This window comes from Mesocricetus auratus, unplaced genomic scaffold (genome assembly GCF_017639785.1).
Source record: "Mesocricetus auratus isolate SY011 unplaced genomic scaffold, BCM_Maur_2.0 Super-Scaffold_6730, whole genome shotgun sequence".
Taxonomy (NCBI): domain Eukaryota; kingdom Metazoa; phylum Chordata; class Mammalia; order Rodentia; family Cricetidae; genus Mesocricetus; species Mesocricetus auratus.
In genome coordinates this window covers 41,748,605-41,892,783 of record NW_024429184.1, presented here as the reverse complement: position 1 = coordinate 41,892,783, position 144,179 = coordinate 41,748,605, and the positions used below count along the sequence as shown (strand labels likewise).

The following is a 144,179-nucleotide window of genomic DNA, read 5'->3' as shown; positions in this document are numbered from 1 at the left end:
GAAACCATCCTAAGTGAGGTGACTGAGACCCAGAAAGAAAAACATGGTATGTACTCACTCATAAGTTGATATTAGATGTAGAGCAAAGGATAACCAGCCTATAATTCACAACCCCAGAGAAGCTAGGTAGCAAGGAGAACCCTAAGAGAGACTCACATCAATACCTAGAGACACGGAAAGGGACAAGATCTCTTGAGCAATTTGGGAGCGTGGGGGGGGTAGGAGGAAGGGAGGGGACAAAGAACATGAGAGATCAGGAAGATCGAGTCGAGGGAAGAATAAAGAGAACAAGAAAAGAGATACCTTAATAGAGGGAGCCATTGTAGGTTTAAAGAGAAATCTGGCACTAGGGAAATATCCATGGATACACAAGGATAACCCCAGCTAAGAATCTAAGCAATATAGAGAGGCTACCTTAAATGTCCTTTCCCGATAATGGAGTTGACTACCTTATATGCCATCCCCAAGCCTTCATCTAGTAGTTGATGGAAGCAGAAGTAGGCACCAACAGCTAAGCACTGAGCTGAACTCCTGGAATCCAGTTGCAAAGAGGGAGGAGTGATGAGCAAAGGAGTCAAGACCATACTGGAGAAACCCACAGAAACAGTGGACCTGAACAAGGGGGACCTCATGGACCTCAGACTGATAACTGGAAAACCAGCATAGGACAGACCCAGACTCCCTGATCATGGGTGTCAGTTAGGGAGGCCTGGGTAATCTACACACAGCTTTTGTATGCTGACTCTGAGGAAACACTTACCAGAATTTCACCTCAGTGATGCTGGTCTCTTCTCAATCACATTCTTCAGCCCCAGCTGACCAGCATGTATTGTCCTAGCAAAGCAAAGGTTTCGCTTTAGTAGCTCTTGTTTCTTGTTAACCACAGTAGATTCTTCAACCCCAGCTGACCAGATAGCACAGATTTTTTACTCAATGGCTCTGTAGAGAATCTATGCCTCATTCTTCATAAGTCAGGTTAACATCATCTATACTGCTCTCAGCATTCGTATCCCCTATGTTCCTTCAAAACAGTCCACTGAGTTCTCAACACTCAATGGCTTTCCTAGGCCAAACTTTCAAAGTTCTTTCACAATCCCTCCAATAACAATATGGTTAGGTCTGTCACATCAATACCCCACTATCTTGGTACCAATTCCTGTCTTAGGTAGGGTTACTATTGCTATGATAAAACTTGCTAAAAAGTGCATTCCTTTGCTGGCATTAGAGCCTACCCCTTCAGGGTTTCAGAATATACCGAAGACCAACAGAGACATTCAGCCTTATGGATTTTTATACTTTCCAGTCACAGCTCATGGGCGAGGTTACTACCAGAGACAAACTATATTAGTGCCTATGGTCCATGTGGCCCTGGAGGCCATGTTAATATCTTCTGCTGAGGGCTATGATGGTGTTCATGATCCATGCTGCAGCAGAGGGCTTTTTGATGTCTATGGTCTGTACTGCCACAGAAAACCATGCTGAGGTCCTGTGGCCCATGCTGAGGCTAGAGGCCATGTGGATATCTGAAGTCTGTTCTATGGCCAAACACCATGATCTGTGCTCATACTCACTGTAAAGGACAAGGAAGCTACTTCTGCAGTAGTATTAATGACTGTAGACTCACAGTTGAGAAAGAGGGGCGTGGAAGGCTTCTATGACAACCCCTTCCTCCACCTCCACTAAAGTAACAGCCTAGACAGAAAGTCATCGAAGAGAACTCTTAAAATTTTTTTATAAGAATGCAGAAGGGTAGCTCTCCAGAATTGAAGGATTCTGGAGGGGGTGCAGGTGGGGAAGGACTCAGTTTTCTTCAAGGGGCTGGCCACTGGGAATTTGACCATGAGCATATGGGCAACACAAGTTGGCAAGTTGGACATGCTTCTTCTTCTTCTTCTTCTTCTTCTTCTTCTTCTTCTTCTTCTTCTTCTTCTTCTTCTTCTTCTTCTTCTTCTTCTTCTTCTTCTTCTGGAGTGGGCTCAGAAAAGTGGGGCACACTTGGAAAGATTAAAAAGTGAGTGTGATAGGCTGTATGATGTGAAATTCCCAAATAATCAATAAAAATATTTTGTAAGGTAAAAAAGCAGTCTGAGCAAGCAAATAAGCAGCAGCCCTCCATGGTCTCTGCATCAGCTCCTACCTCCGGGATCCTGCCTGCTTGAGTTTCTGCCCTGACTTCCTTTGATGATGAACAGTGATGTGGACGTGAGAGCCATAAAACCCTTTTCTCCCCAACTTGCTTTTGGTCATTGTGTTTCATCATAGCAATATTTACCCTAACTAGGACAGTTACCACACTCTAGTTCTCAGCCTGAGTCACTTTCCACCTCTTTGCTCTAGTCTAGTTTCTTAAATCATTCACACATTTCTGGATCTTCTTGTTGCTTAAGTTGTATTCATTACACATTTCCCTCAGCCATCTGTGGGCAGTAGCACTGGGTGTAAACTCCCCCAGGCTGAGTATCAAATCAGAGCAGAGCGACAGAGGAACATTTACTAAGGTAATGGTTCTCGATCTTCCTAATGCTGTAATACAGTTCCTCGTGTCATGGTGACCCCTAACCATAAAATTTTTTCATGGCTATTTCATAACTGTAATTTTGCTACTATTCTGAATTGTAGTGTAAATAACTGTGTTTTCTGGTGGTTTTAGGCAACCACAATGAAAGGGTCATTTGACTACCAAGAGGGTCTCTACCCACTGGTTGAGAACTACTGATCTATGGAGTCACCGAGGAATTTGAGTGGGTGTGGATACATTGATTAAAAGTGGCCACAGAAACTTCAATGAAGGGAGAATAACATGAAGGAGGAAAACCGTGGTTGCCATAAAATCTAGGAAAAAATGCCGTGATGCATGAATTTGACAGTGTTTCTCCATTTGGGGCCAAGGTTAAAGAAATCTAGTTCAGGGCATCATTCCCAAGGTCATTCACTATCCTTCTATGGAACCTGGATGGAAATGCCTCTTGGAGCTTTCACTGATCAACAGCTGGCAACTATCCCATGAACACTTCTCTTGTTCAGGTGTTCTGTATGGCAGACATGAACATTTTAATTTCTGAGAACAGCTACCCCTTCTTGTAATTACTGAGTTGGCATTCTGGTTTATGTATGTTTCCTGTCCAGACCATTACTGATGCAAGATCAAGTTTAGTGTTTGTCAAGCTGATGAACAGACTGTGAAGATGGGTCAAGGGCAATGGACCAGCCTTCAAGGTTTGGATATCCTCCAAGCTGGTGCCCAAGCAGCATCACTGAATGACGCAGAAGGCTTTTATAAACATTCATTCCTGGCCCCCACTCCAGCCCTTCCTGAGTCAGAGTGAGGTGAAGTCAGGAGAAGGGACAGGGGATCTGTGATTTTCACAAAGTCCTTTGATGGTTCTTAGGCAGCAGATTTGGGAAATGCTGTCCAAGATCGTTTTATCATTCATCTTTCTTTAACCAGAGTGTGCACTTTTAAAATTCTCTGCTCCAAAATAATGACTCAGGTTGCAGGAGTCTTAATTGAGTTTAATGCAATCCCCAGTACTATAGACTTAATCATCCCATGGGTAATTGCATTTTGAAATAAGAGCATGTTGGTCAGATAAATCCCTTCAGCATTAGGGCTTTCTCATCTTTTGGAGCAAGGAAGGTCAGTCTTGGACACAGTGCCCTTGAGGTCAGTCTCTTGTCCTGCACTCCCTTCCACATCCAGTCTTTCTCCCTCTCCACCCTTGTTACAGAGCACATGTTTGCACGGTGTGACAGAAGCTGGCACCACCTTCCTCTGTGCATAATTTCAACTGGCTGGAAGATCCCTGAAGTTTTCATTCAGGACCCACCCTTCCCGCAGGAGCATCTACTTCCTTCTACGTTTTTGATAGAAGGGTGGGCATCTCTAGTGTCAGGGACTTGGGATGCTGGGATTCAGGGTCCTTGTTCCTTTGATGAGGGGGAAACCTGACAGCTTACCTTCCATTTACTATTATTCAACTGAGAAATCAATAGGAATTAGCAAAGGATGGAGGGCTTGAGTAAACTGAAAAATGACTCTCATGCAGGAATCTGGGTGAATGTTCTTACAGCAACAGCTGTTTTGGAGAACATGTTTCTCCAAACTCATCTTGTTCCTATAATTTTCAAATAGGTAGGCTTTTATTATATATTAGAACAAGCCAAGTAGGAAAGCTAAAAGAGAAGCATTGGTTATTGACTAAGCCTATGGCATGGAGCCCTCACCTTACCTGTGCCAAGGCTAGAGAGTATCATTGCCATCAGCACATAGGATGAGGGGATGGCAACAACCCATGTCTGCAAAGAGCCTGATTCCATTCATCTAATTCTTATTTTACTCAACAAATATTTGTCAACAGTCTAACTCATACAAGGCATCTTTGCAGACTGTGATGGCAGGGTTTTGCATGAGGTAGGGCCATTTGAAGGTGGCCTATTCAGTGTCCATCGAGATAAAATCTGGGGATACTGCTGAGAGCCACACAGACTCGATTGCCAAGTCAGAATTCCCTGCATCATCAAGAACCTACTGATGTACTTATATGCCTTAAGACAGAGTAAATACTGACAAGCTGTGGAATTCACATGCAGTGGATGTCAGAAGTATTCCTCACAGAAAGCCTTGTATAGTCCATGAAAACAGCAAAGTGAATTGCATAACTTCTCACCTGCCAGGGATTTGGGGATAAGCATTTACATTCATAAGTAACCACCTTTAATGATGTTGGGCAAAGGATTTCTTTAATATTTTCTTCTGAACTGACAGCTTTTAAAGTGAATCCAATGTCATCCTATAAGTGTATTTCTACTTTACAAAAGTATTTTCTTTCAGGGGAAAAAAAGAATAGCTAAGTCAGACTACTGAACAGAATATATTGGAATTAAGAGGAATTAAAGTGATTTTTCTCCTTTCTTCTTAACTCTAAAACTGTCTTTAAAATACATAATGATTTATTAATCTGGCATGATATCAGACATATTACAAACACATCCACTTATAAATTGCCTCTGGCTTCTAAGTCTCAGTAGTATAACCAGGAGTAAGTTGTCCATGCTGCAGTAATTAGCTTCCCTACCGATGCCTGTGTAAGCAACCCTATTTAAGCTCAGTGAATATACAGGGAATGAAAGCAGGATAGCAACCGGTCTGGAAGGTCAGAAGTGAGGGGCTCAGAGAGGGCCATGGGGGTGGATACAATCACAGTACAGTATATACATGTATGAAACGGTGAGAATTAACTAATTAAAATATAAGATTATGTCAGTACAGATGCTGGCTGTGAATCTACTCATCTAGCAAGAAATAAGATGGAAACTCTATGCAACTTTCTCAATACCCTTTCTTAAAATTTTCTTAATATTTTAATTTTTATTTGTGTATATGGGTGTCTTGCCTGCATGTTTGTAAATGTAGGGAATGAGTAACCTGGTGCCTGAGGAGACCAGAAGAGGGCACTGGATCTCCTTGAACTAGAGTTACAGACAGTTGTGAGCCATCATGTGGGTGCTAGGAACCTGACTGGGGTCCTCTGGAGGAGCAGCCAGTGCTTTTAACTGCCCAGTCACATCTCTACTACTACCTCAGCACCTTATCTAAAGTTTTATTCCTCCATAAGTCCTCAAGTTTAGCAACTGCTTGTGGTGATATATTGCTTAGGATTTAATAAAGCTTACTTGGAGATCAGAATACAAAGCCAGCCACAGCCAGAGAAGTTGGGTAGTGGTGGCACACACCTCTAATCCCAGGACTCAGGAGTCAGAGGCAGATGGATCTCTGTGAGTTCAAGGCCACCCAGGGCTACATGAGAGAAAATGAATCTAAAAGAGTGACAGAGTTCATGCCTTTAATTCCAGCACTAGAGAGGTATATAAGGAAGAAGCAAAGGGTCTCATGTGGCAATCAAAGACAGGAAGAGATTTAATTTCTAGACACAGGGAAGACAAGATTTCCATTCCAGCCTGGGTAGAGGTAAGAGCTACTGGCTGGCTGTTTCGCTTATCTTATCTCCAACTTGAACCCCGATATCTGTCTCTGGGTTTTTATTACTCGTGCTACAACTACTCCCCTAAAAGAGAGTTACAGATGTTTGTACAGGAATTTGGGGGCTTTAGTGTCACTATCTGGCCCTTTAACCCACTAGGATTGGCAGTTACAGAAAGTTCAGAATATTGTAAGTTAAAAACTTTGGTAAGGCCGGGCGTTGGTGGCGCACGCCTTTAATCCCAGCACTCGGGAGGCAGAGGCAGGCGGATCTCTGTGAGTTCGAGGCCAGCCTGGTCTACAAAGTGAGTTCCAGGACAGCCTCCCAAGCCACAGAGAAACCCTGTCTCGAAAAACCAAAAAAAAAAAAAAACTTTGGTAAAACCTTTCTGTTCAGCTTCCCAAATGAAACAGAGGGATACAAAAATAATTTTTGTCTTGGTTGTGACATCCCTTACCAACAAGGCAAATGTATGATTGCCCTACCCTTGAACAAAACAAGAGCCCCAGCTGAAATACGAACACCTACAAGTGTTTATGACAATTTCCCAGCGAGTTCAATTAACTGTGCAAAATGGGCTGCCTGTTCTAATTCAACTGCTTTGATGTTTTCATCTTCCAAAGTTACTCTTTTAAAGGTCCAGACTGGTATTTAAATTATATTTCAGTGTTGATATGCAAGTCAGTTCATAAGCTCAGAGCAAAGCATCAGCCTGCTAAAAATCTGCACATCTGAGATGGGAATATAATTCAGCGAGAGGGACCACAATTGCTAGAACTGGTCTAGCATATACAAGGACCTGGGTTTGGTCCCCAACAGCAAAACATTTTTTTTGGTAAATTAAGCTTTAAAAAAGAATATTCAGTCTTTAGCTGAATTATTTATGTGAGTGAAGGTTACAGTATTTGTAACTTCAAATCCCTTGATACTTTTAGGCCATTCTCTGATTTTCAACTCTTGTCTTTAAATTCTCCCATTTGATTTCTTCATATAGTTTGCAGTGACTGACTATGACCACTGTCTTAATTAGGGATTCTGCTGTCATGAAGAGACACCATGACCATGACAACCGTTATAAAGGAAAACATTTCATTGGAGTAGTCTTAAAGTTCAGAGGTTCAATGCATTGTTATCATGGCGGGAAGCGTGGTGGCACACAGGGAGAGACGGTGCTGGAGAGGTGGCTGAGAGTTTTGCATCTGGATCCACAATCAGAGGGAAGTAATAGTGACACACTGGTCAGGCTTGAGCTTCGGAGACCTCAAAGCCCACCCCCTAGTGACACACCTCCACACCTGCTTCAACAAGGCCACGCCTCCTAACAGTGCCACTTCCTATGAGGCTATAGGGGCCATTTTTATTCAAACCACCACAACCTCACTCTAAGAAAAGTGTCGAGGAAACTTGTGTTTCTCTCTACAGGGTTGTTTGACATTTCCACCTACTCAAGACCCAGTTCAACAGTCCTCTTCTAATTTTTATTTGCTTTATCACTTAGGGTTCTGTAACTGCAAATATTGCACGAATATTTAACTTTTAACACACACAAATCTGAATTGTCAGTGTTTCCTAGATGATCTCTTCAAAACTACAGATAAATAGCAAGCTCAACCCACCTTCCTTGGGGCTGTCTGTTGTCACTCTTGAGCTATAGGTACGTCGTGCCAACCCTTCTGCAGACACCTCCCTATGGGGACCACTCAGCTCTACAAATGGGGCAGGTATGCGTGCTTCACCCATCTCTCAGGCATCATCAGTACTTGAGAAGCATTGTTGACTCCATGCCATTACAAGCCTAACTTAAGGGTTTGCTGACATATCTGAACCCTTGATTAGGTGTGACTCGATGCAGTTTAATGACTACACGTGACATGTACTGTGACTGGAATATCAAATCCAGACATATCCCACTTGGATTTATGAGGAACATTTTGGAACTGACTGGAATAACATGGCATGCTATTTGAACTCAGATTGTATCATAGTCTTTAGCCCTAGATTGCCTCTGTCCTTACTGATCTGGTTGATGCGCGACACACTGAAGATGAATAACTTTCCATTCGAATATGCTTACATATTTAGTAGAGCATTTTTGTTGTTTTTTCTCACTGTGGTGTTTCTAAATTTAAGTACCAAACCATATTAAATTGCTTGTCATTTTCCAAATTCTTAATTCCTCTCCTCAGTGGAATTCCCCTGTTTGGAACCTCACAATAACCTCTCAGTCTAACAAAGTGCTATCCATCCTTCAAGACCCAGTTCAAAAGCAGCCATGCCTGTGATACTCGCCTGGGCTTCCTTACTAACTCATATTCTCTCTATGATCCCACAGTACCTCCTGTATGACCACAACTACCACAGTTGCTTACACATAGACCTATTACTCCCAATAAGTACAAGCATTCTTGAAAGAAGGGGTCATATTTATCACTTCTCTATTTCCTGTTAAGTGTAGTACTTGGCCCAGAGCAGACATCTGAGTAATGATGAAGGAGTGAATGAATGGAGGTTGAAGACTCCTCATGACATCTGCTGTGTTTCTCTGTCTCATTGCATACATCCTTTTATGCCATTCAACTGGGTGTAATGCTAGGAACTAGGGATGGGTCTCTTCTACCAGATAAATGTGAAGGACTTTTGCACAATGCCTATGAATGCCATCTTCCGAATTACCATTTAAACCCCAGACCGACAGCGGGGAGGCTAACATGGGACTGATCTGGACCCCCCCAAATGTGAGTGTCAGTGAGAAGGCCTGGGCAACCCATGGGGCCCTGAGCAGTGGATCAGCGTCTATCCCTGGAATACAAACAGTCATCGTGTACCCATAGCACAAAGAGGGATGCTCTCTCAGCCTGGACTCTTAGGGGAGTGCCTGGACCCTACCCGGAGTGAAATGATGGACTCTAGATATCCCTTATGTGGAAGGATTTGGCAATAGGGTGGGAGGCTGGGGGAAGGGGAGTGCGGGAGGAGGGGAGGGAGAGGGAACTGGGATTGACATGTAAAACAAGCTATTTAAAATTAAAATAAAAAATGATTTAAAAAATGGGGCTAGACAAAGCTTTCAAGAATTTGTCAATTCAGATGAACTTCCCAATGTGGCTGCTTAATGGTCTGAGGCTCAGCCATGACATACCCCTTCTGAGTTCTGAGTTACATACATTACTCCTGTAAGCGCTGAACCCTAGCAGCAATTCCTGTTGTAAATACTCTGTCACCTTGAGGATGTTTCATGACAACTCACTGCACATGGCCACAAGGCTTTGCCAGACACAGACTGAAGTGTGGCATCCGGAGACTTGACATGTGCAGGCAGCCTCTCAGAAACAGGTAGCACAATGGATGAGAAAGGCCTGATATGGGCTGGAAACAGGTAGCACAATGGATGAGAAAGGCCTGATATGGGCTGGAAACAGGTAGCACAATGGATGAGAAAGGCCTGATATGGGCTGGAAACAGGTAGCACAATGGATGAGAAAGGCCTGATATGGGCTGGAAACAGGTAGCACAATGGATGAGAAAGGCCTGATATGGGCTGGAAACAGGTAGCACAATGGATGAGAAAGGCCTGATATGGGCTGGAAACAGGTAGCACAATGGATGAGAAAGGCCTGATATGGGCTGGTAACCATAGATTCAGCAACATGGTTCTAGCTGGGCCCTGGCACACTGGGATTTGTGACCTTGCATTACCTTAAATGGTCCTGCTAATCTAAAGGTCTATGTCACATCAAAGAAAAACACATTTGGGAACTATCATCGTCCTAGTAGGCACTTTTGCACTGCTGTGACAAATGCCTGACAGGACAACTAATGGAGGAAGAAAGGCTGGTTTTGCCCTCTGGTTTCAGAGGATGCAGTCTCTGGCTGTGTGGCCCCAGGCTCTGGAGCAGACCATCACCACAGTGGGGCACTTCAGTGGAGGATAAGGCTATCCCCATTATAGCGAACAGGAAGCAGGACGGGGAACGCCAGGGCTCACTGATTTTTTTCCTTTTGCCCATCATTGGGACCTCCAGCCCACTTGGTGACACCCACATTCGGTGTGTCCCTACTCAATTCATTAAGTTCTCCAGAAACCCCCTCAGAGACCTCCAGGAGTGTGTGTCACTCTCCTAAGTGATTCTACACCATTCAAGATGCCAGTGAAGACTAGCTTCCACAGTAGCCATAAACAAAAAAGCTGAAACATAAAACTTCTGGGCACCCTACCACTAGAAAGCACTTGCTACTACATTTTAAGCACAGATTACTTAGACAATGACAAAGGAAATAAAAGTCTCCACATAAAAGAATGAAAAGAAGATAGGATTTGTCAAATTTAATCATTTGTATTTAACAAAAGACATGATTAAGGAAACAAAAAGGCAAACTACACCTGAATGAAACCTTCACAAGTGGATAATATAAGTAGCCCCCACAACTGGATACTAAAACTACAAATAACCAATGGGAAAAAGAATCAATTTCATGAAAGAAAGAATATACATAAAAAACACAATATGCACCTGAGAGATGTCTGACTCCGCTGAATGATGGAAGTCTCGATGCAACACTGCTTTCTACCTTCAAGAATAGCTGGAATTAATAACCAAATCATATTATAGTTTAACAACTATGTACAGCAACTGGACAAATATTTTGGAAAATTTTCTGTCAATTTCTTTTTAAAGTTGAGCATTTCCTATGGCATAGAAATTCTACATCAAGGCACTTATCAAAAATAAAATGTACTAAGTCTACAAAACTATGTTTTTATAACAACTTTACTTACTATACCTCAAAACTATTAGCAACTCCTAAGATATGCATCAGCTAAGTTATGCTCAACAGACTATGTCCACCCATAGGAAGTGTAAAGCAAATTCAACAATGACAACATGACTGAGTCTCAAAAACATATTGGTTTTTTTAAGGTTTTATTTTTTAAGTGTGTGCACGCACATATGTGTGAAAGCCACTGATGCCAGAAGAGGGTGTCAGCAGTTACAGGTAGTTTGAGTCACCTAACACAGGTACTGGGATCCAAACTCCAGTCCTTTGCAAGAGCAGCAAAGATGGCTCTTATCCACTGAGCCATCTCTCCAGCCCCACCAACAACATGTTGAACAAATAATTCAGTCACAGAAGAACACATACACTACAACACTGAAGAAAGTATGAAACTTCTCCTAGAGATCCTGGAGGGCTGTGACCTATGGAGTGGGACAAGAATGAGGGACCTTTCTGGGGCAATGGAAAAGTTTGAATCTTGATCCTGTTGGTTGGTTCTTTTTAAAACTGAATTGTGTTTATTGTCATCATCATCTTCATCATCATCATCATGCACTGTGATGTATGTGTGTGCATGCATGTCACAGTATTCATGTGGAGGTCAACTCTATGGAGCTGGCTCTCTCCTACCTTCGTGTGTGTTCTAGGGATTGAATTCAGGTTGTCAGGCATGCACAGCAAGCACTTACCCGTTGAGCCCTCTCATTGGCCCAGAACTGTATTCTTGAGGTATATTTATTTTGTATGTATATCAATGCACTCATCTGTACCTCTTTGTGTGGGAGCCAGAGATCAGTACCAGATATCTTCCTCAATTTCTCTCTACCTTATTATTGTCTTTTAAAGACAAGGTCTCTCTCTTTGCACCAGGGCTTTCCAGTTCCTGTAGGACGGTTGGCCATTGAGCCCTGCGGTTTGTCTGTTTACCTCTGTCTGGAAGTACTGGCACCACAGACATGCGCTGCTGCACCTGGCATCTCATGGAGGCGATGTTCATGCAGCAGACACTCTGCATAGGAAGCCATCTCCCCAGATGACTAAAATCTACTTTATAAAAGTTATCAAAGGGAAGAAAAAGAAGCACTGTGTTTTGTTCAGGCCACACAAATGAGATAATATGCTTGATTCTTAGTACATTTTTAAAACAACTCTAAATTTAACTGTGCTTGGTTACATGATAAAGCGGGGACCCTGGGATCCATGGAAAGCAAAGAATTGGGAAGGGTCCTGCTGGAGCGGAGACAAGAACGTGTTGTTCTCTTCATTCTGTGGGAGGGAGGCCATGCAGAGACCCTTACATTGATTTGTCAGGGCAGAACTAGGAACAGCAGGTGAAATGGCAAAGAGAAAGGACTTTCTGGACTCTGAAGGTGAAGCTTTGGAGTAAGGCCGAGTCTAGACCATCCATCAGGAGGCCACAGACAGAGTAGGGCACGTATGCTCTAAGGATGGAGGGGCCCTTCCTGGAAGGGGAGAAGACCTGAGAAATTGCAGGAAGTCAATTTGACAAAAATTGGCATGTGAGACAGGATGTGTTAACGATGGGTTTCACATTTTGCCTAGTGTGTGTCAAATAGCCATATGAATCATGATAAGGTGTTTCAAATCTACACCTTTAAATTTGATTGCGTCTGACTAAGCAATTGAAGTGACTTAAAGAAAATGTGACTGAATCATAGATGCAGGGACAGGAAATCAAATCACCCACTATCCGAGCTTTCAAGGTAACTGAGTGAGCTGTCACCCTCCAGCCCACCATTTCCTGTCCTTAACTGCTGTCTCATGTTTTTCTTTATTTATATTTCATACTGTCTGTCTCTCCCCTCTGGGGTCTGAGCTTCTAGAAAGCAAAGATTGAGGTCTTTTCACTGCTCTGTGACCTGGCTCTTAGGACACTGCCGGGCATGAGCAGGTACTCAGTAAACAATTGAGGATTAAGCGGAGTTTGTGGCCATAGTTGCCATAGTTTCCTGGCAACAGGCATGAGGAGGGGCTACAGAAGCTAATCCTTGGGCAAATGAATGGATGCTGTGGTTTCCCCAACTCCAGACAGGCCCTGCACCCACAGGAAACACGAATAGATCTTTTGGGAGGAGAAGTAGGGCAAGGCTTGGGGGAGATGAAGAAAAGGTGCTAACCAGGAAGTTTCCTCCTTCCTCTCAGGGTCTGCATTTCATTCTTTGGTAGTTTTCCGTTCCCTTGGGTTGAGGAAAAAGTCACCTATTGTAGAATTAGCTTATTTTAAGTATACAACTTCTTTGTTTAAGCATGTTTTTGAGGTTCATCTGTGCTGTATCCAAATGTTCCCCTTTTAAGGCCAAATAATATCCAATTGATGTAAACCATCAGTGGGCAGATGCTCGCTCTTTCCCACCTTGACACTATTGTGATGTATACTCAGCTGTGGGTGACGTGACCGGGTCCTCGTTCAATTCTGTTGGCTGTATACCTGAAGCAGAATCATTTTTTTCCGTGTGTGTTTCTTTCACTGATGTTTCTGCTTGAGCTTCAGGGACTCTGTCTATTGGCTCACAGAGAAAACCAGTGACACCCCCTCTTTGATTTTTGTTGTTTTGTTTTGTTTGTTTTGACACAGGGTTTCTCTGTGTAACAGTCTTGGCTGTCCTGGAAATCACTCTGTAGACCAGGCTGGCCTCGAACTCACAGAGATCCGCCTGCCTCTGCCTTCCGAATGCTGGGATTAAAGGCGTGTGCCACCAACGCCCAGGCCAATGATGCCTTTTAAACTGCATACACAAAAAACTTCAAGGTCACTACCTACTACATACCACCCCACATTACCAAAGCTGAAGAAGTGGACTTCTGCAGGAGGGATCAGACACTGAGCAGGGCTCTCCCCTTCTCCCCCTGCTGCACAGAAGGCCATCAATTCCAGCCTCAGATGGACTGGGCTCTGGTGAATACCAAGAGGATGCATCCATGACCACAAATACAGCCAGCCGCTGCACCTGCCACATCTTCAGATTCAACAAACAGCAACTGAAGCTATTCTGAGGCATGCATTGCCTCTGTATTAAACACACAGGTCTTTTTCTTGTTGTTACTCCCTAAGCAGTTATGCACTGTTTTTATTAGCTACAATAGGCTATCAAGATGGGGATTTAATACCTCTTGGAGGATATGTACCGTTTATGTGCTAATTCTAGTGCATTTTGCATGAAGGACTTGAGTATTTAGGGACTGAGGGCTTTCCTGGGCATCCTGGAGTCAATTTCCTATGGGTTTCAAGGGACAACTAAACATAGATGTCTGTACCTCAGTGGAACTATTTGAAAGTACATTCAGTATCTTCATGCTCTTGTTTTTAGTTCTCTTTGGAGAAGTCTTTCAGCCATGTGCTTTGTTTGTTTGTATTAGTTACCATGTGAGCTTTATCTACAAAAATTAAATAAGAAAAAAAAATAACTCAGCAATAAGCTAGCTCAGCTTGGTTCTGCCAGTTAAAAAGTACCAACAATGTAGCTGGAGTAGAAGACATTCTGTTTTCTACTGTGGGACTGCCCTGAAGACTGGATTTGGAAACATGTCACTGTGGCAGTTTTAGGATATTAAGTCACTGCTGGCTTTGATTAGCTCTCATTCTAAGAAATGCATGCCATCAAAAAAGTACTCCAAAGTTCTCTCTAGCACTCCTCAGGAAAGGGAAAGTTACTGACCCAAGTAACACACACAGACACACACACGCACACAGACACATACACATATATACACACATAGACACAGACACACATACAGGTACACACATATACATACTGACACATACACATATATACACATAGAGGCACACATACACAGATACACATGCACACATATATACACACACATACACATGCGCACTGACACACACACAGACATGCACACACACATATATACACAGACACACACACATATATACACATATACACATGCATGGAGACACATTCATACACACACACATGCACACACATATGTATATATATACACACATACACATGCACACACACACACACACACACACAAACACAATGCATTAAATATATCCATGAGCACTCAGTCTCTTCTCTGCCTTGACCTTTAACTCAGCTCCTGAGAGTCAGCGCTGGGCTGGTGCCATGTGCAGGTGCCTCTGCAGGGCAAGCCAGGGCTCTCACTTGTCCTGCTTCATGTCCCAGCTGCTGTGAACACTCAGAGCCCACCCCAGCCATTCAGACTCAGATTTTCCACTGTGGGGGAGGTCACCGATAGTGGGGCAATGGGAATGAGCTGCAAAGGCTGGGAAATGTAAACATCTGTCCACAAATCCTGGTGGCAACTTTGAACTGTTCTTAATTCTTTGCTTCCAGAATCTCCATCATCAGGAACAACTCTTTGGGAGCCAGCTTGGAGCCTTGAATTTTAGTCCCCCTCTCCATCAGTCTGTCGGCATGTTTTAACTGGCGATGGCTTGTGTAAGAAAACTGAATCTAAACTGTGAGTCTCATGCCTATCTTAGCAATATGCACAGGAGGAAGCACTACAAGGAGGTACATAGAATTTTACTATCTTTACCCCCAAATTGCAAACTTCCTTGGAAAACACAAAGGTTTAAACTCTGGTTCCAAGAAAGCTTATTTTTTCCTCTCCTCCCCCGTACTTCCCTCCTCATCCCTTCTTTTCTTTTCAATCTGTGTGAAGGAACAAAACAAGAATGTTTCTTGAATACCGCCGTTAGCCCAGCATCATGCGGTGTAACCACCTCTGAAAACCTTAGGACACGGTTATAAGCCCCGTTTCACAGATGGAAAAGTTGAAAGCTAGGAGGAAATCGACTTGGAGGTGAATAATTTATCAAAGAACACTAAAAAAGGGTCCTTCTCCTCTCCCTCCTGTGATAGATTTTGAGAGTCTTAGTTTCTTCTCTTGGATCTGGGTCCATCTGCTAATGTCCCTTAAAAAGAGGCGACAAAATAACCATCCACATCTGTGGGGCATTTCATTGGAAATGAAACTCAGTTTCTCTTTTCTAACAAATGATAAGAAAGCAGAGGACCGTGCATCTTAGTGACTGGTGATCTCTACAGTAGAGTATCCCATGCTATTCCAACTTCTACCCGCTTACCCTTGAGGTCTATCCTAACTTCCTTACCCTTTATTCCTAGCCAAAGAAAGGAACAAACTTACTGTCATCTACTCTTTGTAAGAGTTTCTTCACCTAGATCAATTGATTTTCCATTTGAGACTTAATTGATTCAGCTATGCCACGGACTTTGCAGTCTGGGTCCTAGAGGGAAAACATCCCAGAATAATGTAAGAGGTTCAATTTCTAATCCCTAATCCTGCACTGACACTTTGGTGAGTATGTTTGATTTTGGGCAAATTATTTGATCTTTCTGTGATTTAGACAAAGAGAATTGGGCCAATTCCATTTTATTGTTAAGATCAAGTTTAAAATCTCACTCTGTATATAAATATGAGAATTATTTCTCCATAACTAGTAATTTTGTTATTTAAAACCACTTTGCAGTTATCTTAGTTAAGCCTTTGCAAAGGGATAATGTGTAGCATTCTGCTTGAAATTGAGGGAGTAAAACACATAAACTCTGGCCTTTGGTGTTGGCCTTGACTCGGCTGTCGTTCTGGCTTAACCATCTAAGCCTAAATTCTGCTGAAGAACTCAGTGGACCCAAGGGATTGCTAGGGGCAAGAGAGGTCACAGCCCACCTTCCTTGCTGTGTGGGACACACTTGCTGTTTTTTAACCCAAGTGTCTCTGTTATTTGTCTTCTGACACTTTTAATGTCTGAAAAGTTTCAAAAATATCTCCAGCGGTGCTCAGCAATGCAACTTCTACTTCACATGTCTACAAGAACTCAGTGCCTTCTCTCTGACTCTTGGTGGTAAGACAGTTACAGCATTTGTGTACTTTCCATGTTGAAATTGGAAGTGACTGTGTATTTCCCCTGTGACCAAGGGGCTTTCCCTTTAACTCCAACTTCACATTTTAGAAGCCTGGTGACTCCCGTCTTCATGGTTATTGAGGGAGCTGTAAGAGCTTGACCAAAGGCCTTCAAGACTCAGCAAAGCATTGGATCCAAGCAGGGTTGTGGTTAGAGAAACAAGTTTGCTCTTCAGAATCCACCTCACCCAAAGAGGATTCAGCTGGTGGTAGGACCATTTCAAACCCATCCACAAGGGACATATCGGCATTCTCATGTGTCCTGGAAACCCTGGGCTCTGGCCAGCCCAGGAGGACCTGTGAAGCAGAGTACATGGGTGGGAACTCCCAGGTCATTGTCATCTCCAAGATCTTCCTCTTAGCCCCACAACTCAAGAGCACAGGAAAAATCCACCAGCTCTTAACTTGCCTCCTGTAAAGTAAATATTCCCCAAGAGCCTTCCTCTCCTGCAGGGCCTGAGCTCCCTCATTCACAGTTGCCAAGATTTCCCCAGGAACAACCAGTTCTTGCCTCCCAAGGGTGAGTGCTCACAGCCTCAGGAGCCCCAGAGAAAACATGGGGGTAGGGTTCTAGGAGACTAGAGGAGCCAGTTAGAGGCTGTGGTCTCCCTGCTACTTTTCAGGAGGCTACAGGGGAGGCAGAGCCAGTGCTGGTGACAAGGTAAGAGGGACCCCAACTCAGCCTGCAGAGGAAGGCAGCGTGACTTTCCAGCATCTCCAGAGCCCCTTCTGTAGGAGTGACTTTCCAGCAGCCTGTTCTAGGGAACTTGCTTTCCCTGGACCATCATGCTTCCCTGGAGAACAGTATGTCAGGGTTGCTGCTCACCTTTGCCAGCGGTGGTGATGATATGCTGCTTGCAGACCATAGCATGAACCGAGTCACCACCACCACCATGATCATCATCATCATCATCATCATCATCATCATCATCATATCAGCATCATATCAACATCCCCCTTTGTAGCCAGCGATACAGAGGCTCACTCAGGCAAGTTAGGTCTCGGGTGAGTGATGGAGGCAGCAGAAGAGTCCAACTGGTCCACGCAGGCTTGTGCCCTTTCCTAGGCAGCACCTGCCTCTGGCTGGACATTCTCTGCATTGCGTGTTGCATTTGGTTGTTATAGAGAATTCTAGGTGCCGAGAATCAGAAGGAAAATGAATTAAAACACATGAGAAAGCTAGGCTGGAGCATTACAGAGTGCTGTGAATGGAAAACGAGAATGTGAGGATGACGGCTGAACAGGGAGGAGGCTAGGCAGGGGTATAGGTGACACTAGATAACTCTAGAGGGAGCCGTCACCTTCAGGACAATCTCTGTGTGCCCACAGCACTGTCAGGTAGGTGCCTGGGGCATGCGAACCCAGCCTGTTCCAACACACTCTTGTACTGCCTCCTCTGTGTCCACAGTGAGCTTTTCTGGCTTTGGGATCTTCCCTGTTCACTAGGGAGGACATGTCTGCTAGAATTCCCAAGATAGGTTTTTCCTCTACAGTCTGACTCCAGAAACTGAGAATAAGTGCAGAGAACACGGTTGGGAGTCAGGCAGGCATCCTTCCCCCCAGTGTTGAAAGATCTAGCAGAATTATATCATCATAGGCCTGTTTCTGTACCACTTTAACGGGCATAATCACACCTCTTAGTAGGACAGTGTGAGCCCTAATGTTCAGATGAAAGGGAGTGTGTGGAACAGACGGTCCCCTGCTTACCATTCAGCCTAGTGGTCCCCAGCTTCTTGATGGTGCAGAAGCATATCCATGCTACTGCTTTCCTTCTACCCTCAGCCCGGTGTGCAGTGGATTTCATGAGACATTAATAAACACAAGACAGGCTCGGTGTTGGACGGCTTTCGCCTAGCTCTAGGCTAGTGTAAGCATTTGAGGACATGTAAGGTAGGCAAAGCTGAGCTAAGATATTCAGTGGGTTAAGAGTAGTAAATATATTTCTGGATTTCAAGGAATTTCACACCAATAGACCCATCACAAGTCCAGGAGCGCCTCTAACACGTCTGGTACCGTGCCAAACACAGTAACCCAGAGCACATTGTAGCTTTCACTGGTGACAGTGGATGAGAAGAGAAGAAGCCACCAGGATGCAGACAGGAGAAATCCAGGAGGGACTGAAGAGCTCCTTCTGGGACAGATGGGCAAGTTTCCCACTGAGAAGGGCAGGTGAGATGCTGGGAGGCTGATGAGCCGGAGTGCACGCCTTCCCGGCCTCACTCCACAAATCTCACTCGCCCCCACATCTGGCCGTGCATCCTGTGGTTGCTGGGAAGACACCACCAGTGTGCAAGGTTAAAAGCTGTGTGGGTATTGTTCCCATCTGCTCCTCAGTATTGTTTCTACTCTATAGAAAGAATCAAAATAGAACTTTCAAGTTCCTGTTCGGGGTTCCCACATTGGCACCCATGCCGAGTATGTTCTGCTGGAATCACAGCTCCCTGGGACGGTCTCCCATCCAGCTTTGGAGCAGTATGCTGTTTGTTCTTTCCCATCAAAAGCACATGCTTTACCTCTGACCTTTTGGTCAGCAAACCAGAGCAAAGGTAACATGGGGTGGCAGAGGAAAAGGAGGCTCATTAGGGAGCTAGGTTTGACCTAGGTCTTAGCTGATCAGAAATCGCACACCCTCCACCCACATGTCCTCTGCATTCCTTGCTGGTTGTGACCTTTCCTGGGCTGGGGAATTGCTGACCACACAGCTTTCTGGGACTAGATGAATTCTGTTTACCTCTGTGTCTTATTTTCCAGGCAGACGTGCAGATATCTGAAAATTCCCAACTTGGCTTGTATTTTTCTAGTTGCTGGCAACTCAACCTTGTACTCTCAGGCCCTAGGACAGGGAGCTTCAAAAGCCACTGGCAGGCAGCAAAGGTGTCTGATGGTGGCCAAAGCATCCGAAGCCCCCTGCTTCTCCATCCACACCGGCAGGATGGAGAAAGTGCTGGGAATAGCAGAAAGCTAGCTGGCCCCTTCGTGTCATTCCCTGAGTCTGAACTCAGACGAGAGACCTGAATTCAGCCCTTCTGCCCTCCATATTTTTTGTTTTCTTTTGTCTCAGTTTTTTTTCACAATGGCTGTATTAAGGATGTTGCTTACGGTGAATTTCAGAGTTTAAATTTGAGAGCCTGCGCTGAGAATTATCAAGAAGTGATAAGACGGTAACATGGCACAGCTGATTAAACTCAGCAAGAGGTGTGTATTCCACGAGGGTCTGGTATAAGTCACTGTGAGTCACGGACACGGGACCTCACAGGCTCCCCCACTCTTGGTCATGTTACCCGATGACAAATTCAGCTCCCTGTCAGGCCAGATCAGGAAGCAAGGGCACAGTGCAGGCAATTTAAAGTGACAAATAACTTTAGAATGCATGGTCTGTCAGACACTGAGAGATATTTTACCCCCAGAGGGCATGAGAGCAGGCATGAGAGTTCCTAAGTTGGGCCTACCTGTCCAATCTTAAAAATAATTTCCGATGAACCTTCAGTGCAATTCAGGTGACCACACGGGGGAACGGATCGAAGGCCATGTCAGGTGACTAAGGAAGACTGGCTGAGTATGACAATACCTCTGCCCAAAATCCTCAAAGGAATTGCAACCAAGTATCTCAGTGATCAAGGGAGATGTCCTTTAACTGGCCTGCCATCTGCCCCCCACCTTTCCTGAGGACCCAGGCACACAAGCCATTGCATGCTGTCCTTGTTTCATCGTGTTTATCACATGGTGGTACAGGATGGGCAATGGGCACAAGCCAAGCAGGGTCGTCTCAGGCAATCTCCTCGGTAGTGTTTGTCGGTCAAGCCTGCCTAAGCAGAGAGTACCAGTCACACCCATCAGGGGCTGGATGCTCTAGTGTGGGATTCCAGAAGAGCATCAACTCCAGCAAGGGCTCCAAGGTCAGACTGAGTTTAGTACAAACAAGAAACAGAAAGAGGGTTAGCATAACCACAGCTGAAGAGATGAAAGGCTAAATCAGGATAAGATCCTGCCAGGGTAAGGAGTGTGGGGACAGAGTGGGGCCCGGGCAAAGTGGGGGTAACGGGAGCAGTAGTCCAGGAACAAGTAGGAGGGGCTTAGATAAAGGTAGTAGGGGTGTGGGTGAGTTTGGGTTAGATGGTGGAGGCGGGGATACAAAAGAAAGAACCTCTGGGGGAAATGTTGGGGAGCAGGGTTTGGGGAGCAAGAAGTAGAGAGCCTTGTATTGGCCATAGGAAGGATGGGGTGACCATTGGACAGTGATGTCCAACAGGAATCCCATGCTATTTCTAACTGTGGAGGCTTAATACCTCGAGGCCAGTAACGGCTGGAGGTGGGATTCGACTCAGAGTTGGAACGCTTAGCCAGACACTCACTTTGGCTCTTGCTCCATTCTCCACTCCCACAACTGCCTTCAGGAAAGATTAGCCGTATAGGGACTTTGCTAGAGGAAGAAAGAAAACAAGCTAAAGGCCATTTTTCTTCTAAATGGTAGTTGCCAGGCTGTCTGGAGGCTGAGCCATTCCCATCCCTCCTCAGAGGTGATGTCATCCGAGCTAGTACAGGTATAGACTGCAAAACCGTTTTCTTCAGTCTTCCCGTTAGCTGCTCAAATTCAGCCCATTTGTCATGTCCTTATCTTAAATAAACTGCCCTGGAATCTTAAAAGAGCAGAGCTACATTCCAGAGGCTCACATTCTGCCTGTGGGATGTAGACTTCCCAGGCCAAGGCCTTGAAACAGCCAGGCAGGGCCCATAACTGAAACTGGAGTGTTCTCTGTGAATATATAGTTTTGAAATCATAGCATTAAATCTCCCAAGCAGCCCACTCCCATCTAAGTCATCTCAAAGAAAGACAGCCTATTAGAGAGGTGCCCAGTGGTCACAAAGTAAGCCAGGGATCCAAACGTGGTTCTAAAAAGAGTTGTAGCTCCTTTCTTTCTCGGGAAAATGTTTCACAGCAATTGTGCAGGTTATTCTCGGTAACTGAGTCTGGGGTGTCTCCTGTATAATATGGGTGGAAAAGACGATGCTCTAAGCCATGATCCACATGAAACACCAGCTAATGTGCACATGAGGAGCCTGTGCCACCCCCTCCCCCAAGTCAAGGAAAGCCTTGGGAAGTTTTACAAGTTACTGTGCAAAACTCATAGCTCTTCTCCTTGGATGGAAATGAAGAGCCATTTGCAGAGAGTGCAGCGTCCTATGAAGCTGGAAGCCTCAAGTCATCAGAGAACATAATGGTGGGACTCAGCACATGGATGGTAACACACATGGCCAGGTTCAGAGGGAAGAGGACAGAAGCAGCCTCTTCTGATGGGGAGTCCTTGTGTGTTTCCAGAAGAAAACGGTCACTGGTGCCCTCCTTAGGCTGCTCCCCATCCTCCTTCCAAACTTCCCTTTGTTTTTTTTTAAATTATTATAAGTTTTATTTAACTTTTTATACATGTTATACCTGGCCCCTCAATCCCCCAAGCCCCTCACTCCATCCCCCCTTTGCTCCCCAGGGTGAGGCCTTCCATGGGGGATCTTCAAAGTTCATCATATCATCCCGGGCAGGGTAAAGGCCCTCCCCCATGTGTCTAGGCTGAGAGAATATCCCTCCATGTGGAATGGGCTCCCAAAATCCATTTGAATGCCAGGGATAAATACCGATCTACTGTCCGAGGTCCCATAGATTGTTGAGGCCTCCTATCTGACACTCAGGTTGGGGGGGAGGGGTTCTGGATCAGTCCCACGCTGGCCTCTCAGGCATCAGTCTGGGGTCCATGCATTTCCCCTTGTTTAGGTCAGCTGCCTCTGTGGGTTTCACTAATCGGGTCTTGATTCCTTTGCTTGTCACTCCTCTTTGCAACTGGATTCCTGGAGTTCAGTTCAGTGTTTACCTGTGGGTGCTTGCCTCTGCTTCCGTCAGCCACTGGATGAGGGTTCTAGGATAGCATATAAAGTAGTCATCAATCTCATTATCAGGGAAGGGCATTTAAGGTAGCCTTGATGCCAGTTGATGTCATTCTTGTAGATCTCTTAAATATCTCACTAGTGCCAGATCTCTCCTCAAACCTAGAATGGTTCCTTCTATTATGGCATCTCTCATCCTGCTCTCCTCTATTCTTACCCTGACTCAACCTTCCTGCTCCCCCATGTCCCCCTCTCCCCTCCTCTTCTCCCCCCTCTCTTTCTCCAATCTCCTTCTCCCCCTCCCCTCCCCCATGCTCCCAGTCCCCTTAGGAGATCTCTTCCCATTCCCCTTCTCCGGGGTACCATGCATATCTCAAACTTCCCTTTGTAATGGGAGACCCAGCTGCAAGGGTGGGATCGGGTTCTCCTGAGTAGGCTCAGGGCTCTCCAAACCCCTACCTGAAAGTTCAGAGAGCCAATACAATTTGGAACAAGTTACTAAAATGAGAGGGCAAAAAATGCCCCTCCCTGTTTTCAGAGGTGCAGTGGAGTGAGCTACAAGACCCAGAGCAACACTAACTGAGGGTAGAGTAGTGCTCCTCTGGAGAGAGAGTGACCTGGAGGCACACTGTGAGGGCCATGTGCTGATATCTTTCTTGCACAAATAAAGCCTGTCTGGGTGTCAGAGAATGCAGCTTGCCACTAGCTAACCATAGAGGTATGAAGGTCTGTACATACAGGTAGGAAGTGATGTAGCCGGGCAAAAACAGGATATAAGCAAGGACAAACAGGAAATCACTATCTTCTATTATCTAGACCAACTAAGAACTCCCATTACAGAGCCATCTTTTTGCTAGAGGAAGGAGTTGGGAAAACCTCTGACAGAGCACGAGAGAATACTTGAGATAGAGAAAGGGCCAAGCTCTGTCGTGTGCTGTGGTCCTGGAGGAAGCCAGTAAACATGACTGGCTGTCCGGGAAAGGCACACACTGTTTGCATTGCCTTTGGGGAGGTCTCCATGGCTGTGCCCTCAGTACTAGATTGGAACCTAAACCCTTGGTATTCAGCTGAAGCAACAAGGAAGATGGTGGACCCCAGCCATAAAGGAGGGGCTGTGTGCCTTTGGACTGCAGTTGGGGGAACCCTGGTTGAACCTTAAGTGGAAGACCCTTGAACTTCTTTAGGGTGATCAGTGGCTCCCTGGGATACTTAGAGGCATCATCATTGAGTAAGACAGCAGTGAGGCACTCTGACAGTACGTAAGCTGAAGGCACGTCTCGGCTGTGCCACTTAGGACTTGGTGGCCTTGGACAGGGGGCTTCTGTGGGTTCCTTTCCTCATTAGTAAGAGAAGAAGACCAGAAAGCATGCTCAGTGAATAAGAGGCTCCTGTGCAAGCCTCGGGGACGACCTGGCTCAGTGGATAGAGGTTCCTATGCAAGTCTGATGACCTGAATTGGATCTCTGAACCCTGGTGAAGGTAGAATGAGAACTGACTTCACAAAGTTCTTATCTGATCTCTACACATGCTAAGGCCCTGAGACCTTAGCACGACTGACACCATGATGGAAGTACCATGCATGCCTTGGAATCGAGGACACTAGGCAAGACTGCCTGCCAAAACAAGAACAAAGACCCAATCCATAAAGTTCTCTAGATTAACTAGCCTTGCCTTGTGGATTCTGTAGTTCCACTTTGGGCTAATTGTTCTTGTTAACTGAGGTATATCAACTCAGGATGTGAGCTTACCCCTAGAAAGGCTTGGGACTGCACTTGGGTACCAGACACCCAATGCAGTCACCAGCCAGTTAATAATGACTTTCTCTTGGTTTTCTCTAGTGGATGCTTCACAATGCTGAAACATGGACATGCCCCCATCATATACACAATAATAATAAATGAAATCAAGTTTTTAAAAGAGATCTAGGTCATAAAGTTGGTGAAAACTGGGTTCATACAATACCTTTCTAAGAGTGCCTGGTAGGAGTAAGCAATCTTCTTGTCTCTGTTTCCTGGATACCTACTAGAGTTTCATCCATGGGTAAAGATGGGTAGCCCATCAGACAGCTACCTGGTTTCACTAAAGTTCTTGTCTCCCACTAAGTCTTCTCTTGGTTTCTTACAGAACCCTAGTAGTCATCAGAGCTCCACAAAATACAACTTAAAACACTACTAAATGCTCTCCTCCAAGATTTAGGGACCCATGTGATCAAGAACTCCTCCATTAAATGGTTTAGTCTAAACTCCCCCACTTTTAAAGGGAAAGTATTTCCTCTGGGTTCTGATTTTAAAAAGGTACAACAGCAACCAGACCTAATTTCCCTCTCCAAGTCCCTTCCTGTGGCCTATGGCAACCAGGCCCCAGGGATGCTCCGGTTGTCCTGGACACCCAGGAAGGATCTCCAAGTCTTCTTCCTAGTTCTATTTCTTCTCATGTTCTAGGTCCTGGTCCTGCTTTCCCAGGACTTACTCACACTAAGAAAGGTCTCAGTGAACTAGTATTACAACCAACTGGCTTCCTCGTGTCTTGCATATCGTACTCAGTGTCCTTCAGATGTTACCTTCCCAATGCAGTTGAAAACTCTATCCTATTCAAATTGCAACCTCTGCCCCCATGCACTTCACAGTAGTCACCCTTGAAGACATTCATGGTGATCTTCTCTTTCCAAGAATATGAAAATGCCACCGACCCTTTCCAGCACTGATACAAGCAAATATAGAAATTCCCTTTGAAAATCCACTTATCAGGAGAGAAGCAATGGGCCTTTATGATGCTGGGGCTGACTCTGAAGTATACCTTCCAAAGGGGTGTACTTAGTGATTAAGGATCTGGCTCCAAGACACTGTTACACCACCACGGGCATACAGTTGCTCATTAGTATCCATGGAAGTTCCAGTCCCTTGTAGAAAGAAGCACAGCATTTCATAGAGCCTACCCATGTCTCCCAAGGTCTATATACTTCAAATCATCTCCAAGTCACTTGTAATGATTGTACAATGTCCTTGGTATGTGAATAGCCATTATGCTACTTGTTTAGGGGATGATGACAGGAAGCAAGTCTATACACACTCATGTATGTACAAGTACACGTTTTGCATATGTGAAGTTTGTGGGTACCAGGGACTGACTATATCTTAGTTACCTGGAGGTTTTGAAAGCTGTGGCTATCAGGGAGATGTCTGAGGTAAGAAGGAGCTGGTCATGGAGCGTTTGCCCACCACCCACCCCAGGTGATCCTATGCCCATGCAAACTGGGAGCTACAGGCTTAGAGTGATTCAGATGCGTTGCTGTAACCTACAGTGACTTTGTTCTTCTGAGGTGGCCTTAGCATTGCAGTTTTAACAACACTGCAAGTGCTTCTCACAGACAGCCAATGACAGAACTGTCCTTTTCTAAGTAGTTCTCCTGGAAGCACCCAAGCCTGGGAACATGAGGCATAGTCTTGAGATCTGCTCCAACCTCATGGACTCCAACTTCCATCTCCACTGTTGAATCATAAACTTAGCAGGAGAATGAATACAAATCAGTGACGTCTCACAAACTGCAGTGTGCTAGAATTTTCTAAAGTAGAAAAATGGGAGGATTGATCTCTCCTTGCCTCCTTTCTCCTTTCCTAGAGCAAGACACATTTGCCTGTTAATTTTACGGACAGTAGGAGGATCACTCTGAAAGACACAATTGCTTGACACATAATCAGCGGTGGGTAGGGAAGAGGTTGGCAGAGCACAAGCTTGTTGCCCATCCATAGGCCACTAAATGACTTTGGGTAGAAAACACGAGGCCTGGGGGAAGCACAGACGGAGTTTGATGGTTTGGGGTGGGGTTCTTGCTAGCACTGTTTTCCAACACTGGAATGCTTCATCTGCCAGGCTTGTCTAAACATTGGCCTGCATCTGGCATTTCTAAGTTTTCAGTGTCAAATTTTCTCAGAGCCCCAGCCAGACTCTTCTGGTAACTAGGTAACAAACTCAAACCTTGGGTAACAAGAGGTCGGAGCCAATGTGTAAAATCCCATCTTGGGACTCTCCTTTGATTATTACCTTTTGAGACAATAGTAAGAGCTGGAGTAGAAACGTGGGAAAGGGGAAGAGAGAGGGGGCCATGGAAGGGGCTCAGGTAAGAATGTAAACTCTCAAGGCCAAAGTGCCCTGGGAGTTAGGTCCAGAAGAGCTGCACTTAATTCTAAATTGTCCATCATAGAACACCAACTGTTCCACATCCTGCCTTGAGTTGGCATTATTAAGCCTTTGCTGGTTTGGCTAGTCTAACGGGTGTACTGTGGAAGTTGTATTGGAATCTCTCTGTCAGCTGGAGAGGTTCAACTCTTTTTAGAGGTTTGATTTTGTGTGTGTGTGTGTTTTCTTCAGTAAAGGGACACATTTGTACAATCAGCTCCTGGCTTTGCTGCCCTCTGACTTGGTTTTCTCTGGGCTGGTGGAGGAGCAAAGGGAAGAGTTACAAGGTGTGGGAATGGGGGATGCTCCCCAGCTTCTGGGAAAGAGAGACGTGAAACATGTCTGTTCTGCGGGACTGACCAGCAGCAAGGTGGTGGGTTAAGTTCGGGGACATCTCTGCCTGGAAACTGGCCAGGATGGACAGAGTGGGAGAGGTCTAAAGTGCAAGCTGGGCTCCTGGTCCTGGGGTGATTCCATTTCCCCCTGAGCTTTCAGTGAGACTCTGTGAGCAGATGATGGGAGGAAGGTGGTATGACACAGAGCCCAAGGAACAGCCAGAGCCAGATTCCGGTGAGATTCCCCACCCACAAGAGTAGCTTGTCCCCCAGTCTCTCCCCTGACTGGTAGAACTTCCTGGAGCCTTCAGTGTCCTGCTGTTGAGGACTGGAGGACAGAGACAAACGCTTTTGCCAGGGAAATGTCAGAATGAGAATTCCATCACCCTTCCAAGGCAGGGTTCCAGAACCAGAAGGCCCAAATACATCTGGTTCTCAGCAAGGACCAGCTAAGGCACAAATGAGACTTCACATTTTGTGTTTGTGTTCAGTGCTGCCCAGTTCTTAAACTGAGGCAGAATCCACATAACGTAAAAACTAGCCACTTTAGGGTCTACAGCTCCATAGCATTTGATAAATTCACAACACTCTGCCCTTGTCATCACTGTCTAGATCTAAGGAGGTTTCCCTTTTAAATGGGCTGTTTTAAGAACAGTTTGAGATTCATTGCAAACATGAACAAAAAGTAAGATATTTGCCACATAGCCCCTGCTGTCCCTGCAGCCTCAGTAGTTCACCCCCCACAGGGCAATGGGCAGATGCTGCCCTGCCACTGTCGTCCTGCCCACAGTTTACATTAGTGGATTAGTCAGGGTTCTCTAGAGAAACGGAACTGATACATACGGGATTTATTAGAGTGGCTTCTTGGTTATGGTTCAGCCACTGCAACAATGGCTGTCTCCCAATGGAAAGTCCAAGAACCCTTCTCAGGTGTGCCCATCTGCTTGAGTTTTAGTTAATTCCAGATGCAGTCAAGTTGAAAACCAGGAATAGAAGCACAGTTGGGGTCCACTTGTGGTGGTGTGCTTTCTATATGTATGTGCAATGGCATGTACCCACTATTACAACATCACAGTTTCCCTGTTCTGAAAACCCTCTGTGCCCTGCCTGTCCATCTCCCTTGCCCCTGTCCCCATGAGAAATTACAGACAGTAGGTGGCAAGGCCATGAAGTTGCTGGCTGTGGAAATCAGTTGCTCCTGTCATGACCCTTGACAAGTAACCAGTGATCTTTTGGCTGTCTCCATAATTTCGCCTTTTGCAGAATATTACATAGTTGAATGATAGAGTGTGTACTTTTGCATACCAATTTTATTCTCTCAGAAATATGTGTTTAATTTGTCTCCATATCTTCTCATAACTTGATAGTTAGTTCCTTTTTAGCATTAACCACTATTCCATTGTCTGAATGTATTGTACTTTGTCCACTGAGAAGCTGAATATTTAAACAGTGGCCATAGACTTTATTAAAATAGAGCTTTGACCCTTGACCTGCAGCAACCTGTCCTGGAAACCAGCTCCTTTATTGTAAGAATAAACCACCATGAAAGCCAGCTTGACATAGGCCAGAAAACTAGATTACTCTCTTGTTGCAATCCAGGAAGATAGACAATAACTTCTGCAATTGGCCTTAGATGGCCAGGACATGATGAGGGGTTGACAGCTTCTCTGTCTGTTCTTGCTTCCAGTTTGGGGCCAACCAGAAAATGGTAAATACTCATTCCCAACCGGTCACACAGGATACCCCACTTCTACCCCGCACCAACAGCTTCCCACTCATGGCAGTGGTGACTCTTTCTCTGTGCCAAGTCCAGAGTAACCGTTGTTTGCTCTTTCATTTGGCTGCTTACCTTTATTTCCACACCGTTCACCTACGGAAGGAAGTCTTGATTGCTTCTAAATCTGAGCAGTTAGGGATAAGGCTAATTCTATAAATATGTGTGTGGGTTTTCAACTGGACATTGAGTTTCCGTTTATTTGGTAGGGTACCAAGGAGTGTGATTGCTGCATCCTGTGTTGAAGAGCATGTTTGGTATTGGAAGAAACTGCCTAACTGGTTTCTAATAATGAATTCCTGTGACTCCCAAACCAGCACTATTTGGCCTCTGGAGCCTCTGCAACAGGGATGCAGTGGCAGTGCTTGTTGTTATTGTTTTGTTGTTGTGTGTTTCCCTTGGGGCACAACAGCAAGCACCTTTTCCTGGGCTGTTTCTGTCGTCTGTGTCTCTCCTATGGTGAAGTACTTGTCTGCTGCTCTAACTGGGTTGTTTGTTTACCTATTGCTGACTTTGAGAGTTCTTCGCATATTTAAGATAGCAATCTTTTTTTAATTAGATATGACTTTTGCAAATATTTTTTTACACACAGTAACTTGCATTTTTGCTCCCTTAACAGAATCTTTTGCAGAAGTTTCATAACATGCAGCTTATCAATGATTTCTTTCATGTGCATTTTAACAAAAGACTTTCTACTACTAGAGAGATTGGAAGAGTTTGAAAATTCCTATGAGAAGAACTAGAGGGAAAGGCAAATATACTTAGTATTATACCACAGTTAGTTAAAGTCAAGTAGTTCTTCATGACCTGTCTGTTTGACTCATCAGACTCATCAGAATCTGGATTTGAGTTTCCTTGTTATTAAGAAAGAAGTTTTTCAGATAATATGATGGAAATCCCAGTTAGTCATGAGCTATAGATAGGCATGAACATCAAAAGTTCAAGACCAGCCTGAGTAACATGTCTGTACCCTGTCTCAAGATGAGAAACAGGGCTGAGGATGTCACTAAATGGCAGAGCACTTGCCTAGCATACCCAAGGCTCTAAGTTGAACCCTCAGTACCTCAAAATGGGGAGAGGGGGTTCAACTTTTGAAAATTAGGAAACAAATTGGTGATTTCCACCAAAATGTATACCCTAGAATTCTATAAATTTCTAAGGTATTTGGTACCCATTTCCTCTCAAACTGAGAAAACATTACATTTATTCTCCAAAGGACAGAAGGACAGTGAGGTAAGCTGGAAAACGTTCTCATTTCTACCATCTTCCAGGGGCTAAGAACGGGTGCCCTATGCTATATGAGAATGAAGACCATTTTGGAGAGAACTTCCAGTTCTTCCCCACAGATTGTGAAAAGTCTGAGTATTGATTAGGTACCTGAAGCACTACAGGACATCAATCAGGTTGACATCTACTGAGACAAAGACAGAGACACTGACACAAAGACGAAATGGGGAATATAATTTCATGTATGAAGTGGCATGTTTGCAAAAAATGCTCTCAGCTCTTTTCACCCCACTCCTACCCCAGACGTCTCTAGCTCATGAGCATCTCTTCCCCCAGCTTCTCACTCCTATAATACCCTGCCATTCTGGCTATACGCTCTCTTTGCCCCCTCTGTAAGCCCTCCCAGTTACTCCTCTTTTCTTTTCTTTTCTTTCTTGCCCTGCCCCCACCATGACCAAGGTCAGTCTATCTGCTATATTTAGTCCACTACTGCTCTGGATAGTTCCAGATGCCTCTTTTATTGTAGAACTCATATCTACAGTAAAAAACCTTCTCGTCACCCGTATCTCGGAGTAGTCACGTCCTCGCTTTCTACATACAACTGGTGCTGAAACCCCCACTTTATACAGTGGGAACTAGGGTGTGTACCACACTACAGGGTTGATCTGAGTCTGTCCATGTCTCGGGGGATTGTGGGTAATTTCCTAGATAAGGTGGCTCTCTGGAGAAGGGTATGACTGTGAGCTGTTAGCAGTCAATACCCGCAGCACAGGGATGGTGATTGTCTTGTACAGGACTACCCTCAAAGTCACACTGCCACCTTCAGGAGTTCTGCTGGGCCTGTTCACAGGGGATCACAGGGGTGGGACTGCTATCTACCTTTACTCTAAGAAGGAGGGGGACAAGAGCATCATGGGACCTTCCCCTGAGTATCTAGCCACATGTCCCAACCAGTTGTGTACAATTCTGTCCTGACTGCATGTGGTGTTGCGGGAGAGACTAAAGTATATGATGGGGAAGGATGAGGGGAGGGTGCTCTGTCTATGCAGCCATGGGGAAGCCATCTTCCCTTCCCATCTGCCAGTGTGTCTTCTCTCAGGCCACCTACATCCCTGCCTGTAACCACTCCATAGCTCTGTAGAGACGCCCAATGAACTTGTGGTCCCCCAGTGAATTCTGGTGGAATCCTATACCTCAGTTTGTCCTTGGGGCTTTAGGAGGAGGCATAGACATTGTTTACATCTCTGCCAGGGAAGGAATTTTAGCAACAGGGCAGTGCCCCTATGTGATACCAGAGAATCACTTGTACATGTGATTCTCACTCTCACATGATTTAAAGACACAAATAGAGATTTTACATTCCATTGCTACAGATAAGAAATATGACAGTAATAAAAGTTTGGAGATTTTTCATTAAAGTATAATCACATCTTTCTCTCCATTTCTTCCCTCTAATCTCTGCCATACTCCTCCCCCCAAAGTTGTGGCCTGTTTTTCTTTGTTTAGTTCGCACACGCATGCACGCACGCACGCATGCACGCATGCACACACAACCTGCTTATTCAATCTAGTGTTACTTATATGTGTATGGTTTCAGGGCTGGCCCACAGCTGGGGCACTCATCCTTAGGAGGGATTATTTCCTTACTCTCAGCATCCCTTCATTACCTCTTTGTCTGGGGGTGTTGCCCCATGAGATTTCCTCTTTCTGTGTTAGGATGTCCGTCAGTGTTGTACTTCTTCAGGTCTTGTCTAGGCAGCATGCTTTTGAGGTGTCCTCTCATTTCTGAGGAATGCAGTCTCACAGCATCATTCCTGGTCCTCTGGCTCTTACAGTCTTTCTCTTCTGAGATGTTCCCTGAGCAACCCTAAAAAAATGAGGGTATACTAATGTACTACTAAAATGGTTACCAAGGTATGTTGCTGGGTGAAATAATTGTACAGAACAACACATTTGCTATGTTATCATTTTTTTCCTCATGCACAATTTTGTTTTTTTAATTTATTTTTGAGATTATAATTACATCACTTTCCCTCCCCTTTCCTTCATACAAACCCTGCCCCCATACCCCTCCTTTCTCTGTGCTGCCATTTGTATGAAAGAGGATTTTGCTTGATTGTATATAGAATGCATTTGGGGAGATTCACAACACATCCATAACACTGCTTCTGGGGAAAGGAACTGTGAGTTTCTGGATGGGGGCCCAATGGCGCTGTCTCCTGCAATGGGGGTCTAAGGGGGATAATGGTGCTGTCTTCTGTGATATTTAGGGCATCCTTTCCTTAGCACTTTACCCAGAGAGTCCAGAGAACTTCGTAGTACCTTTGATCTTAGCAGTAGCACGTGTTCTGCTGAAGATGACGAAGATAAGAGCTCTGCTTACCCAGCCAAGGCTGTGGACTGCTTCTACACCAGCCCTTCCGAGTGGTTCCTCCGTGCTAAGCCCACAAGAAGCAGCACCGCGGTAACCAAAAGCTCTGCCTGTTTCTGCAGCTTCCTTTGTTTCCTTCTTTCATCTCCTCTCTATTTCAGTTGATTAATTCATCCCCTGGGCCCATTCTGACTTAACATTTGCTTTTGTTGTTTACAGGCAGTGGGACAGGGCATGCTAGGAAAAGAGCTTGTCAGAGGAAGGCATGATGTGCTCAGAATGATAAGTGCAAGGACACGTTGTTCTGCAGCACAGGGCTTGCTTGACGGACACATTAGTTGTCGAATGCAAAAAGGAAAGCTATAATATACACAATAACAGTTGACACCCCTAAAGTACTAGTCACATACCAGATGATGTTCTCCAACCATTTTACATAATTGTTTTAAAGTTACTTTTAATGTGTACAATTTCCCCTTTGACCCAAAGGGGAAAAAATGAAGACTTCATGAATATACCCAAGGTTGCACCATTACTAGATACGATTGGTATGAAGTCATTCATTGTATTATCATTTACAATGGCGAACTGAAGTACAAACGTGGTTTGTTTGAAGTCATTCATATTATATATATACACACATATATATATGGTTTGAAGTCATTATTATAAGTCATTTATTCATTCATTATATTATCATTCATAATGGCAAACTGAAGTGCAAGCCTGGTTGACCCGGCCCCCCAAGCCCAAACCTTTTCCCTTTCTACTTCCAGGTACTTGGAGGCTATACAAAGAAACCATGTGTTCCTGCTCCCTCTGGGCTAGGGTCAACTCTGGGCTCAGCTGACGAGGAATCTGAAATTCAAGCTGAATGTGACTCACGGATTTCATCCAAGCACTCGCATCTGTCAGCTCCTTTATTTCTTCGGGTGAAGGAGTAACCTGGATGGATGGTAACTTCCTTGCCTGGTCACTAAAAGCACTAGCATCCATGCATGTACCCGCTTATTAGTAAACAAAGTCCAGGCACAGTTATCATGAAACAGAATGGAGAATCCGATCCAGGTCACCAGCAGCTATGCTGTCATCAACCCTTTTTCCTTGTTCCAAAAAGGCCAACAAAATCTCCCAGCTCAGCCTTATCTCTGAGTCACATAAACTCCCAACAAAAACTGCCCCTAGGACCCAAATACCCGCCAACTGGTGACAGAATTCCTGTAACACTTAGTAGAATTTTAAGAGTCATTTTCTAAATGTTCTTGTGGCCCCTACCAAGAAGGAAAAAAAAAGGCACCCCATTGTGATGTCTTTATTTAAAAAAAAAAGCCTTGGAAATCCCACATCCATGGCTATGTGGTAATTGCTTCTTATGAAGATATATCCCTTGAAAAATCTAACTTTACGATGACTAACAGCTGCAAATGACACCAATGAAACACTGATTAAATTTCTTGAATAAAACATTGGCTGGAGTCGTGCACCTTGACCCATATCCCGCAGCCCTCGCATGGAGTGTAACCCTCCCTCCTCCAGCCCTGCCCCCACCACAAGGTGGTCCTGTGGGACCCCATTCCCTCCAGCCCTGTCTCCACTACAAGGTGGTCCTGTGGGGCCCCATTCTCTGAAGTTGCACTGGATATCTGCAATGCTATTCTCCCCCTCTCTGCCCGCCCCCCACATTTACACTCTTCACTGCCAATCTAAGCTCTGGCTCAAGCTGTGTCCTTCCTGCTTAAAAACCTCTGATGTCCCCCAAAGGCCACACAAACATTTGCAAAATAGCAACAAAGTCACAATTCTGTAGCCTACCTTGGCCTCCCCTCTGTGGGTTGCTCCCAAGTTATCTGATTATCTATCCCCTGTTCTTCACAAAAGTCCCACCGTGGCCACCAGCTCTTCTGTGTGAGTCACTTTCTCTCTGGGGCACATACCTCCCAACTCTGATTTGCTGAAACTTTCCTTCTCCTTCCAGGCTCCTGGGTCTAGACCCCCGCTGAGAGGTACCCTCTTTCCAGAGAGCCACCAAGAGATAGTACCAGGCATCAAACTGCCTTTGTATTTAGCTTTTGACTGTGGCCTCTTCTTTGTCAAGTTAAAAATCTTTAAATTCCTTATTGCTAATTCATAAAACAAATCATGGATTTCTGGGATAGTTTAATAATTCTATCACTTTTTTAAGGATTCAAAGTAAAGTGTTAAAGGTATATAATCTGCTGCTCAGAAATACTCCATCTGCAAGAGAAATCCAAGTATTGTGTTGTCATAGCCCGGGCATGTCCGGATTCTAGGGTGCTGTGACCCCTGGACTATGGCATCTGTGTAGCTTGGGAACTGGCTAGCAAATTCTTAGGTCTCACCCTGCAGGTCTAGTTAGTCAGCCCCTCTGGGTGAGCCCTGCCTTGGGTCTAATGCTAATTCAACCTAGAGAGATTTTGTTCTGTGAAAGCAACAGAGCCCTCTGACTGGGAGCAAGTAGCCGGGAACAGGGGAGAGGCCTCAGCCCACAGCCCCCTCTAAGTTCACTCTCACGTCTCAGACTTTATCAGATAAGGAGGCTAGAGCATAGCTCAGGCGTGGAGTACCTGCCAGACATATGGGAAGCCCTAGGTTCAATCCCTAGTACTGAAAAAAATGCAAGGAGAAAAAAGGAAAGGAAACTGGCTCTTTGTGGCTCCTCAGAAAGAGATTGTAGAATTTTTCCTAACCTGGCCAGGACCAGTTCCTCCACCACTGAAACAGAGACTTAGCTAGGCATGAGTAGTAACTTAGTCTATTTCCAGTTGCTGTAACTTTATAGCACAGAGTCAAGAACTTACAAAGAATAAAGGTTCGTTAAGCTTATGGCTATGGAAGGTAGCAGGCCCCGGTCACAGAGCTCCATCTGTGAGACCCTTCATGTTGGTGGGGATTCTCTGCAGAGTCTCAAGGTGTCAGAGGACATCACAAACAGAGCCAAGCTGAATCTTAAGACAGACCCCCTTGTAAGGTTGCCCACTAGCCTGTAATCTCTACAGGAATATGCTATTCCATTCACAGGGGGCAGGGCTGCCAGGACCAGCCACCTCGTAAGTATCCTACTGGGGACATTACCGGGAACCCACCTCCAAATATCTCACAGTGGGACTTGAGTTTCAGTCTAAGTTCTGTTGGGAACATTCAAACCAGAGCAGAGGGTCTTCCTTGACTCAGTTTATTGCCTCAGTAGCATCCTGGGGAGAGGACCACTAACGACAGGGCCATTGTCCCGGTGATCACTGTCCAAGCAAGGGTCTGAGCATCTGAGCATCCAAAGAAGGCAGTGGGAAGAAAGCTTTCCTCAGAAGGATGGAAGACATCCACCCTCTGCTCTGCCCCAGGTCATTGGCTTTCCTGGCTTCCCTCCAGCCCGAATCATTGTGGGAAATCAACTCTCTTTGTTGATTTCAATTAATTTATTTACTTTGGTGGGATGAACTAAAGTACCCAGATCATGGAAGTTTTACAATGTGTGTAGGGAGTTAGTTGTAAGCAAGAGATGTAAACACTTCTCCCATATCAAAAGCCTGGGCATAGTCCCAAGAACAGAACTTTCCACAGCAAAACATCGTCTGATTTCAAATGACTCTGGAGGTCAAAGGCAATCGGAGTATGGGAACAGTTAGAAGGTGCCAATTAGGAGACTACTCCTGCCCAGTAGTACAGGGCTGGCCACTTCCAGAGCCCCAAGCTTTCACCAGACACTGGGGACCAATCTGTAATTATGAGCAATGTCATAAGAACGAACTAGCAGGGCCCTGCCGTTGTTCTGTTTTCTGCTTCTCATTAGAGTCTAAAGCTAGAAGTTCACTTTGCTTAGCTCTCTGGCCAAACATCAATAATATTCAAAGTTTAAAGCCTAGCATAGTGGTTCACCCCTGTCATTTTAATACCCAAGATGATGAGACAAGGAAAATCAGCACAAGTTCCAGTCAGTCTGGGCTACACCATGAGCTCCAGGCCAACCTGGGCTATAAAGTGAGTTCCAGACCAGCATGAGATACACCATTGAGTTTCAGGCCAACCTGAACTACATAGTGAGTTCCGGGCCAGCCTGGGCTATACAATGAGTTCCACGCCAGCCTGGGCTACACCATGAGCTCCAGGCCAACCTGGGCTATATAGTGAGTTCCAGACCAGCATGGGATACACCATGAGTTTCAGGCCAGCCTGAACTACATAGTGAGTTCCAGGCCAGCTTGGGCTATGCCATGAGATCCAGGCCAGCCTGGGCTATATCATGAGTTCCAGGCCAACCTGGGCTATATAGTGAGTTCCAGACCAGCCTGGGCTACACCATGAGTTTTTAGGACATCCAGGCTATAGAGAAAGAACTTGTCTCAACACATGGGGAAGGGCCTAGGCCCTGCTCCAAATGATTACAGACTTTGAAGATCCCCCATGGAAGGCCTCACCCTCCCTGGGGAACAGAAAGGGGATGGGATAGTGAGGGTCAGGGGAAGAGGGGAGAGAGAGGGAACTGGGATTGACATGTAAAACAAGCTTGTTTCAAATTTAAATTTTAAAAAAGGGGGAAAAAAGAACTTGTCTCAAAACAAAACCAAGCAAATGAACAAAGAGTTTGAGATACTTAATTCTGGATAGATGGGAGCCTAACTCTCCGTAGCATGGATTTCTGCAAAGAAAAATTACATTAAGTTCTTGGGGAGAAAGTCTTATAAAAATGTTCATAAATTATATTTGATTATTATCCTACCTTTGATCTCTCTTTTGCAAAGTCATGCCTTTCACTCTTAGTTCCCCTTAGTCACAGGCTGGCTGAGGCAAGTCCTCTGGTTTCCATAGTGCTGTCACCTGGAGGCAGCAGGGTAATTATTTCTCCCATTTTGTCACAGGAAACACTCATGCCGCCCCGGCATGCTCTCAGACACCACAGCAGCCCTGGTGTTTCAAAATAGACTAATTATGACTGACCTTTGCGTAAGCCTGCTGCCTTCGAAATCATGACCTGTCTTCCTGTCCTACTTTATCTCTTCATCTGTGAAGACATCCTCGAGGCCCTGACACAGATGAGTCTGATGTCCCTTTTCTAGTTTTGAAAAAGACCCCAAACCTTCAGACCCTAAACCGGCCTGCTACTCAAGGGGAGCAATCCTGCCATTAGTGGCTGAGTGACTTTGTGAGCTGCAGGCCTTGGAGGAAGAGTGGAGAGCAGGGACCTGCAGAAGAGATGGCCCTGGGTCCATGAGCCTCATCCATTAAGCAGTTTCTGTGCAGAATGTTGTGTGTGGGTTGCACAGTGTTGTCCCTGGCACAGGGAGCTTGCACTGGACCTGCAAAATGAGACAAGCTCACACTTAGGAGCTCCCAATGGTTCATGACTTTATTTAGAAGCTGTGAACAAATTTCTATTAGCCTCAGGTGGGCACCAACAACAGGCCAAAGAGATGACTCCACCCAAGGCTAGATGGGTGAGCCATTGTGTCGTAGGGGCTGTCACTCACAGGAGCAAAGGCGAGAGGTGACCTACAGGAAGGAGTAAGTAGATCAAAGGCGGCAGCTCAACTGAAAAGTCCGCCCAGTGTAGGTGGAGACCCCAAAGCTGAATCTTGGTGCACCCGGAACCACACTCAAGCAACTAGATCCTCTTAGCAGGTAAGATCGCCACCAGCTGGAATTCAGGACAACTTCCGAAACCATTAGAAGCTGGAAAAACAGTTCAGCGTGCAATCTGGGATTGACCCAGATAGGAGCTTGCTCTTCTTTTCTGGCAAAGGATGTGCAACCACACTCCTTTCTGTGGCAGAGGTCAACATGAGCTTGTCAGGCTCTAGCCCCTCCAGACCGTTTGATCTCAGAGAGCGTATTAGCTGTGGAGATGCAGTGCCCAGCTGAGGGCAGGAAAAGAGCCTGTGTGGTATTAGATGCTGACAATTACTTCTCTGAATAAAAATAAAACTACAGTTTTCATTAAGAAATTTGTTGGAAAATAAGCATATACAAACATACACACATACATATGTATATATACACACATGATCTAATAAAAAATGAGTCACACACATATGCATTGGGAGAGAGAGAATTGTCTATAATTTTAATGCCCAGGCAAAACCCTGTTAACTACTGCTATTTAAAATTAAAGCTATACATTTTTGTATAATCTTTGCTTTATTTATTTAACAGAATCCTATAAGCTTTTTCAAGGCAACTGAAGTTCACCACAGACATCATTTTACATCTGCATGATTATCCTACAATCTCCATCAGTTTCTTTACTGCCATATATAACCTTTGCTCTTGTAAGTAGCACCGCCATGGAAGGTATTTCAACAGAGGAAGTGTCATGATGTTGATAATTTGTCCCCCCTTTAAAATTAGCATGTACTAATGATAAAATAGTGGATTTTATGATATTTTCATAGCTATATGTAATACACTTTAACTATATCCATTTTCCTCTCTTGTCCCCAGTCCCCCTCATACTGATTCCCTTTCTATTTCCAAATAGTCCCCCTCCTTTTAAAAAGGTCTTTAAAAAACAAATCTAGATTCCACATAGGAGAGAAAACTTACAAAATCTATTTTCCTGCCATCATACCTTCCAACAGGATGAACTGTTGTCCCAACTGTTGAATGCCAGGTGGATGGTATATGCGAGCCTGTCATATGTTCTTCCAACATGCATGTTTTTAATGGTTAATAACAAAACATTGGGGGCCAGCAGTGTACTGATCGGCCATTCACACATAACTTTAAAGCTTTGCTATTTTAACATCTGAAATGGAGTCACTGGTGAAAGGAAGGACAGGAGTAACTTCCAGGTTGCTAACACATGTTCCCAAGTTTTCTTTGAGAGATTTGCTCCAACAGTGTCCAGCCAGGGCCTCCCTCAGTCCACACACCAGAGGGTGCTGGTTCAGGGGGAGCTCTCTGTTGTAAAGAAAAGCAATGCCACACAACGTCTTTGGAAGGTGTATGTTCGAACACTCATCAGGTTCATTAGCATTTTGTGTTTCCTTCTTGAATTATAACTTTGACCCATTTTCCACTGGAACTTTAATGTTTTCTCACATCACTGGATGAATTTTAATTGATTTTTGTGAGTGACACGTTCTACACTCAAAGGTTTGTGAGCTGAAACAGTCACCCTGGCCTCCCTCAGCCCCGTCTCCAGAGATGCCCTGTGCAGAGCTGTTTCTTCTGTATTTTCTCTAAATGACATGTCACGTCTTCCTTTTTTTCTTTTGTTTCCTTCTTCGAACTTCTTAATACATAATTTATACATAGAGTTTGTCCGTGTTTTAACTGTGCAGTTCCATTGCTTTCTAAACTGTGGTTAAAATCAAACAAAATGTATCCCCTTACTGTCATCCATTTCACAATTCAGAACATTGGCAAGACTCATACTGTTGGGCAAAAGGTCTTTAAAATTTTTCCATCATGCAAATAACTATTGAACAACTATTCATTTCTCCCTCTGCCCTGACTTAGCAACCACAGCTCTACGAGGGCTTCCATTAGTTTGGCCCCTCACAACCCTCATGAAAGTGTAATTGTGCAGTATATGTCTTTTTCTGACCAGCGTATTTCTCTTAGCATGCTGTCTCAGATTTAATCTGTGTTTAACATATGGTGGGGAATTTTCTTTTTCAAGGCTGCATAATGCTCTGTTGCATGTTTAGACATTTGAGATTGCTTCCATTCTAGACAGTGTGGGTAATACTGTAATGGCCATGAGACTAGAAACATCTCTCAAGTGTTTGCATTCAACTCTTTTGCATAAACACCCAAGAATAGGATTACTGGAATATGTGGTAATCCTGTTTGAGGATGAGGAAGGTGTGGAGGTTTGAACCCCCAGCCTTGTGAATGCCAGGCAATTGTTCCATCACCGAGCTCCATCTTTAGCCCCTGCTGTCAATGTACTGAGAAACTTCTGCTAAGTAATATGATTTCACATATTAGAGTCTTCATACTCTGGAAAACAAGCTTCATTATAACCCTCTTGCTTCCAGTTCTACTGTCTTCCGAGTATATGTATACAACAAACTGAGTGACAATACTGTTGTATCTACATTTTCACAGCTGTGGGAGCACTGCTTATTCAGTTTCCTTTCCTGCAGAACTTCCGTTTTTCCAGGAGTTAATGGCTGTTCTGTTTTTGGTGCCTAGTAGGTTTTCATGTATTTATCATCAATTTATAGAGACTCACTTTGAGGAAAGTTGCTCTCAGGGTAGCCAAACACGTGGGGAAAATTTCTCATTGCCCAGTGTCCCTTGGAGACACCTCTTTGCCCCCTGTTGCTCCCTGCTTTCTAGCAGCCTGCTGTGGAGACTGTGTTAGAGATTGCTGCCCACACCCCAGTCAGTCTCCATTCCTGTCTGCACTGGGTCCCCTGTTTCCTGAGTCTATACCAGAGCTTTAAGGCAATCGTTGGCTGTCTATTTCACTTAAATTTGGAAACTGTATGTTTAAAAAAAAGTTGACTTTTTATTAAAGAGTATATTTTAATCTGTATAAATAAATTGACAACTCAATGGGTATAAAAGACTGCAGGGTTTTAAAACTTTATGGTTGATTACATTTTTATGTTCTTGGTAACATGAGTGCCTTTTAAACAAAATTTTTTCATACAATATACTCTGATCATGATTTCCACTTCTCCAACTCCTCCCGGATTCCCCCCACCTCCCCACCTACACAATTCAATGCTCTTCCTCTTTTTCTTTTTCTTTTTTGGATAGCAAACAGGCACACAAAAAAAACTAGAATTTTTTAAAAAGAAAAAAGCACCAAAAAATACACACACATACAAAAACTGCAAAAATCAGAAACCATAATTAATGTACAAACAAAAGACAAGACAAAAACGCCCAAGTGAAGCATCATGAGAGAAGATGGCAGAGGAGGCTGGAGGCGGGGCTCAGCTATTGAGAGCACTTGCTGCTCATCCAGAAGATCCGAGTTGGGTTACACCAAGTGGCTCCCAGGCAACTGTCACTCCATCTCCAGGAGACCGAATCCCTCTCCTGGTCTCTGATGCCACCTGCACACATGTCACACACACACACACACACACACACACACACACACACACACACACATTGATACCATAGGTAAACTAAAAGAGGATTGAGGTTAGCAAGGCAGACTTCCTGTTATATGATAGGAACAAGAATTCTAGTCATAGGGGTTGGTGGTGCTATGAAGAAAATTCATGCTCAAAGAAAACAAACAAAGACCTGTGCCTCTAACTCTAGCACTATAGGCTGACGACTGTGTATGTGGGGACAGTGGTGGCACAGACACGAATCATCTGCTCCCACTGAGAAGCCTTCCTTCCGTGACATACTAATGATAATGCCAGTGCGAATTACCTACTGTGTGTATGCTCTGTCAACTTCCTACTGTGTGCATACTCTATCAATTCCCTACTGTGTGCATGCTCTGTCAATTTCCTGTGTGTATGCTCTGTCAATTCCCTACTGTGTGTATGCTCTGTCAATTCCCTACTGTGTGTATGCTCTGTCAATTTCCTACTGTGTGTATGCTCTGTCAATTCCCTACTGTGTGCATGCTCTATAAATTCCCTACTTAATTCGCAATCTTCATTTGGCTTTAGAAAAATGACCTTCTCTGAAGTGGTAGGACCTGGTTGTGTTGGGAAGAATGATTCATAGGCAAGACTGCAGGGTTTTGTCTCCAGTTCTAGACATCGTTGAAAATGAAAGAAATAGTGCTTCATTAGCCATCATGTTATGCAGGGCAGTATTATAATATATCATCTGTATAAAAAGGGATGGATAACGCATAGATTTGAATAAATCGCTTTTTTTTTCTAGAAAAACACTCAGTATGGTGTGGGTGTCTCCCAGAAGGGGTGGGATGTATGAACATGTGTAGGTTCAAGGAGAGCTTTTTAGCATGTCCAGACCTTCTAATGAGGGTGAGCCCTTTCAGCCATATGTATTTGTATTGTTTCCTAAGTTAAGACCTATCTACAATAGACACTGATCATGCAGCAATGCACTAGTCATCTAGTTTAGATTATAATGGAAAACACTCTATCACTATTTAACTCTCTCCAATGCTCCTTCAGTCCTGAGTTTAAAGCAAGGTAAGGGCTTGGGAAACATCCATACTAGGGAACGGAGGCCAGGGCTGCGCCTGTCCTTACTCCCTTCTGGCCTGTAGATGGCTGTGTCCTAGGTCAGACATACATATTCAGCTGATCTCAGGAATTCTCTTCACTCTCTGCAGTGGTCACAGTTGGGGCTAGAGCCAGAGCTTGTAGTCTCGGAGTTAGCTTTAGCCACATAACAGCAAGACTGAAAGAATGAATAACTGTAGTAGTAAAACCAGTTGGCTGAGACCAAGAGTCCTAAGTGGTCAAAGTGGAGGTCTGTGGAAGAAAAGAAAAGCAAACATCAAAAGCAGAGTGCAGTAGTATGAGCACCCCAGAGGGTGTTTACAGGATATAATCCCTGAGAAAGGCATCTGGTCTTTCTGTAGCTGGTTCGGAGCTCCAAATGTGCTTACACACTTAATCCTCCCAACTTCTACAAGATGAACACCATTCTAATCCCCATTGTACAGATGCAAACACTGAGGCTCAGAACTAGGGAGTGGTTTACCAGTCATATAACTGGTAGGTGTTCGTGACTAACACAGTAGCTTGCTCCAGAGGCAGTAACTGTGCCAAAGATAGGGATAAGACATGCACAGTATTAACTACTGCTTTCTCTCTAAAGAGGCATGAAATTGCAAACTAAGGTAAGAAAGTTTGTTTTGTTAATACAGTTTATAGATAACAGTCTTGACAATGTCTTCAGGTTGAGAGAGAAGACTTTTCTGAAGGGAAGCTTAACTGAAGCCCAGATATTGATTTGCAATCCCCGAAAGGCCAGAGCAGGGGTGTCTGGGAAAGAGGAGAGCCTCCAAATGAAAATTAACAAATACAGATTTCTCCTGTGACAGGAAGGCTTGAGTTTGCAGAAAACCAACCCAGCAAAAGTTGGCTGTTGTTAGCCTAAGCCAGGGACAATGCTGTGGAGGTTGATTAAATCTTGGCTATTGCCAAGACATCTAGTATTTATGGGAAGTGCTCTAGAAGGAAGGCCTTAGGTTTCTTATGGGGAGTCAGCATGAGTGTATGAATCAGCATCTAGCCCTATGCTTGTTTGTGGACAAGGACATGTTCATTCTATTCCTCTCCGACCCTTGATGACTCCTTCCTTCTGTATATCTCCAATTCTGTGGCCGTGCCCAGGTTTCATAAAGAGCTAGGATATTAGCCCATTGGAAGGAGGCCCTTCTCCCAACTTTTTCTACTTCTAGTCTGGAATGACTCACCATGGAGGCAGACAACTGAAGTAAATTTGGCTAAAGCCAAAAGCACATTTTGTTGCAGGGCTTTTTGGCTTTCTGTACTGTAGGCTTTCAAAAGCAATACAAATAAGAGAGGGACCAGATGCCAGGGCCCATTGATCTGTGTCTGTTAGAGCTGAAGTGGATGGCAGACGTGTCCCCATATGGCATTGCCATTCTGTACCATGCCAGAAATGTTCTGGAGAATTCCTACAGCACGGGGGATGGAAATCTGGCAACCTGGCTTGCCCTCACTTTCTTTATCTGCTCTATGCCAGGGCCAATGCCTTTGTCTACCATAGAATTATCAAATTCTGTTTGCTGAACTTTGGAGTTTTAGCTAGTTTTTCTTTCCTGTAAGATTATTAAATGAATAATCAGAGGGCAACTGATTATTCAAGAATATACTAAAACCTGGGTGTGGTGATGCATGCTTTTACTTACTGAACTTATTCTAGAAGGAAGGTAGAGGTAGACAGATCTCTGTGAGTTTGAAGCCAGCCTGGTCCACATAGTGAGTTCCAGGCCAGCCAGGAAAATATAGTGAGACCTTGTCAAAGAAAGAAAGAGAGGGAGGGAGGGAAGAAAGGAGGGAGAGAGAGAGAGAGAGAGAGAGAGAGAGAGAGAGAGAGAGAGAGAGAGAGAGAGAGAGAGAGAGAGAGAGAGAGAGAGAACCATACACATTACAGGGATTCATCCTTAACTCTTAGAATGTTAAAGGATTATAATGTAGGGACTACCGCACAAGGTGGGTGTTAGCTTCATTTGAAGATGATCCTTCCCAAACTCTATCTGAACAGTACTGGACAGGTGACCTTATGGCTCTCACAGTAAAGCTAACTCTACTAACCCTGAGCCTTAAACCCAAAAGCCATTCACCAACAATACTTACCATCAACAAGACTCAGCCCTGCTCTGTCTCCCAGAACCCAGAAGAAAGTAACACATGAAGTGAGTGTTGGCCACTCGAACCTTGGTGTCGCGTACAAAGTCACTAACAGGTGACACAAAGCATGATGGGAATGGAGCAAAAGCCAGTCTCATTTGTAAAGGTCAGAGAAAGCCTCAAAGAGCCACCTGGTCTTTTCATATCTCTCTAGAAGGACCTTGTTCAACCTTCCCTCTTGGAAGAGAGTTTGTTTGCAGAACATTATAGTTTGAGGTCCCTGTCTTGTCTTCTGTAGCTGTCACCTTCCTGTGCATCTTTACTGGAGTCTTCTGATTGCGTCCTAGGAGTCAGACACTGTCCAAAGTGAGTCCCATCCATCCAACAGCAGAAGCCCACAGTGCAGTTACTTCTCATTCTTACTTTATAGATGAACTGTGAGTTGGAGGGATTCATGGGTTATCCAAGTCAGAGACATAACCTGGGGGTTATTGAGCAGCCATTCTAACACTCCAGGGAAATGTTCTGAACCAACTGATTTTATAAATAAAATTTTATTGCAACATAATTTTACAATTTCTTTGCTATTTTCTGTGGCTGCTCTCATGCTGCAAAGACATTTGGGTAGCTGTGGCAATGACTGTATGCCCCTGCAAAGCCTAAAATATTTACTATCAAACCCTTTTCAGAAAGGGTTTGCCTGTCCTGTTCTTGACACAATACTAAATGACCTCCCTTCCAACTAAATCTGTCTCCCAGAAAGCCCAGTCTGCCCTGATCATCACTTACCCATTAGCCTCAAGCCTGGGAGGCACTATCATTTATAGTTATACTCGAGTAGACCTTAAAATGCTTACTCAAGTGAATGAATTTAGTCTACGTTTAAACAACCTTAAATACCCTTCTAAATATGTAAAGACCCAGGCAAAAAAAAGACATTTGCTGCAACCTTTCTTGGGCTAGACAAATCCCTGAGGTCAAAACTGATGACTCTAACAATGTAAGAAGGACAACTCTGGATTAAAGGGAATGCTACCTCTGTAGCCATCTCTTGTTAAAAAATACGTTATTTCTGTGAGTTAGATCTGCAATAAACTGCCTGCAAGAGAAGAAGGAAAAAACAATATATCTTTCACCACTTTGGAAACTGGAAAATACACATAAGCAAAACTTCAAGGAGACAAGAATAAATAAGGGAAGTCTACATTAAGCCCCTGGCAGCTTGCATCAGCCCTGGCTGGAGAAGCAAGAATGAGGGACAGAGCTGGTAGCTCTCTGCAGCAGTCCATAGGGGATGCTACCAGGGTGTTTCTGACCAGAAAAGGTACTTACTTTGGGTGGTGCCCAGGAACTGAGTGAGAACATCATCCCTACCCTACCCAAGCTTTCCCAGTTCGCCTAGTTTGTTGTGGTCTGGAAGGAGGAATGCCAATCTGATTGGGGGGACCTGGACCTATTCTCTGGTGACTTCCTGATGGCATTACCTGACCCAGGACCTAACCAGCAAGTGAGTGGCTGCATCCATGAGTGAGTGCCTATTGGAACTCTGGGATACCAACGCTGGCACTAATCCCAACCATGCCTCTGCCAGCTCTCACTCTTTATACAATCATTTGCAAATTAGATTAAAAACTAGAGCAGGGCTGTGTCTTCTTCTTTCTATTCCCAGAACCTAGGAATCAGCAGGCACTCAGTGTTGAGTGGACAAATCTCTTTAAACCTCTGGCTAGTGTGAACACAGAATGAGAAAATGAACATCAAGTCCGGTCGACCACTGTTAGCGTAGATGCAGAGGACACTGGGATAATGTCAGAGAGGAAAATCAGTCTTTCCGTTCCCTTGACAACAAAATAGACTCATAAATGCCTCACATCTGTTAGGAGTTAAGGGTAGAATGAATACAAAAGTGGCTCCTCCTTCCATCTCACAGAAGTTTGTGCCTCTCTCCATTTTAGCACGTTACTCGGATCCCATTGCTCTATAACCCAGTACAGTAGCTGCTCAGCAAACACACGCCAAGGCTAGCAGCCATCGGAAGGCACAGAACAGCAGGCTCATGGAAAAATGATGCTCTACAAATGACTTTTCAATTCCAGATGCAGTGGACGTTTTAGTGATGCTGTGAAGAACCTTTGCAACGGGCTAAGGAGGTAGTTCAACAAACAAGATCAAGCACTGCTCTGACAGAGGACCCAAGGTCAGCTCCTGGCACCCACGTCCAGTGGCTCACAACGACCTGTAGCTCCAACTCTAGGGGATATGACATCCTCTTCTGGTCTCTAGGAGCACACATACAAACCCACTCACCCACACATAGATACATAAATTAAAAATAAAACAAAAAGTTTATTTTTAAAAAGAATATAATCAGAAAGCAAGTGATTACAAGTTATGTATCACATGCCAATGATTTGCATTGTTAACAGTCTCTTGTTTCGCCAGCTTGCAGGGTTTTCTTGCTTACAAAGTCAGCATTTCAAATCAGTGCACGTTCCAGACATGTGTCCATGCCTTTCCTGAACTGGAAAAAGAATGCCCGTTCCTCGTCCAGGTTTCTGACATCTTTGGTATCAGCTGAATCATTTCATGGATAGTGTTCCTGAACATGGTGGTCAATTGCATCAGCTCCCTGCTTCTCCAGGTCATGCATGTGCTTCTTACAGAAGCACCTTCTAACAGGGAAGATTTCCAGCCATTGTCACCAGTGTCTCTCTAACTAACTAGTGAGCATTCTAATGACTTATGTTTAGATGAGTTAGTTTTATGAGCAAGCATCTCCAGAGTCTTCCTAGAACTTCAGATAAGATTAATTTAACTCACTGCATTTGTAAAATTGTGTTTGGCCATGGCCACAGCTGTAGCTCAAGGGCGGAGCACTTGCCTAGTACACCTGAGGCCCTACAAAAGACAACAAACAATCCTACAGCGATAAAGCAGGCCTATTGCCTTCTCTGCAGCTCTTGAATTCTAGCCTGCTCCTGGAAGCCCTCCCCAGTACAAGGGAGGGAGACTAGTCATTGCACTGGGAATGGAAACCACTTAAGTTGATCATTGGTAAAAATTAGTGTATAGTAGCAACAGGTTGAAATGAACTAGTTGCTTATAGCCAATGGTGGTTTGAATGAGAACGACCTACACAGGCTCATGTACTTGAATGCTCAGTCTGCAGTTAGTGGAACTGTTTGAGAAGGAGTAGGAGGTGTGGCTTTGTTGGAGGAAGTGTGTCACCAGGGACAAAGGTTTCAAAAGTCACTCCCAGTTAGTGTTCTCTCTCTTCCTCTCCCCCTCCCTTTTCCCCTCTCTGTCTCTTACTTGTGGATCAGATGAAAGATCTCAGCTACTTCTCCAGTACCATGCCTACCTGCCCATTGCCATGCTCTACACCATGATGTTCTTGGACTCTAACTCCCTGAAACTATAAGCAAGGCCCTATTGAAAACTTTCTTGTAAAAGTATCATAGTCATCTAAGACACGACCATCTTGCATCTACTTGTAATTCATTCATGTGTGTAGGTCTACAAGAATCTTCAAGAAAATAGAGATATATGTATTTTTACTGAAAAAAACAGAAAAATCAAGTAGAGTAAATGTAAGAAATAAGAGCATGGCCAGCCAGATAGATGTGAGAAGCACACAGGTATTGACTGGTAGGGTCAGGAAGCACCGAGGCTGTGTCCTTGCCTCACTGTTGGCAGACAGGGCCATTGATCCAGTCTGGAGTTCTTAATCTTTCCTTTCTGTGTGACATTAAACTTCTATTTCCTAGGCAGCAATAAGCACTATGGCATTCTCTCCTGCTCCTGAGAGTGCTTCCCAATGCAAGGGGGTGGGCTAGCCATGCTACTGGGAAAATCTGGAGGCCACTTAAGCTGGCCATTGGTGAACTCAGTCTTTAACAGCCCCGAGTTGCATAGTGATCATATTGCACTTGCTTTCAATATACTCACGTGCTGTAAGACTGTAAGAGGCTTCAAGAAAATCTAAAATACAATTATCATAATCACTGCTATGGCCTGTCGAGCATGTCCCCATCTACTCAAATCCAAACCATGGGATCCTAACCCAAGGTGATGGTTACTGGGACCTGGGGCCTAAGAGGTGATTATGCCAGGATACAGCATCCCATCTGAATGGGATCATGCCTTTGTAAAAGAGGCCCCAGCAAGCTTTCTATTTCTTTTCATCAAATAAGAAAGCAACATCAATTGTGGGCCACACCATAAATCTTCACCAGACACCAAAGCTCATGGAGCTTGACCTTAACCAGCTTCTGGAACTGTCATACACAAACTTACTTTGTTTATAAACAATCTAATTTGTGATATTTTGTTACACAGATCCAACAGACCAAGACCGGCTCAGCGAGTGCTCTGTCTCCTTCCAGTCAGCTTTACCCAGAGACTAACTTCATTGCTCTTGGTAACCCTGATGGCTTTTGTCTAGAAAGCAGTTTAATGATACTAATGTTATGGTAGTCTAACGCACCCCCCATCTCCAGACCCCCCATCCCAGACAGCCACACACATCCCCATTAATTTAATTTACACACTTAAATTTTCTTTTGTTACATTATTTGTGTGTGGAGGTGGTATGGAGCACACACATTGTGTCACATGTGTAGAAGTCAGAAACAGAACTTGCATAATTGGCTCTCTCTCATGTGGGTCCCAGACATTGAGCTCAGGTGGTCAGGTTTACAGCAGACACCTTAACCACTGAGAAATCTTGCCAATCCCCAAATTTACTCAATCAGTTGGGTCTTTGAGATCATAATAAGTAAAATGAAGCTACAGATGTAATTTGCTATATAACATGACTTTGCAGGGAAAAGATAACAAATCTAAAAATCCATGTTCTGCTGTATAATATAGCAGCCCAAAGTTTAGTGGATCCAAACAACTAAATTCATTATTCTTCAAATATTTGTTCCACACTGAGTGGTAGTTCTGGGTGGCTTGATTAGCACTCCATGGCCTAAGGCAACCACCCCGCTTGCTTCTCAGATTTTGGGATCTCAGCTGACAAAGGATGGGGAACACAGCTGGGGCCCTTGTTGGATAAGCAAAGCAACATGAATGGGTTGGTTTTGCAGGGATAGAGATTGAATCAAGGGCCTTGCATGTGTTAGACCAGTACTGTACCACGGTGATGCACCCTCCATCCTTGGGACATTCACTATTTAAGAGCAGTAAAACTGGATTTTATCTAGTAACACATTGGGAGAGAGAACAAACCTCTAGTTCAATTTGCAGAGGGGGACTGTGAGTTTTAAAATGGCCCATACATCCCAGAGCAGCAAAAGCCAGGGGGGAAATTACACAAAGTGTGTCTGAGGGTGGATCCATGCCAAGCCCCCTGTCTGTCAGCTACGGTGCCGTTTTAGATTCCTAACTCAGAGACTGGGAAGCAGGGTCGCTGTCCCGGCGATCACGTGGACTTCCTTGCTTTAGAATCCATCTCAAAGAGATAAAGGAAGAAGTTGGAGTTTTAAGTGGGTTGGGTTGTTTGGCGTTTGGTTGGCAGCTGTTTGGTCTCAGAAAGCAAGGGCAGAATCCTTTCTTCAGCTGTGGTAGGAACACCTGCAAACTTTTGGACAACCATGTGTTTGTCCAGACAGAACCTCAGGGATGGTGGGAGTAGCAGCTGTGTTGGAGTCGGCTCAAGTCTTTCAGGGTGAAGGCAGCCAAGGAGGCAGGTGATGTTGGGCTGAGCCTTCGCCTTCTCGAGCCTGTGGGCATGTGTGTTAGCCCACACGGTGTCGATGCACTTTTTAAAAAGGCAAAATGCACCCTTCAGGGAGGTTCAGTGGGGAAAGAGACAAGTTCCCACCTCCTCCATGTTTACTTACGTCTCATTGGTCAAAGATAGTCAGATGGCCACACCCTTCTTCAGAGTAGGAGAGAAACCATCTTCATGCGAGATGAGAGGAGCACTAAGCTCATGGGGTCAAAAGGTTTGCGCTCTCCGGGCAAACAATCTGCAGTATGACCTTTCTTCCAAGCCTTTTTCTTTAAGGGGGTTGGGGTGTGATCAAATGACAGTCTAGTGCATTCTGATCGGTCACTTCCATAGTCCACTCAGGGAGAAAGTGTCTTTCTTGAAAAAGAATGTGCTTGTGTGGCCCTTGTTCTTTCTAACTCACTGAGTGAGTGTCTAAGGGATGTAGCAGAGACGTGTCTGGTCCAGACACTGTGTGTGGTTGTCCGTTGCGACTTGAACTTGCTTGATGTGGCTGAAGTAGGGCCTTCAACCTTGTGTGTCCAACCTTGACCAGCTATAGCTGAGTCATCTTGAGAAGCCACACCTCTTCTCGCTGGCATGAAGACACCGAATATGCTACCAGGACATACCCCATCTCCCCTAGTGCCCTGGCAACTAGTCCTTGAGCACTAGGTACATCTATAGGTGATTCTGCAGCCAGAGATTCCCTGGTGTCCATTAACTTCCCACAGTTTTCTGGGATCAGGTAGCACCTGGTGCCTGTATCATCCTTAATTGGCTTTTTCAGGTATAAGTGACCTGCTAGACAGCCATCAATGGTCCTCAACTGGGACCATCCTATGGGGGCTGATCTGTGGTGGTTTTAAATAAGTACTTCCTTGACTCTGCTCTCATGACCAATGTCTTCAGCTTTTAACATTCCAGGTAAGCTCTCCAGAACTTTGAAGTGTCATGGCATGTGTCCTCCAAGTAGATGCAGCTGCTCCCCAAACTGTTCCAGTCTCTGCTTTTGGCATATCTCTCAACTTACCCTGCACTCAAGGCCACAGCTCAGAAAAGGGAAGCAGGAACCCATGCTTGTCTTCTCTTCCTATAGTCCCTGGGTCTAGAAATCAGTGAAGCTCCCTCCCTATCCTGTTTCCCTTGATTCCAGTTCCATCAGACTCGAGTACACCCAACCTTTTGACATTTCGCTACAAATTGTCATCTATAAAGGTAACAGAGATCCATTTAGTAGAGTTGCCAACACACACACACACACACACACACACACACACACACACACCGGGGAGAGGTCTTCTAATGTTTTAAATAAGAGTGAAATTTGTGTCATGCCACAGTCATAAGTATCCCAAGGCTCATGGGAGCACAGGTTAGACCTTAGGAAGAGAAGTTCCTCTGTCCTACAGACAAGCCTGTACATATGCTAAGTGCTTGAGTTTGAAGAGTCTTCCTTATTTACTAAAAAGAAGGCTAGATTTCTAGATACAATGACACTGAATCTTTTTCTGACTTTGGGACAAATGCTCCTCTGTCCCATCTCTTTTCTCTAGGTAGATGGGGGAAGGGAAGCACTACTCTGGGCTCCACAGACAGCAGCAACTCCCAAGAACTTGTTAGACACACAAATTCACATGCCCCACCCCAGACCTGCTGAATCAGAATTTGGGATGGGGGGTGTGGGAATCTGTATTTTAAGAACCTCCCTGAGACTTTAAAGTTTGCAAAGCACTAGACTCGGATTATGGCGTATATAGTAAGTATGATTGAAAATCAACCTCAAAACTGTTAGGACTCCCATGGAAGATTGTGGGTCATCTCGTATGGCTTAGAGCACAGTGAAGGAAGATTTCAACCCTAAAGGAAAGCAGGTGAGCAACAATAGGGACCTGGATTCCAAGCCTTTTAAAAAGGAAATCCAACCTCAGAAGTGACTTCTACCTTAGGATTCTGCAGTACAGCTTTGAATGGCTAGAGGGCGGCAGAGAGTGCAGCATTTAGGTGGGGATGGAGGGGGAGACATGCAACCTAGGGTGGCAGGACAAGGTCAGAGAAGGTGGCAATGACAAGAGCAAGTATGACATACTTGCCCACCTCAGGAAATAGCAGAGTTGCAGCAGAGCTCCTGTGAAGCAAAGCCAGACAGGAAGAAGGCTAAAAATATGGGGCGAGCACTCAGGTGTACACACGCACAAACACACGCACATACACACACACACACTCACACACATTCACACGCACACTCACACACATGCATGCAAGCACACACATACTCACACTCACTCACACTCACACACACACACACACACACACCACCACCACCACCACCACCACCGACAACAACAACACCAGCACTTCCCACACAAACCTTCCATCCTGAGTTCAACCCCTACAACGAGTGGACTAACTCTGCAAAGTTGTCCTCTATACCCTACATGTGTGCAACGCACATGTCATGTGCATATATAATACCCAATGTGGGGCAACAATAAGATGTTTTAGCAAGGAGGAAGACCAAGCCAGAGATGCTAAGGCTTCCCGTGCCTGCAGACAGAACTAGACACTGAGGGCAGGTCTCTGGGAGAGTCATAGCTCTAGAAGCACACACAAATCCTTACTTCACTTCATCCTAAGTACCTGTGTTTTAGTTTTCCCTCCAACAGCAGGCTCTGCTGCTGACTCATCTATCTCACTAAAGAAGCCCAACTACTAGTTGACATAAATCTCTTTAACAACTGCTTTGTCTGGCATCAGGCAGAGAGCAAAGTGCCAAGATAGTCTTTCCTTTGGGATCAAAAATAGGAAAAACTGTGGCCCAGCTATGCATTTCTCCTCAGAATGTGTACTGAGAGGGTCAGAGAGCTGATCAACTCCTGTGTACCTTGAGTATAAGAGAACTCACAGAATAGCCTGTGTGTGTGGGGGGTGGCCTACACTGTGTGTGTAGGTCCATACTATGGGGGGTTCACACTGTGTGTGTCAGGGGTCTACACTGTGAGTGTGGGGGTCCACACTTGTGTGTGTCAGGCAGGAGTCCACACTGTGTGTGTCAGGGGGTCCACCCTGTTGCACACAGCATGTGTCTTTGCACAGCACAGCTCTTTGAGTCTCATGCTGAAAAGAAGATGCTGAAAATTCTAGAAAATTTCTCCTGTTCTTCCCACCCCCTATTTCTCTCACCAGCCTCAGAATATAGTGATTAGCATACACAATGAAGAACCAGCCTGCCTCCATGTTAGGCCTAAAAGCCATCTTTTAGTAAAGGCACACTAGGTTCATTCCTGTTTATGATTAAACCTCGTTCTCAAGAATTTGGCTATGTCCCAGCTGTAACCTTAACTACAAATGCTTCTGCACTGCCTGTTCCAGGAAAGGCAATCATGTCTTTGTTTTAAAAACTTGTTTATAACTGTCTTGCAACCCTACCTGTGTTTCAAAAGATTATATGATCACCTATGCCTACCTTGCTATGCCCGCCTTGGAACCATGTCTTTGTTTCAAAAGGCTGTTCGGACTGACTTGTCTGTCCTGGTCCTATAACTTCACCTATTTTGTACACCAACCCCCAGTTTGGGACCCCTGTCCCCTGAGCTATAAAAGCTTTGTCCTCTTCATATCTGTTAGGGTCCTAGAGAAGGCCCACAAAAGACCACCATCCACATATGTAATCAGCAAGAGTGTTTTTATTCCAGCATGCTGGGTCCATCCACCCCATACAAAGGCAAGATGGTGAAGACCCTGATGAGTTCACAGGCTCCTTTAATCATAGCCAAGGGGAAGTCCTAGGGCAATTAGGTCATTTTGAGTATGATTGGCTTAAGCAAGTGGTAACATATTAGTACTTTCTAATTGGCCAGGACTACCCAGGGGCTGGTCAAAGATAGTTTCCTGATTTGGGGGACAAGCCCGGACAAGCCCCAGGCCCCTGTCCTTGAGCTGCTGTGGAGCTGACTGGCCTTGTACACACTGACTGTGGGGCTGACTGCCCTTGTACACACTGACTGTGGGGATGACTGGCCTTGTACACACTGACTGTGAGGGTGACTGGCCTTGTACACACTGACTGTGGGGATGACTGGCCTTGTACACACTGACTGTGAGGATGACTGGCCTTGTACACACTGACTGTGGAGCTGACTGGCCTTGTACACACTGACTGTGGGGATGACTGGCCTTGTACACACTGACTGTGAGGACTGACTCAGTGGCCTAGCCTTGGTGCATCTTATCTCCCTTGTCCCTGTCTCAGGGACATCAGTGATTAATTGCCCTTTGTTCATGGCTCTTTCTGAAACTGCGTTCTCAGTCTCAGGAAACCAAAACTGAGAAGGCTGAGCAGCCTGTTAAGGCATCTGCTTGGTCCTCTCAATATCCAATGCTGACCTCTTGAACCCCACCTTGGGGGTAAGGGGGAATCCCATCTACGCAAATATAAAAGAAAAAAACTTGCTTTAATTGATTTTCCATGATGATTAGGGTTGGTGATTTTCCTCCTGAATCTTTGGGATTAGCAGTACATTGGGAAGGAGGAGAAAGGAAAGCAGGGAAGGCCCACAGAGGTCTCACCAGTGACAAAGTGTAGCTTCAGTACTGGGACAGTCCACGGAAGGAGCAAGGGCCTGCCCACAGCAGTCCAGTATGGCATGGCAGATAGGTCAGCAGACGACTGAGAAGAAAGAAGAGGGCCTTGGCTCCCTGACATGTTTCTCATATCCTATAGTGCTGCAGTGATATCTAGGCTGTAGACACAGAATCCCAGTGATGCCAACCAATTAATGCGGGAAGAACGAAGCCATTGCTTCTGCAAGAAAAGCCACCAAATCGGTGTTTTATGTACCTTAAGGAAACAATCATATTAAATATTTTAAAATTCTTCCATTCAGTTATTTCAATGTCTGCCCCACTGTGAAGGTTTCAGAATATAAGAAGGTGCAAAAGTCCTCTTACTGTCTACTCAAAGTAGCTGTCTGCATAGTGGGTACTGCCTCTTAGAGATAGATAGCCATGTGCTTACATCAAAGTAGCTGTCTGCATAGTGGGTACTGCCTCTTAGAGATGATAGCCATGTGCTTACATCAAAGTAGCTGTCTGCATAGTGGGTATTGCCTCTTAGAGATAGCCATGTGCTTACAGGCATGAGAAAACCCTCATTCAACTATTGTTAAATAAAGAGAAGGTACAAAATAGTTCACATTGTATAAATCGTCTTGAGGGGAACCCAAGCATGTGAACTTGTGTTAATTCGGCAGGCAGGGTTGAAGTTGTTGTGGGGTCCTTGTTGACAGGGAAGCAAACTTTGAAGACTTAAGAATTAAAACTTGGTGCAACTGGTCTTGGTCAGTCAGACTGCATCAAAATGTCATGGTTTATTCACATGCCAGTTATCACAACAGAGGTTTAAGCATAATTGCAGAGAAACTCTAGCACAGTAGCAAAGCGCCTGTGACCTTCAAATAAGAATGAGTTCTGTTGACTGATAAACAAACTCAGGAGGGCCTAAGGAGGAAGGGTTTCTAATAAGTGTAAGAATAGAATTTATTGATGGAGGATGCAGAGTACATGGGACCTCTTTCATGGGGATGGGTGGGTTCTATTCACTGAGCACCAACGCCCAGGACTAGGCTCTAAGCATTGTTCAGGATATTGGGGGACCCAGGAAGATTGGTTCCATAGAACAGCAGAAAATCACCAGGTTGCCTGACAGCATCCACTTCAACCTTCTGGATGACCAGGCGTCTCTTTGTTTGTTTTTAATTTTTGTGTGAAATAAAATAAAAATAAAAAATAAAAAGTCAGAGACAGTGTCAAGAAAAATGTCTTTGTGGTAGAATTTTCCAGATTTATGACGGAGTCCAGGATTGCTTCACAAATCAAATGCCAGCAACTAGTGGGTATTATGGTATGTGGGGATTATTTCTGAACTGGAAAGAATGTTGCTTGTAACCAGCCAAACACTCTGGGACCCCTGAGACGCGTTTGAGAAAGAGAGCCTGTATTTCAGAGGACTCAGCAGGGAAGTGTCTGAGAAATGTCAGCAAGGTCACGGAAAGATGCCTGGTAGCCAGGCTTCTCATCCTGTCAGTCCTGGGCCCTGGAACTTGACTGGCAAAGTGTATTTGTCCTTTTGTCTTTTTCTGCTTCAGGGTGAACCCCGCTCGGGTTGCTTTTATGAGCTTTCTGTTAGACCCGAGCTTACTGCAGGTCAGCCGAGTACCTGTGTGCACTGGGTCGACCTGGGACCCTCTCTTACCTGTGGCTCTGGGCTTGTCCTTCCATGACCCCATGTGGCACAGGGATAGCCTTTGCCTTCCAGTCTATACGTAAAGACCAAAGAAATGGACATTCACACTTTGAAATGATTATTTGTCTGTGTGTGTGTGTGTATATGCGTGTGTGTGTGTGATGCGTGTGTGTGTGTGTGTGTGTGTGTGTGTGTGTGTCTCACAAGGGTCAGTCTTGGTGTCATCAAGGAGTTATTCCATGATGCTGTTCTTGACACTCTCCACCCTGCCTAGGAAAACCTTAAGAGTGTGTGGCTTTAAGCATAAACTTCTGAGCCAAATGGTCTTATGAAAAAAAAGAAGTCTATACTTTGGAATGTTCTAATTTGGAAACCAATATCCAAGAATGAACTGTGAAAACAGCATCTCTGCTATTTTTAGAGCACCACCCTCCCCCTTCTCCTCCTCTTGAATAATGGACCTGACCCTGACACCCAGACTTATGATTCAAGGACAAAAAGCCAATAAAAACTAGATCAGATTCATTTTGACATTATACCTGTTGAACTCACAGCGATGCTCAAAGTAAGTCTGTCAAAAAGGAGACTGTCACCATGGCAGGTGGTTTCACATGCTCACACATACGCAGCAGGTAGTGGGGTGGAGAGGGAGACAGAGCGAGCTGCTGTTAGCCAGTCACCTCTGAGAACAGGTACAGTCCTTCTCCTTCAAGTGGGCACTACTCTCAGAGCCTTCCTGGCGGCCAGGAGGACACCTCTGTCCCGCATTGGCACAGAGGGAACCTCTGGATGGCTGTGATCTGACAGTGGCTTTTTAAAAAAATCCTTTTTGCTTTAAAGGATTGTCCCACAATCCTTATTGATAGCGGAAGCCACTGCTCTTTGGAATGGCTCCATGGTCACCTGCCTTAGTCTTAAGGGAACTGGAGCCAGGATGGAGAGGGTTTGATTTGAGAAAGAAAGAGACCAATACTAGAACTAAGTGCCATTTATTGAGCGCTTACAATCTTATTTCCTCTATCCTAACAGCCTGATGGGACACTCATAACAGAGCCCTGGGAAACAGGGTACCATGCTAGGATGGGAAATGGCTCTCCCAAGATGGAGAAAGTATTTCCACTAGTTCTGGTTTCCAGTATTCACATATAGCTAAATCTTCACATGCACATCCCCTGGCTTTTGTTCCGTCTTTACTATAAGTCATCACGTTATTATGGGTAAGACATCAACAAGTTGAGCACTCCCCTCTCCCTAATTCTGACCCCAGTATACAACTTTTTGAGAGAGAGTGTGTGTGTGTGTGTGTGTGTGTGTGTGTGTGTGTGTGTGTGTGTGTGTATTTCTCTATGCAGGTGACTATTGGGACCCCAAACCAACAGCTAAGCTTTATGACTTCTGGTAACACTGACCCAAGGAAGTCTTGGGTGCCCATCTAAACTCTAAACTCCATTTTTCTGTTATGGAGAAAACTTGAGGCAGTTTCAGATGGGTTTATTTGAGCAAAGAATGCCTCAAAACAAAGGAGACTTGGAGTTCTACCCAGCATGGTGGGCAGAGAGCTTTTATAGGTTGGGCACAGGAGACAAGTTGCTGATTGGCTTGATTGGCTTCAGCTAAGTGTTTGCCTTATTTGGAAATGTTCTCGCCAGTTGACTATGTGTTACCAAATATGCCCTCAGATTAGATTTACTTTGTGTACTAAGTTAAGTTGTGCTTTGTTAAGTTGAAACTAACAGTATGGAGACCACCTCACAAGATAATGGTCTCCTGCTTGTAGAATTTAACTCTTTTTAACTGGATCCCAGTTTCCTTCTTAGTATAGCCTTGGGCAAACCAAATGCATCTCTGCTCTGCACTGTGCCTGATTCACACAGGGCAGTCTCTCCTCCATCCTGGTGACTGGCCTGAGAGCAGGCACATGTGATCTCATCATGGTGAAAAGAGAATGCCCTGGGGTTGTCTCAAAAAGTTCCCTTTTTCCTTGGTATCTGGAAGAACTTCACCATAGAGTTGGCCGGCTAAGCAGAGCCAGCCTCCACCTGGCAGAGCCAGAAGACAGGGATAAATTCCTGAGACACACAGGTGAGCCACTGAGTCAATAGCCTTGGGTCCTAGATGTCTGCTTATGTCACTTTGTTTGTGTCATTCTGATTCAGTCAAGGTGAGTTGAATGGTTCCACTGCTTAGAGGCAAAGATATACTTCCCGATGAGACACTGCTATCATTTTCTCTGCTTGGAGATCAAGTTAGGCAGCTAAGTAACTTCTGCAAAGCCACCACTAGTGAATGAGAACAGAGTTCAAGGCCATGCCTGCCTACTGCAATGACAAGTTCTAACCTACTAATGGATTTGGGAAGACAAGCTATGGCCACACTGGTCCAGACACCCAAGGGACTAGAACATTGGAAGGAGGGATCTGATTTCTCATCAGATGGGAAGACTGAGGCAGATCTCCTAAGTAGTCAGGGAGACACAGCATCCCGACCTTAGGATAGGACAGTAATGGAATGCACCCCGTGGGTCTTCTAAAGCAGTGGTTCTTAACCTGTGGGTTGAGACCCCCTTGGGGTCAAACAACCCTTTCACAGGGGTCGCATATCAGATATCCTGCACATCAGATATTTACATTGCATTTTGTAACAGTAGCAAAATTACAGTTATGAGGTAGCAACAAAACTAATTTTATGGTTGGGGGGTCACCACAACATGAGAAACTGTATTAAAGAGTCGCAGCATTAGGAAGGTTGAGAACCATTGATTTAAAGAGATGTTAGCCACTCTCACAATATTAACAATACATTTCTGCAGCATTTTTCTATATACAAAGTGCTTTTCTGATAAGGCCTTAGTTGTTGTGATTCTTTGAATGACCCAATTGAGGTACAAATCTGCCACATTTTATGGATGAAGAAACAGAGGCACTGCATTTTAGGACTTGTCCCAAGTCTCGCATTTAAGTGACAGACCTGAAGACTTGATCTAAGGTCTGTGGGATTCTAACCTTGTGTCCTTTCTGTGTCACTGTATTTGTGGATGTGACTTGTCTTCCTGAAAGTGATGTACTCAGGGTAAATAGTTTTTAAAAATCGTCATGGTCGAGTCTCACTCTTCTAAAGGGATAGAAAATGTGCCACCGGCCTTGGCAGTTCCCAAGCAACGTGCATCCCCAAAACCAGGAATTCCCTGTTGTCTCTCGGAAAACCTCAGTGAGCCTGCTGCTCAAAGCACCTGTGGGATTTGAACCTGCATCCCAGACAGAGCTTTCACTGGAAACTCTTTCTCTCTACCAGCTCCGCTCCTTAGAGGTATGAGGGAAGAGTCCCTCGTCTCTCTTCCATCCCCCCTCACCCCTTCCCCAAGAAAAACAGTTTTGTTGAGGAAACCTCTTTCCATGGATTCATGGAGAGACTTGCTGTTGGTTCCCTGATGCTGCTAGCAGGGGGGGTTGTCATTGGTGGGCTGTGATGTGGTTATAAACTGGGTTGTCTCAAGTGAGCACACTTCTCACAGACCCATCCTTTTGTCCTTACGTGCAGCAATGCACACTTCCAGGAGAGGCCTCTCCCTGACATTCCTGGAGAGGGTTTAGTTTTATGACTTCTTAAAATTTTCTGGTTGTTATTTCTTGTATTTTTAATTAATTAAATGTAATTGCATCATTTCCTCCTTCTTCCTCCCAACCCTCCCATATCCCCCTTCCTGAATTCATGTCCTTTTATTCTTTAGTTGTCATTGTGTGTGTGTGTGTGTGTGTGTGTGTGTGTGTGTAAATCAACCTGCTGAATATACTTAGTATTCCTTATACATATATGTCTTTAGGGGTGACCACTTGGTTGTGGATAACCATTTAGGGGAATCGTCCCTGAGAAAGACTGACTTTTCTTCTCATGACAACCTTTAATTGCCCATAGCTCTTTATCTACATGTGGCCCCATGAGATTGTCCCCATCCACTCTGGCTTGTCAGCTGGTATTGGCACTTTCTGGTCTTGTTTAAGTAGCATGTTTTGGGATTTCATGGGTGTGGCTTTTACATCATATGTAGATTTAACCTCACCTCAGACTTGCTGGTCTTTCCTCCTCCTCTCAGATGTTCCCTGAGCCTTAGGTGGGGGGATGGCCATGGAGCTGTAACCATTAGAGCTGGGACCCCACTTTTGACCTGTTGTTTTCTTTCTGTAATGGTCTCCATCTTCTGCAAAAAGAATCTCTTGGATAAAAGGTGAGAACTGTTCTTAACAGCTTCTATATGTGTGAGCTAGAGAGAGTGTTTAGTTTTCTTCACAGAAGACATTTTGTTAAAAATACCAAGTACTGATGCTAACCTTGTCTTTAATCTTTAACAGTGCCTGTTATTGGCAATGGATTGCTGAGGAATCCTCAGATTCCTCAAGATTGACTGAAGTCCAGGCTGAATTGTTCAGTGAACCACAGTAGATCTGAGTTAGAAAACTCAGGGTTCTGTGAAGGTTAGCTTGCATATGCTATCCACATGGCCAGACTGTGGCTAAACGTGACCAGAACAAGATCTAAGAGCCTGACCCACAGTGAGTTCTAGTCTACTGGAGGCATATGCCACGGGGTAAACTGCTAGTTCAAATCCAATATTCACTCTCCCCCTTATTCCAAAGTTGTAGAACTTTTAACTGAGTATATGATTAACAAGATAAACCCTGGACTTCTGAGAATCCTTCACAGCTAAGTTTGGTCCTATAACAAAATTCTGGATGACGCAATATTCAAAAGGAGTCTGTGGAGTGGTCACTTGTGTCCCTCCTCCCACCACTCCCCATGCCGCCCCTTGCCCAGTTTTGATTTCTCTCTTGTCCATTGAGATGCAGACAAAACAGGAGCTGGAGACACCACCGAGAGCCAAGGGGTGGAAGTTGAATGTGATTCTATCAAAGCTGCAGAGTAGGAGGAAACAGGATGCTAACGGATGTGGCCTGCTGTAGCATCCTGGACCAGGTCTTAGACTTTCACATGAGATAGAATGGAATTTTCACGTAAGCCTTTTCTATGATGGTATCTTTGCTGAGAGCACTAAGGGTTGTGTGTTTACAAACAACATGCATTTGTATGAGTCACTTCACATTCATGGCTCTCTGAATGCCATCAGCAAACACATCTTAAGCTTCTAGAGCCATTTTAGTGAATACTGAATTCAGGGGCTCTGAAGAGTGTGTATTTACATTAAGTCTCAATGTGTTGTGACTTATGAGATCCATCACAAACTAAGTTATCTCCAGGGGCTCAAGAAGGAAACGCCCTTCCCAGCTTTTGGACATTTCTTCAAAGGCTCTGCTATGATAACATTATCAGCAGCGCCATCAACATACTTACCTGTCCATCAATGCTCAATAGCCTTGTTTGTACCACCTAACAAAGATGTTTCCTACTTGCTCCTGGGAGACCTCCAAAGTGTGTCCAAGTGCTTCCAATCAGTTGCTGACATGTGCATTTCTTCTCTAAACTCTATCATCCCCACAGCCTTCAGCATAGCAAGTTTCCCCTGTTACAGCCTGTCACACAGATACCATCATCCATGCCCTATGTTCAGGCCTCCAGGCCTCTGGGAGAAGAGGGTGCAAAAGTCCTTTGCCAAGACAAAAGGCCGTGCTTTGTAACTTTGGTCACTCTGTCTCTCCTGGGCCATAAGAGAGTTCTATCCAGACTCTCCAAGATGCTGCTGTCACCATCGAGCCTGCCCTCTCCACTGGGGTGACACTCATCCACAGAGTCAGTCCTGGTAACAGAAATCAGCTAATCTCTATAGTAGTCATCCTCCTCTCTCTCTTCTCCCTGAACCCATCTCCAGCTTCTCCGCTTATCATCCCCAGATGGATGAACATAAGAATAAGGTGAGTGCCCACAAGACACACTGAGGTATGTATAAGGGCAATCTTGCAGGATGCAGGACCATAGAGAGCCGAAGCTGTGCAGACATGGCTGTGTAAGGAGTGCTGGACAGTAGGGGTAATGTATTAGCCCGATGGCATGCTGGGGGCCTAGAGAATGGAGGGATTTTTCAGGGTGAAACGTGCCCAGATGACTTCTTGGAGGAAGCATTGTTTTCCAGATCCCTGTTGGGTACTGGAAGCTCAGACGGAACAGCCATCTTTCCAGGTGAGCTCATCTAGGTGTCCTGGTTGAAGCTGGGAGCAAAGGTGAGGATGGACTTTTGGGAACCTTTCCTCCCTCTGTTCTGTTGGTCAGTGGGCTTATCAAGGGCTCCTAAACCTAACATGCCTGCTCGGCCTATGAAGGGGACGTCAGCAAGTTCAGGGAATGCTGGGGGCACGTGATCAGGGCCCTATATCAGTTCCAGGCTGTGTGATAATGTGAGGGTGGGAGACAAAGACCAAACGAAGCCCCTGCCTGCGAGGACCACTGGTGTACGCTATGAGGACAAGCAGGATGCAGACACAGGGACAAGGTGCTACCTCTTGTTGGGGATTAGCCAGGATGGCCACTTGAAGGAGTCACCTTTTCCAGGGAGAATAATATCAGAAAGGAAGAGGAGAGTCTGCTTGGATGAGGAAGGCAGGGCTGGGGTTATTGAACAACAAGTGGGTCACAGGTCACCAAAGAGAGGGGGTCCTTGAGGTTAATGGGACTGAGGCAGGTGTGAAGCTGTAACTACAATTAGTGACACTGGAGAGCATGGACCACTGCAGGAAGTGACATGGGATGGAGGTTTAGAATCAGCAGCATGACAAGGAGTGGAGTTGTGGCATTATGGGAAGAACAGATCTAGGAGCCAGTGACTCGGATGCTGTGGATGGGATGAGGAGAGGACCCACAGAGAGACAACCCGGTTTGGAGGAAGGAGGCCTGAGAGATTGGAGTCATGTCTCTTCGCAAATCACAAGGCCATCCGCTTTTAACAGCAGCAATACAAAACTCTGTGCTGGACAGTCGTCAAAAATAAAGGAAAAATCTTTTGAAATGATTTCCGTAGAAGTTCATCTGAAGAATAAATCTCTTTGATTGCAGGAAACATCTTTGAAGAAATGGGAACTCGGTGGAAAGCTTTAAACAGGGTTGGAGGCAATAGGAGTCCAGATGCATAAAATTCAGCTTGGCGAAAGAGGAAATCAGGGGTGGGATTAGCATTAAGTACATCTAGGGTAATGGGAAAAATGTCCTAAGAGATTGTATTAATAGAGCAGGGTTATCTGCAATGGGGAAGATGGCTAATGCCTCTCTGGTTATGAAACAAAAACAACAGGCTTAGAGCACTGTGGGTTGTTTTAGGAAGACTGGGAAAATTCTCTTGCAGGGAACACTCTTCACGGTGGATCACAACTCCCCCTGGCAGCAGGAGAACTCAGCTCTCACTCCCCTCCTCAGCTGACCTGGTTCTCCACGGTAGACCCCGGTGTCCAGCTTTTGTGGGTTGTTTTGTCTTTGCCACACCTTCTTCCGTGTCTTCATTTAACATTGAACACAGATGTTAATGAAAACAAAGGACTCTATGCCATAGAACTGTAAAGGTTAAGTGAGCTTAGCACGCCGAAAGTGCTAAAAACAGTGTTCTGTACTCAGTAAGCTCCCAATAAATGCTGACTACCTCATCCCTATTGGCAAGGAGCTATTATGTTTATTTTACACATTAGGAACTTGCATGTTTAAATTCCTTCACTAGTATTAACCCAAACAGCTAGAAAATGCTAGGGCTGGGGGACGCCAGGGACTATCTTTCATTTAAGAAACTAATCGGCACGATGAACCAACTGCTCTGGGCATCAATAAAGAAAAGCGAGGCACCAGGCTATGTGGGCACCACACCCTTGCTGCCCCTTCCCTACTGCAAGTGATGGGTAATTCAGCCTTGCTCCTTGGACTTGCTGTCCCCTGGGTGGCCATGGTGGCTCCTGGGTGGTAGATAGCGTGTGGAATTTTGTGAGCATTTGTTTCTTTCTAAAATGAATAGAGTAGAAGCCATTTATGGGCAAAATCTCTAAACCTTGCCACAAATATCTGCTAAATGGGGAGTTTTTCTTCAGTGCCTGGGTGGTTTGTCGTGGGAAAAGCAGCATGGACCACGGGGTTTGCAAATGAGTCAAAAGCTAAGATTCCTTCACATCAAGCATCAATACAGGTTCCTTTTAGAAGAACACTGTCTAGTCGTGTGCTCCTGCTCATCTGAAAAACTGACCACACCTCAGTGCACGTTCCTCTAAAAATTCCAACATGGCAATCATCACCATGTTAAAAGGAGCAGTGAACAGAGTTCCTTTGTTCAGCACAGAGATGCATAGCCTACACATAAGGATTCTGCTGTATAGCCAAGCCCCCAGCTACTGACCAAAGGAGAGCCTGATGCCTCTGTGCCCCCCTCTGCCGCTCAGTTCCATCTCTATCAAATGGTGTTTCTGTTGCTACTATATGATATCAACAACGCGGTTTGTTCATGCTAAGGAATGGCACGAACATGTTACCATCAGTCAAGGGAAGGGCTGAACAGATATATCCACCCCCATTTGCCTTGTCTGATAGTTTCTTTCTTTTCATCAGTGGGTTATATAGACTATGTGGCATAGTCTCCTTTGCCTTGTCTGATAGTTTCTTTCTTTTCGTCAATGGGTTATATAGACTATGTGGCATAGTCTCCTTTGCCTTGTCTGATCGTTTCTTTCTTTTCGTTAGTGGGTTATATAGACTATGTGGCATAGTCTCCTTTGCCTTGTCTGATCAGTTTCTTTCTTTTCGTCAGTGGGTTATATAGACTATGTGGCATAGTCTCCTTTGCCTTGTCTGATAGTTTCTTTCTTTTCGTCAGTGGGTTATATAGACTATGTGGCATAGTCTCCTTTGCCTTGTCTGATAGTTTCTTTCTTTTCGTCAGTGGGTTATATAGACTATGTGGCATAGTCTCCTTTGCCTTGTCTGATCGTTTCTTTCTTTTCGTTAGTGGGTTATATAGACTATGTGGCATAGTCTCCTTTGCCTTGTCTGACAGTTTCTTTCTTTTCGTCAGTGGGTTATATAGACTATGTGGCATAGTCTCCTAGTATGATCGTATGTGGGTGCAAGTAAACAAAAACGGAACTTACTAGGTATTTAAAGGAGTGGAATTTTTTCACGTAACAGATTCAGCCACTCATACTATCCGACTATACCATCTCCTCAGCCCTCCTTTCTTAATCAGTTTTTAAAACCTATTTGTTCATGTTAAAGTCGTCCCTTGAAGCCAGCGTGCATTTGTTTGCTCTTCATGGGTCTGGTAGCATTCAGCAATGAATCCATGTAGTCCTGAGCTTTGCTTTGTTGGGAGACCTTTTATTACATGTTCAGGGCAGAGCCTGGCGATTCTCTCAGTTCAGTTATACATGTTGTGACAACACTTTTCCATGTCCATGTTACTGATCTGCCTGTCCTCTGCCTTTCGGCTTACTGTGCTAACGATTAGTTTCTTCTCTTTTCCGGGGGACCGTGGCTTTGTTTTCTGATGCATTGCTGTATTCCTACGGTCTCTGTTTCATTCGTTCATGGACTCCCTTCTATTATGCTTGGCATGCACCTGTTCTTCTTCAACCCTGAGACTAGATTATCTAAAACTTCTGATTTCTTAACGTAGGCACTCAGGGTGAGACTTCTCAGAATTGCTTCCCCCACAGGAGCCATCATGTTGTCTTTTCATTTCCTTTTATTCTGGGGTTCTAAGCTCCTACCCCCCCAGCCCCGTGCACCAGTCACGCAGAGTTCAGGAGCACATTGTTCAACTCCACAGCTGCTTCTGATGCCGACTTCTTATTTTATTCCTCTAAGATCTGATAAGTCTGACTTTAGACTTTCTAAATATTTATTTTGACTTGAAATTTATGACTGAAAATATGATCTATTGTGACAATGTTTCATGGACTGCTGAGACAGGTGTGTATTTTGTAGGTGTCAGGCTGAGTATTCAATGGCCTCCACTAAGGCCACCAGAGTAGTCTGATGTTTCCTTGTTGATTAGTTTGGTTGGTTGGTTTTTGCCTGAGTGATTGTTGGAGAGTGTGGAACCACCTACTGACTCTGTACTTAAAGTCCACCAATGTTTTTTATGAAATTGGGTACATTAACACACAGTCTATAAATATGTGCAATGATTACAACTTATTGAGGTGCTATTCTGTTTAGCAATATGCAGAGGTCTTCTTTTTGGTCATATATTAACTGTACGTCATAGAGTATTTTCTCCAATCGTGAATGTGGTTGAGTTTAAAGCTACCATTTGACTACACGTTTTCTATTTTTTCCATTTATACTTTGCTTTTTTCCCCTCTTTTTTTAAAAATTACTTCCTATAGCCTCTTTATATATAGAAAAACACAGCAAGCATAAGATGCACATGTGTGGTGCTGGTGTAACATGGCATACTGCTTCACAGTAAATATTTTTATGAGTAATGTGAACACATCCTAATGATAAGGAACAGCACATACCTAATTAAGTACAACAGCATCAGTGTCGTGTGCTGTGTATAACTGTGTTGTTATTATCTTACATAACTAGCAGTGCGATGGATTTGTATACACCAGTATCCCCATAAATTACTGTGTGTCACCTTATGACACAGCAGGGACCCCCACGTCATGAGGTTTAGAATGTGCACTGACAACTTACAGCATCCTTCACATACTGTCATGCTAGCTTGTGCATAAGGTCCTCTCCAGTGTAATTTGTCACCTGGTATGCTCTTATTACTGTCTCATACATTTTATTGTTATGCATCATGAACCCAAAATATGTAATTTTGTTTCTAATGACCAATTATGTTTGAAAGAAAAAAAACTGGAAGTCTCTTGTATTTATACACGTATCTGCTACACCCAACACATTTCATCCCTGTGTTATTCATGGTTCTTCAAAGGATCAGCACCAATAGGACGTATGGAATCTATGTGCAGAGATTATCTCTGGCTATGGAGGCTAGCAAGGTCTATGACTTACCATCGGCAAAGTGCTAGTCAAGGTGACACACCTAACCTAAACAAGGTGACGCATGAGATAATCACCACACTTGTGTAGATACAAATTCTGTCACATATTATTTTTTTCCTTATGCCTCCCAAATGTTATTTTAGCAATTTTTAGTATTCCTAGTAGAAATATTATTGGTAACAAATCCCTTATCTTCTGTTTCTCTGAAACAGTTTTACTCTATTTTCATTTTTGAAAGTTGGTTGGTAGGTTTTAGGGTTTTTTTGTTTGTTTCTCTACATAAAATCCTAAATTACAGGTTTTATTTCAACACTTAGAAATTTCCATTGTCTCTGGTCAGCTTGATTTCTGATACCAAGACTGCATCTTTGTTCTTCTGTCAAGCCTCCCCCTACCCCTGTGGTCAGGAGCTCACCCAGTGTTTATAACACTCTCAATTCTACCCTCAGCTCCTGGGTAACAGGAAGCCTCAAGAGGCAGGTATCAAAGACTTCCGTAAGAAGTTTCCTCAGTCAGAGTAACTGCATTGCTATAGCTGCTAAGCAAGTCTCAAAGTGTTCTCCCCTGGGTGTCTTTTTAAAAGAGAAAGTGAATTTTAAGGCAAATACCATTTTTCAAAAACAAAACCACAACAAGGTCAAAGTCTCACGAAGCCCCACCTCCAATGGAGATGCTACTGGGAATTGATGGCTGGGGCGGGGATCTTCTTCAGGGATGTAGGCCCTGAATATCTGCACTCTCCAGTAGATGGTCCCACACATGCACACACTGACAACAAGGTCAACTCACTGGGGGCAGGGTGAATACACATGAAAAGGGGAAAGTGCTGAGGGGAGGAGTTGGAGGGAAGTGAATGGGTTTGGTCAAAACACCCATTCATGTGTGAAATTTCAATTAAAAAAAGCAGAGATAAAGGAAAATAAGATAAATGAGACATGGGGTGGGGTGGGGGATCACAATTTGAAAACTATTTGGGTTTTGACAATCTGCTACCTATTTTGTCTCTTTAATCAAACTAAATTGGAATTTATTAGATTTTCTTTATTTTTGTTTCCCTAGCCATCCCCGAGAAATTCAAATCAAAATCAACTCTGAGATACCATCTCACTCCTGTCAGAATGGCTAAAATCAAAAACTCCAAGACAGTTTATGCTGGAGAGGATGTAGAGGAAAATGGGAATCAGTCTACCACAAGACCCAGAAATTCCACTTTAAGGCATATACCCAAAAGATGCACATTCCTGCAACAAGGATGTCTGTTCAACTATTTTCATAGCAGCATTATTTGTAATAACCAGAACCTGGAAGCAACCTAGATGCCCCTCAACTGAAGAGTGGATAGAGAAAATGTGGAGTTCTATTCAGTGGGAAAAAAACAATGGAATCTTGAAATTTGCAGGCAAATGGAAGGCACTAGAAGAAACCATCCTGAGTGAGGTAACCCAGTCACAGAAAGAGAAACATGGTATGTACTCACTCATTTATGGATTTTAGACATGGATGAGAGGAGTGCCAGCCTACAATCCCACTGCTAGAGAGTCTGGGAAACAGAACCTTCATCCAGCGACTGATGAAAGCAGAGGCAGATACCCATAGACAAGCACTGAACTAAACTCCTGGAATCCAGTGTCAGAAAGAGAGAACTGATGGGCAAAGGAGTTAAGAGTGGGCTGGTTTAACCCACAGAAACAGTTGACCTGAACAAGGGGGAGCTCTTGTACTCCAGATTGATGGCTGTGTGGAAAGCATGTGATTGACCCAGACCCTCTGAATGTGGGTGTCAGTGAGGAGGCCTAGGTAATCTATGGGGCCTCGGGTAGTATTCACCCCTGGTATACAAATAGACTTTGAGTGCCCATGCCACAATATGGGAGGCTCTCTCAGCTGGGACTCTTGGGGGAGGGCCTAGGCCCTGCCCTGGATGAAATGACAGTTACTGGAGATCTGCCATGGAGGGCCTCACCCTCCTTGGGGGTCGGACTGGAGATTGGGTGGGGGGCTGGGGGACCTGGTGGGGAGGACGGGGGAGGAGGGGAGGGACAGGGAGCTTGGACTGACATGTGAAACAAGATTGTTTCTAACCTAAAAAAAAAAAAAAAGAATATGTTTCATGCAGCCTTGAAATAGCTATGGAGCTGGCTTGATCCTGATCTCCTGCCTCTCCCTCACAAGTATTGAGATTACTGTTACATCACCACAGCCAGCTCCAGATTGGAATTTTCCCACCAAACCTTGAAGTCACTATTAGAGAGATCAAAGTTCAGAATAGCTCTACGGAGACGTCCGTCTCACCCGTCCTTTAAGCAGCAGTCTCCCGGTCCCCCCTCAGTCTGCAGGACTGCCCCTTGTTAATAATGGTAGAGCGACAATGTGCTCCTCTGTGTCAACATCGATGGGCTTCTCAAAGTAAGGGAAGGAGCCCGTCTCCAGCCATGCACAGAGTCCAGGACTAGGACAAACTTCCAGAGTATATCCTCACCTTATCCTCCTCACCGGAAGTCATAGTTCATGTGTTCATTTAACCATTAACTGACTATTTTCAGATCATCCAACATGATGACCCTGAAATCAATTATGTTAGATGCCACAGCCATCTTAAAGATTAGAGTTCTTTGAATCAGTGCTCTGAGGTTTGTATATATTCAGACTGTAGCCCCCAAGGGAAGACACGCCAGAGATGTCTGCTACCCCATCCTGCTGCTACCCAGCTGACAGCATCTTCAGAAGCAGGTGGGGAGGAGTGGATTACTCGTCTTTTTTTCTGTTTTCCATTTCACTCTTGGAACATATGATTCAGCTTAAAAAGTTGGTAATGCTTGTCCCAAATTTGTTCATCTGAAAGTGATTTAAGGCAGCTAATTTAATGATTGGAACATTTGGGAACTTTTTCCAGGGCACCGAAACTCTTAACATGGTTTATGAATTTTGTTGCACTCGACTGACTGTTCCCAGCTGTGGAGTTCCTTTACTAACTCCCTCTGCCTTCTCACAGCCGGACCTCACAGAGATGGGCTTTTATAATGACGTTTAATGGTTGGTCTCAGAATGAGGCTCTGATTGTGGTAAAACACAAGAAATAAGAGTGACCCAACAGGGGATAACATCACAGTGAATATGAACTAATTATTTAGGGGGAGAATCCTTGAACCCAGAATCTGAGTACATCTAAAATTATACCCGAAGACCAGATAGGGCTTCAAAGTGAACAGAAAGGGAACATTAAAAGCAAAGATGTTGTGATTGCTTCTGAGGGATAAGAAGATGATAAAGGTCATCTGAGGGTCAAGCTGTGGAAAACTGAAGAGGCTCCTTAGGTGACTGGGGCAAACACCCTGCCCACTGAGAAGGCTTTCTGGGTACCGGCCCTGTTGACAGCAGCATCACCCCCCTACAGACTGCTCACTCCCTTGGTTTCTTTTTCTCGCCTCTCCTCTCCCTGGGTATTTTGCCATGCTCCCTTTGTGTTCTAAATATTATTTAATTAAGGAAAAACCCTATGAGTGTTACTAATATTAAGCTGTTTTAAGGGCATTCCTAGCTGTGTCAAATGACCTTGTCTTGGTCAAGATGTAGCAGTTAATGTTTCCTTCAAACTCTGGAACAGCAAGAAGTGTCTAAAAGTGTCGGGATTCTGTTAGGAACTTTGAACTGTTCTAGTCCAGCTGAAAGTTATTCTGGGGGCATTCTTTTTGCTCTTGTCCAATCAGGTCTAACTTAGGATAAGGAAAGGATGCTGAGATGGAAACACAAATCAGTTACAGTTTTTTCTCTAGTTGTCTTTGACAGGCATGGCAGGTTTGGGTGATACAGTGTTTCAACCAGTTTTCCATCATGTAATGAAATAACTGAGGAATACACTTACAGGGGAGACAGGTTTATTTTGGCTTTTTTGAGTGTTCAATCTCTTGTCCATTGGCTTTGGTGTTTGGGGGTCTGTGGCAGGAAGTGTATTGTGGAACAGAGAACAAAGCTGCTTGCCCAGGAATTGTTGAAATGGGAGGAGCAGACAAGGTCCAAATATCTCCTGCAAAGGCACACATCTAATCTGTTCCATCAGGCCCCACCTCCTAATCTGCCATCTCCCAAGAGTGCCACAGGCTGCAGAGCACGCTTTCAACTCATGGTCTTTGGGGACACTTCAGATTCAGACTATATATAGCAAATGATGACAACTTTGAACTCAAATTACTAGAAACAGTCTGCCATAGTCAAAAGGGCAAAGAACAGAGCTTCTCTAAGTCTTGGAATCCTCCAGTTTCACTCAGTGTTAACCAGGCAGCTATCAGATTAAAGATTCTGCCATGGACAGTGGTGGTGCCCAGCTTTAATCCTAGCACTCAGGAGGCAGAGGCAGGAGGATCTCGATTAGTTCAAGGCTGGCCTAGTCTACAGAATCAAGTTCCAGGACAGTCGAGTCTACACAACAAAACCCTGTCCTGAAAAAACCAAATAAAGATTCACAATGGGTCCACAGAAAACTCACAAAGATAATGAACATGGCCTCCTACCCTCAACAGCTCAGAATGTGCATTTGATGGGTTGAGGCAGGGGAGGCAAACACACGAACAAATAGTGACAGAAAGACCTGGAGGGCTATGAAGACGCATCTCTCCAGGTAACTAAGGGAATGACTGTCTACTGAGCACCAACCAGGACATGCACAGATAACAAATCTTGACTTTTTCTTACCTTCAAAATCTATGATGTGGGAAATAATTCAAACCAGAGAAGCACATTTCTGTGTTGAAATGAAATGGAATTTTTTAAAAAGGACTAACAGAATAGACTATAATTGGTGAGGTCTATCCGTATTTCTAAAAACTTGAATGAATTCCAAAATACAGCCACATGAGAGTCTTTTCTGGACACAGGAACTTTCTTTGTCATGTGACATAAGTAAGGAGAACACCCATAATCGTGTTTCCAGATCATTCTCTTCCTGTGCCAAGGACCTCACACAAGCTCAATTCCAAGCTCCCTCTAGGGAGTCCCTGAACTACACTGCAGAGAGCCAAATAAGTCTTTGGGTCTTAGCCTCATGTTCCAATCAGGGAAAGGAGGACACAGGTGACCATGGAAGTCAGGATGGATCCAAATAAAGAAGGAGCCTCAAACCCACAGGGAACAGAAAACTAGCCATATTCCCTTGTGGGATTGTTTCCCCCCACACCCTGACCCGCTGGCCTTTCCACTCTGGGCACCCCAAATTCTGGAATCTGCCCACTGTGTTTACAAGTGTAAGGTATCCTGGCAGTTTAACACACATAAATTCTTTAAATTGTTTGGCACATTGTTTCCTGTGTCATATGTACATCTTGATGCTATGATTAGATTCTTTGTGTTTGTGTTCATGTGTGTGCAGATGTGTTGTGGGGCCACATGCCAGCCATTGTTCCTTAAGTACCATCTTTTTGGGGCAGGGTCTCTCAATAGCCTGGACTTAACCAGTTAGGCTAGGCTGGTGCTGAGCTGTCTTTACCTCCACAGTGGTGGGATAATGAGCACACAGCCATGCCCATGTTTTAATGAGTTCAGGGGATCAAATCCAGGTCCTCATGCTAGCATGACAAACACATTACAGACTGAACCGTTTCTCCAGCCCTGCAATCAGATAAACTTAGCCAGCTGTTACTTCACACTAGAGTTCCTTGTATATGACAGGCACCATACTTCCCACTGAGAGATAACAGTCAGCAAGGCCCCTGACCCAAAGATGCACACTAATATAAGATGTAGTTACACACTGTGGAATGCTGTAGGAAAGAAATTCACAACGTGCTATCCTGGAAAAGGACAGGAAGAATGTGTCTGGGAAGACAGCCTTTATACTGAGATCTAAAACAGAAACAACCACATGAGAGATTGGAAGGAGGAAGAATATTCCAGGCAAAGACACTGATTGAATGGAACCAGAAAGAGTATGACTTCAACAAACCAGCAGACAGGCAGAGGGGCTGGATTGGTGACCAATGGGGAGGAGGCAGGAGGTGAGAGAGGACCAGAGCAGGCAGGCCAGCGAAAGGACCCAGTACTATCCTTCACTGATTCTTGGTGTTCAGCCCAGACTTCAGCAGTCCTGGAACCCAGCACAGAGCTTTGCTTCAGCGAACTGGGCAATAGAATTGACTGACAGGTGACAGTCATATGCTGGTACTTCCAGAAACTCCTGCCCACCACTCACCTCAGCATGACTCTCCAGAGTTTCCCCTCAATTTTATGTTGCCACATCCAGCCCTCACTCAGGCTTTCCTAGGAAATGGAAAGTTCCGTGGACAGGAATGGTTGGGACGAGTGGGACTTCTCATCGACTCCCTTCTGAAAGGTGGGCCAATGGCATAGATCACATCTGAAACCTAAGCCATACTGCCTGATCTTTATTCTGGCCTCCAGCTTATATACTTTGGGGAAATCACTTAACTTTTCTGCCACAAATTCCTTACCTACAAAATAGCTCTAAGAAGGGTACGTTCTTGAGGTTTCTCTGGGTATTAGTGTTCAATCCGTGAGCTTCAAGTTAGTCAGAAACCCAGTATCAAATATGATGAAGAATGATTGAGAAAGACATTTGATGTCAACATCTAGCCTTTACACGTGCACTAGCACACAGATGCACGACACACACACACACACACACACACACACACACACGTGCACATACACACACACACTCCAAAAAAAAAACAGCAAGGGAGGGAGGACAGACAGCCAGGCAGGCAGACAGGCAGACAGACAGGCAGACCTTGGTGGCAGGTTAGTGGCCTCCTGTGGCTATAACTTTGGGACCAAGGCTTCATACTCCCAGAAAAACACAGTCATCCTGGAGCTGAGTGGTTTCTTCCTAGCAGTGGTCCCATAGCAGACCATTTTATAGTAGGACTCTACATCTATCTAGTTCAATCTTAGAACTATGTGATGGTCTAAGACCCCTGATGACCCTTCTTCCCACCTATACCTAAAGACCTATGTGTGTTCTCTGGCTCTTTCTCTGTAGGTTCTTGTTCTCCAGAGCCTCTACTACTTGAAGGTCCAGACTGACCTGTTAGAGAACCTTTTAGAACACACGGTGCCTTCTGGAGCCCAAGTAACAATTTCAAAGTTTCTTGCATGGGTGTGGCTAGCCCTGCCAAAGAAGCCAGCCTGAGAAGAGTGATAGACAGCCATGTAGAACTTAAATACTGTGCAAGTTTTGGGAGCTAACGTTAAAGAAAAACTATACTAGAACTTTGGTTGGTACAGACTAGGTATATCTGTTTACACACAAATCCCTCCTCCCTCTCTTTATGTTCCGAGAAGCCATCAGAGATCTCCTCACAGAAGAGAGAACACTAGCCAAGGCCCTCCCATCCTGACCTAGCTACTCAAACAACATTCCCTGATTCTCAGCGTCCCCCATGAACCAAGACCATGACCACCATTGGCTGTGATGAGCGAGGCCCCAGGAAATTCTGCCTTTGGGATCCACTCTTGACCAAGTGCCAGAGAGGCGGTGTTGTTCTGTGCTACCAAAATACCAATGTTTCCTCTCAGTCTTGGGCTTAATTTAAGAGCAACTACAAATGCAGGGTAAACACGTGTGCTATTTTTGTTCCCACCTCCCCTATACACAGCCCCTTCTCTTCCAAACAGAGCCTTGGATGCTAGCCACCCACATGAGCCCAGCTGTTGTGATGACAAACATGGAGATGTTCTCTGGGTCAGATGAGCACTGGTGGCAGGAGCCTGCCTTCCTGTAACTTTCCTGCCCCACCCTCCCCTCGGCTGGCACTCTAAGAGTGAAGAACTCCCGGGAAAGGGAGCCTTTAGTTTCTCTCCAAAGAAACCAGTGCCTTTCAGGACAGGTAACACATGGTAACCTGAACTACATTTTGTATTTTAGCCATCATCGCTAAGTCCTTACCCCCCAAAACCACTGGGCATTAAGAGCCCAGATAGCTACAAATGACTGACACACAGCAGGTCCTTAGAAAGTCATTCAGCAATGTTAAATGGAGTTATGCCATGCTGGGTGAAAAACAAACATGGATAAATCAATAAAATAGAGATTAATTGTATTATAAAACTACCTTTTTAAAAACGTTGTCAAGGATATTAAATGGCCACCTCTCCAAGTACATGTGAGAAGATCATGTCTGAGAGTCTCTTCTGATTAAGAGAGACATGGCCACTGGGCTGCTTGGCTCTGACCTATCAGGGAATAGTGGGAATGGGAGAGAGCCAGTGTCTCTTCTGCAGCATGGGGTTCACGGGTTTAGAGGTGGCAGCATGATCCAGGCTACTATTGGATGAAGAATCTCTTAGGTGGAGGGATGGCGTTCCCAGATGCAGTGCCTCTGCCTTCCCCAAGTCCCAAGTTCATCTGTGGGAAGTCTGGACAGGGCCTATCAGGGTCCCCTGTGCCTGGAAGCTCAGGTATGCAGTGACAAAAGTTTGTACAGCCTTCCTCTTATACTTACTCCATATGGCAGAACTTGAGAAGCAACAGCCATTGCTTTCCGGACCTACCTGCTCCCTACACACACACACACACACACACACACACACACACACACCTACACACACACACACACCCCTACACACACACACACACCTACACACACCTACACACACACACACTACACACACACACACACACACACACACACACACCTACACACATACTCACAATGAAACAGGCAGATCAGGGAAATAAAAACAAAAGAAACCAACATTTATTTCTGATATTCCTCACCACTTCCATGCTTTCTTGTTCCCTCCACATGATAAATATATAACAAAACTTCAATATACAAATAAAACACGTGCAGCATGCATGTAAGCATGTAATAATGAGCAAACCCAGACTGCTCGTCAGTTCCTATGCCTGAGTTTATGAGGTCAATCTCAGTCTCTCTGGAAACAGAGTGACTGTGTTCGGTACCTCCTCAGGTTCTGCGCCATTGCCAAGTTGGAGGACCTCCATTAAAGATGGTTAGTAACACAGAAAAGCCGATTATGCTGAGGAACAAAGCTGCCCACTTTTTTTCCCCTGAGGCTTCACTTTGCTCTCCTGTGTGACATATTCTAATTCAGCGTAACACCAAAAGATGAAGGGACACAGCGGAACAGACGAAGAAGACATGGAGTCTGGGAAGTTTGTGATGGGTAACTGGTGGTCTCTAAAGCAACAGCGTACAGGAAGCATAATCAATTCATCTGTCCCAGAGCAGAAAGTTTAGATTATGTAGCTAAGGGGCTTTTGTGGAAGAGGAAAATGTCATGGGAAAATGGAAAATAAGTCTAATGTCTACAGTACATAAAATATCAAAGTAGTATAAAATATTACAGGACAAGAGTGGCTATCAAAGAAATTATAGTTCACATTTTGGATAAAATTGTGAGATTAGACAGCTGGGGCCTTAATATAGCACATGATGCATAAACTCCACCAATTATAGTTCACATTTTGGGTGAAATTAAACAGCCACGGCACTGATGTAGGACTTGGTGTATAATCTTGACCACTTCTTCTCAAATTCAGCTTCTCAGGGGTTTAGTTTCAGGGGACTTGGGATTTTCAACGTTATCATTTCCTTTATCTTTCTTTATTCGGATGAACACGACTGCTAAAATTGTACCTGGAAAGAGAAAAGTGAGAGTCAAACAAGTACAGTCTTTAGATGTACTAACAGAGTCACAGTGTCTCAGGGGCAGGAATGGAGAATGACCTGTGAACCTCCATTTGTGGGATTTGATGGTGCTTTGCTGTTCTAATGAGTACAGAACTCTGGGCATTGGCTCTCTTGCATAAGTAACCGGATCATTTGCTATCAGTATGTAGGAAGCAGCCAAGAAATAACTCATCTGGAAGCTGGCAGGATCTCTACTGGGGAACAGAGGAGCCAATGTCCTAACTCCTCTGGGAAAAAGCATGCAGAAGAGTGTCTGAACTTTGTAGGTACCAAAATATTGATTCCAGTTTTTTTCCCCAAAGAAAGGAGTTAAATAAGGAGCAGTGAGCTGTCAGGCCTACCCACCCACCTAGAACCTGCTTCCATTGTACCTGTGAAACAGGCATCATTTTGTGACTCAAAAACAGTTTTAATTTCACAGCAAGGGCTTTGCCATGCAGCCTAGTGTTAGACACTTGGCAGATACACACCATGGATACCTTCCTAACAAGGCCAGTCATCCCGAGGGACCTTGAGTAGACTGCCCACCCTTTCTGATTTCTCTTCCCTCTCTGAACTGTTACAAGATCATACTGTGGTTTTTTGACAGCCATCTGAACTATCAGAGTCCTCTAGGAAAAAGGGGAGTTACTTTAAAGAAACTGCTCATCAGCAATTACAGGAGGCACCATGGTTGAGAAGACTAGATGCTCAGATGACCATCTTGAAATATCTCACACTCCTCCATTTGGAAATAATAAAGATATGAAATAAAAGGCCCTGTTAATTCTATTTCTATGTGTTCTCAAAACTGCCCATTCTTTAACTTAGGATCACAGAAATAAGACTATGTGAGAAAATTGCAATTTGGTGCATGAACACAATCCTTTCAAGAAGGGTAAGAAAAGCAATGAAAGCAATAAAAGCAGAAGGAGTTTAGTAAATAGCATCTCATGTATCCAGCAGTGAGGTCGAGGGCAGGAAGATTACTTGAGTTCAAGGCCAGAATTAACTACAAAGAGAGTCCCTTTCGCAAAAGAAAGGACTTCATCCCTGTTGGTATGAAGTGTGTACAGCAGACAGTGGTCCTCAAGGAGGCCACCTGGTCACCATGCATGCATAGCAAGGTGAGTAGCAGCCAGGCTGCCAAGGCCCTTCCATGTCACCCATGTCGTGAGGAGTTTGCACTGAAGAGCATGAGGAAAAGAGAGTGCTTTCCTAGCCCTGTGTTAAAGTCCAGTGCGACAGCATGGGACATGAGAACAAATGTCTAGATATAAAGGGAATAGTTAAGACTTTAAAGAGAGGAGGAGATGGGAATTATTCCAGGAAACAGTGTGAGACTGTGTTAAGCCACCCAGTCATGTACATGTGAATATTAAAATATCTCTCTACTTAACCAGAGACAGCATGACTATGGTAAGGTACTACAAAAGAGGACTGCTTTCCATCAAGGCTATGATGATATGGAATTACTCTGGATTATAAAGAGCCAGGGTCCAGAGTTATTAAAAAAAAACTCAAAGCAAAACTCGCAACATTTCAGGTGTCATAGTATCTACTCCTATTCCAATGTGGACAGCAGAGCCCGTGACCTCTCTAAGTAAAGGATCATATGGGCCTCATCACAATACCAACCCAACTAGTCCCGTGCCTGACACAACAGAGCATAAACTGCAAGTCTTTCTCCTTCAGAAAAACCTTAGTAAATAGGCTCAAAATATAGCAATTTGTGCGTAGAGCTTCCTATGGCTTCCATCTTGACTGCTCCAAAGTTCCCAATTCAGCATTACCAGAAGATGGTAAGAACTTTAAAGGCCAGGAGACTACCCCCAGTCCTCCTGAAGACGTACCTTCAAAGGGGACACTAGGACCCTAGCCCCTTCTTCTCTCATTGGCTCCCATTGGTCTCTGAACCATCAGGCCAGTCAGTCATGAATTCAAACCTCTGAAACCACCAGCCAGAAGGAACATTCTTTAAAGTTGATTATCTCAAGTGTTTGTTACTCAAAAAATTTTTTAAAAAAGGCTGATTAATACAAAGGTCCTATGATATAAATGTCAGCATGGAAATCCAGGGACAGAAATGACAGGAGGAGGGAGGAGGGCTGCTTCTGACATAGTATCTACCAACCAGGACACTCTGATGTGACTGACTGTGACAATCCTCAGTTAGTTACCCAAGCTAGGAAACCCCTAAGTAAGATGATATGATGAGCGAGCATTCAAGCCAGGGACAAGAATCTTTGGCTTCAAGAAGTCATACTCACCAATGACTAGAAAGGTAGTCAGAAGTATACCAACTGCCATGCCCACCGTGGGTATCCCATCATGGCTACCTGCTGGCCGGAAACAGCTTCCTTCCACACACTGGCAGAATGTAACTAAAAAGCACAACAGTATTTGGTAGGGTAAATTTCCAGTGAATAATTGCCTATCCCACTTTAAAGACAGCGCTCCTTAACCTGTCCATGGTAACAGATATCCCACGTTGCCTACAAAAAGTGCCTACCTGATAAGGAAACAGTGCCTTCCATGGGTGGCTGTCCCCCATCACTGAGGAGGATTGGGATTTCATAAACTCGTTCCTCAAAGCCTGTGTGCTTGGTGGAGAGTCTAGCATGTGTGCCTGTCAGAACAGGGAGAAAACGAACTCAGAACCCTTGCCAGGTAGAAATGAAGCTCATTTTTGCATTGTATATAATCAGATAGACTGGGAAGTAATCAACATAGGTGATACTTTGCATAACTAAACATATTTTTCCATGTCACTTACCTTAAAAATAGACCAAAACATCCTCTAACTTCATCCTTACCCATTATTATCACCTGTATCTCCTTTTGCCTTACTGCTCTTTCTAAGACATCCTTGTCTTGTTCCTGATTTTCATGAAAATGCTTCAAGATTTTCTCCACTTAGCATGATGTTGACTGTGGCCTTGCTGTATATTGCCGTTGTTATAGTGAGTCCCCTGTACTGTTAGTTAGACTGTGTCCCCTGTTTTCTTAGATTCTCCAGACCATTTATTATGAAAAGATGCTGGATTTTGTCAATGACCTTTTCTACATCTAATGAGATGATTATTGGTTCCTGTCCTTGAGTTTATTTATATGATGCTTATTGATTTACATATGTGAAACCATCCCCAAAGTCTGGAATGAAGCAGATTTGATCAATGTGCCTTTCTATGTTCTTGAGTTTGGTTTCCAAGTTGACTGTTTTTTAAATAATGGTAATAATTGCTTCATAAAAATATAATTTCCCAGTTTTTAAAAATTTTGTTGAATAATTTGAGTATTGCTGTTTGTTATGCAATGGCCTTGTAGAATTCTGTGGTAAATCCATCCATCTGGCCCTGGGCACTTTTTGTTGTTGTAGGGGGATTTTTATTTAGTGTTTCTGTCTCATTTGATGTCAGGGGTCAACTTATTCATTTTACCTTGATGTAGCTTTGGTAAGCCAGCCATATAGCTATAAATTCATCAGTTTCTGTTAGATTCCAGTTTGGTACAACAGATTTTCTCTTTTAAGTATGTCCTTGAGGTTCTCTGAATTTCCTCAGTGTCTATTGTAATGTTTCCTTTCCACATCTAGTTTTATGGATTTGGGTAATTTGGTAAAAGGTCAGAAAGGTCAGTCTTGTTACCTTTTCATTTCCTTCATTGATTTCAGCCCTGATTTTTATTCTCATTGCCTGTCTTTTTTCACTTTTTACTGTTTATATATGAGTATTTTGGCTGCATTTATATCTGTGTACCACATTCATGAAGTGAACACAGGCCAGAAGAGGGGATTGACTCCCCAGAGTGCTGTGAGCTGCCATTCAGTGATGGGATGGAACCCCAGTACCCCAAAGGGGCAGCCAGGACTCTGAACTGCTGAGTCATCTCTCTCTCTCTCTCTCTCTCTCTCTCTCTCTCTCTCTCTCTCTCTCTCTCTCTCTCTCTCTCTTGGTTTTTCAAGACAGGGTTTCTCTGTGTAGCTTTGGAGCCTGTCCTGGAACTAGCTCTTGTAGACCAGGCTGGCTTCAAACTCACAGAGATCCGCCTGCCTCTGCCTCCCGAGTACTGGGATTAAAGCATGAGCCACCAATCCCCAGCAACTGAGTCATCTCTGGACCCATCTTCTTATCTACTTTTGGGGTGTTAGTTATTGCTGAGTCATCTCTTTATTCCATCTTCTTATCTACTTTTGGGGGTTTTGGTTGTTACTGAGTCATTTCTTTATCCCATCTTTTTATTTACTTTTTGGGGATGTTGGTTATTCTTTTCTAAGGTATATCAATCTCATTTTTTTATTTTTATTTTTGATAAAGTCACTTTTTATTATAAACTATCCTCCTAGAACTGTCTTTTTTGTATGTTGTGTTTTCTTTTTCATTTAATTATAGAAATCTTTAGTTTTTTTCTTCTTGATTTCCTTCTTGACCCATTATCATTCTGTAATGTGTCTAGTTTCTATAAATTTAATGTATTTTCTCTGTATCCCAAAACTCTCCCGTGTTCTAGTCACTAAAAACAATTCTCATCAACCTTTCTTTCTAACTCCTCTACTTTGTCTTCATCCCTGACTCTATTTTTTGCATGATCCATCTGTTAGTGAGGCTTTCCACTGAGGTTTTTATTTTCATTCAGTTGAATTTTCTTCAAACTCTATATTCATTCTTAGATAGACTTTCTTGTCTCATTCAGCTCTTTGTCTTAGAGTTGTTTGAACATAATTTTAATCCTCATTTTTAATTCTCTGTCTGTAGATATCCCCCTACAGACAGAGAATTAAACTTGTATTTATGAAACTTGTATTTTTAGAAATAAATTATTTTTTTCATGCTATTTTTGCTTCTGTGTTGGTATTTGTGAATCTGGGATTAGCTTGTTGGTTGAGTAATTTTGTAAGTCATATAGAAACCTACTATTATAAAAATTTCTTACATATACATAAATACATATAAAGATTTTTAAATAGTTATAACACAAAACATACTGGACATTACAGGCCAACAAATAAAAATCCAAGTACCAGGGATGTGTTACCACTGTGGAAGTTGCTGAGCAGTGATGTCTTATAGATTAACGGAAAATACAGGCCATTGCCAGGGCCCTTGGTTACTATCCAGAACTTAATAGTGAGATCCTATTGATGGATATAGCACATACTTTTTTGTGTGGGGAGTCAAGACAGGGTTTCACTGTGGCTTCAGAGGCTGTCCTGGAACTAGCTCTTGTAGACCAGTCTGGTCTCGAACTCACAGAGATCCACCAGCCTCTGCCTCCCAAGTTCTGGGATTAAAGGCTTCTACCACCAACGCCCAGCTCAAAATAGCACATATTTAAGTAATAGAACATGAAGAAATCAATATAGTATTCATCTGGAATTTTAATATCTACTGAATAGCTTTCATAAGCAGAGGTACTATGTACAATTCCAGAGGAGAAAGATAATTATCAATATTATCTAGTTGTGAACTCTATGTACTACAATAGAAACAAAACTGGCAAGACATGCCCATTGGTACAATATTGGCATGGATGTCAGGGGAGTATCCAACTACTATCTGATTGGATTGAAGACCATTTCAAGAGATAAAACCCATATCTAGCACTGCTGTTGGGTCCTGGGACCAAGAACCTGTGACTAGATATGTCATGAGTTTTAGGGGGAGAATCTTGCACTATTATTTTTATAAGTGGAAATAGCATTAAATTATACAATCAAAATACATTGTACAAAATTCTTAAAGAACTGATTTTAAAAAATAAAACTATCCTTTAGTTTTGAATTCATGGTTTCTTGTTGGAACAGCAATTCTATAAATTTGTCCTAAACACTGAGTTAATGAATGCTGAACTTTGGTTCCTTAGAGAAATACAGGGTTTAAGTTTCTGTGGCCTTTAATCACAACATTTTAATCAAGCAGTAAATGTGTAAACTAGTTTCCTGCATGTTTCTGTTGAAAGCTACCTTATTAACATGTATTAAGACTATGACTTTGAACTCCTGGCCAGTAAGTAGCACTATAACTTATGTTTGCACAAAATACATCCATGCACATCACAACATCTTTCTATTTAGGAACACTAGAATGACTCCAAAAGAGGGAAAAGTGCTGTCTACAGAGAAAAAAATCTTCAGTAGAAAGCACAAATAGGCAAACACAAGCCATAAAATAGACTACAGAAAGAACACTCATTAAGTTGAAGCCAAAGGACAGTGTTATTTGCCTCAGCTGTGGCTGGGTACTTATTTATCTAGTAACTCAAAATTGTCATTGTTGTGACAGTGGCTGTCAGTATTAAAGCTTCACTAACATTGACTTTGTTTACAAGTTTTAGCTAGCAGATGAATATATATTCATCTATATGCTCAGAAAATTTCCAAATCTGTGTTTGCATTTAATTATTATGGCTTAAATTTTCATTCATAGTAAAACTGGAATAACCGGATCTAGGTTTAGCATCTAACCAAAAACAATGAAAATAACAGATAAATATAGGAAAACGTTAAAGGAAGAAAGATAAATAGCGTAAGTCCTACAACTGCCTCCAGCTTGCTCTTAGCTCTTTAGTGTCTCAGCAGGGAAGAGGAACCCAGGCTTGACTTCACATTGTAGCTTCAATTACACAGAATTAATAAAAAGGAAAAAACTATAACAATGGAGCAGTCATTTGGATTCACACAGGATGGGTTCCTGCTCCAAGAACAAAAGCCAAAAACATTGTAGCTCATGAGGATATCCAGTTGAACTACTAGGGGCTAAGTTCAGCTAAGGGAAGGCCAGCAGAGAATTTTCAAATTGCTAACCAGAATAAAACTCAATATTTGCAGGAATTAAAAAAAGTCCTATATTTAATAAAAATTTGCCAACATGACAGAAAATAGAATAATAAGAAAAACTAACCAAGTAAATATGTGATAGAGGACAAGAAAATAGTCATCTATTAAAATAGGATAAGAAAATAGTCATCTATTTAAGAAGCTGGACACTTGAGAATATTATAAATAGACATGAACACTATGAAAAATACCCAAATTAATGCGTAGGTAGCACTGACAACTAAAATGTTTTGATGTGAAAAATATGCCTGATGGAATAGACAGGAAATAGAATATGACAGAAAATTCAGTAGCCCGAAGACACTGAAATAGAAACCACCCAAAGTAAAGCACACAGAGAAAACAGGAAAAAATGAACGCACATTTGACAAATATTTTAGGACATTTCTAAAATAGGACACAATAGACAATTCAGTGGTTTTGTAAACTACTGATGAAGTGAAAGGCAGGTAAAGTAACCCTGAGATAGTCTGTGGCACCACACACCTGTCTTAACAAAGAAAGAATACCCCAAATCAACTGCACAGACTCCACCCTGGTAAGTGCAAAATAAGAACAAGGGAGGCGCAGCAGAAGAATAAGGAAAGCAGAGGACCAGGCAAGGACATGCAAAAGCACAGAGCAAGCTCACATCCATAAGCTAGTTCTCTGAAGCTCTGAACGAAACAAATAAACTTGTCCCGTACTTGACTAGGGAAAGCAAGAAGAAACTTGCAAACATCAGAATGAACTGATATCACTACACATCTAGTAATATTGAGAATAGAATGTTATGAGTTACTGTATGCCAATAAATTAGCAAACAAAATGAACTAGGCAAATATTTGAAACTACAGACTAATAAACTCAACCAAGAAGAAATATATAATTGAAAAGACTTATTTAATAAAGAAATGAAATATACAGTTAAATTTTCCACCACAAAAAACCCAGCTTTCTGTTGCCAAATGTATTCATTGCAAATAAATTCTCCCAAATTTTAAGGAAGAAATGATAATGATGCCAATTTTACACACGTAGATTTCCATATTGAATAGGTTAGGATTAGCAGTCACTGATATAAAAAACTGATTTTTAAAAGTATTTTAAGGAAAAATGCAAGTCAATTTCTATAGATTTATTAATATAAGCACAAAAGATTTAATTTTAAGAAATTAAAATCAAACTTGCATAAAACATTTCATTGCCAAACAGACCTTATCCCAGTAATACAGTTGTTCTAACATAAAAGCCAATATAACCCACCATTGCTGACAAAAAAACCTCTCCAACTTATTCATACAAATGGAAACAGTTCTCAGTGAGTTGTGACTAGAAAGGCAAAGTATCAAATTTACAGATCACCTATAAAATATATTTACCGTGAGGATGGGCAGCTTGCCCTCTACAATAAGAGGACAAGCAAGCACTTGGGTTCTCATTACTGCTACTCCCCTTATTGAAAGCTTTAGCTAGTAATAATAAGGCAAGATTGGAAGGGAAGTAGTGAAGCTGTCAGTTATAGACAACATAACTTACAAAGTCAACAAGATTCAAAGACTATAAAAATTGCTACACAATGTCAATGAGTTGACATACAAGAGTAGTATCTAAAAATCACCAATTGTGTGTCTATGTGCAAGAGATGTATAGAAGTATAAATCTTACAACACTATTCAAAAGAGTGATCATTTTTGCAAGAACTACACACTGAACGCTAAGCTATGCTGCTGAAAGAAATTAAAGGTCTCAGTAAGTGGAGACACACATCATGTTCATGCATTGAAGACACCCCTTCCCCCAAACACCCATACAGACTCGAGGAATCTAAGCTCAATGTCAACAGACTCTTTTGATAGAAATAGGCAAGTGGCATGCTGACATCTATACTTAAACACAAAACACCTAGAGCAGATGAAACAACTTTGGAAAAATGATACCACCTGATTCCTGGTCTTATATGGGTTCATAGTAACCAAAACAATATAGTATTGTAAGATGGATTTTTTTTTCCAATTGAATTTTTCTGAAATTTTCAAGATAATCCATGCTGAAGGGATATTTTAAATAAGTTGTGTTAGAACAATTAGGTAGCCCTATTAAAAGCAAAGCACCTTGACTGTAGCCACTTGTCCTATATAAACATTAACACGGAATGGATCTTCTTTTAGTGAGCTTGTGTTAGGTAAAAAATGCTTTTGTTTTTCTTTCTTCTCTTTTTGTTTTCAATACATCCCTATTGCATTTTCTCCTCCTTTCACTCCTTCTCTGTTTCTCTTCAGAAAAGAGCAGGCACTTTTAAAAGTCACAGGAAATCAATAACTCTGGTTTTAATATTTTTAAATATTGCAATAAGAGCTGGATACGTGCCTCGAGGATTAAGAGTGCTTACTGCTCTTTCAAAGGCCCAGAGTCAGTTCCCAGCACACCATATTAACTCACAATCACTGTAACTCCAGTTCTAGGGGACCCGATGCCTCCTGTGACCCTATAGTCACTTGACTGCACATACATGGTGCACATTCACAGGGTGCACATACATAATAAAAATCTTTAAAATTGAGAAGACAATGCTATAAAAATCCAATTTCCTGATAAGGTACATGCATGTACACACACACACACACACACACACACACACACACACACATATCCTTGTAAACTTGTACACATTGATCAAATGCAAGTTACTGTATATTAATTGTGTTTTGATAAAAATTTATGATAAAATCTGTTTCTCAGGCTTCACTGAAAATTTACAACTGAGTTTAAGTCGTTCACCTAACGATGTACACCAACCAGAATGTGTGTGGTGTCCAGCTTCCCTTCCCACAAAGCCTGGGCCTTTGAAGACTTTCCCTGTGTGTGTCCAGGGCATGAACTGCTTTCTTGGAGCAAGAAGAAAATTCTGTGTTGAGTTGTAAAGCCGACAAAGGGGGGGAACCATTACTCCTTCACCCGTCGTTGATTTTTCTCCTTGTACGTTTGAGAACTCACCATTGATTTTGGAAACTTCCCAGTCATTCTGCAGGCTTGCACTGCCGAGGGCAAACGTGAACTGGGGTCTCCAAGATGACAGCTGGTCATCATCAGTGGCCTCAAAGACGAGACTCTGGGGGGCACTGAGGGGGTGGCAGAAGAACAGGCCTGTGTACTCCTTGGCTAGGCGTGGGGGGTTGTCATTCACATCTGTGAGGGCCAGGTGGAACTCTGCCGTGGTGCTCAAGGAGGACCCAGCTGAGAAATTGAAAGGTTAGAACATAATTCCAAGCATTGTCATCATCCTTCATACAGAAGAAACATGTCTCTCTTTCCTTAAAAAAAATCAATATTTAAGCAATCAGGTCTATTAAAGTAATAGAAAGAAGCTTTTAGAATTACAGGTCTAATTTTAGTACTGGTTAAAATGTTTAAATGGAGCCTATAAGATGACTCAGTGGGTAAAGGCACTTCCTGCCAAACCTGGCAATTCGAGTTTAATCCCTGAAAGCCTTGTGGAGGAAGAACTAACTCCCACACAAATTGATCTTTGACATGTACACACACACACACACACACACACAATACACTAAAAATGTTTCACATGTCCAAATGGCACTACTAACAAAAGTGTGTGTGTGTGTGTGTGTGATAACACTCAGAAGCTGTGTAACTTAGCTAAGTTCACACAGTTAGTGCACACTGGAGAGGTCTCTAGTCCCGGAGACTACTAGCTGAAACTTCCATAACTTACGGCTGCCTTAAGCATCCCGACTCAATTTCCTGATCTCCACTCTTTTCAGCTGAGAAGCATGTGGCTTTGTGAAGATCTCACATGTAAACAAAAGTAGCAAACGGTTGCACACATGTCATCTGTTACACTGTAGCAGTGAAAACCATGGCCTCTTCTATACGACTCATTGGTAGACGTGCACTCTTGGGTAAATCAATTTCTCAGTGCCTTGGTTTCTTTATGCACAAAGTATGGTCAGGAACGGGAGCACACAGGAGGCATCCTGTGGTACAGCTGACCCTGACTGTCCTCGCCTGACCTCACGCAGACACCGCACAACGGCTGGACTCTACTTCCCTTTCCCTAAGCTGTTTTCTGGATCCTGCTTTGATTCCAGGAAGCCTCATTTTCTTGCTTTTCTTCACAGAACTGTCTGACTGTTCTTTAACCAAAGACCAGTCCACTGATGTCCTTGAAGTCGTTTGGTTTATTTACATTATGATTTCAGTGCCAGCAACTGGCAATGGAACAGGGTTTTGGCTCACGGTCACAATCCATGAAACTTCAAAATGTGAGAGCCACTTAGGAAACTGGTGCAAAGTGAAGTGTTGATCCTCAGAGGTTAGAGGAGAGGACATGGCTTCAAGGGTTAGCCAGAAACCTCCCTCAGATTACTGGAAGCTTTTAAATCACCAGTGGAGCATATGCAACCAGATAGTGGGTTGCACAGCCGGTGACAACGACAGAGCTGCCTGTCTCAGCAAGGCCTTGCCCGCTTCCCCTCCAGCGACAGCCTGCAGTCTGTGTCTGCTTGCAGGAGCTGAACAGGACCAGGGACAGACACTTTGGTTTTCTCCATCTTTTCCCATACATTTTTATGATTCCTTTCTCTGCTCCCTGTGTCCACCTCTAATTTGGGGCTTTGTATTTTTAAAGTTTATTATTTTTTGGTCTAAAACTGTATTTGTTTGGTAGTAATTTGTTTCACTCATCTTTTCTATAAGCTAAACAGATACATTACTAGCTAATTAGAGTTCTTGAATCAGCGTAAGATCAACAGAATTCCTACCGCAAGATGGAAAATTCCATTTAAAAATATTCAGTGTTTTAATTACCAGCCTTATTGCTGGTTAGCATACTATTCCTGTGAGTTATCTTCATTTTGATCTGAAATTTTTCCTGGAAGCCCATGTTCAGAGCCTGTATACAACTTGTGTCACAACGGAATTAAATAGGATGTAAGGATGGTGTAGGATTGGCTCAAACATCCTGGCATATCCATGCAATTGTCTTCCCTTTCAGAACTCCATCCCATGTCATCCACACAGCGGAAACCCAGGTCACCAACACCCGCTGAGTGAGCATCCCTAAGGATAGACAGCCAGGTCACTACTGCACAAGCTTTCTGGTGGACAGCCCTGCATAAAATACCTTCTGCTCCAAAACAGCATCACTGAGCGGGCCTTTAACTGCCTGTTTGGAAGAAGCCCTCAATCCCCTTTGAGAAGGTAGTGAGGGAGGTTAGCTAAGAACTCCAGAACTTTCTTACAAGAGGCTCTGGTTCCTGCATGGAGCCAGAGCTGGCAGCATCCCTGATACCCTGCCAGCCTCAGGGAAACTGCCTAGTAGAAACCCAGATTGGCACAAGTGTTCTCTAACACAGCCATTAAGGGCTGAACACACCCACACATGCACACATACCCCCACACACACATAAACCCACACATACACATACCCCCCCACACACACATAAACCCACACACACACACATAAACCCACACACACATACTTTTGTGCCTGGCTTTATGGTTATTCTCAGCAGTGATTTTTAACCTCTTCAATTCTCTTGTCCCTCCCTCTCATTTTTATTGACAATTTACTGATAATCTGGCTTTGCTCACCTATTTCAGTGGCCTCCACTTGTACCCGATATACACTTTCTGTTTCCCTGTCCAGCGGAGCCGCGCTAAATATCTCCCCGGTGACAGAGTCGATTTTAAGCCAACCTCTCTTATCGCCACTCAGTGAGTAACTTCATGAAGGGAAGAGCAGAAGAAAATTAATTACTTTGAATGGAAATGAAAGATAGTCTGTGCATTTATACGGTGATATACCATTACCACTTGCATATACCATGGAGCAGAATCACTGAGTCAGCATCTCGTTTATATCTCTCTTTAGAAGAGGAGCTGCCTTCACAGCAGCTGTTCTCAACCTGTGGGTCAAGACCCTTTGGGGGGATGAAATGACCCTTTCACAGGGATCGCCTAAGACCGTTGGAAAACACACTGGATATTTACACTGCGATTAATACCAGTAGCAAAATTACAATTATAAAGTAGCAATGAAATTAATTTATGGTTGGGGGTCACCACAACATGAGGGACTGTATTAAAGGGTGGCAGCATTAGGAAGGTTGAGAACCACTGCTCTACAGCCTGGTTCTGGGATTGTTTTATTATGTATGGCAGAGTGACAAACTCTGGCAGAAAAGTTATACTTTGCCAGTAATCAAAGATTTCAAGTTGAAGTCATTGTCTTCTGAAACCTTGCAGTACAACAACCCCCTAAGGAAACCTGAGCAGCTAGTGTTGGAGACCTGATCTGCTGGTGGCCCAGTGAACCCTCACTGAAGAAACATCAACTTCATCAGATAGGACCAAGGCAAGAGTTGACGAGTGGCCTTCAGACACACATACAATTCCAGTAAAGTGTGGAAGACGCAGTGTAAGTGCCTGCAATCACAAGGTTGACTGGACGGAGAGAAGCCTTTCCGGAGGAGATGTTGGCTCAGGCACGAAGGGTGCCTCAGAGACAACGCAAGCCAGAACAGAGATACCTAGAAGACCCTGGAGTGGTGCACAGCACATGGATGTGTGTGGACAACAGTAGACAGGAAAGATGAGGCCACAGAGACGGGAGAGCCAGGCCATAGGACCAGAGGCCGCCATCAAGCTGGGCTGAGGGAGAGGTGACCTGGCTGAAACTGTGCCTTCAAGAGAACTCATTGGTAGATATAGAAAGATTAATTTGAGAGAGACAAGTCTTGTCTGAGGAAAACCAGTAAGTTTTTGTAGAGTGTCACATCATGACCATCTATAGCTGTACGCCACTCATTCCCACTCTTGGAAATGTCAGCTCAATAGAAATTTAATAGGAGTTAAACAACTGCTTGCATGCATGACTTCAAAGGATTGTCTATAATTTTTAAAATTCTGTTAGCCCACATGTCCAGAAATAGGAATGATTAAAATTATATTTGTAGAATTAATTTTTCTCAGTATATTTTTAGCATGTTGTGTATGCAAGTGCTGTATTCATGTTTGTGTGTGGGTGATAAATGAGGGCTCTTTAGTAGTTGGGATCTCCGCCTGACAGAACTGAGACCCCCCAGGCAGAATCTGAATCAGAGCTGGACAACCCACTTGCTTTGTTTTAAACTCTCTTGTGGAAATCAGTACACAAGTTGACTTGGATGGGTTAGGCATGGTTTGGTGGGAAGGGCTGGGTTCTAAACAGCAATGCTTTGGACCACACTGGAAGTAGTCAGAAACACTTGGGCTCAGGATCTGTGTCAGCCCAGGGTCTATTGAAGCTGGGCTGGAGTGGATCTGCTGGTGCTGATGGGATCTCTTGTCTACCCAGCTGGAGACTTAAGCTTCTCAGCCCACAGCTTTGGGGTCTGTAAAGTTAGCTCTTGCACACTATTTGCATCTTTCTGGGCTGGCTTGATTATTCCTCATTTGTTTGCCTTCTAGAAATAGACTTTCTAGAACACCCTTTCTCTAGCTCCCTTTGCCCCCTCGTCTTCTGACTGCAACTCTGTCCTCCTCAAAAAAGTTCTCATGTTAGAAGCTTCATTCTCAGAGGGTAAATTTGTCATGTATAGGACCTTTGAGAAGTAGGGCCAAATGGGCTGTCCTTGGGTCAATTAGGGACAAGCCCTGGCAGAGCTTGTGAGACCTCAGTGACTCCAGATTCCAGTCTACAAATATGATTCTTTCCCTTTGCTGATATTACTGTTATGCTAACAATCACACAATGCCTTCACACCCTGCCCATGCTGGTGCTGTGCCCATAAATATCTGGCACTATGAGCTAAATAAACTGCCCTTAAAAAAATAAAGTTACCTGCCTCATACTTTTTGCTATAGTAAACAAACCAGTAATACACTCCATGTAAGACAGTTAAGTCCATGCAACTGAACCTAAGTGTCTATAGGACAGCTCAATAGAATGTAAGATTTCATTCAAATGTGCAGAGAAACAAAGGCTTGTCCTTTGGAACTACCTATACCAACTAAGTCATGCTGAGGTATTTATTAGCTATATACATTCTCGACAATATTACACAAGACAAGCGGAAGATCTGCGTTCAGGTCCTGTCTATGCTTCCTAACCTTGTGATCTTTCAAGTTATATAGGTTTTGTGTGTATGTGCATGTTATAAGCAAACTAATCATTGTATATAATTGAGGAAATGTATGTGGGGGCTGTTGCACATACACAAAGATTGAGAATGGCGAGACAGAAATATCCACACACTGTTTAGCATCTCACTGTGAGCACTAGGGCTTCTGGGAATGAGGAGTGTGTGTTGCTGCCCCAGATCAGTTCTCAGAGAGAGGAGGGAAGAGAGGAATCTTGGGATCCCTACATCTAAGAAAATGCCTTTGGCCTGTAAGACTTTTACCTCACCACAACTCCAGTCCAGTTTCCCTCAGGAACTTTCCCTAGGACCTCAACAGTTCAGCCCAATCTTAGGGGTGGGCACCTCCTGACTTTACCAGACCTCAGCTGAGGCCTGCATCAAGGGGACAGAATGGCGCCTGATGCCACGTATCTGAAACACTGAACCAAGACCAGAGTCTTTCCTTCTGATTTCTGCTCCACGGCTTGCTCCTAAAGCCAGTACACACTGCTGCTCCACCTTCCCGGCCCTTCTTAGGCCCCTGGCTGTGGTTACGACACACAAGTAGGCCTGCCCAGCCCTACTGTCCCGTACCTCACAGCCAGGCTTTCGGGGTCTCTGGCAGTCACATTGCCCACTTTAGTGCCTATGGCAGCATCCTCTCTGACTTTTGCTAGGAATATACGTTGGGGAAACACAGGTGCTTCATTCACGTCCGTCACAATCAGCTTGAACGAGGCAAAGGAACTAGCATTGTACTGTACATTGTCCACCAGTGGTTCGGGGTTTTCTGCTTTGAACACAATGCTGGTAACTGGTTCAGTTTCAAAATCAAGAGGCTGTGGAGGAGAAAGAAAGAGAGGAGATTAACCTTGGAGTGAATAGCTCCCTTATAAAGGATTCATTTCTTTAGAAACGTATACAGTCTTAACTGAAACCCACTTCTCAAGAAAACCATAGGGAAAAACAAAACCACAGCTTTCCTTCAGGTCTTGTCAGGGTGCCGAGTGTTTTCATGGACTGTCCCGGAAGAGAGAATCTAGCACAGCCCCCTCAGGTTCATTAACCCTGGGGCACTCTGCTCATCCCCTCAGCAAACCTTGACTTTCCTCAGACAACAACAACTAGGAAAACATTCATGCAACAGAGATGTCCACAGGGTATGGGGAACGCAGAACCCAAGACCAGAAATAAGACATTCTAGGAGAGGCCGTGCCAGCTCCAGTCAGCTAGTCAAATTCTCTAAAGGATCCAAAACCTCGGAAACTAGGTAGGGCCAATGCAAAGCCCGAAGGGATGTTATAAATTAAGGAAGCAGCACCCATGATTTTATGCAGGTGTATAGTTCTAGAAGACTTGAGACAGCTGGGCCTAACCTTATATCATTTTCTCACCAGTTACACAGGTAGTCATATCCATTCATGAAGTGCGGGGCAGACACATATCACATTGACTCAGCCTGCCCCTCTGACATCTGAAGGAACTCTTCTCCCCCACAGAGCCTGAAACAGACGAGCTTTCCCTTCTCTGCAGCTACACGGGGTCCAAGCCAGGGCTTTAGCTGTGTTGTTTGTATTTTGTCTCATCGCTGGCCATCAGCTCTGTGAGAGGAAGAGCTGTAGCATATTCTGCTTACTTCTCGTCTCCCTGGCACACCGTGCCCAGCCATAGTCTACCAGTTGGAGGATTCATAGATAAGGCTTGATCCCTGAGAGTTTGGATGGAAAGAAAATTGCAGAGACCACCCTTTCCCCCAAGAAACCCCTTACCCATGCACATATTCTGGCAGCTCAACCCCTAATTCATAAACACAATGAGAAACCTGAGGGAAAGAATCGTGAAAGTCATGGTCACTCAAAGTAAAATATAAGAATCGATGACATTTGTTTAATCATAAAGGAGAGGCTGTCCATAGAGGTAAGTGCCCAGTGGCTGATGGGCATGGGCTCTCAATGGCTTATTGATATAATTATCAATAACCTAATAGGACCCTTCTGTGCTCAGGAGTCCTGGGAGCAACTCCAAATCCCAGAGGGTGACAACAATAGTGTCCAACTAAGGTTGGTGCCCAGTACACCCATCAGGGAGGAAGAACCCCTTAGGAAGTCAAGACAAGAAGACAAAAACAGACGGAACTCCAGCTTTGTGTCAGCCTGCCACAACAGTGACCCTAACCCAGACTCATGTAGGCATTATAACTGTCTACACACCCAGGCAAAGGAAGCCTGTTTATCCTTGTCACCACACAAGCCTAACTTTCTCATCCGCCACTACAGTTCTAGAGTTACAGGGGTAAGGCAATGAGACCGCACGTCTACAGATGAAGAGGAGCCTGAGGTGCTAGAGCAGACCACACAGGCAAAATGAGAAAGATGACAGAGAATGCTAGACATCAAGCAGAAATGGGACTTTATTCTTGACCTGCAAGGTCAGGCTGTGTTTCAGAAGTGTTCCCTCGATGCCTATTGAATAGAGGGACAAGAAGCAAAGGGGGCAGTCTACTGCTGAGCAGTTGTGCTCTCTGCCTAACTTGCACATCTGACTACTGCCCAGCCAGACCTTCCGCAACAACAAAAAGTTAGAAGGCATAGATGAGCAACTCTGAACAAACACTGCCGAATCCATCCATGCAGACCTTCATAGCACTGGAAGCCAAGTCAAGAGACCCATGGGGACACATTCATCGGATAAGCAGAAGACTGCCTTTGTCCAGACTTGCCCTCTGTACCCGACTGCCTTAACGGTCAAACCATGAGTTTAGATTCAACCTGGAAATAGATAACATGCTGAGAGCAAGTGTCCAGGACAGGACATTTCACTTTTCACACACAGAAGCCATATGCATCCTGGATTTCCAGCTGATGCCTGTGCTAGTTAAAATATCCATGACTCAAGAATTCCAAAGGACTCCCATAGTGGGGAATGGGCAAGCTTTTATATAAAAATAAAAACCAAGCAAACTCTGAATTCCAAGAAAGGAGGTCTCAGGAGAAATACTGACATACGAGGAATAACTAAAATAATAAACAGTAACGAAGACCATCCCTCATTACTGACACCAGCTCAGCCATGAGAACATGATCACCCACTGCCCCGTGGGGCTCAGAGAAGATGGATCATCTCCATAAACTGTAAACATCAAAGTATCACACAGAAGGCTTTTCAGAATCCTGGGTTTCTGGGCTTTTCTCTGAAGAGGCTGTGGTACAGCCCCTGGTTGAAGCGGGTATTTAATCACACCCAAACACAATTGACCTTTAAAAGCAACTGAAGCTGACTGGACTCTCGCATATACATAAACAAGAACGTACAAGCAAGACCAAGCCATTCTTAAGAAACTATAATATGGAGTCTGTAACTGATATAAGCCATCAGTGTAATTTGCTTTGGCAAAACTGTTATGGGTCAGGGTAGAGAGATGGCGTAGTGGATAATAGCACCTGCTGAACAAGAACCTGAGCTCCAATCTCCAGTGCCCACATTAAAAAAAAATCTAGGCATGGTCATGTATGTAGCTAGAGACAGGGATATCTGTGGGGCTTTCTGGCCCTAACATGCAGGTTCAGCAGTTGCTTATGTGTCTATTAGTAATTGTACATGAAACAAATTTCAATTATTCATTCAGTCAAGCAACACTTGATACCTCCATGAACCATGTGTCAAGCAATGTTCTAGATATGGGAAGTATAGTAACATACAAAATAAGACTTAGGTGGACAGACAATTACACCTCTCCCCTGCAGAAGGATCCAATCACCACACATAGTCAAGTCAGCTGGGATGGCACATGATAAGATAACCACAAAGAAGAAAATGACATATGGCCGTTGTTTACTGGGACAAGCATCCCCCATTTGCCCTAAACCCCCAAAGTGGTGGGAGGAGGAGGAGAGTCATGCCGCCAGTCTTGCAGGTTACCCACGCGTGACTCTGAAACCACCCCTTCCCTCATGCTTTCCAGGATTTGGTCTTCATGTAGACAGCCAGGGATAGAAGTGGAATCTGTGAGGGAATCTCCTCCAAATGTCGAACTTCCACAGAAGGTGCTGAGCTCGTACCTTTGTCAGATGGGGTATAAGTGACAACCGTGCAATCTTGTTGTGGTGACTAAATACTGGATAAGAGGCAATGTAAGGGAGAACGGGTTCATTTGGGCTCTCGGCTTAAGGAGAGACACAACCCAGCATGGCAAGGAAGGTGTGGCTGACCGTATCATGTCTGCAGTCAGAAAGCAAAGAAATTGATAACAAGTAAGGCTGGTCTACAACACTTCTCAGCTCTGGCCCTAGTGAATCGCTTTCTCTACCCCCTGGAGGTTCCAAAACCTCACAACACAGCACCACCAACTTGAGAACAAGTGTCCAAACTCACAAGACTGAGCAACATTTCGTATTCAGATAGAAAATTCTCTGTTGCACCTCTCCCCCATTTAACCAGAAGGCTCCACACTCCCCTTGTGGAAAGCGCATATCATTGAATGATATTTTGTGATGGTTCCAAATGAGTCATCTGGTAAACCCGTTATGGGTTCTAATACAAATTAAGCAGCTACAGAAGGAAGACTCAAGACTTGGGTACATGGTGAGGCACAGGAGTAGTCTGTGTGTGAAACAAATGAAAGTTGGAGGGACCCTGGAGAAAGAAATGGGAACTGTGAATTAGTGCTTTATCTCCAACACTCTCGTCTCTATAGAAAGGGGGAAAGCAGGGCAATGCCTTAAAGGATGGAGTTGCGATTCTCATAAGCTACTTTTTGTGAAAGCACTGCTCCTCATTTGGACTCATAAACTAGCTGAAAACAGGATAAAAGCCTGTCACCCCCCCCCATTTCTGATCTGTCTCTTTTGTCTTAAAACTTCAGATCAGCTTCCTGCTCAGCTCTGAGTGGGTCATGTCAATCACTTAAAGAGCATGCGTCTACAATCTCACCCCTGGAGCAGGAGTGATGGCTTAGCAGTTAAACGTCTGTGGAGGACCTTAGTTTGGTTTCCACCTGTTCTGGCCTTCATGACACACGCGCACACACACACACACACACACACACACACACACGCACACACACACATTTAAAAATTAGAAATGAATCTAAAAATCTCATCCCCATTCAAAGCACAAATATAGGAGTAATTGAAGTGTCTTCCTGCCAGTTTTTTACAGCATCCTGTTTCAGAGCATCCAAAAAATGCATCTGAAAGTGTCACTCATTGTCATAACCCTATAGTCACAGCCACCTTGGAATCTAGAAACAGTAGCCATTGCAAACAGATCAGCCCCAAGCAGGAGATATCATCACATGGGTACCAGATGGTCCCCTCTGGTGACTGGGCCCACTTAATTATGCATGTCTCTCACCCCTGCCTCCTCCTCTGTCAGTTCTCCAAAGATGGACTGAATTCCTAACCGCATCTGTCTTCCCAATATAACTGCTGGTTAAAATCCTTTCCTGCCTCCCACCATTTCTGCTGTTTGTTTTTATAGAGCAGTGACCAGACCTCACTTGCTAGACTCCCCAGAATGGTACCCACAGGCTAGGACTCCACTTGCAAGGTGAGGGTAAATCAGGGGTTACTAAACAAACTTGTCTATCAAACCCTGAAAAACCCACAGTCATCCATCCTATTCAACAACAGTCTGTGCCGGGTTTGCTGGTACAAGAGTTTTCCACCTGAAGCGGGAGTTAAACCCATATGCTTACTCCATACCTACTGCCACATGGCTGCCAAATTCAGAAAGTAAAATATATAGAGTCCCTTGATTTCAGATAAAGAAGTATTAATATAAAAGTTTTGTAAAAAAATTTAATATAAAGTGAGACATGTTTATATTTAAAAATCGCTCATACTGTATTTGTGAATCCCAACTGGCAACACTAAATACTTGGTCAGTTAATGACAGATTACAACTAGTACCTTGACTTTCTTTCAGGGGGCAATAATGACAGAATATGCCAGGAGCCCGCTGAAAAACCTGAGAGGTCACTGTGACTGTGTCACCTCTGCCTATCGGTCCTGACACAATCACAAGTAAATTAATCTTCACTTACTGTATTAATAATCATTAAATGTTGCTCAACTATGTTCATGGCAGCCTTATTCATCATAGCCAGAAACTGGAAACAACCTAGATACCCCTCAACCAAAGAATGAATAAAGAAAATGTGGTACATTTACACAATGGATTGTTACTCTGCTGTTAAAAGAAACGACATCATGAAATTTGAAGGCAAATCGATAGAACTAGAAAAAATCATCCTGAGTGAGGTAACCTAGACCCAGAAAGACAAACAAACATGGTATGTACTCACTCATAAGTGGTTATTAGCTGTAAAGTAAAGGATAACCATGTTACAATCCACAGACCCAGAGAGACTAGGTAACAAGGAGGGATGCATGGATCTCCCAGGGAAGGGTAAATAGAAGAGATTTTGTGGGTGGACTGGGGGCAGGTGGGAATGGGAACATGAGGGATCAGGCTGCGGGGGGGGGTGAGAAGAGGGGAAGAATACTAAAAGAGAAGACTGAAAAGGGGTGCATTTCAGGGCCAGGTAGAAACCTAATGCAAGGGAAACTCCCAGGAATCTACAAAGATGACCCCAGTAAGACTCCTAGCAACAGTGGATGCATAGCCTGAACCGTGCCATCTCCAGTGACCAGGCAGGACTTCCAGTGGAAGAATTAGAACACCAACCCAGTCATACAACCTCCTCTGAACTACATTCTGTCCTGCCTATGGTATGTGTGTGTATGTGTGTGTGTGTGTGTGTGTGTGTGTGTGTGTGTGTGTGTGTGTGTGTGTGTGTGTGTGTGTTGGGGGCGGGGCATAATGGTGGTGCTGAGATTTTAAGAGTGGCCAAGCAATAACTGATCACCACTAGAGTGAGCCCACCCTTGACACTGCTGGGAGTGCCAGGACTCAGAGACTGGGTGATCCAGAGACCTGGGACAGAACCAAACATGATTGAAGAAAAAAATGTCAATGTAATGATACCTAACAGTATTCTGCTACACTCATAGATTGGTGACTACTCCAACTGTCATCAGAAAGCTTTCATGCAGTAACTGATGGAAACAGATGCAGAGACCTATAGCCAAGCATTGGGTCAAGCTCATGGAATCCTGCTGAAGAGAGAGAGAAAGAATTGTACAAGAGAATGTGTATATGTGTGTGTGTGTGTGTGTGTGTGTGTGTTGTTGTTGTTGTTGTTGTTGGACATCACAAGGGAATTCACAGAAACAATTAATCTGGGCTCATAGGAGCTCACAGAGTCTGGACTGACAGCCAGGGAGGCTGCATGGGACCAACCTAGGTCCCTTGTGTAGCTTTGTGGGACTCCTAGCAGTGGGAGCAGGGGCTGCCCCTAACACTTTGGCTGGGTTTTGGGAACCTATTCCACATACTGGCCTTGCCCAGCCTGAATACAAGGGGAGGAGCTTAGTATTACAACTTGCTAAGACATGCTTTGTTGATACCCATGGGAGGCCTGCCCCTTTCTAGACAGAAACAAAGGAGGAGTGAATGGGAGGGGGGAGAGAGAGGAGAGGTGGGGGAGGGGATGGGAGGAGAAGGAGGGGAATCTGCAGTCAGGATATAAAATTAAATGAATAAATTTAATTAATAAGAAATAATCATTAAGTGGCTTTCTACCTTTTTGATCTTGACGTATCCTGCATTGGTCTGGGGATCTGTGGTGACTTCCAGTCGCCCCTCGGGGTCTCCCTGGACAACCTTGTACAGGATTTTAGAACTGCCGGTAAGGGGCTCATCCCCATCTGTGGCTTGGATGACTAAGATGGTGGATCCAACAGCCGCGTCTTCAGAGAGAGTCATGTTTCCATACTGAAGAAGACATGGGGAGGGGAAAGGAAGCGGAATGGCCACCGTCATTGAGCATAATTGCCACAAGGCAAGCTTCTGGGGTTCAGGACAGAGGTCACAGCTGACACTAATACCCAGCACAGTTTTCCTCTTGATGAACATGTGACAGCTGGTTTTAACATTATTTGTACCAAGGAACACAACATCTTAGACATTCTAGAAGGATTATAAAATAGATTTCCCCTGGCATCCAACATACTTAAGAGCTACAAATATTTGAATAATAATGATATAAATAGCCATAACATGTGAGATGTCTCTGATGTGACAGACACTTCTAATTCTTGAATCAACTAAGGAACAGAGATTAGGAGCTCAAAACACTGAAATCAGAGTTGGCTGCAAATCCCAAACTTGCCATTTGTCAGTTGAATGATGTAGTTATAACATTTCTTTAAATATGGACTTGATCGCTTGTCTGATGGGAAAATACAGCCTACCTACTGTTTAAAGAGAAACGATGCATATAAAGCCCTAGGAGGCAGAGATCTTACCAGTGACGTTTGGCAGAGGAGCCAGGGCTAGGTAGCATGGTAAACCCCATCCAGGCCAACATGGTATGACAAAACCCAAACTTCCAAAGCCCATGTTCCTCATACTCCTATAAAGCATCCTGACTCCCCAGAAGCTCCGAGACCCACTCTCCCTGCATCATGATCTCAAAAATGCCAGAGAAGACACTGGCAGCAGAATGAGCAAGCCCACTTTCTCTCCAGCCAAGTTGCATCTCCAAGCTTTCAAACTTCCCTACTGCAGAATTTTTCTGCTCAATCTACTTGACCACTGTCTGGTAAAATGCAGGGAAGTCTTAACACTAAGAAGGGATAAAATGTCCATGCCCAAGGGGGTAGAGGCTGGGAAGAAATGAGTTCTTTATTTCATGCTTACTTAACCTCAGTGCCTGTTAGACAAGACACATCCCATCACACTTCTTACGGTTCTGAGCCCTACCATAAATCAATTCCCTTCTTGTCACAGTTGTGCCCCTGTTTTGATTTATGGACACCATCAGAGTGCTCCAGGCTGCCTCAAAACTGACTGCGAACATAACAAGCTAGTCAAATGGTCTTCACTCTCCCTTGAGCTAAATAAATTAAGACATCCCTTTTAAGGGAATGATGATAATGTCACATCATGACTACAGCATTTGCCTTGATGCCATTTATATTGATATTTCTTACTCTATGCCCAATTCTAATTCTTGCAAATACATGGAACACATTCTTTTCAGACCTAAGCCAGAGACTAACATTTTTCCTTTCCCTTTCCTCTTACTTGGTTAAATACAAAATGAGTTAAAGTTGCCAGTATTTCTGATGCTAATATTTTATTCCAAACGCTTGGATAAGATCAAGTAGCACTCTACCTACTGTCTGTTACATGCAAAAATCTGTGACAAGCTATAAGCTGCCATTCATCTTTCAATCTCAAGAAGATTGCAGCTGTAGCTTTTAAGCAGCCTTTGGAATAAGTAATCTCTGGGCAGGGGTTTATAAACAGACATTCCCAGATACTAGCAGTACATCCTAGTGTCCCTGAGCATGAGTCCTCAGGGACACTAGGTTTTTGTTGGTACATTGACCTGGCACTTTGTCTGTGTTTTTATTTAAACAGTAATATGATCAAAACAAAGATAAAACAAATGGTGATATCTACTCACATCTGATACTTCAAAGATGGGGATCTGATCGTTGATATCAATAACGTTGACTTGCACAGAACAGAGGGTCTTGAAATCTGAAAACCAAAGTCACACCACAGAATTCTCACTGGAAATCATGCATTGGTATCAGGACTTGGTAAGGAAATATTGGCAAATGATGTGACAGCCGCTACAGCAATTGCACGGTTCCTGTGAATGGAGGCGGCTCCGCTCCCCACCTCACCCACAGGTCATCAAGAGGAGGTGGAAGCCAGACTGGGCCCTGAAGTGCTGGGTTCCTGAGCTTTCCACTGCCCCATCCGAGGGAGGGCTTTATTGGCACGCAGGATGGCTGCTTTGCTGCGAATGTTATGTTCAAAGCAAATCTTTCCCTTGAAACAATACTGCCGAGCATCCCATAGGCTGCCTTTCCTTCCCCGAGTACCTCTGGCCAGCATCAGTACCCCCAGCATTCCAGAGAGCCTCAAGTCTACCAGAGTTCCTCTCCTCTGAGTAAAAGAGAAAGCAGCATAATTCACCTCCAAGGGAAACTAAAAGGTGCCCTACAGAACCCTGGGAAATGGCACAGGCTTTGAGGGTGGCTTGACAAGTCAAGGACCAGTTAGAACTAGTAGTTGGATCCTAGGTCCGTAATGAGCATGGCTGGCAGGTGTGCTGTGAGAAGATGTCTAGGAAAAAAGCCAGAATGACAGAGGAAAGTGATTTACTGAGGAGAAGGGTATACTGGGACTCCGTTATTTGAATTCTGGCTCTTCCATAAATCAGAGATGTGAGAACATGGGAGTGTCACTGTATGCCTCTGTGTCCCATCAGCTTGCCTACACAGTGTGGGGATTAACAAGGTCCTCATCCTAACACAAATGTTAGCATTCTATGTGTACCAAGCCCCGTGTGACAGGTGTTGCATGTATTACTCATCTCATGTCATAATCACTTCATAATGTACATACTATTTCCATCCTCATTTCCTTTTTTTAAATGCAGAAGCCAGGATGTAGAGATTTTAAGATCACACAACTAGTAGTAGGGCCAGTACCCCCTTGTCTTCTCTGAGCCCTGTTAGCTTTTTATTCTGCTCTGTGTTTGGATCCAGGCTGTATGAACCTCATAGTGATGTCCTTGTTCTTCCACTAACACCTAGGTTCTGCCAATGGGCACTTGGCAGGAGACTGGAGGAGGGACAAGAAGAAAGTGGTGGCATGTCCCTCTTCCCTGTCTGAGCACAGGTCTTCCTGGCTCCTGAAGTCCTTTCATGCCCCACGCCCCCCCCATCAAACCTCTTCTTAGTTTCCCTTAACTGTGCTTCCTTTAAACTACTTTGGACACCCCTGTGGAGAAACCCTTCCATTTCCAGCTGTCGTCCTCCCTGATCTGCCCACAAACTCACCCCAGAGCTTGTGCTCAATGCATTAGCCATGAAGCTGAATACAATCTCTAATCTGATTATAACCAGACAGACATTGATGAAAGTTGGAGCTGATCCCCAGAGCATCTGCAAATAGAAATGGGTTGGTACAGGGCTCTGAACTTATTGGCTCTAGTCTCTGCAAAAGCTTTGTTTGGGATATGATGAGTTTCCTGCTTACCAGGCTCTTCCTTCTTATCTATGTATGCACAAGTACATGTACTCGTGTGTGTGTGTGTGTGTGTGTGTGTGTGTGTGTGTGTGTGTGTGTGTGACAACCTCAGGTATCATTCCTCAGGGGCTATCCACCATTTTCCTCTTGATATGGGCTCTCTCACTGGCCTGGAAGATAACAAATAGACTAAGCTGACTGGGACTGAGCCCTAAGGAAAAGTTTGTTGTCTCTCACTTCTCAGTACTGGGATTACAAATGTGTGTGACACAGCCCTGCTTGTTTAATGGATACCTGTAGGAATCAGAGGTGGATGTTGGATCTTCTGGAACTAGGGACCCATGAGCCACTCACCATGGGTCCTAGGAACCAAACAGGGTCTCTCTGGAAGAGAAGCAAGAGCTTATAGCTACTGAGCTATTTCTACAGCTCCCCTATACGCTTACATTTTCAAACTACTTTATGTTCTGATGACTTTGCACATGGAATTCCCACTCTTCCATAGGTTGTCCTCAAAACTTAGCTCACCTAAACCTTGGGAGTTAGATAAACTAACCTTCCAGGCAGCCTTCCCTGCTCTCTCCCTCATCCATGGGCTCCCCTGTATGCGCCCCTACAATTTGTTGACTTCTGTGTCTGCCTTTCTTGACAAAAAGAGAGCTGGGGCAGACACCGGCTCTTGTTCATCTGTGCACCCTGATGCTTTGTGTGGTACTTCTGCAAGGCAAATGATCAGATACCGAAAGCAAGGGCGGTCAGTAGTGTGGATCTATCACTTCACCATGGACAGGGAGAGTTATTAACACTCACCTCACTGTACCTTCTAAAACAGTACTAAACAGCATCAGAACCTCATTATGCATCAAGTTACTAGCTTTCCTGGATACTTGACAAACAGGCATTTTGTATTAGAGCCTGCTAAACTCAAGTTCTCCCAGGATTATCAACAATGCAAAAAATGACGTAAGCATATGAGCTAAGGTGTTTTTCTTTTCCACACCTATGCAAACTGTGGTCCTCAGAAAATAATTGCAGTTATTTCATGAAACAGTTACCTCAGAGGAATCTGAGCGCCCCAGAAATAGTAACACATTTGTCTGTGGGTGTGGAAATGGGTTTGGGAATGGGAAGTTTCCATGAGATTCTTAACGACTCCTCTGCCCCAACAGAGGTTAAGAGCTACCTGCTTTGACAGTCTACAAGGGTTAAGGGAAAACGCCTCCTGGCATTGTGCAGCAGGCTCTGACGAGAAGCTGACAGGAAAAGGCAGAGCATGTCAAAGACTGTTTCTCCACCACTCTCATATTTTAAGTCTGAAAGCGAGGGTAGGAGAGAGAATTTGCTTTCCTGGTTTGTGGTTACAGCAGCCGTGAGACTGTGCCTGGCAGACTTTTAACCACTTGACTAATAACCTGGTGGCCGCACTGTGCCACTGTGACAAACACTGCATTTTGCACCAATGCCTCCTCTCCCATAGGCCGCCCCAGCCAGTTGTGATGCAAAGACAGGCCCACCCCCAGGGATAATGCACTGCAGAATTCCAGACAGCCATTTGGAATTCCCCTCAGACTGTTCCTAGTCTGGAACATTCCCGTCAGTGCTCCTTCCATCACGAGCAAGCCAGAGTTACTATCTGGTGATCTCCATGACACCACAGCTTCTCCTCAATGGCAACCCCTCTGAGATGTCACTGGGTCCCTCTTGCTCCTGCTTCTCAGAGGACCAAAAACAGCAAAATGCTGCCTGATCCACACCAATGGTTCTTGTGAAAACACCACATCTGGGTTTCTCCAGCTCACAAAGGAAGCAGAAAAGTCTACTGCCATGTGGACGGCCACTCGGATCTCAAGTAGAAGGAAAGTCCGGTGTCTACTCACCTCTGTCAGCCACTTCGACTGTCAAGTTGTACTGAGGATTGTCTTGCTTCTTCAGGGAGTGTTTGCCTAACTGGACCTTTCCCTCATACTCTTGAATGAGAAAGAGTCCATCTGAGGGAATTTTGGGGGTTTGGTCTACAAGCTTGTACTTCAAAATACTGTTGACGGTGTTCGCTTCATCCATGTCGTGGGCAGTAAAGAGCCCGATGTTGCTACCTGTGAAGAGGAGAGGACACCCACTCACACTGGCTCCGTGTGATTCGTAAACCAGCTTCCTAGAAAATGTGGGGAGCAATTCCGGGTGGTGAACAAAGACATTTAGAGTTGCGTTGGCTCCTTGCATTTGTCCACCGAGTGCTTTGTGGAACACTGTGGGAGCTTAGTTAGCCAACCAAAGAAATCCATGTCCACCCAAAACCTCCCTAGAGGACCTTATTTAAAAACAGGGACATTGGAGACATAACTAGCTAGATTACTGAGAAATCCCTTACAAGAATAGAGAATATGGAGACACAGGGAGATGAAAGGAAGAGAAGGAAGAGATATGCTCACTGCTGTCTTAAGCCAGCTTAAGTCAGAAGAGGTGACAGGCTCTCCCCAAAACATCCTGCCACCATGACTTCAGACTTCCCACCAGCAGAATGGAGAGATTCATATTCATGGTGTTTTATTACCATAGCTCCAAGACATTAACACAGTAGATACTGTACAGCTAAAGCAGAAGAAACCACTCCTGGACACTCTGTTTCTCTGTCTCTGTCTCCCTCTCTCTGTCTCTCTGTCTCTGTCTCTCTCTCATACACACACACACACACACACACACACACACACACACACACTGTGGGTATAAATGATCACAGTTTTTAGCAAGTTGCATGAGGTTTTATCTCTTTTCAGTGAGTTGTTTAGCAGTCAAATAAGAAAACTGAAGGGGAAATCTTGCAAGGGGGGCACTCCTTGGGGAAATGTATACAGGATGCTGCTGTACAGTGATGAACTATGGGTAGTGCTGAAGATGACTGTCATTGAAACAACAGTGATGGTGGCAGTTGTAAAAGGTCCAGTTTAAGAGGACTGGAGATACTGTTCATTCTAAAACATTGTGCCTGTGTGAGCCTCATGGTACCTTGCGTGTCTATGCTGCACTAGACACGGACAATGGTCTGAAGAACAGAGCTACCTGATACTCCAGGCCAGGCAGTAAGGAAGTCAGGCACACAGCATCGGACAGCTCTCATTTCTTACCCAGTGCTTCATTCTCCTGGACTTCGAACACAGTCACTTCAGATGGGCATGTTGGCGGGTTGTCATTAATGTCAATAACTTTCACCTGAATATCCAGTGGGAAAGCCAGTAGTTTTCCACTCTCGTCTTTGGCAGTTGCAAAGAAAACGTGCTGTAATAGCAAGATCAGAGTTAAGACACCTTCACTGTCCACATTAATAGGTAGAGAAAAGTAACTAACTGTTTCATTGACCAACTCTTGCCTTAATGTAAATGTACTTAGAACTGAGAAATGTGGGGAGGGGGTGAAATGTGTTGGGCTTGTGGGAAAGTTATCCAATTATTGTGTCCTTGAGAAACCATAAACATCTAGGATCTAGAACATAGGTTTTTTAATGTACAATTAATTTTGTGCTCAATGGAAAGCAGACACAGGATCTGTCTTGATGCCTGTGACACTTTCCATCCTACTTACTGAGTCCTTTTCCTCTCGGTCCAAGGGCTGAGTCACATAAATATTTCCTTCCTGGTCAATAGAGAAGGGGAATTGTGGCAGCTTCTCCTTGTTGACTAAGGAATAGTAGGCACCTGGGTCATTCCACTGCACCTGCATGGCCAGAGTGGATGGTGAGGAAGGATTGTACAGACAAACAGATCAAAAGGGCAATGAGCAGCTTCTTGGTTCTCACTTCGGAATTTCTCACAACTCTGTCTGCATGTCAGTGATTTCTTAGCCCAACTGAGCTACATTTAAACTTTGTTTCAACCTAAACTAATTTTAAAAACACGCAGACAAGGGAATGCTATCTTCTCTAAAGCAAGCCATGCAAACACATGGAAGAGCCCGTGGGTTGTTTCCTTCTAGAACTCTGATGGCACGTAACATCCATTTATGTGTACTTCACAGCGGGAATACTCTATGACTAAACCATGATGTATTATGATCTTCTAGATTACACAATTCAGATGAATTGAGATCAATAGAGGATGCCTTAGACCAGTGGCTCTCAGCCTTCCCAATGCTGCCCTGCGATCCTTTAATACAGTTCCTCATGTCATGGAGACCCCCAGCCATAAAATTGTTTTCATTGCTACGTTGTAGCTGTAATTTTGCTATGGTGATGAATGTAATGTCAATATCTGATGTGCAGGATATCTGATATGCAACCCCTGTGAAAGGGTTGTTCAACCCCCAAAGGGGTCTCGACCCAAAAGTTCGAGAACCACTGCCTCAGACTCTTTGTCGTCATTCTGTCCAGACACTTGGTGCACGAGTGAGGTGCACTCCCCCAAATATTCCAGTCTGGAAGATGTCAGGGATAAAAGTAACTGCCAGACCCTAGAGTTACTTTACAGACAACAAAAAGTCCTCTATAGGAGTGCTGTATCAGACCTGATACATAGACGGGCCTGTTTCTCTGCTCTTGTTACTAACAACAGGTATTGAGGGTTTACCACATGCCACACAACCCACGATAAAACAGCCATATTTCCCACTGCTTGACGTGAATGATAAAACACCACAGCATCTCCTAAAGTGAGTGTGAGTGAAGTCTCCTCTCTGGCAGTTTGTGTGTGAGTGTGCATTCGCACATTTGCATGTATGCAAGCTTTCTGCTAGTGACGGTAAGCTCCAGAGATGTAGGGCCTTGAGCACTTAATTTGCTTTGTAATTACATGATGTAAAATGTATCTAGTACAATGAGAAGGTCACAAGGGTAGGTCCTACACCACAAGGTGCGGGTCTTAGCTGTAGGTGTCACTTGGACACTACCTGGGTGATTTTGATGGGGTGAGGATCAGTTGAGTTTTCTGTAATCTCCACGGGCTCTGGCGCTTTCCAGATGTTCTCCCTCACGGTAATATCCACAGATGTGGTGTCACTGAAGGAATTCTCACTCTGGCCCCCCATGTCCTTCACTGAGACCACCAGGTTGTAGAAAGCATTCTTAACTGGATCCAGTTCCTGGGATCCTAAAGTGAGGAAGGGAGGAGAAGAAAGGACACATCTCCAAAGATGACAGACCTTCCTCTGACTGAGATTCACAAGGGGCTGGCCTTTACTTACCTTCTCGGGTAAGTGATATCCCCCCGGTTTTGTTGTTGATCTGAAAGTACCTAACATTGTTGACTGAGGGAAGCTGGATGACAATTTGATAAAAAAGCTGGCCATTGAGAGTAGCTGGATCATCCAGGTCTGTAGCATTGACATACATGAAAGGCTTTCCTGGTAACAAAGCACACACAGAAAAAGAGTTAGACCTTAAACCACCTATACCCACGATAGATTGCCTCCTGAGATGCACAGATAAAATTGGAGAAAGTGCAGAGTTCTTAACAGTGGAAAAGTGAGTTTATTTTGTTCCCTCTCCCTACAATAAGGCTTCTTCAAAGTATGGTCCATTGGTCCAGGAGCCTATGCGAGTCCTGGGCATATTTCAAGAAGTTTATGACATTAGAAATCACCTGTGAAAAAGATCCATTTAAAAATAAGATAATTTGATAGGTTTTAATGTAAAACAGCATAAAATAAACCATTAATGATTTCTACTCAAACTGCAAGAAAAATTCACTTTTCAAGCTTGGATATTATATCAGAGAACGTCCACAATATCTGAAATTACTAGTAAAATGTTCTTTTCCTAAGCTACAGATGTGTGTAAGACTAAGTTTTTGTCATGTTCTACTTCAAACAAAATAGCATATTTAGCATCATGAATGTAGAAACAGACCATTAACCCAGTTGTTTTTTCATTTATCCAGACATTAAAGAAATTTGAAAAGATTCCAACAATGTTGCCTCTCTCACTAAATTACTTTTGTCATTAAACTCTCTGTGTTCTTTGAAATTGTTAAATAAGAGTTTTAATTCTTAAGCCAGTAAGTTCTGGTAGATGGTAACCAATGCTGCACTGGGCTCATCTCGTGAGAGCACAACTTTTCCAGAAGTTCTTGAGTCAATTACTTTTAATTTTTTATAAAGTTGATTATAAAAATGATGCAAATAAAAATAACACCCACACAGACTAACTAGACCCAAAGTCCTTAAAATTCATGTATTAATAGCACTGGTAACTTGAAATAGGCCACAAATCACTCTGTTTCTCACTCACCCCAGGAGAAACAGCTATTAAACACTGCCAAGGATACCACTAGGTAGGTATAACTCACAGGTTTAAAATATTATGTAAGTTCTCCCTAACTTGTAAGCTAGCACAGAAGCCCTGAACCCCCCAGTTTTTTAAAATTACTTCTCTAGAAAATTTGATTCATGGAGCAAAAAGGTGTTACTATCTGGAAGATTCTGCATATATGACTCTTTGGTCATGTATGCCAACCAGGGACAAAGGACAGGGACAGTGCAGCTATCCCTGAATGCTTACTCTTGGCCACTGAAGACAGAAAAGGAAAAGGTTGAGTAACACAAATAGTTACTTGATAAGAGCTGATGGAAATATCAAGAGAAAGAGCAGGTCACAGCTGGGTGAGAGCCATAAGCAAGGGAGCCAACAGCAGCTCTAAGCATCCCACAAGCTATGGGAGAGCAAACTCCTCTTTCCAGACAATTCTTGGGTAGTCTACAGCTGCATGGTGTTTGAGAGTTCACTAAGGAAGCATAGTTTTGCCTCTCACTGTACTTTTGGCAAGCTCTGGAAGTGCCGTTAAAGATTTCCTTTGTTTTTGATTATGCAGGGAGGGTGAATATGTGCATACAAATACAGGTGCCCACAGAGGCCAGAAGGCACTGGATCCCCCTGGAGCTAATTATAGGTGAGTGGTAGCCACCTAGCATGAGTGCTTGGAGCTCAACTCAGGTCCACTGAAGAGCAGCAAGGGCTCTTGCTGAGCCATCTCTCTAGTCCTCCTACAGACATTTTTATTGTCACAGCTTAGAGTGGGGAGTGTTTTTGGCATCCTACAGTACACAAGACTCAACAGGGCCAAGGATGGGGGACTCTGATCCAGAGCAATAGGCCCAATCACACACACTCAGATCACTGTGAAGTTTACATAGGACAGTAAGTTCTTGAGGAGTGACAGTGACAACTGTCAGCCACACGATCCCACTCTTCTATCATACACCCTTTCATTAGTCCACAGACATATTCAGGCCCCTGCCTATTACCTGGGCGAGAGTTCTGCCTCACTGAGCCTTCATATCTTGACTGGAGAAACGTGGGCCGGTTGTCGTTGACATCCTTGACTTCTATGGTGATGGGGACTGGGCCTTCCACTACACCTCCTTGAGAATTCAGGGCTGCAAGCTGTTAGTGAAGAAAGAAAACGTCCTTAGTGTCCCTGGACTTCAGATCACATGACCAAAGGCCACTTAAAGGAACTTAAAACTCAAAAGACCAATGACCTAATGACCACAAAAGCCCAAATTGTATGCTGCTAAAATTGGGGTCCAATCATTTAAGCCAGCATGATGATGGCAACAACTTCCCAGCCATGAAGGTTATTGGACCCGTGGCACATCCTGCCATAAATGACGGTATTCCGTGACTCCTTAAAGTTGGCACAGTGGTCGGTCTACAGAGCCCATGGCAGAAGGTGACAGACAGCTGCTGGCTTGCTCTTTCTCAGTTACCTCAATGCCATTCCTAGCTATTCAGAGCCCACTGTGAAGCTGGGGGGGGGAGGAAAGGGTGTTTCCAGTAGGCCTCTGACTATCAGTTCCTTTCAGGGGCCCCAGTGGCTCTGCCCAGCCTTCATTTTGGTGTGGAGCCCACACAACAGCCACAAGCCAAGCACCAGTGTACACCAGAGGCTTCTCACTGGGGTTCAGCCCCAGTACCTGAATGAGTACAGGTATCTGCTGACCTTGGCCATGTAAAGCCACACCCCTCTGTAGTTGGCTTTAAAGAGGGGGTAGGGGAGGGAGGCAGAGAGGAGGAAGAAGGAGGGAGGGAGGGAGGGAGGGAGGGAGGAGAGGGAGGGAGGGAGGGAGGGAGGGAGGGAGGGAGGGAGGGAGGTCATATCCAGGAGCAAGGGTGCTGCAGCGGCTGGAGTTCCATCCCGCTGGCCTCAGCTCACCTGCAGATGATGCACGACCCTTGTTTCTCTGTCCAGGGTACGGGTGTAATACAGAAGCCCATTGTCTTCTATCATGAAGATGCCATCCGTCTCCCCTGTTAGTTCAAACCTCACTGCTGGGCTGTTGGCCTTAAACTGAGAAAACGCAAAACACAGTTTAGGCTCTGAGGAAACATACATTGTAGAATCTGCAGAAGGTTGCCAACTTCAACTTTTTATTTGTCCAAACCCTGAATAAGAAACCTTGGGCCCTTTACAATGGTGTGTGCTGAGAGCTTCTTTTATACATTCTCTATGTAGCATTCAGAACACGTTTCTCCCAGTGAAGTATCCCACTATTCAACATTCTGAGGAAGTCGTAAAGCTGTAAACTGTGGCTGAGGCTGAAGACATTCTTCACTGAATATCTGAGAGCTAGATGTTACCAGCATCTAAAACATTAAAAATTCTAGCTTTATTGATGGAACAAAAGTGTGCCGTTCAGCTCCTTAAAATTTGTGACGAAGAAGAAGATGCAAGTTAAAGCTAAGGGAAATAATCTGTCAGTGCTCTCAATCTCACATGCTCCTGAATGGCAATCTCATGTTGACTTCTTATGACGTAGAAGAACTAATCAACCACAGCTCACTAGGTAGTTGTACCTCCTTGTAGGACAACAGTAAATAATAGGAATTTTATATAAGACATTCAACTTCATTAATAATTTTACATATACATGCATATCATAGGTGTTAGGCTATAAAGAAATACATAGATTATTGATGGGGTACAATGTATATGACCTCTCTGGAAATGGCTTGGGGTATAAAGTATAGTCTTTGATCCTAAACAGTGCTGTACAGAATTTGTCCTAGGATTTTTAGACATAAACTTCATGCTTAGAGTGTAAGGGGAACTGTTTCCTATATTAGCAAAGCTGAAAACCCATATCTACAAAAGTTTAATTCTGAAGACCAAGAGGCAGTATTGTTACTGTGTAAATAACGAAAGAAGAGTAAAGCCAGGCTGTGGTTGTCACAGAACCACAAGTGTGCATGTCAGCAAGCAAGAAAACAAGAAATACACAAGAGTCACTGGTATGCAAATGAAGTGGGAATAGCATGGACAGGCAGGGTTTTACAAATTTGCTTGTTGATATCCATAGTTTATTAAAAACTAGGAGTGTCATTGTCAGAGTGCTTTAAGACAGGTCTGATGTCAGCGGCAAAGATGGTGTGAGGCCGGTGCTCCTCCACAAAAGCAATGAAAATGTTGGTAGAAAGTTGTAAACATCGACTTAGCAACTTTGTCAGAGTATCAGGAATTAACCAAAACCCTGCCGGATATCAGTAAGCACCAAACTGTACTGTTTTTAACTTGCCCTATCCCATTCACCTTCTAAAAATCAGAAGTAGGGTTGGAAACCAACAACCTCACCAGCACAGGGTGACAGAGGGCAGAGGGGACAGTCAGGTGACAGAGGGCAGAGGGGACAGTCAGGGTGGCAGAGGGGACAGTGCAGGTGACAGAGGGCAGAGGGGACAGTCAGGTGACAGAGGGCAGAGGGGACAGCCAGGTGACAGAGGGCAGAGGGGACAGTCAGGTGACAGAGGGCAGAGGGGACAGCCAGGTGACAGAGGGCAGAGGGGACAGTCAGGGTGGCAGAGGGGACAGTGCAGGTGACAGAGGGCAGAGGGGACAGCCAGGTGACAGAGGGCAGAGGGGACAGCCAGGTGACAGAGGGCAGAGGGGACAGTCAGGGTGACAGAGGGCAGAAGGGGACAGGAGCTCCCAAAGTCACTGCCAGGGAGCCATCATTATCTAGCCTGCCGATGTCTTATTTAGCTAGAGTGAGCTTTCTTCCACTATAACGGCCCCTGGATATTTACTACGAAGAATTGTCAGCGATTGGTGGGCACAGTCATTCACGCTTGCAATCTCAGAACCCAGGAGGCCGAGGCAGAAGGATTGCTGCAAGTTTTAGGCTGTCTTAGGTTACATAGTGAGCACCTGGCCAACCAAGGGCCACATAGCAAGGCCCCGTCATGAATAAATAAATACCCTGCAAAGGCTTAGGGGACATTCCTGAAGAGAGGGAGAAAACAGTGAGGGCTGCGGGACAAGAGGAAAACGCTGTCCTCTTCACACGACGTGGATGCTGTTCACACGAACTGAGTTAAACGCTGTCCTCTTCACACGGCGTGGATGCTGTTCACACGAACTGAGTTAAACGCTGTCTTCACATGGCGTGGTTGTTGTACACATGAACTTAGTTAAAATTCTGTCCTGGGTGGGGAAGGGCTAGTAGATCCCGGCCCTAGCTTGGGAACTACTGGCAGTTGATGGCTGCTGTGGGGAGGGAGTCACCATGCTTAGGAGAGGGCTGGCCCCTGGCAGGTTACCCATGTCCCAGTGGATGACATACTATGCAGGCATATAGTGACAGTACTATTACATTCAGGGGTTAAAAGGATATTAATAAAAATATTTAAAATGAGGATGTGGAATTGTTTGGGAGGGGGATTGAAGTGGGGAGTGGGGGATGGATATGATGAAGATACTTTGTATACAAGATACGCTCCACAAGTAAAATTTTCAAAGGATAAATACAAACATTTTAAAAATCAATAATTTTAAGAACTGTCAGCAATGGCTGCTTTGAAGCAGAGGCAGGAACCACAGCTGAAGCAAATGAGAAACTGATGAAACATTAAAGGAAAAGCCGAGGAATATGCTGTCCACAGGAGAATGAGCTGTCCTTACGTCTTTGGGGCTCACCCATCAGCAGAGCTGCCAGCCCTAATCTCTCACCTCTGGCTGACTTAGAAATGAAGGGAAACTGCAGAGCTGTAAACTGCCTGCCACACTACTAAAGGTGTGCTCCAACATGCTCCAAGTGCCTGTGAGTAAAGGCTGAGATTTACTGGTCCAAGGCATCTAAGATAATCTAAGATAATTGAGTACCAAGCTGAGCAGGGACTCCAGTGGTCAGACATGACAATGAATACTGACTTTGCAGACTTAGCTCATAAAAGCCACTAAAAAAGTAGCAGCAGCAATATGCCCTGGGGAAGGAAAAGCTAGGATTTCTAGATTGCCACATTGCAATCTTCCACAAATGACTGTGTGACATACAACTAAATAGCTAAGTAACTATTGTACTATGTAAATATAAAAAGTGCTCCTGGGGACGTCATGATGTTGAACTTACTAAAAGTCTTAAATGGTATAGAGCCAAGGGATGCTGTCTCTAGAGGACTAGGAAAAGATAGAAACAATGTCATACCAAATACACAATACAGACAAATAGGAATTCCGTACCAGTTTGTTTGAGGGTACCACCTACTTTCTCTTCTAAGAGGTTCAGTGTGGCTGGATTTATGTTGAGGTATTTGATCCTTTTGGACTTAAGTTTTGTGCATGGTGATAGACATGGATCTATCTGCAGTCTTCGACATGCCAGCATTGTTATGCCAGCAGCTTTTGTTGAAATGCTTTCTTTTTTCCATTATATAATTTTAGCTTCTTTGTCAAAAATCAGGTGTTCACAGGTGTGCGGGTCTATATCAATTTGATTCCATTGGTCTACCTGTGCCAGTACCAAGCTGTTTTCAGGACTATAGCTCTATAATAGAGTTTGAAGTCAGGGATGACGATGCCTCCAGATGTTCTTTTATTGTACAGGTTTTTTTTCTTTTTGGCTACCCTGGGTCTTTTGTTTTTCCATATAAAGTTGAGAATTGTTCTTTCAAGGTTTGTGAAGAATTGTGCTGGGATTTTGATGTGGACTGCATTGAATCTGTAGATTGCATTTGGCAAGATTGCCATTTTTACTATGTTGATCCTACCTATCCAAGAGCATGGGAGATCTTTCCATTTTCTGGTATCTTCTTGAATTTCTTTCTTCAAAGACTCAAAGTTCTTGCTATACAGGTCTTTCACTTGTTTGGTTAGAGTTGCCCCAAGGTATTTTATGTTGTTTGTGGCAATTGTAAAAGGTGATGTTTCTCTGATTTCTTTCTCAGTCTATTCATCATCTGTATATAGTAGGGCTACTGATTTTTTTAGTTAATCTTGTATCCTGCCACTTTGCTAAAGGTGTTTATCAGCTGTAGGAGTTCTCTGGTAGAGTTTTTCAAGTCACATATGTAAACTATCATATCATCTGCAAATAGTGAAAGTTTGACTTCTTCTTTTCCAATTTGTACTCCATTGATCTTCTTTTGTTGTCTTATTGCTCTAGCTAGAACTTCAAGTACAGTATTGAAGAGGTATGGAGAAAGTGAACAGCCTTGTCTTGTTTCTGATTTTAGAGGAATTGCATTGAATTTCTCTCCATTTAGTTTGATGTTGGTTGTTGGTTTGCTGTATATTGCTTTTATTATGTTTGAGTATGTTCCTGTTATCTCTGATCTCTCCAAGACCTTTATCATGAAGGGCTGTTGGATTTTGTCATAGGCTTTTTCAGCATCTAATGAGTTTGTTTAGGAATTGAGACTTAATTTAGACGAATAGACAGCAGTATGCATTAATGCAATTAAAATATTTTTACACCCCCAGAAACAGCTGACCTGACAAGGGTTAGCTCTTGAATCCCAGGCTGATGCCTGGGAATCCAGCATGGGACTGATCAAGACCCCCTGAATCTGGGTGTCAGTGAGGAGGCCTAGGTAATCTATTGAGCCTTGGGCAGAAGATCAGTATTCATCCCGAGTATACACACGGACTTTGGACTCCCATCCAACAATGTGAGGTGCACTCTCACCCTAAACTCTTGCGGGAGGGTCTAGGCCCTGCCCTGGATGAAATGACAGACTATGGACACCCCCATGAAGGGCCTCACCCTCTCTGAGGAAATGAGGGTATATTGGGGGGGTTGGTGGGAGGGCACGGGAGGAGGGGAGGGAAACGGAGAGGGACCTGGAATTGACATGTGAAGCAACCTTGTTTCTTTTTTTTGTTTGTTTGTTTTTTGTTTTTTTTTTTTGGTTTTTACGAGACAGGGTTTCTCTGTATTGTTTCGGAGGCTATCAGTCCAGCCCGGCCTCGAACTCACAGAGATCCGCCTGCCTCTGCCTCCCGAGTGCTGGGATTAAAGGCGTGTGCCACCACCGCCCGGCACAACCTTGTTTCTAATTTAAATTTAAAAATAAATAATAAAAAATAAAAATAAAAAAATATTTTTACAGACTTAAAAAATAGGAATTCTGGTGTTGAAAGTATATTAGCTGAAATAAAAATTTGAGGGAGAGCAAAAGAATATTTGATCTAGCAGAAAAAAATCACAGAAGTTGAAAATGGATTATCTACCATTAAGAAAAGAACAATATCAACAAAAATGAATGCCTGAAAAGGTCAGAAGGGCACCATCAAACAAATGCATGCCTGTGTGTAACAGTCCCACAAGGGGAGGAAGAGTAAAAGGAGACACAAGGCAGTTTGAAGACAGAATACCTAAAACTCCCCAAATGTGAAGAAAACATTCATAGACACATCCAAGAAGCCCAGTGAACTCTGGAAGGATGCATTCAAAAGCACCTAGTCCTAGATGCACCACAATCAAATATATGAAAGAAAAGGATCTTGAAAACAGCAGGAAGGATTGTAGTCAATCGAGGACTCAAGACACACAAGAATTTCTCAATGAAATGAAAAAAATGCCGCAGTACGGCTGAATACGGTGAAGACACGTATCCCAAGTGCTGGAGGAAGGCTGGTGAGTAAGAATTTGATCCAATAAAACAATTCTTCAAAGTGAGGGTGAAGTTAAGCTATGAAATCAGACAACAGACGTTTGTTGTTATAGATAAGAAGTGAGAGCGGGGCCTATAATCTCAGCACTTGCCAAGCTAAGGCAAAAACAATTGCCATGAACTTGCTAACCTGAGCTACACAGTGAGTTAAGGATAGCCCAAGCTACAGAACGACATCCTGTACAAAAGGAAAGACAAGACACGTGGCTAATATACCGGGAAAATATAGCATTATAAAAATTTACATACCTGCTGACAGTCCCTAAAATGTATCAAAGACTGAGGTGACAGAAATAGAAGGATAACGAAGCTGTCATCACTGACAATTGCAAGACTTCACTTGCAATAATGTATAGAGCAAATGGAATCAACAAGGAAGTAAAGCCTTGGATGACACCACAGACAAACTTGAAGCTAACAGACATCAACAGAGTGCTCCATCCAACAAAAGCCAACTATACAGAATATTCCCCAGGATAAATCCTATGCCAGGTGATAACAACTTGAAAAAATGTTAAAGGATACAAGTCATACAAAAAATATTTTCACTTATATAAAGGGATAAAATTAGAACTCAATAACAAGAGAGAATTAGGGGATTTACAAATATGTAAAGTAACAATATGCTCTCATAAGCCACAGGCTAAAGATTAAATCTAAGTGGAAATGGACCTAGCCTGTAAGTCCATTTGCCTCCCATTTTAAACAGAACAGCATAAACATGGATGCACAGTATGTCTGGTAAGACAGAGTCCCTCGGAAATATTTCCAGGAGTGGCATAACTGAATGACACGGTAATTCTGTTTGATAAAGAATAGTGTTTGCCACTCCCATGCCTAAAGCTCAGGAAACATGGGGAAGACAGGATGGAAAGATTGCAAGAGCCAGAGGATCAGGGAGTTTACTATGTGACTGTGTCTTCTGGTAACATCAACATACTGAAGAGATTGTATTTAGAATACCTGTGTACACACATATATGCATATAATCATAATTAGCGAAAAAAGAAGCCATGTATTTGGAGGAGAGTGGGGAGGGATATGTGAGAGGGTTTGGAGGGAGGAAAGGGAAGGGAGAAATAATGTAGATATATCATAATCTCAAAAACCGTCAGAGAATTCATGCAAATGGTTAAATTGCACAAAAAAAACTATTATTAGGAATCTGACTCTGTGAGAGACTAAAAGAAAGCTTAATTGGCTTTGGACTCAATTAACATTATTTAAAAGGTGCCTGTTAGAAAATTCCTGCTTTGAATTATTTAAAGATAAAATTAAGTGCATAATGTAGTTACTAACAATAATACCCAGTGGGGGTTATCAAATTGAACTTTATAGGCTAAGTGATATATGCTGTGGACTCCTATAATTTACAGGAACTCTTTTTACAGTAGACTAAACTTTATTGAACAATGAAAAAAAAAACAAGTCTTGTGCTGGAGTGACTGGATATCTAAATGCTAAAGGAGGAAGTTGGACCTCAACCTCACAACTTGTACCAAACAAACTGAAAATGCACAAAGCCATAAATGTAGGAAGTAAAACTATAAAGCACTGAGGAAACCACACAGAACCCGTTGTCTTGAAGGGATGGTGGTTTCTGAGATGGCAAAATCATGAACAGAAGACAAAATCAATTAGACCACATAAAAAGTGGAGACACGTATTAAAAGGTTAATATCCCAAAAATGAAAGCAGAGCCTACAGAATGTGAGAGATGATAAGGATCCCCCGAAAGAAATATAACTGTCACAATAAAAATAGGACAATGCTACTTAATAAAGGGGCAAAGATTCTAATAGACATTTCACCAAAGAAAACAAGAGCCATGAAGACACATTCAGTCTCTGCTAGTCTTTGCGTGTCTCAAGTTCTGTGTCAGTGACAAACTGCCATGACCAAAGGCACATTGGGGAGGAAAGGGCTTATCTCTCCTATACTTCCCTATCACCATGGGCAGAAACTCAAGGCAGGAACCTGGTGGTGTGGGATAATGCTCTTGTTCACTGTAAAGATTCTTCACTCTTATTGGTTTAATAAATCACTGATTGGCCAGTAGCCAGGAAGGAAGTATAGGTGGGACAACCAGACTAGGAGAATTCTGGGAAGAGGAAAGGCAGAGACAGTCACCAGCCAGACACAGAGGAAGCAAGGTGAGAATGTCTTACTGAGAAAAGGTACCAAGCCATGTAGCTAAACATAGGTAAGGATTATGGGCTAATTTAAGGTGTAAGAGGTTGTTAGTAATAAGTCTGAGCAATAGGCCTAACAGTTTATAATTAATATAAGCCTCTGTGTATTTATTTGGGACTGAACAGCTGCAGGACCATGTGAGACGGAAACTTCCGTCTACAACCTGGAACCTGGGGACAGAAGTCACGGAAGAGTGCCCCGTGGCTTTCTCAGCAGACTTTCTTCTACCATCCAGGACCTTTGGGTCAAGAGTGATAGTGACCACAGTGAGCCGGGTCACATCAGTCATCAGTCAAGAGAGTGCCCCTACACACCTGCCTGCAGGCTAACCCTATGCAGGCATTTACCCCGTTAAACTTCCTCCTTCCCAGACGACCCTAGCTTGTGCCAACAAACAAAAACCAGCCAGCCAGCATAGTGGGAAAAGTAACCTTAACTCCAAAGAACAGGACATCACAAAATCACAAACACTTGGGAAACTACAATAAAAAAGAAAGACTAGCCGGGCGGTGGTGGCGCACGCCTTTAATCCCAGCACTCGGGAGGCAGAGGCAGGTGGTGGATCTCTGTGAGTTCGAGGCTGGGCTGGACCGACAGCCTCCAAAACAATACAGAGAAACCCTGTCTCGTAAAAACCAAAAAAAAAAAAAAAAAAAAAAAAGACTATAGCACTGTAGCAGATGTGGACAGACAATGCTAACAGAAATGTAAAAGGACTCACTTGCCCATGAGAAATTTTGTAGATCATCAAAAAGTTAAACATAAAATCAGCAGAAGATGGCCAACAGAAAAGTGACTCAATGGCATCTTTGGAGGATCCTTGTCTCAAAGTGTGGTGTCAGCGCTGTTCTTTTTTCTTTTTTCAAATATATATATATTTTTTTCTTCTTTTCACCCCACTGATGCAGTTTAGTGTTTTTATGGGATTTCTGAGTGTGCAAATGACTGTGTGACTCTTTCTTGTGCCTTCTTTTGCGCTCTTTTCCTTCTGTTTATTTTTTCCAATTCTGATGTGTTAGTATTTTTTATCTTATTTTGTCTTATTGTTATATCTATTTGGTTTTTTGAGACTGGGTTTCACTGTGTAGTCCTGGCTGTCCTGGAACTCACTATGTAGACCAGGTTGGCCTGGAACTCACAGAAATCTGCCTGCCTCTGCCTCCAGAGTGATGGGATTAAAGCCTTGGGTCGGTCACCAACTCCTGGCCAAACTGTTTGTTTTCTAATGAGAGACAGAGAGGATGTGGATGTATGGGAGGGGAGGTGGGGAGGAACTAGGAGGAGTAGAGAGAAGGGAGACCATAATCAGGATGGATAGATAGATAGATAGATAGATAGATAGATAGATAGATAGATAGACAGATAGACAGATAGATAGACAGACATATATATATGGAAAAAAATGATGACCCTGGAATTTGATGTTTCTCCAAAAGAATAGAAAAGTTGTTCTCAAAAAAAAATTGTACATGAGTGTTTGTCCATAGCAGCTTGTCCTTTACAGTTGCAAGTAAAAAAACATCCAAAAGTTTGACTGATATGTGAATATTCAAAACATGATATAACAACCATGCAATATTCAGCCACTCAAAAGAGTGAAGTTCAGACACATGCTGTATCTTCAGTATACATTGAAAACATTGTGGTATGGAAGAGAAGTCACGCACAGGAGGCCATAGGTAGCATGGTTGTGTTTCCATGAAAGGCCCCAAATATGTGAATCTGTAGAGACTGAAGGCTGATCCATGGTTTCAGGAGTTGAGGCAGAGAAGGGCTGAAGAAGAATTGTTACTCATGACATAAGGTTTCTCCTGATGCTGGTGAAATACCCTGAAATTTGACAGTGTGATAGTACTGTAGCTTTGTGACACCCTGAAAACCACTGAATTATGTTTTTTAATTTTGTTATTTGTGTGTGTGGGGGGGAGATAAGCGTGCAACAACACCAGGTTGTCAAAGCGTAACTTTGTGGAGTTGACTCTTTCCTCCACCTTCACATGGGTTCCTGGTATCAACTTGGGTCATCAGGCCTGTCCCACATCATGTACATACTCACACACAAATGAACATTTAAAAAGGCTTCAGGAAAACTAACTATTGATAGTACCCCATGGGAACAGAGTCTCGGTGGATGGATTTGAAGAAGCACCAACATTTTTGCCTTTACTTAAGCAGTGCCCTATGCTTCCCACTGGACTATTTCAGTCACCCAAGACCCTTCCACTTGTCCCCTCAGCCTTCTGTGTTCATCAGACTCACTGATGAACTTATGTAGGGAATGTCTTTCCAAAAGCCACCAGGGGTACCTACCAGTGAACACAGAATGAAGGGCCAACCTAGTCTACGCTGAGTCAAAAGGCGGCAGATTTGATGCTCACAGGGTTCCACCCTCAGCTCTGGACCGTCTATCACCTTCTTGCTAAACACCTCTACCACCTACCCCCTGCTGACCCAGTGACTGCTTCCTTCCATACCTTCTCCCTCAGTTCAGGGATGCTGAAACCTGCCTGTTCATCCACGACCATCTTCCTTGAAAAAAAATCAATTTTGCTTTTATGGTTTTTAATCACAAAAATTATATTTGAGCTGATACATATGGTAATCAATTCAATGTGTGTATATATATGTATGTATATATTTGTGCATGAAAAAATATAAAAGTGCTATTTGTCAATTTCAAAACTAAGGAAAACTCATCACTCTTTCTTCTCCTGCCCTCTGACTGCCAGCCTCTCATCAGAATCTTCCATGCATGGGTTTGCTTTTAGTTCCTCTTCTAACTTAGGTTCACCTGAAAAAAATGAGCAAAATGTCTAGTGTGTAAATGTCTTACCAGATTGTAGAGTATTGTATGCATAGGAAATGAGTGAAGAACGTTAGGGGGACTCTAATGTGCCCCCCCAGGCAGGAGAGAAAATGGGGAAGACTTGTGGACTAGAGACACCTAGTCTGCATTTCCCCTGCTTGCAGCCAGACGAAGATCTTTCTGACCAGAAACGTAAGTCAAGCCCTTTTGTGATGTATAGGATACTGGTGAATTGTCATATGCTGTTTAAGCTTGTTGAACATGGATTCTGGGAACAAGGAGGGCTCCTGTCCCAGATTCCAGCATGCTTATTTCAAGTGTTCTCTAAGACTTGTAGGAAATGAGCTGTCCTCCTTGACTCTGTTACAAGGAGGCAGAAGGAGAGCAAAACAGCTCGAGAGTAAAAACACTGTGTCCTTGAGAACAACACAGAGCCAGACTATCCTCACCCAAGGTCACTGCTGTTTGTCCCAGGTTACAGTGGGAAGAGAAGACAGAAGAGTATTTTCAGTCTCTAGAGAAAATGCTCTGCCTGGACCTTCTGGTGCATTCCCAGGGCATTCAGTGGCCTGGGAGCTGAGGTGCCTCACTCCATCTTCAGGCTAACCCTCAATGCTGTGTGCATGTGTGGTGTATGCATGTGTATATGGTTTTGTGTGCATGTTCTCGTGGGGAGGTGTTAAGAGTTCAACATCAGGAATATCTCTAATTCACATTGTTTCAATGATGTATGTTGTATGTGGTACATGTACATGAGTGTGCATGGTGTACATGTCCCTGCACACACAGGAAATCTAGTGCAGAACACTGGGTCCGTTGCTCTCTGCCTTTCTGCCTTGGGACAGTCTCTCACTGAACGTAGAACTCACTAACTTGACAACACTAGCAAACCTCTGGGATTGTCCTACCTCCTCGTCTCCAGTGATGGCATTATAGGTATGAGCCACTTTGTCTGGCTTTTTATACATGTGGGTGTTGAGGATCCAAACTCGGGTCCTCATGCTTCTGTGGCTGTCTCCCCAGCCCTGCTGCTTTTCATGGGCACCTAATCACCTCCCAGGATTACGGCTTGACTATGAATCACCTGCCCCCAAAGGCTCATGTGTCAAAGGCCTGGTGATGCTATTGAGAGGATTGCATTGTAAGGGCGTGAACGTCATTAGTAAACTAACTCATTAACGAGTTCATTTGCTGAATGGGCTTAGGAAGTGGGGACCGAGAGGGACGGGTCACATTGGGCGAGTACCTCTAGAGTACATAGCTTATCTGGACCCTTCCTGCTGTCTCTGCCTCCTGCCACCACAGGCCAAGCAGCTTCTCTCCACCAGCCCTACCTTGCCACAGGTCCAGAAAAAGGGAGCCAAGTTACCACGGATTGAAACCATGAGTCAAAATCTGTTCTCCTCTAAGTCATTTGCCGCCCCCTCAATAGTTGGTCATTGTTATTTGTATGTGAAATGCTGCCCATGGGCTCATGTATCAAATACATGATGGTGGTCCTGTTTCGGAAGTATATGGGACTTTTAGAAAGTAGAACTCACTGGAGGAAGTAAGTTACTGGGTCACTAGAGTGAGGCTTTGAAGTTTGAGAGCCTGAGCCCACTTCCTGTTTCCTCCCTGCTTACAGAGTGACGTGATGGGATTCTCCCAATCCTTGTGCTGTGTCTACCCTGACATGAGCGGCTATGTCCTCTCTGGCACTGTGAACCCAAACAAACCCTTTCTGCCTCGGGTTGACTTTGTCAAGGTATTTGTCACAGCAACGGGAAATGAAACAAAACCGTCACGATGAGCAGATATCCTAATGGTTAAGAGGCCAGCACTGCTCCTAAATCAGTACTTTTTAAACCCACGGCAGAGGCAGAACCCATAGCGCCAACTCCCTGTGAGAGGAACTGGCCACAGGTACAATTAAGGAAGCAGCCTGGCATTGGTGGCCCACACCGTTAATCCCAGCACTCAGGAGGCAGAGGCAGAAGGATCTCTGTGAGTTCGAGACCAGTCTGGTCTACAAGAAGGAGTTCCAGGACAGGCTCCAAAGCCACAGAGAAACCCCGTCTACATCCACCCAGCTCTGCAGCTCAGCTCCCAAAGTCACAGATGATAAGAACTGCCAGGTCTGTGTCAGTGCCCAATGTCCAGCAGAGTTGGGAACAAAGGTCCACTGCAGAAGTCAAGATGGCCAAGATCAAAGTCGTCTTTACCTGGAATATGACTTGACTGGGCTCTTGGCCTTCAAAAATAGAGAACGTCATGGGCTTCAGGGGACCGCTGAACTTCCCATCTTGGCCATACCCACATGTCTGTTGGTAAAGAAAGAGAAATGAGCACTTGAAGTGAGTGTATGCATGTCACTCATGGTTTTATTTGACTTTCAGAAACAATGTGTGGAGCTAAAAAAAAGCGGTCTGGTTTCATTAAGGGACTCTCCTACCTGTCATCATTGACTGCCATGAGCCTCACATCGCTGTTTCTCGTTTACCCATGAGAGCTGCCATCCCATGGGAAGAATCGCAACTCCCGTGTTACAAAGGAAACCTCCAAGAATGAAACCCCAGTGAAACATGGGTGTGAGAGGCAGGGACCTATTGCTTTGACCTAACTTAACAAATGTGCGGCCTCCCGGAGACACTCTGCCTTCTACATCATTCATGGTTATATCAGCTTTTTGGAATCATTTCTAATATCCTCTGACAACATTGTGCCCCATTCCCAGCATCTTGAATGAAGTTTACAGCCACCTCAAGGACAGGTGCATTTAGGTGTTAGGGGGGTACGTAGATAGCTTAGCGTAATGGTTCCTTAGCACACAGTCGCATGGTAAATTCTAGTCAAAGTGGAACTTGCAGCATTAAGAAAAGCTTAAAGCAAGCTCACATTTGATAGCATGTTATGTTCATTTAAAAATAATAAAATCATGAAGTGTTTACTTCAAGCAGGGATCCTACATGGCTCTAAAGTCCAAAGACCTTAAAAGAAAAATCTAAGCAGCCTCCGGGGTCACTGGAATCCGGGCCAGGCTGATAAGGAAAGTTTACAGTTGCTAAGCTAGTATTCATGGGAGTTTGTCCTAAACACATTTAATCCTGACAATGACCCTACCTACTGGGGAAGCATAGTGCAGTGAGTCCTGTTGAGACCAAAGTGCTGAAAAGTTATTTGTTCACAGACTAACTAGAAGCCAGATTTGAACTTGCAACTCCGGAACCAGCCTTCTCAACCCGTAGGCATCATTGCCCACAGGAGGTGAAAAAGTGTTGGAAGGGAAGGTGGCTGGAGTAGGGAGGTGCCTGAAGGTGTGGCTCCCACTGAGATTAGTCCACAGCCAATGGCTGCCATCACTACTGTCCCTTACTACAGCTCCTGAAGGGAGATGGGGCAGCATAGAGCGGGTGCAGAGGCATCCAGCCTCACACCCAACACCAGAGTTCAGTGCCATATTCGGGCTGCTGGCGTGTTCTCCTTCCTCCAGAGTGTGGCAGGGCAAGCTGGGTCAAGGTAGAGTCAGACTCTCTAATGCCAAACTTTGTTTCCCCTTCTTCGGGGAGAACCAGTGCATTCTTGGCACCAAGCTACTCCCGCCTGGGGATAATCCAAACAGCCAGAGGCCAAGGGACAGGGAACGTCCTAAACTGCATCTCAGCACGGGATCTTGACTGACACTGCTTGTCTGATAGAGACAACAGCAAACGCAAACAGAAGGCGTTCCATTCGGCCTTCACTCCCTCAGTGTGGCTTCCGGCCTCTGCCGGTCTCTCTGCTGCCTCCCACACAGAGGTAGGAAAGTTAAGGGTTCCCTCCCTTGCTCCCTTGCAGACGGAAACTGAGTCACATACTTCTTGTTTATGACAGGAATGGGGAGGTGGGGAGGGAGATGAAGAGGCCAGGCCTTTGTTTCCTGATGGGAAAGGACAGGTGTGACACTGGCATTTTCACCCTTCCTTGTGGTTCTCCGAGAGGCGATTGGCTTTGTATCTGCAACTGGAGCAGTCACCCTGAGCTGTGGGGAGATGAACCAGCTAAAACGATAGTGGTCCGAAGAGAAAAGCATTCCTGCCTCCAATGGTATGGTTGACCCTGCCCTGAATTCGTTCTTGGACTTCCTGTTACCCATGAGAAATAACCCTCCATTTATATAAGTTGCTCCAAAACCCAATTTCCTGTTATTTGCAGCTGAAAGCATTTTTAACTTCCACAATAATTTTCTAGACTTTTAGCTGCCTCCTCCTCTCTGAGATTGCCTTCCATTGTGACTCTTTCCTTCCTCCTTCTCGAGGCTTCTCCAGCTCCATTACTTATGAGAGGTGAGGCAGGAGGACATAGGTGTCCAGTGTCACTATAGCGGGGGCTAAGACAAGGGCAGCATTTTTCTGCGGCTCTGCCCCACGCTCCAAGGCTTGACTCTGAGACCACCCAGCAAGCAATCAGCCTTGCAATTACCCTCACCAGTGGAAACCTCATCAGGCCACAGACCTCACAAGCAAGGTTTCACTCTCCGCACACAGATGAGCCAGCACACTGCAGGGAAGGAGAGGCAGTTCCAGGGTTCAAAGTTGCATCCTCATATCGGAGCAGCAAATCTGCCTTCCCTCCCATTAATAGGACTATTGGGGCTATAAAGATTTCAAATTGAATGTGTGCACTGTGAGTCACCCAACCACACCGCCGGAGCTGAGATGGACGGCGTGGTGGGAGTGGCAAGAAGACGAATCAGCCTTCATCCAGAGGCACCATCACAAAGTATTGCAACCAAGTGACATTCTCTCTCAGATCTCAACGCTACTCCTAATTCATAAACCCTGCAATCCATTGCTACCCCACCTCCTAGCTCTGTGCTAGGTGCTGAGGCTGCAAAGCCAGCTAAAATAACCACCTTCACCATGGAGGTCAGGGTCCATGTAGTTATAGATGCTGGACATTTGAAATGTCGTGGTACTCATGGCTCTTATCTATTCCGGGCTTAGGCTGTGCTCTTCCTTGATCCAAAAGCTCCTATAAGTCAAATGCTAAGATTAAACCCATCCCAAAGGACAGAAAACTGAGGTTTAAAGTCTAAAGTGACTCAGTCCATTTCCTATCATGGGCAAGTGGCAGCCTCAAATTTGAACCTGGCTCAGACTTTACTGTCATGATAATATAGGTAGAAAAGGATGTTTGAAAAGCTAGGAAGAATAAGGGTCAAATGAGGATGGTTGGTATGGTCCTCATACAGCCCCCAGGCTGTGAAAGTTCTAGGAACTGAACAGCAGTCCCCACCTAACCTTGAAGGAGAGTCTGGAAAGCTTGGTTTGGTTCTATTTCACAATGTAAAAGAAAAAATTAGGCATGGGGAAGTGATGGAAAGGTAGTATGTACACATATTAAAATGTATGTATTATTCTGTGCAATGTATGGGAATAAAAACATTTAAAATTAAGCTATACAGACCCCATGAGGCTTTTGAGGACTTAAAATTTGGTGTATTGGTTTGAAATACTAGAAAAAAGAAGATTTTAGGTGAAACAATCTAAACACTTGCTTTTGTGGAAAAAATCAAAACTACTTCTGAAATCTTGGTTCCTCAGACAGTGACACTTTGGGCAGCCTTCTGCACCTCAGGGGCCTTGTGAGTAAAGCAGGGATGGTACCCGCTGTGGAGCAAAGCTCAGCAGCTAAAGCCCAGTTTCTTTTCAGTTCCATGCTCAAGGCCTGACAGACAGTAGCAACAACACAGACAAATTTAATTAGGAACCTCCGAGCCACTTATGAAAATAAAAATGCAGAGTATACAAAGGTAAAAACAGGGAAAAAATCATTTCTTGTGCTTTTGTGGCTGGCTTTCATGGTTTCTTTGAAGTTAAGATTAAGTGACAGAGACTAATAGACATCACTGCAATTCTTCTCTTCAGCCCGAGGCTGCAGGTGAAGGGTAGGTAAAGTTTAAACTCAGGGCTGTAGCTCAGTGGTATAACACTTGTCTGTGTACAAGGGCCTGGCTTGGGCCTCAGTATCATAAAAATAAACCACAAACATCTAGCTAAGCCTTGCCCATTACATGGTTTATTGCCTCCTTTGAACTAAGGATAATGCGTCCCCTTCAGCTGATGGGCAACCGTGGGGCTTGTAGTCACTTCCTTAGATACAACACATGAGAACACAGCATATCCATTCTCTATGACGACTTAATTTTGATAGGCTACCTTAAAAGAAAAAAAAAGTGATGACAGTCATTCTTTCCATGGTATGGAGTAGAAAGATGTCAGAAAATCTACAAACTCCCTTCGTGCTTACCAAATAAAGTGTGAGAAGACACAGAGAGCGAAGCCAGGTGGAGGCCATCTTGCTATCTTCACTTGGACTCCTGTGAGTGAACCAGAGATAAAGGGGATTAGATATCAAACTGTTAAATCACATCTTTCCAACAGTCAGAATCTTTGGATGATAGGATCCTTAGAGGCCAACTCTTCCCAGTGTGGAACTGCCAATCTTCCAGAAGCTTCTCTATCTCCATCGATAGCAATGGGCCAGTCAATGTCTCCAAATGGGTGCAGTAATTTCATTTCTGTAATTGTCTCACTTCATTTGAGTGTCTTATATCATTGGCATAACATTATCTCCCTCACTCATTTTTGCTCTGTGTTTGCTTTATGATTTTCATTCTTTCCCACAGATGAGGAGATGTCAGGATAGCTAGGTCAGAGAATTTCCATGGTTCAATGCTGCAAATGCATGAGATTCCTCAAGTGCAGGGAAGCCAAGACTGTTGACAACCCTCGGAGACCTTGCCAGCTGCCTCTTTGGTCTTCTGAATATTATTACAGCCTGGGCTTTGGATTGCTCCGAAAGAATGCATACTATTTCCCCACCCTGTCATGTGTCATGACTAGCTGATTCCAGTATGTAAATAAAATTCCCACTTGGCCTGCAAGGGAGCACGGCTGCCTATTATAATATCAAAGTCAAAATAAATAAAATTTAAAAGAACAAACAAGGAACCAACATGCATTCATTTCACTGAAGTTCCAAGTCAGATTATCATAATACCTGGGAATTATGGATAATGCCGGGTTAGTTCATCCTGTCCTTTTTTTTAAGGTTTTCTACACTGAACATATATTACTAATATCAACAGCATAGAAAAGTTTTAATCGTTATAAAACTTAAATGCCCTGGAGAAGAGAAACATGCTATTCCAGTTTAGCCTCACAAAAGCCCTGGGAGATAAAAGCAGCTTGTGTCATCACCTTCTGACCTCGTGGTTGGAAAGCCTGGAAGTCAGCATGGAGTGGGATAGATGGTGACAGAGCCAGGCTGCCCAAGTTGCTGCTCTATTTCAACCATAAGCAAACAGTTTCACTGCTCTGTCCCCCAGTTTCCTCATGAGGAAAATTCCTAGTGGTTATATAATAGCAGGCATAAAGTAAGGGATAACAAGGGATTGCTGAGCTGTCATGGGATTGTCCAACTCAAAGTTGAACAATTTGCCTAAAGCCCCTTGGGTAAGAGGTGGCCTGGGTGGGCATCTCACAAGGCAGGTGAACTCCTAACTCCAAAACTTCTTCCCGTTCCTTCTTCTACATTGACATGATGTGACAGTGACAAAGATAGACACAGGCATAGCCACATAGGTGGAGACATTTATAGTGTACAGTTTCCACACACCATCTAAATTAAACAACCCACTCTTAGAAAAAGCTAGTATTATAGTCCTACTGGACTCTTAGATTCATTAGTTCCTTGACTATTTAAAATTTAGTTTTGTAACAGAATAAGTTTGGTAGACATGCCAAATATTTTAGATTAAACTCATTATAATTAAATACAAACAAGACATGTTTTTTTTGCCAGGCGTTGGTGGTGCACGCCTTTAATCCCAGCACTCGGGAGGCAGAGGCAGGTGAATCTCTGTGAGTTCGAGGCCAGCCTGGTCTACAGAGCTAGTTCCAGGACAACCTCCAAAACAATACAGAGAAACCCTGTCTCGAAAAACCAAAAAAAAAAAAGACATTTTTTTAACTATTGAGGACTGCTTATTTGATTTGGGGAAACATTGAAACAAATTATGGGTCTTCCATATTCTAGAATAGTGTGAGAGGAAATACAAGCAGCCACACATATCCACAAATTCCTAATCTACAGGTTCAACTAACTAGCCACAGATAAAAAATATTGGAGGTAGATGGGGGCACTAAACACATAAGGAAGTTGATTTCTTATCACTTCCAAAGCAGGACAATATGACAATGATTCCTGTGTTGTCTACAACGAATGAGGCATTCAGGTTGGTGAGATATCCCAGAAGGAAAGTGTGGTACTGAAAAATAAGATTGCCATGAATGGGTGACTAGAAATCATTATGTCAAGCCAAGTACAGCAGACTTGGAAGTCAAATGCTGCACGTTTTCTCTTATATGGAAAACCTAGTCTTAAAAATATACTGGACGGTGGTGATGACTCCTTTAGTCCCAGTACTGGGGAGGCAGAGGCAGGCAGATCTCTGTGAGTTCAAGGCCAGCCTGGTATTCAGAGAGAGTTCCAGGACAGCCAAGGATACACAGAGAAACCCTGTCTCAAAAGAACAAAATGAAACAAAAAACAACTATGGAGATATGTATATGCTCATGTATTTTTGCGTGCAAGTCGTGAAATGAGAAAGGCAAGGGAGGAAAGGAAGAGATGTCAAAGGATGTAGGCAATAGAGCAAAATAATAGAGTCAAGAAGACCAACAGGAAGGGGAAAGGAAATTAGCTGGAGCTAAACTTAAAAGTTAATTATTTTTAAATTAAAACCGACTATGCATTTAGGTAATATCAACTGATTAGGGTGTACAGGAAAAGGTGGGTGGTTTACATGCAGTGTCACACCCTTTTACCTAAGGGCCTGGATCTGGTATGTGTAGATGCCCTAGACATCAAAGGGACCCTCATGAATACTGAGGGACGTGTACTCTTCAGTTTACCTTTTAAACATGAGCAAAATCCGCATGACCAGTCATCAACCTACAGTTTCTTGATACAACAGCCCTGAGGGAGGCCTTGGGTCCCAGGTCTCAAATTCCCCCCATCCAGGATCTTCACAAGCTATGCCAGCTCTCTCAGGCTTATCTACCACTCCCTCCCCACACCCTGGCCACTGTGCACTTTGCCCAGATCTCTGGATCTGTGTCCTGCACGCGCTGCTCCCCACCTGCCACAGGCCTGGGGCACAGACAATAAGCAGCAGGAATTTGCTTAACAAAGTCTGGTCGTGGGCTCCTTCCAGGCTCTTCCTCGGCTTCTCGCCATCACGGGGAGATGGTCCAGCTCTCTCATTCCCTTACAGATGCTGAGTCAGACTTCTTAAATAGGATGCTAGGAACTCCCCAAGCAAGGAGAATGGGTCTGCCATGGCAGACCTCCTTCAGGGAATCATCCTTGACTCCAGATAGGGGCCTCCTCCTTTTGGACTTCCTGTTCTTATTTATCACTACTTGATGGACTGTTTTATCTATGCTTTATTTATTGGTGTTGTTGCCTCTACTAAAACATAAAATCCTGTGCAGTAGAGCTCTTGTTACTTTTTTAATCTCCCAGAGTGCCTCATACCATAGCTCACATATATTAAGATCTCAACAGATGTTTGTTGAATTCTACAGCATTCATCATTGTCTAGCATGGAAAGCCTATTAATCTGTTCTCATCTATAAGCTTTCAGAATAAATATTACTCTCATAAATATAACCATTCACTAATTTGAGATTTAAAGCCTAATCTTAATGCATAGTACAGCAATTCATTTATTTTAGTTTATAGACGGGGTTATTTCTCTGTTAAATGCCATAATATTTTTGTTCCAATAAATGGTTGAGAAACAGTTGGAATATGTCCTCTTTCACTGAACTGACATGTTTCCCTTTTTGAACTCTTGAATCTTGCAAATAAATACAAATTGAATGACAGAAAAAGAATCAACATTAATAAAATTTCTTATTGTCAGGGAGTTAAAACAGATGGTGATCAAAAAATCACCTATTTGTCATTTGCATGTAGTATTACCTCTCACAGGACTGTTTTTTGTGAGAAACAGAACCACTTGCTACATCTTTGTAAGGAGTGTCATGACATATTTGAGGACAATCTCCACACTATGAAGTTGTAAGAAGCATGGAATCTGGAGACTGATTGGTTGGGGTCAGGTGTCTGCCTTGACTTCTGGTCCCGGTCACCAGGCAATGAGGGTGTCCTCCTTTGAGAGCTACGAGAGTCGAGGATTAATACCGGGACAGGGTGTGTCATCCTGCAATCTGTGCTTTCTCAGTCAGAACTTTAAACACCTGGATATCTCCTTTCACAGCCCACTTTCTGACAGCCCCACTCCTCCAGTAACAACCCCTAAGCAGTCTCCAAACAGGCAAATGGAACAGCGAGTTGAAGCCTTTCCCCAAATGATTCAGAGCAAACTACACCAAGGATAGAATTATGTCTGAGAACTTTGTTCTCTCAGACAGGTCTTGCTTTGACTTCCTCTTTGCAGGAACATGACTCACTAGGTGGATATCAGACCCTGGGTCATGCCTAAAGTCCCAACATCCACATCACAGGACAACTTGGAGATACCACTTGGTCAGAGCTTAGTCAGTCGACTTTCAGATAACTCAGGGGCATCTCCTCTGAAGGTCTGACCCAACCATCTGCTTGAAAATTTTGCTATTGTCAGGGTCTCCCTCGGGAGCCAAGACCAATTCAGACAGTTCTGAAAGGACAAGGACACCTGCAGTGACAAAGACCAAAGACTCTGGGCTCCTAATGAGTTTTGAACAGAAGACCTCAATCACCTCACCCAGCAGGTGGCTTATCAGGACCTTGACCTTGAATGTGGAACTCTCTAGGGGAGGTGCCTTCACCGAGTCTACCGTAATCCACTGTAGTCACAGTCAGCCCTGCACACTGTAGGAGATCACAACACAAAGGCAGTTGGCACTCACTGGAAACAAGACACACAGCTCTGAGACTTACACATGAATGATCTTATGATTTGTCTCAGAGGAACTCTGTGAAGCAGATACCTCATACGTTTGAAATGAAAATATCAAAAGGCAGAAGTCTAAGAGCTTAAGAGACTTGGCTGAGGTCACACTGCCACGTTCATTTCCAGGCCTGTGCTCTAGGCCACAGGCTCTTCTAGCCTGCAAGTATCACTTTCACCATTACATCCTTCACACATTTAGGAAGATTTAGCTTCTACTTCATGGCTACTCTTCCTTTTCTTACACGGACGTGACTCACCCTGCCCTAACACACATGCCTCATACTGTGCATGCCAAGGCGAAAGCTGTGTCAGTCTGAGAGAGTTTGTTCTCATATGGAACATATTTGTGTATTGTTCTTTCCTCGAATCCCCTGTGAGCCTCAGCCAGGAGTCTCCCGACTTTTAGCTGAGCCCAAGGTGTTCAGCTGTTGATGCATCTTCCTCCGAAGTGCACATGTCACAGCGCTAACTCCCAAATTCCTCAACATGGTGACTTTGTTTTGGATTCTTCATAGAAAATGAGGTTAAAATGAAGACATCAGGATGCCCCCCCCAAGATGGTGCTGCTGTCTATATAAAAATGGGAAATTTGGACACAGATTCATAGACAAGAAAGAAGGCCACTTGATCATGAAGGCAGCCATCTGCAAGCCCAGAAGAGAGGTCTGGAACAGAACTTTCTCCGTGGACCTCAGAAGGAACCTTGCAGACACCTAGGTCTTAGACTTGAGCTCCAGAACCATGAGATGGTGAATTCTGTTTCAGCCATTCATTCCTGACTTTGATTGAACAAGGTGCTGCCATCCTAGGACAGGGGTGGCCTCAAAGGAGACTTCATGATGGCAATCTGTTATTATACATATTATGTCATCCCCAAAGTGACACTGGAAGAAGAAGCATGAGCAATTCTCTTGATGGGCTCTAATGCTTCTAACATTTGTTTTCCACCGTTGAAGACATGCTTGTCATTTTCTACTTCCTCTGAGTAATTACAGGGACTTTCTAGGTCCAAACCTAAAGAAACTCAACATGCAAACATCACACACACACACACACACACACGCTCACACAGAAAAGCTAAATGCTAGGCAAATCATAAATAAGGTCAGTCACCTCTAGACCTTTTCATTTGGGTTTTTGAGTGAAGAGAGTGTCACCAATGGTTTTAATAACTCATTCAACACTGAGGAATGAGCCATGCAATAGCAAGGAAGGTGTGGGATAAGGACACAAAACTGTTTTATCACAGGGTGATGTGGGCAGGAGAGGATGTGACTAAACTCATAACACCATCAGGACCAAACAGTGCGGCTTAGCCTGAGTGTCATTTGTTTTACAGCTACATTGTATATTGCTAGGAGCAGCATAAATTCTAAGGCACGGCTAGATATGAATAAAGATCAGATTAAAGCTGGCTCACACCATTGTTCACCAAGCCATGCTGAGGTCACCCAAGCCCATCTTTCTGTTCTGGCTCACAAATCACTGGCACCAATTACTTCATGTAAGTAGGGGCTGACCAATTTGCACCCTTGACAAATTAGCCACCCAATTAAGGCCACTGTTAATGAGCTAGAAACAAGCACCCAGGCATAAAATGAGGTCTGTTGCCTCACACTGAGGACTGATGGCTCCTGAGGTGGGAAGCGCCAGTGTGGTGTGCTTAGAGCTGAAGGAAAAGAAAAGAAGGAAAGAGGAAGAAAGGGGAGCAGACACCCCCACATCTACCCCAGACCCCACAAAAACACAAGCTTTATGGTCTCACTAAACTTCACAGTATGGATAAACTGGTCTCTGAATGTGAGAATCTGGGTCTAGGTATCCAAAACAGGAGGTGATTATATTATCAGCAGGTTCATGATGGGATATATGAATTCACAAGAGGATAGATCCCTGGAGAAGTTAAAAATGATGTAAACTTATAAGACTAATTACAGCAGTAATTACTAATGCAATTGCATTTATTAAAGGAAGAAATAGAGCTCTTGGGAATATTTTGAGGAACATTATCACTGTCTCCATGCTGGCTTCCTTTTCACCCAGCATACCCACAAACTAGACAAGGATTGGGCCAGCTGAGAAGAAAAGGATTCCACTCAAAGGCTCATGGGACATAGTAGTTGTGGTGGCTTGAATGAGAAACTCAGAGGTTTGGGTATTTGAACTCTTGATCCCCAGTTGGTACAGCCTTGAGGGAGGAAGTAAATCACTCAGGGTGTGCCTTGGAGGTTCACAGACTTGTCCTACTTCTAGTTGACTCTCTGCTCTTGTTGCAGTTGAAGATGTAATCTTTCAGATTCTTGTTCCTGCCACCATGCCTACTGCCTGCTGCCAAGTCCCACCTACACCCTCCCAGTATGGAATCCCCCCTCCCAAAACCATAAACACTTCCTTCTAAGCTGTCTTGATATGTTATCACAGCAACAGGACAGTAGATATTGGAGAAAGTATCTAATACTCTAGTCCCAAAAGGAAAGGTGCCCCAAGTCATCAGAAGGATGGGAACTTCGATCTGTGCACAGCAATGTGCTTCTCGCCTATCTTACTCCAGGAGATGGGAGTTAGCCCTGCTTCCCCTAGTGGGAGCAGGTTGCAACCCAGATGAACTGGGAGGGGTGCAGAAGTACTCCATATATAGTTGACCACTGCCATGAGTGTCCTCTGTGACCTAAAGACAGAGGTAGGGATTGCTATTCCTCATAAAAGATGGATTTATTTTTTATGAAGGTTTCTTTTGTATTAAACAGCATTTCTTCACGTGGGTGAAGCATAAAAATCACACATGCCAACCTACAAAATTCATTAGGAGATAATTCTAAATTCCATTCTATATGACAAAACCAAGACATTAAAGGGTGTAAAAAAAAAAAAGACACCATTTGCTATTGCTATTGTACTAGTTAATTTGCAAGATGACCTTGAGGCAAGAAAACACATAGTCATGCTCAAGTGCAGGAGGTTAGCAGTCTCCCTCCAGTCATTAAATCTTAACTGATGACTATGCAGAGGGGAGGAAGCAAAACCGAATTTAACTTAATTCTGTCTAATGAAGGGTACCTAACCTTAGAAGGTTTATAATGACTCAAATATCTTTTAAAGTTTGTATTTATTCAATGCACTTTGGAAAATCCATTCATTTAAATACTACAATCCTGCAATGTGGATCTAGTTATCATGCAAGGCAGGAAACTAAACTCAGGGAAGTTAAGGAAAGGTTTTCCTGATTGAATGTAAAGATCCAAGAAGGAGCCACATGCTAACCAGCATGCACAGGAGGAGCATGCTCATCTTTAAACATCTTCCAAAACACACATCTAGCATTCTGATTCCCTTCTCTCAAGAACTGCAGGCAGCACTTGCCTACTCTGTATGTGGCCCTGGATTTAATCCCTAGCATCAGAGAAAAAAAATACCTGTAAGTCATAATCTTTTCAATATGGTAAGAAAGTATTGAATCTGGGTATCTTGAATAGAATTCAAATTGTCATCATTACAGAATATTTTTAAGAAGAATTAAGGTTTGCTTTCACCACTACCAAGCATAACTTAGTCTGTTATAGATTGCTTACATGAAAAATATCTGTTTTAATGTATTTAATATTTGAACTACTTGGTAACTATCTGATTGTGTTAAGTTGATATAGCTCAAAATGAAGTAAATATTCCCGTTCATTCTCACAACTTACAAATAGCAAATATATCTACCCCCAAGAAAATTCTCTACATCTTTCCTTGCTTAGCTACTCAATGAGTAGACCACAGGAAAGCTAAACCCATTCTAAATTAAACACCAGAGATTTCTGAATGAATACAATTTTATACTAACAAATCAACAAATATTTCTACTCCTATGTGCATCTTGTTTTGTTTTGTTTCATTTTGATTTTTTTTGTAGAACAAAACAATGGTCAGCATTGTTTCCCAGAGTTACCTCTTTCAACGTTGAAGTGGAGTATGTTTTCTTTCTAGATCCCTCCTTTGACAGTAGGACATGGGTTTGACTTTTGTAAGAGAAAGAAATTACTGCACATGTAATGTTCATCTTCTACAGCAATAACTTCCTTCAGGGCTTTTCTGAGTAATCTTCAAACCTCAAAGCTTACATGAGAGCCACTTGAGGAACTTTTGACCTTTGAGTGATATCTATCAGAACCCAATCACTTTATCATTCTTATTATGTCAGATCCCATGTTTTTAGCATAACTTTGTGTGTGTGTATGTGTGTGTGTGCTCAATGTAGGAAGATCTTTCTAGAAGGGTGTGGTGTTACTCGCCTATAATCCCAGCATGCAGGAGAATCACAAGCTCAACGGTAGCCTGCACTACATAGTGAGTCCCATCTAAAAAGTCTTTTTTCCTGTGGCATTACTACTTTTGTCTTTTTTCCCCTACAGAGCAAACAACCACACCTCAACTTGATCTGGCTCAGTTACCTGGACTTTCTCCTGGAAAATAAACCAATGTTCACTTAGTGTCTACCATTGCAGCAAGCACTTCGCCTATGCATTTACTTCTCACGATCCCCATTTAGGCAGGTTATCTGTTATCTAAATGGAAAAGATTAGGGTTCAGAGGGCATAAGTACTCTGCTTCATATGCTCCAGCCAATCAATGATGAAACTGGCCCAACCCAACTGACCAACCCTAAAGACTCATAAAGTGTATGTCCCACAGTCAACTGTAGACTCCCAGGAAAAGGATTCCTTTTATTTCTTTAGAAAGCCTCAACGTTGCCTGACTTTCTAGTCATCTGAATGTATACTCTGTTCTTTTAAACAATGCCTTGTTTGAACTTACATTCTTATGGAAAAATAAAGACAGAAAAGTATCAGAGAGGCATTGCCCAAACAGTCTGCTTGGCACACCCTACTCTGGGGAGCCTCTGCTTCATCCCTATAAAGTCACCTGTAATCAAGAAACACAGGCAATGACCAAAACCACAAAGATTCCAAGTGACACATGACATCCCAAGAATCCCTCATGAGCAAAGACTCTCCCTCTCTCTCTCTCTCTCTCTCTCTCTCTCTCTCTCTCTCTCTCTCTCTCTCTCTCTCTCTCTCACACACACACACACACACACACACACACACACACACACACACACCAGCCATCCTTTCCCAACAGTGTGGCAGGACTGGTTCTTTCCCTTCAATTCATATTCTAGAACTTTCTTTAAACGTCTTCTTTCTCCTCTGTGCCATCCCTTCCCATCAATCCTAAGAAGCAGCCACTGAATTTGTCTTCTCTGAAAAGCAGACAATCTTCAAAGACATCTGAGTGACATTGCAGTTTATGAGACTAAGAGTCTAAACCAGGTTCAGCAATGTAAGAGTTTTGGGGTGTTGTCATACTAGTTTTAGATACTAATTACAAACAATGGTTATTAATACTCTTTTACACTTCAGAGAACCCAGTGATTCATTAGTTCCACTCTAGGCTCAGTTCAGTCAGAGCTACTTCATCCAGTGAATGTCTGCAATACAGACTCATGAAAAGGAACTGTTAGATGAAGAAACTGTGTCCTCCACCAAAGCTAGTGACACCAGGCACAAGAACCTTTTCTAGGTGTAGCACTGCACCTTGAGGAATACATTTATCCAGCCCTTATTAAGTCTCCCCCCACTCCCACCCACCACCTAACTTATCATTCTTAAAATAGATGTGACGGAAACAATGGTGAGGACGATCCTCCTTACCTTTCTGCAAGTAAGAAAATGCTGCTTAGAAGTTGTCGTCTTCCATTCAGCTGTAGAGACACTTGCTGCAACTAGAGAACCCCAGGAAACACTTCCTCTACCTGCTCTGTTCCTCGAGCCTCTCCCTTCCCCTCTAGTCAAACATTAACCACAAACATTTTTATTGATCCCCAAGAGCCACCGGTACCATAAAAGGTATAGTTGTATTCAATCCAGGAAAGGAGTCACTTTATATGTCAAAATGTTCCATTCGTACTCAGCATGCTTTAAAACTCGTTGCTGGGCCTTTATTGTTGTTGTTTTGAGCAAACTAGAAGTTAAGAAGTTAGAATGATGAAGCTGGATGAGCATTCAGCTATCTCTGGAGTGTGAGCCCTGTGACATCCAAGAGAGTCTCTGCAAAGGTCACCATGCAACAAGTACATGTATAGGTTCCATGCAAATACAAAAGACAAGGCATCAAGTCTGGTAACAATGCAGTCTACTGGCAGACACTGACAAGAGAGACTGTAGCTGACCCAGGCTCTCTAGAGTCCTCTAAACCACTAATGGGAAGACCCTACATGCCAGGTATCCTAAGAGTGAAACCACTCCGTAGTACACAATGTCCGCATCTGTGGTAGAGCAGGTCCCTGTGGTAGAGCAGGTCCCTGTGGTAGAGCAGGTCCCTGTGATAGAGCAGGTCCCTGTGGTAGAGCAGGTCCCTGTGGTAGAGCAGGTCCAGGAATAGGCCTTCCTCTTTGGTCTCACTGAGTTTAGAGAAGTAAGATTAGCATGGCCAAGAGCTCCTCAAGTTTTTACCATCTCTGCTCTCCCATAATCTAGACAAAATGACCACAAAAGCAAGAAGCATCATTTCACTTCCTGGAATCTATCAATTAGATCTCCCCATCACAGGACTACTCTGGAAGGAGGCAGCTTCTTGTCTAGTAGTCTTTCAATGATGTGTGAAAAAGTAATTTTTAAGTCTGCAAAGTTTTTTTTTCAGAAAAGGCACAGATGGATAACTTTCTAGATTGTTGCTGGTTTCAGTACTAATACTGTGCTGCCATGTCCTGCATGTTGGCATATCACTCAAAGAGTCTTCTCAAGTCAATGAATAGAATCTGGCTTAGGGACAGCAACCAGAGCAGGAAGGAATTTGGTATCTGGGTGGAGGCCATAGCCTGGGCAACACAGTTGGGCCTCTATCCTACATAGTGTGTCAGATTTAAATTTTCTTCTGCTCCATGTGAAGAACAAAGTAACTCCCCATGTGCTGTATATATGTTTGAGTTTTGTACCAAATCTAAATCTTTTCTTTAGACCGAAAGGGGAATTGTAGGGAAAGATCACGTACCGGCAACACTGACCATGCCAAATGGGCATGGTCACAGGTATGTGGGAGGAAACCAGAGATAAAAGAAAGTACAGAAAGACACCCCTCTCTCTTGGATTCCGGCCGAGGTTTGAAGACCATAGAGTGCTGACCCGGTTCTCAGCTTCTCGTGTATTTTACTTCTCTCTATCTGAATAAATATCCAGCTACCTTTTCCTGGCATCCTTGGCATGACTCATTTCCATTCTCACCCTTGGACCCTTTCTGCTTGGGAGACGACCATGGCCCTGCTTGTGTGCCCCAATGTTATGCTACTTCTATCCTTGGCTCCCAACTCAGAACAGATTGATTCAACTCCAAAAAGTTCAAAACAACTCTCCAAGTGACATGTGATTGAATTTCCTTTGTTCTCTGAGATAATAGTTCATGGGGTTCTGAGAGCAATGTTGACATTCATCAGACCACTGATGTTTCCAGGCTAACTCCAAAGGTTGATATTTCGTGTTAACCAGTACATGGGTCAGGGTGGAGACCACATTGTTTTAGAAATTCATTTGTGTGCAGTGACAACAGGAGAAATTCCTTCTTGGTAATAGCAGGAATAAGGGCAATATAGGTAACAAAAATTAGTGCTTCCCTCTTTGAAAGTGAAGGTCATAAGGTTTTTATGACAAAAAACACGATTGAATGTGGGGGAGGAGTGGCTCAGTAGTGAAGTGCTTGTTCTTCAAGCATAAGGACTACAGTTTGACCTCCTTCACCTGTGTAAAAAGTGCATGTACTTGCAATCCCAGAACTGAGGAAGTGAAGATACGGGAGCATCTCTGGAGTCTGCTGGCCAACCAGCTTTGCCTAATCAGCTGGCCCTTAGTCCCAGTTGGGAGACCCTGTCTCAAACAAACTCCTGAGATGCACACTTGCATACATATCCACACAGACCAAACATGCATATACACATGAAAACTGAATATTCAAATAAAAGAGCACATAGGTGCTCCACACAGGGGATAGTGTTCCTTCTATAAGCCACAGGTTGCCAAAACAAAAAGCCCATCATCCAGTGTAGGATAAGCTGTTGGTCAGGGGTGTCCTGGAGACACCACAGCAACACAGCCTATTTCTTAGCTGCTCACCACAAGTTTATGCTAAGACCCTCTGAAGATTCCACACACTTTGATCACAGGACATGGGGAAAATCAAGTTGGCACTGACCAGGAATCTTTCTCTCTGCTAGCTAGCTTTAATAGTACAAGAAGATTCTATGCAGGCTTCCAGGATAGAAAAGTCACCAAGGGTCTCACCCAGCTGTGACCACTGAGAGCTACAATAACAAGTGGCATGGTAAGATATGCTCATGAGAGTGTCACAAATGCCATGGGGTAACCAACCACTCTCTATATTTAAGACCTGTCACTCAGTAAGTATCATATAACTGGTACTGTAAATAAATCAGGCCAAGAGTCCAAGGCTGGGAGACTCATAGGGTCAGAGGAAAATCTACTACTATTATTTTGCTAAACAAACATAATATCACACTGCCCTCTAAATTTTTATCTCTTGACCTGATGGGGAAGTCCTGTGTATATGTCAATAAAGCACTGTTGGCCAATAGGGAAGCAAGATAGGTAGGACTAGGAGTCCAGGAGGACTCTGGGTAGGAGAAACACAGGGAGTCACGATGTAGCTGCCATAGGGGTAAGAAGTTCGGAACTTTTCTCTGGTAAGAGAAATGCTTAGATTAACAATTATGGGGTAAATACTTAAGTCAGAGCTAGCCAGTAAGAAACAAGCTTCATAATTAATATAGCGTCTTGTGTGTTATTTGGGGACTACAACGCAGCAGAGCCCAGGCGACTGGTGGGGAAAATCCAAAGCAGCTGGCAAGGAAAAGGCTTCTCTCTACCTTGACCCATAGGTTAGTACAGCACTCAGGCCTCAGTCCACTTCCTTGTGCAGTGGACAGAGGCCAATCAAAAACTAATAGCTGGTCACACTCCTCCGTGTGCCTGCTCAGTCATAAATGGGACATCTATGTCACTCCCCTACCCCTAAGGTTCAGGGGCTATAGGGAGAAAGGGAATGGAAAGATTGTAAGAGCCAGAAGCCAGGGAGGTCTGGAGTAAAATAGTGTCTTCTAGACATGGAAGGAAAACTACCCTCACAAAATCACAGCCCCTGCGGTTGCCAACGCAGGATCAAGCCAGGCAGCACACCAGCATGGGGTCCTAGGAGCCCCACCATAATCTAGGACTTGTGTTCAGTGATGGTTTCTGGAGAAGAAAGAACCTTGTTACCGCCGTCTGTATAGCCCCACGTAGCTGCGCCATATGTGGGAAGCTGTCTTTTCCCCACGGAGCCTGAGCTGTCGTCCTTGTCTGTGGCTACCATCCCCATGGTCAGTGATGAGAACACAGCCTGCTGCTGCGTGTTGGCCATCCCCAGGCTCTGGAGGAATGCCACTCCAGCTTTGAGTCCTACCAACCTGATACGGACCTCAGCCTTGAGAACACGGGCTGCAACCTGCAGCACATCAGCGACCAGGAAAACATCTCCAAGCTAGCCCTTCTTGGACCACACTCGCCCTCTCAGGTACAAACAGCGGGCTAGCTGACTGGCTCAGACTGCAGCCCCGAAATGACAGCTTCCCACAGAGCCTCTTTCAGGGTGTGGTCCTTGGGAGGTTGACCTACACTTACTCCAGTGCATGGCCCCACATCCAGGAGTATAGGAGCAGCACAGAGGACAAGAAGTTGGGGAGTGCCAGCTGGATCTGAGAGGAGTCAAGGGAGGATTGGGGAGTCATAAATACATTGTATGCATATGTGAAATTGCCAAAATATTAATTAAAATATTATATTTTTAAAATGAGTGAACAAGAGGGTATGAAAAATGCCTTTACCTGGGTGGTAGTGGCACCCGCCTTTAATCCCAGCATGAAGGAGGCAAAGGCAGGAGGATCTCTGAGTTCAAGACCAGCCTGGTCTATGCAGGACAGCCAGAACTACACAGAGAAACCCTGCCTGGAACCCCCCTCCCAAATGCTTTTAATTGTAGATAGCTTCATGAAGGTGAAACATCTTAGCACTTTTGTCTATAGTAATATTTTAGCCATTCCTCTAATATTAGCCATAGAAACTGCATAAATAACATCTCATTTATCATAATGTTAGTTAGCAAAAGTATAGGTGGGCTTGCAGAAAACAGAATTGCTCTTAAACTTTAAAGTGTGGTACATTTTTGTTATATTTACCCTTTAAAACTCAGGATATGGGAATCAATGAGGGCCGACATTTTCTGTTTTTAAACACTTGAAATATTTTTCTAAATTGCGAATTACATACTATATTTGAGCCTATCAACACTCCCCTTCCCTAAAAGAAGTGTGTGGAAATATTGTAACTACTTACTATCTGTTAACTTAATGATGACAAAAAAAAAAAAGCCTTTGCCATCCACCTTCTCTTAGAAACCACTGCTTAGACCTGAATGCCCTTTGGTTACATAAGTCAATAGTTCTAAACAGTCAAGCTTACTCATCTACAGACTAGACCAGCTGGCAGGAGCCCAGACAACTGAATGACTCTGTACACCTTCCAAGTAATAGTTTGCATTGTAATCGCTTCATATGTTTTCAGTTGGATGCAGCAAAACTGATTTCCTGCTAATCAAAACTTTAAGATAAAACCAAATCTTTCCTAGTTCCTTCCCCTGCCCAGGACAGGATCTGTTTTGTGCTGAATTCAAACACAACAGCTTCCAGGTCCCCATAGTTCTTATACCTGGTTCTGAGTTTGTTTAGAGGGTCTTTTTGTTGTTGTTCTCATTTTGGTTTTGGTTGTTGGAAATTTTCTAAACCAGATTAACTATGTGTCATTAAAGGATTTTGAATCATGAGCTAAACAACATCATTGAACCATACACACTGCTTGTCTTAGTCACTGTTCTATTACCGTGAAGAGACACCATAATCAAGGTAACTCTTATAAAAGCACTTAGTTGGGGCTGGCTTACAGTTTCAGAAGTTTAGTCCA

The 144,179-nt window shown here is 43.9% G+C and overlaps 1 protein-coding gene across 1 annotated transcript; it reads right to left on the bottom strand.

Annotated features, from left to right (window-relative positions):
• Positions 1-76,265: 76,265 nt before the first annotated feature.
• Positions 76,266-138,949, bottom strand: Cdh17 (cadherin 17). The gene is made up of 18 exons (XM_005066193.4): positions 138,831-138,949; positions 128,418-128,487; positions 124,352-124,450; positions 111,417-111,551; positions 110,506-110,644; positions 108,448-108,606; positions 108,154-108,353; positions 106,855-106,986; positions 106,401-106,551; positions 105,156-105,371; positions 101,699-101,775; positions 99,808-99,999; positions 92,758-93,002; positions 89,654-89,784; positions 87,038-87,277; positions 79,739-79,855; positions 79,497-79,610; positions 76,266-77,193 (listed from the first exon to the last, which is right to left on the bottom strand). The coding sequence occupies exons 2-18, from the start codon at positions 128,463-128,465 to the stop codon at positions 77,093-77,095; spliced, it is 2,496 nt and encodes an 831-aa protein (XP_005066250.1). The 5' UTR covers positions 128,466-128,487; positions 138,831-138,949; the 3' UTR covers positions 76,266-77,092.
• Positions 138,950-144,179: the final 5,230 nt, after the last annotated feature.

What these genes read in the sequence shown, in the direction of transcription:
- Cdh17 (XM_005066193.4), bottom strand. Translation starts at nt 128,465, where the DNA reads ATGGCCTCCACCTGGCTTCGCTCTCTGTGTCTTCTCACACTTTATTTG. An exon ending in CCAGGAGAATGAAGCACTGG is followed by an intron (nt 105,372 to 106,400) that starts GTAAGAAATGAG and finishes TCCTCTTCACAG; the next exon opens with GTAGCAACATCGGGCTCTTT. An exon ending in GACTACCTTTCTAGTCATTG is followed by an intron (nt 77,194 to 79,496) that starts GTGAGTATGACT and finishes TTCTCTTTCCAG; the next exon opens with GTACAATTTTAGCAGTCGTG.